This window comes from Chiloscyllium punctatum, chromosome 7 (assembly GCF_047496795.1).
Source record: "Chiloscyllium punctatum isolate Juve2018m chromosome 7, sChiPun1.3, whole genome shotgun sequence".
Lineage (NCBI taxonomy): Eukaryota > Metazoa > Chordata > Chondrichthyes > Orectolobiformes > Hemiscylliidae > Chiloscyllium > Chiloscyllium punctatum.
Genome location: NC_092745.1, coordinates 73744982 through 73889160, shown reverse-complemented (window position 1 = coordinate 73889160; position 144179 = coordinate 73744982). Strand labels below are relative to the sequence as shown.

Genomic DNA, 144179 nt, shown 5'->3' with positions numbered 1-144179 from the left:
ATTATCCCCTATCAGGAGAAAGTGACGACTGCAGATGCTGAAGATCAAAGTCGAGAGTGTGATGCACGTCAGACAGCATCCAAGGAGCAGGAGAATCGACATTTCAAGCAAAAGCCCTTCATCAATTAGCCCCTATCAGTCTATTCTGCATCATCAGCAAACAAATGGAAGGGGTTGACAACAGTACTATCATGAGGCACTTAAAAAAGAGTAACTTGATGCTCCGTTTAAATTCTGCCTGGGCTAATCGGCTCCTGACCTCTTCCAACCTTTGTGTAACACAGACAAAAAAGCTGAACTCCCAAGATGAGTTAAGAGTGATTACCCTTGACATCAAGGCAGCATTTTGCCAAGTATGGCATCAAGGAGCCCTAGAAAAAGACTGAGACAATGGGAATTAGGGGGATAATTCTCTGCTGTTTGGAGTCATACAATGCATATAGGAAAAAAAATTGTGTTTATTAGAAGTCAATCATCTCAGCCCCAGGCATCTCTGCAGGTGTTCCTCCGGATAATGTTCCAGGCGCAACCATCTTCAGCTGTTCATCTATGACCTTCCTTCCATCATAAGGTGAGAAGTGGAGGGATGTTCACTGATGATTGCACAGTGTTCAGTACCATTCAGAGCTCCTCAGATACTGGACAGTCTCTATCCAAATTAAGCAAGACCCGGAAAGCATCCAGGTTCAGGCTGATAAGTGGCAAGTGATGTTCATGCCATACAAGGGCCAGGCAATGAACATCTACACATGCAAGAATGTCAATTACCCATTGATATTCAGTGGCATTACCATCACTGAGTCCGATCAACATCCTGGGGAAGGTGAACTGATCAAGTTGCAGATATACTATGGCTACAAGAGCATGTCAGAGGCTAAGCATCCTGCAGCGAATCTCCTGACTTCCCAAACCCTGTAAACTACCTGCAAGGAACAACTCAGAAGTGTGATGTGATGTGATTCAGAATTAAAGTTCATGCTTCTGTTCTTAATGGTAGGTGCCCGTGATGTTGTGCATAAATGTAAAATAAGTCTTGGAGAACTCTGACCCAATTATCCTCGTATAAAAACCTATGATCCCCTTGTATTCAGTAAGAGTATGAAGATGTAGATGTCAGGTAAGAACAGGATTGGGCTTCATAGTGTATAGCTTTTACATGACAAAGAGGAACATGTGTATTATGCAAGTGGCTCATTGTGCCAGGTTTCTTTCATAGAAAAACACACTGAGGAAAAGGGCGTTTAGCCCAATCCTTAGCTCTGTCTTTTTGTTTAGTTTCAGTGACAGTATTGTGTGCAATTCTACAATTTGGAAGGATGCTTTGAAATTTGAAAGGGTTCAGAAAGGATTTACAAGGATGTTGCCAGGATAAGAAGGTTTGAGCTATAAGGAGAGATTGAATAGGCTGGGGCTGTTTTCTCTGGAGTGTCAGAGGCTGAAGGGTGACCTTATAGAAGTTTATAAAATCATGAGGGGCATGAATAGGATAAATAGACAAAGTCTTTTTCCTGGGGGGCTGGGGGTCAAGAACTGGAGGTCATAGGTCTAGGGTGAAAGGGCAAAGATCTAAAAGGGACCTTAGGGGCAACTTTTTCACGCAGAGGGTAGTGCGTGAATGGAATGAGCTACCAGAGGCAGTGGTGGAGGCTGGTACAATTACAATGTTTAAAATGCATCTGGGTGGGTACATGATTAGGAAGGACTTGGAGGGAAATGGGCCAAGTGCTGGCAAATGGGCTTAGATTAATTTAGGATACCTGGTGGGTATTGACCAGTTGGAGCGAAAGATCTGTTTCCATGTCGTACATCTCTATGACTCTGACAGCTGCTAAGAAAGTTAATCTGCACAATTCATTTGGAGCTCAGGAGGCCATTGTATATGTGACCCTTAATTTTAGCTCAGTGTTAATTTTACTCCAATATACACCTCAGCTCAGTCAATCACTCAGTTGTAAACCCACCCAGTTGCCTCCCCCTACCCCCCACCCCCCACCCCCCACCCAAAACAAGAATGCAAAACTTTGGAGAAAGTGAGGACTGCAGATGCTGGAGTACCAGAGTTGAAAGATGTGCTGGAAAAACACAGCAGGCCAGGCAGCATCCGAGGAGTAGGAGAATCGACATTTCGGACATAAGCCCTTCTTCAGGAATGACTTTGGAAACAGATAGTCAGACTATTAACCTATGCCTCACTGAATTTCATTGTTTTCTAACAATGCCACATTTTAAAAATCTAGTCTGTCAAATTGTGTCAGATTGTATCTAGCTGTATAACTTCCATTTCAGATATTATAGTAAAACTAACTAGCATTAGGGTATGCGCATGGAAGTTGATGGGATGGGGATTGATGCTTGGCTCCAGTGCCTTGTTTTGTCTGGCTTGTACTAACCTTCCTATTAGCTATCACTAAAACTGAACATGAAGTACCTGGTATTGCACAGTTGGCTACACTCAGCAAACATCAAGCAATAGTGATGTGTTTTGTAGAGCCTCTGGTGCTGGGGTATCATCACTAATCTGTGCTAAGTTAATTGATTTCAGTCACTGGAGAGCACAGAGATTAGCGTTGGCCTTTGGTCAGGGAAAGAAAAAAAAATGTTTCCACTCCCGATTGCTATCCAGTGACCTATGCTAGGAAGTATATGTGTGGAGGTCAGATGAAGATAACATTTGGCATGTAATTCCTCTCACGTTTGAGAAACCTGTCAATGTTCAAGCATGGAAATCGGTCATTTGATAAATTGCCATAGGGCATTAGATACCAGGGTAATGTGCCAGAAAAAGTTAGTAAAGAAAGAACAATAATGGAGGGAAATAAAATACCCCAGTGCAGTACCCAATAACAGTTTATGACAGCCATAATAGCCCTTTGTGATGAAAGTCATCATTGGAGCACAAATGTACACAGAACTAGTGTAATGAATGCATATATCCTGTGCATGAATTGTATAAATACTTCCCAAACCACAAAATGTAGCTAGATGAATTCTGAGCAAAGCCAAAATTCTCAATATTTCATACTTTGTAAAAACACCTTTGTTAATTAGATACTGTCAATAAACATTGTTATTTGTACTGAATGTTCGTATGTAATGGACAATGATCTTATTTTTCACTCCCGATAGCAAGCAAAATTATGTATTGATGCTGGAATAATAGTCCATTGACCAAAGAAGGTTGTGTGTACTGCTGTTTATGTAAAAGTTATTTTTTTGAAAATGCATGTAGTATATAATGAACCATATGACGACAATGTGACTCCTCATCTGTAAGGCAACACAAAGCAGTCATAGTTCCACCACTATCAACAAATACTACTTCTACTGAAGATGATGATCATATCTGAAGAGCCGTGAAAATGAAACACAATCTTTCTGAGTCAGTGATCAGTTGCACAATGAAGGGATTATGTGGTTAAGTCACAAGACCATATTTCAGCAGAAGTAATAGGAATGTTTGTTTAGCATTTCATAATTTCAGCAGAGCTTTAATATTAACAGTCACAAAAAAATCTAATGTTTTTAAATTCACTTACTTGCCAAGAGTGTCCACATTGCTGCAACAACAAAGACATCTTCCTTTTTTTGGTGAAGTGCCAATTTTGTCACATCTCGTGGATGGTTTCTGTCCACAAAACTGAGTGAGATTTCTTGCCATATCTTAACCTCACGAGGTGCCAAACTCACCTCATGAATTGCACAAACACCATTGCTGGGATATCCCAGAATAGATCAGCATCCCTTTTGTGGCACTGTCTTTAAAAGGCTTTTGTTGAGCTGACCAAGTATCCTTAGAGCAGTGTTGCCTCACACAGACCTGGTATTTGCCCCAGACATGGCAGAGAAGTAAAACTGAAGCCTTGCTTTGTGCAGCAGAATCCCTCCTCCTACCAAGGTTCATGTTCTGCCATTTTCAGTGTTGCCTGCAATGTTTCTTTCACTTGCTATCACTGATTGCAATCCACAACCCCATTAACTCCTCATGCCCTCTGCACTGTCTGTTCATTCACTGGAGACCACCTCAACACCCGCATGTAAATTAATAGCTGTTCCACCCACTTTCATCACCATTAATACTTGCCAATCTCTCATTCTAGGAGGAAAACAGCCTCCAATAAAACAGAAAGGGTCAAGGTAGATGATGGACTGATTGACGTTGGGTTCCTTATCCCTTATATTGAGAGTATCTTGACTCTGACCACCCTGAGTGGCTGACTGACAATCTACAAGGCCCTGGACTAGTATCAAAGGCTCCTCTTAACTTATAGTGGCGAGACCCTCTGACCAAAGGAAAACTCCCTTGATTGACTGAGGACTGTTATCGAACTTCATGGCTTTGTGTCTATGCCAACTGATATTGTATTGTGATTCTAGTATCTCTGACTGAAGGTGATGGTGCAAAAATGCAAGACTTAGCACGTATACTGTCAGCATTCAGGTAGGCTCAAAGTGAGTACGTGCTAATAGACCAATAGCCTGGAGATACAGCCTAGTCTAGACCATGAGCTGGATATATGTCCTTGAGTGCAAAATGTCCTTGCTGCTACACTTTTTTATGGCATTTGAGCATCGCTGGTTAGGTAACATTTATTGCCCATCCCAAGTTGCCCCTGAGAAGATGATGATCCTATCGGTCGACACGCAATGCTATTAAGGAGATAATTCCAGGATTTTGACCCAATCACATTGGAACAACTCATGATATTAGCGAGTCTTGAGAAGATTTGTAGCTCAGGCTGAGGTTCTGGATGTGGGTTTGCTTGCTGAGCTGGAAGGTTCATTTTCAGATGTTTTGTCACCATACTAGGTAACATCATCAGTGAGCCTCCGGATGAAGCACTGGTGGCATGGCCCACTTTCTATTTATGTGTATAGGTTTCCTTGGGTTGGTGACATCATATCCCGTGGTGGTGTCATTTTGTAAATCACATTAGTTTTTTGTCAAGCACAATAAACAAAACTAATGTGATTTACAAAATACCATGCAAAAACTGTAACAAACGTTACATTGGACAAGCGGGAAGAAAACTAGCCACCAGGATACATCAACATCAACTAGCCACAAAAAGAGATGACCCACTCTTACTAGTATCCATACATGCAGATGAGGAAGGACACCACTTCGATTGGGACAACACATCTATCCTAGGACAAGCCAAACAGAGACACGCATAAAAATTCCTAGAAGCATGGCATTCCAATCGGAACACTATCAACAAACACATTGACTTGGATCCCATTTATCACCCCCGAGAAAAAAACAGGAAGTGGCATCACCGCCGGAAATGACGTCACCCCAGGAAATGACTTCACCAACCAAAGGAAACCCAAACACATAAACACAAAGCGGGCCATGTCACCAGTGCTTCATCTGGAGGCTCACTGATGATGTTACCTAGTATGGTGATGAAACATCTGAAAACGAACCTTCTAGCTCAGTGAGCAAACCTACATCCAATGGCACTATATTTCTAAGTCAGGATAGTGAGTGGCTTGGAGGGGAACCTGTGGGTGGTGGTGTTCCCATATATCTGCTGCCCTTGTCCTTGATAGTTGTAGTCAAGGGTTTGGAAGATGCTGTCAAAGGACCTTTGAAACACAGAAAATAGGAGCAGGGTAAGCAATTCAGCCCTTTGAGCCTGCTCCACCATTTAATATAATCATGGCTGATCATCCAACTCAGCACCTTGTTCCTGGTTTTGTCCCATACCCTTTGATCCCTTTGTGTTTACGTGGGTTTCCTCCGGGTGCTCCGATTTCCTCCCACAATCCAAAGATGTGCAGGTTAGGTGAATTGGCCATGCTAAATTGCCCGTAGTGTTAGGTGAAGGGGTAAATGTAGGGGAATGGGTCTGGGTGGGTTGTTCTTCGGAGGGTCGGTGTGGACTTGTTGGGCCGAAGGGCCTGTTTCCACACTGTAAGTAATCTAATCTAATCTAATCAAACTATATCTCCTGCTTGAAAACATTCAATATTGTGGCCTCAACCACTTTTTGTGACAACAAGTTCTATAGATTCACTACCCTCTTCATGAAGAAATTCCTTCTCATCTGAATCCTAAATGGTCTAGCCTAATTCTTAGACTGTGACCCTCTAATACCGTTTTAAAAATAATCCAAGTTTGTTCACCTCTTCTTATAGCTAATACACTCTAATCAAAGCAACATCCTGGTAAACCTCATGCATTCTCTCCAAAACCTCCACAATCTTCTTATACATAGATAGAGTAGACAGTTGGAGTCTTTCTACACACATGGAAATGTCAAATACTAGCGGGCATAGGTTTAAGGTGAAAGTGGGACTTTTAAAGGAGATATGTGAAAGTATTTTAGACAGAGGTGGTAGCAGTAGATACAATAGCAATGTTTAAGGGGCATTTAGATAGGCAAACAAACAGGCAGGGAATACAAAGGAACATCAATTATCTGGCATTCGATTATCTGAAGTAAACAGGCAGGTGTTACACTTTCTGTGGTTGCAGGGTAAAGTGTTGGGAGTGAAGGAGGAGTGGACCAGGGTATCCTGGATAGAACTGTCTTCGTGGAAGGCTGGCAAGGGAGGGGAGGGGAATATGTATCTGGTGGTGGCATCCCACTGGATGACAGCTAATGATCCTCTGGATGTGGATGCTGGTGGGATGGCACATAAGGACAAGGTGGATCCTATCATTGTTGTGGAAGGGAAGAGAGGGGGTGAGGGCTGAAGTATGGGAGATAGTCAGATCCGGCTGAAGGCCCTGTCAACAATGGTGCTGAGGAAGAAGGTGGACATTTTGGAGAGTACCTAGCTGAAGTCGAGGGAATAAAGGGATGCAGACTATCTGCATGCAGGTGGGATTAGTTTGGAATGGCATAATAGTCAACACAGACGTGGTCTATCTTCTTTGTTATATACAGGATCCCTAGTTCTGGTTTTCTATTACAGTCCTGACATGTGCCTTGTAGATGGAGTGGACAGGCTTTTGAGAGTCAGGGTGTTACTTATTGCAGGATCCTTAGTTTGTAACCTGCTCTTGTGGCCACAATATTTATATGGCTAGTGCAGTTCATTTTCTGGTAGGTAGTTAGCCTAGAATGTTCATAGTGGGGTGATGATAATGTCATTGAATGTCAAGAGATTCTCTCTTGTTGGAAATGGTCATTGCCTGGCACTTGTATAGAGTGAATGTCATTTGGCACTTTTTAACTCCAATCTGGTTATTGTCCAGTTCTTGCTGCAGTTGGACATAGACTGCATCTGTATTTGTCTTTTCATAAATGGTGCTGAACATTGTGCAACCATCAGCAAACAACCCCAGTTCTGCTTATGATGGAGGGACAATCATTGAAGAAGCAACTAAATATGGTTGGGTCTCGGACACTCCTCCAAAGAACACCTGTGGAGATGTCCTGTCCCAAGGTATAGTTTTGAAGTGCAGAAGTATACTCTAGGTGCATTCGGAGAGGCTAGCAAATGGTGGAATCCAATGCGTATGGACATAGAGTGGAGGTAGCTGATTCCTATCAAGCATGCCTTGAGATGTTGATGCCTGGTGTCCAACAAGGAAGCCCTTTGGAGCAAACGGTGAGCTGAAGTCACCAGGCACCTTCCCTTGATGTCCATGTTGAGAATTATTGGCATTTAGTTTGCTTAGTGGGGATGTTAAGATAGAAAGGTATATACTAATGAGGTGAGATGTGCAGTTAATAAGTGCAATTGAAAAGTTTAATTATCTTAAGAGGAAACTTGCTGCTACCCAGCAAGAATCTTACATTCATGCTGTGGTCTTGCATAAAAGATGTTGTGAGTTGCTCCCAATGACAAAATAGACCTAGTTGGATTTTTCATGTCATTCTGCCACATTTCTTATTATGGTCCACATTGGTCAGGGCCCTATAAGATTTCACCCATTGGTTTCCCTTTAACAGGTTATACCAACACAACTATGAATTCAGAGGCACACTATAAGTCAACATTTCTGATATCTTCTGATTACCTTCTACTTTTCTTTCTTTGCTACATAGAATATTAACATCATACACTACAGATAACGTCCCTTAGCCCACATATTCCCCACTTTCCTCCTCTTTCTACTGAAGATAATGAAGATAATGAATATTAGAACAAACTTGCATGGGCACTGGGTGCTGATCAGCACTTTGCCAAGTGACCATTCAACAGGGCTGGGTCTAGAATTCGAGGATCATTGAGGGCGCCACCATTGAGTTTGATTCTTCATGTACGTAATTGCCAACAGAAGTCTAGAAATGGAATTAAGGAGAAGAATTCTCTGCTTGTTCTCTTCCCAGTCAAAGGTACAGAGACCAATTATATTTACCCTACGATAATACTACCTGAGAATACTGAATTAAATAGGGGAGAGGTTGAATGAAGGACTTTTCTGGTCTACATAGCATAGTGCAGGGGTCAGCAATAGTAATATAAAAAGGCCACGTGTTTTAAAGTTAGTTCAAACCACAATATGTTAAGACCTGCAATTCTATGCCTCAACTACCAATAATAGTTACAAAAAAAACAAGAAAGAACCTATTTATAGTTCTCATGGTAATTTACCAAAATTCACTGGACTCTGGGGTGGTTCTGGTAGATTGGAAAACAGCAACTGTGTTGCCACTGTTTTAAAAAAGTTAGGACAGAAAAGGTGGATAACTACAGGCTCATTAGCTTAACCTCTGTAGTGGGGAAAATGCTTGAATCTATAACGGAGGAAGAAAGAACAAGAAATCTGGAAAGAACGTGTCCCATTGGGCAGATGCAGCATGGGTCCATGAAAGGCAGTTCATGTTTAACTAATTTACTGGAATTATTTGAGGAGATTACGAGCGCGGTGGACAATGGAGAACTGGTGGATGTGGTGTATCTGGATTTCCAGAGGCATTTGACAAGGCACTGCACAAAAGGCTGCTGTATAAGATAAAGGTGCACTGTGTTATGGGTAATGTATTATAGAGTTATAGAGTCATTGAGATGTACAGCACAAAAACAGACAGCATGGATAGAAGATTGGTTAACTAACAGAGAGCAAAGAGTGAAGATAAATGGGTGCTTTTCTGATTGATGGTCAGTGGCCTGTGGTGTTCCTCAGGGATTTGTGTTGGGATGGCAATTATTTACAATTTATATAGACGGTTTAGATTGGGGACCAAGTGTAGTGTGTCAAAGTTCACAGACAACACTAAGGTGAATGATAGAGCAAAGTGTGCAGAGGACACTGAAAGTCTGCAGAGGGATATAGATAGGTTAAGTGAGTGGGTAAGTGTGTGGAAGATGGAGTACAATGTTGGTAAATGTGAGGTCATCCATTTTGGAAGGAATAAAGCAAAATAGACTATTAATTAAATGGTGAAAAATGGTAGCATATTGCTATGCAGAAGGACCTGGGTGTCCTTGCACATGAATCACAAAAAGTTCGTTTGTTGGTGCAGCAGGTAATTAAGAAGGCAAGTGACATATTGTCCTTCATTTCTAGTGGGATTGAGTTTAAAAGCAGGGAGGTTACGCTGCCGCTATATAGGGTACTGGTGAGGCCACACCTGGAATACTGTGTGCATTTTTGATCTCCTCACTTGAGAACTGCCACTAGGGGATGTGGTAGGGGTGGGGTGGGATGGATGGAGCGGTTGTAGATGAGGTTCACTAGGTTGATTCTTGAGTTGAGCGCACTGGCTTATGAGGAGAGATTGAGTAGACTGGGACTACATTAGTTGGAATTTAGAAGAATGGGGGGGGGGTATGGGATTCTTATAAAAACATACAAAGTTATAAAGGGAATAATTAAGGTAGAAACAGGGAGGTTTTTTCCAGTGGTGGGCAAAACCAAGGCAAGGGGGTACAGCCTCAAAATGAGGGGAGCAGACTTGCAACTGAATTGAGGAGGAACTTCTTCACCCAAAAGGTTGTGAATCTGTGGAATTCCTTGCCCAGTGAAGCAGTTGAGGCTATCTTGATAAATGTTTTAAAAGCAAAGATAGATTTTTGAACAGTAAAGGAACTAAGGGTTATGGTGAGTGGACAGGTAAGTGGAGCTGAGACCATGAAAAGTCAGCCCTGATTTTATTGAATGGCGGTGCAGACACGATGGGCCAGATAGCCTACTCCTGCTCCTGTTTCTTCTGCTTCTATATTCTTATGGATTTCTATGAAACACCTTTTCGCTCACTTTAATATTCTACAAAGTACTTTTGATGAATTTCACAAACTTCTGTTTCTGTAATAAATGTCTATTAGCAAAACAGTGCAATAGTCATTGTAACCCTTCATTGAAGTATAAATCTAGATCTGCGAGCGATTTGTATGAATGGCTAGCAAAGGGTACGTAAATCACTAAGACAATAGTGTATGTTGTCACTGGTGCAATTGGAACTTATTATGACTTCTGATTCATGCCAACTTTTGATAGAATTTCATATTTCTGTGATTGAACAATTCACAAATTCTGGTTGTTAACAATTAAATATCCAATGGCAAGGAGATTTCTAGATACCTTATGTTCTTTTGAAATTAGAAACGCATCAAGATAACCATTTTTAAAAAAAACGATCATGAGAAAAAAATGAGTTTGATCAAAGGCTGTATGTGAATTGAGTGCAGCTCCCAAGCTGCAAGTTGCCAACTCCCCATCATAGTGTATCCACTCTTGAAGCTTTTGTTAAAATGTTTGATTCTCTGTTGTTTCTCTAAACCATATTGGAAGATTCCAGACTCTACATTAGGTCATCAGACCTTAACTGGGACAACAATGGTATTACAGGGCCTTAGTATCTCCAGATTAAGAAACAGTCAAGTATACCATTTCTGTTTGCTACTACTGATGAAAGGTGGATGAATTTGATTCCCATGTAATATCAAATAGCAAATTAACACTCATTTTCTAGGCTCATTTATGAAGATTGTTCACTTGGGCATGATACTAGAACATTGCTGTGTAACAACTAAACAAGACTTGGAACATTAGTTTCAAATCAGGCTTGCTATAAGATCCTGGCTGCAGCTGGCAGTTAAACTCCTTGACTTAAATTTTCCTCTTCATTGGGTTTAAGATAGTGTCAAGACTGAAGTCTTAAATTTACTCCCACCTCAGGGGCCAATCTTTTTCTTTATTTGATGCATTAGCATTCTCATTTTGTCTTGAATCATCTGTTTTGTCAGTTAATCTTTCTTATCTTCAACCTTGTTGCAGAGTTTCCCATTGTTCCTTTCTGTACTGCCTCACCTTTTTGTTCCTTTCTGTTCTCCCTCACCCCTTTCTCTGTTTGTGTACATACTGAAGACCTATTATAACTCTAACTTTCCCAGCTCTGGTGAAAGTCAGCTGAGCTGAAATGTTAACTCTCTGTCTATCCACAGATGTTGCCTAACCTGTTGATTATTTATGCCATTCTGTGGTTTTATATTAGCTCTCAAATTGACCTGAAATGTTAACTCTGATTTCTCTCCACAGATGCTGTCAGAATTGCTGAGCTTTTCCAGCAATTTGTGTTTTTGTTCACAATATCTTGTTTCTAAATTACATTAGTAGTTTTGCCACTGTAATTTTAACTATTACTCGTTATTCACTGGTCAAGTAATTAGTCAACTCTATTATTGTCTCTTTTGGGAAAATGTGGCATACTTATGCATTGAAGTCCAGGTGCATTGTTTTTACATGTGATAAAATGAGTATCAAAGTGGTATTCTTTTGGGTTTCTTTCACGTTCTCTTCCTTTTCAAAATATAGGCGCAATGGCTGCTCAGAGAAAAGTTTGCTTTTAAGACTAAGGCAATGATTTTCAAGCTCAAAAGTTAGCACAAAAAGTTTGCATTACCATCAATAATCTTACTGCGAGGACATTTTTGCAAGCTTCGATACCAAGAACTTCCACAAGAGCTTGATAAATGAATCTAAATCAATTGAAACTGGCAGCTAAATAAAACGTCTTTGTTGCTTCTTGTAGCAAGGTATAATACCATCAATATGTTAGCATTTCATTCTGTAGGATGTCACCCTTTGTAGAGAAGATGATTAAGTATTGTTCATTATGCTATCATTTTGCAAGAATTTTAATAGCAATGACTGTTTTATTTGATGACCACTAGAAAGGATCCATGAACAGGGAATAGAGGCAAGTACCCAAACCTAATTATCTGGTTAGGGGCAAGATTGTAACTTATGAGGTAAGACATCAGTGAAGACCATCGAATGCTTCACAGAACATAATGATGATTTTGCTGTTCAGGCCAGGAAATAGCTCTGAGACTGCAATTTAGTAGCGAATGGGGGAGAGATGTAAAGGTGGATTAATATCCTTTGGTTTTGCTTGGTGACTCTGGAAGTCAGTGAATTTCACTCAAAAAATAGCGAGTTGTGTACATTCTGTGATTGGATGGATGGTATAAAGCTTACAAGTCCTTCCTTACATTCTGAGCAGAGCAGGTCAACTTTTAGAATAAACATTCAGAAGCTGATTGTCATGACCAGATGTTTATTTCCCAAGATAATGTAACCCATATGATCCTAAATTGATGGATAATAAGTTTTTTATACTTATGCTGATTGATAAAACAATCTTTTTATTCTTTCATGAGATATGCATCACTGACAAGGCCAGCATTTATTATTCATTTCTAATTGGCTTTGAAAGGACGGTTATGAGCCACTTCCTACAACTCCTAAAATCTATCAGGTGCTGGTGCACCCAAAGTGTTAGTGAAGAGGGAGTTCCATAATTTTGGTCCTGCAAACATTGAAGGAACAGAGATATACTTTCAAGTGGGAATGGTGCAATGGCTTGGAGGCTATCATGCAGGTAGTGGTGGTTCCATATGTCTGCTGCTCTTGACCTTTTAGGTGGTAGAGTTCACAGGTTTGGAAGATGCTGTTGAAGGAGCCTGGGTGAATTATTGTGGTGCATCTTGTATGTAATACACAATGCTGCCACTCCATATCAGTGGCAGAAGGATAAAATGCTTAAAGTGATGGCAGAGGTGCCAATTATGTGGGCTGCTTTGTCTTAGATAGTATCAAGCTTCTTGTGTGAAGTTGAGCTCATTTCCAAGTAATTGGAAATCAGACTCCTGACTTATGCCTTGATAGATGTTGGAAGGCTTTGCAAAGTTAAAACATGAGTAATTCATCTCGGACTTCCCAGTTTCTAATCTGCTGTTGTAACCACAGTATTTGTACGCTGCCTAGAAAACTGGCTCACAACTGATGGTAGAGTTAATAATTAGAACATGATAGTTCACTGACCTTTAATCAAATATCACTGGCACTTTATTCCTTTCTACATTGTCTCACTCTCATTTTGCGTGTGAACTGTTGTCTTTTAAATGGAAGTCCAGAAATGTAAGGACACCTTGGTCTCCTGGAGAGACAGGAGACCACCACTTCTCAAAAATTACATGAACACAGCATCATGAAGTCAAGACTGCTGTAGTGATGAATTTTCTATTCAGTTGGTGAGACAAGTTTTCTTCCCAAACTCATTGGAAAGAAAATGCTCTTAACTTTGTCCATAGATGTAGTAACCGTTTTGTTCTGCTGAAATAAGTTAACAGTAAACAGGTTAACAGTTGTGTTGTGATTAACAGGAAATTACCTAGAAATAGTGGCCAAGGATTATTTGTTGTTGATCACTCTATCATTGTGACTTTCAACAAACTGATGCTGCATTCGGCTTGAAGCCTCCATAGCTGACTGTGGGTTGTTAAGGTCGTTTCTTGCTTTCCAAGAAGTAAAAAAAGGGTTACAGGTGATCCCAGTTTCCAAACAAGTGGAAGAACTATTAAAATGATATGCCTTAATTGTTCCAGTGACATGACTGAACTGAGAAACACTAGTCTGAGTCCAGGCCTCACTGTTTCATGGTGCAACATGTTGGACAAGTCCTGACAGTAGCCTTCAAGATAAGTGTCAATTTGATTTGCTGCACTTGACAAGTGACTGTAGGAAAATCTACTGTACATTTTCCAAGTGTGTGCTTTTGCGGAGTGTTAACTCTTTTTCTCCTGGATCAAATTTTTAGAGAGCAAAAAATTGTCAGATTGTACAGCCACCAAAGTAAAATGGTTAGTTTTACTTATATCCCAGACTTTTTCAAATGCAACACTCTTCATATTCCTTGTAAAATTTACTGAAAAAATAACAGGTGATTCTTCCTTCATCCACAGTCTCTTGGATGAAATATTTATTGATTTCCTTTTCTTTTGCTTTATCTCATGTTCTCATGCTCCAAATTACTGTCTTATTCATTCTACTGCCTCCCTTCATTTCAAGATTCATGATATCATTTCTTACTTTCCACACTTTTCTCCCCCACAAGAGGTCAACACCAAGGACCACCTTTCTATCTTCTTCCACCTGCAACCTGCCTGTTTTAAGACCCAGCCTTGCTTAAACATCACCTTTTGATTACTTTCTTCAGCTTTTTTTCTGTCCTTGTGATGTTTTGTATGCTGGGTCTGGGTCTCTCACCGAGGTTTCTCAGTAAAATTAAGGAAAAATTCAGATACTTAGGATCTGACACATCTATTGATTTGAAAAGTTAATTTTTCTTGTTTTTTTTTATTTCAGTATCTCAAAGGAAAAGTAGTTTATGAGATAAATATAAATTATTTGTCAAGATATTATGGATATCCAAGTGCTTTTATATGTGCTGATGATAACAAAATTGGAAAGATAGCCAGTAATGTTTCTGATGCTGGAAGATATTGATTATTTGTGTGTGGTGAGAGATTTGGAAAATTCAATTAAAAGATTTGAGCAATGGTTTCATAAATTTTTTTTCTTCCTACAGCATTGTTGCACGTTAATCAATATTTTACTTTGCAATAGATTTTTTTCTGAACATAAAAATAAATAACATTTAAACAATTCTGCTTACCACAGAAAATAATTTAACAATCTCTGAAGAGCTTGATCAGATGTTGTTACTGACTCGTATATACTTTTGCTGGCTGTAACTCATTTAATTACTAATTTAATAGGTATTTTGTCCAAGGAGCTCTTATTTACTGTGACTTTGTGAGGAGAAAAAAGAAAAACCTCAGCATTAAAAAGAAATTGATTGGCAGGGTGCAATAATAAATAAATGGTGCTGGCTGGAGTTGGCAAAAACTCGCAGCTGTTGGCCTTTACCCTGGCTTCAAACATAGTTCAGAGAAAACTGTTTAGTTCTCTTCTGACTCTTCACTATTAAGGGTCACTCTGTGAATTGAATTCTGGCAGCCCTGAATTGTTTGCAACTGGGACAGCATTCAGCCAATCACTGGAGTTTGATTTGACAGTTGCAGCCTCGAAAGGATTAAGTCTAAGAATGCACTGAGCATGGTGGGGGAGGGGTCCAGTGTTGGCAAATCACATTCAGCACCGGAATAATTCCAATAAGTTTTAACTAAGCACTATCAACTTATTCTTAAGGAAATATACATCAAACGATTATCTACAAATGAAACCAAATTCATGAGTTTATAATATTCATAAACAATTTATTTTTAAAATTAAAATCCTATTTACTCTTGCTGTTCTCAATTTCTGTTGGAGTACATTCTGCAGATTCCAGAAACCCCCTCTGCTTTGTCCAAATGGTCACTCTTCCTGTGTTAGCCTAAACGGTGATAACTTCTAGCAGTTATCTGCTGAAAATGTTGCAATGATTGTGGGAATATGTTGGATCAGATAAAGGTCTGACTTTTCAGGTTAATCTCCTGCGTACCTGCAATCCCTCTCTCTCCACAAATATGCTTTGTTGTCTTTTAATATGGTTCATACTTCTTACGTGATTAATGTATTTTAAACCAAAACCCTACTACTTATTCCTAATTTTGCAATTTTTAACTCATGTCTTTTCCAAACCCTTTGATATCCTTGACAACTTGGTTAGACCATCATTATTAATCCTCTGAAACTGTGTAGAAATAAACTTCTGTTGGATCAGTTTTTTATTAAAGAACACAAACCAAATTTGCTTAGTATTTCTCATTATGTAAATTCCTGATATCTATGCAATTTCAATTGGTTAGTTTGACCTTTGGCTCTTGGCCCCTTTGCCTGATGCCTTTACTTTGTCCTTCTGTTTGAACTTTAGTTTAATTCTGTTTGGTTTTGCTGTTTGGTTTTTAACTATGAGGCTACTATCAAAACTATTAGATTGCTATTGACAGGTAGCAACTGGTTGCTAGTAGCTCTGTGGGAAACTAAAATCGAGCATCTGAATCTGCCCAGCCCTGTTCTGAATACTGTAACCTCAACAGCTGTTTTTTTTCCATAGTCTTTGCCAGAATAATGTCACTTATCCGATTAATGTCACTTATCCAATCACCTTTTTATGGAGAATAAATAAATCTACAAGAGCTGTAATGAAATAAAGCTAATTAGATCTATGCCATCTCAATGCCTCAGCATCCTCAAGTTAATCACAGTTTAGACTCACATATCAAGAATTCCCACTCAAACGAAGTAGACGACATTGATCAATACCTGTGGAACTGTACTCCAGTCTGGGCTGAATGCCTTCAGGACAGAATAGGGGGAAAAAATTCAAAGAGGGAGCTATATGTTGTGATTTCAATCTTATGTTAATGAGACACAATATTAAAAACAGAATTGATCTGACATGCCCAGGTAAAACAGTCCAGAATAGCTAGCATTCTAATTATTTTCATTTTAATGTTGTAAATTCTGTACTTGGGGAAATGGCCCATAGGAGTTTGGTGTGAATACGAAAGAGCAGATCATTGCAGCTGCCTGCTCATATAAATATATGACAGAAATGTCACTAAGCAAATCAATCTGTCCAGTAAAATGCCTACCCAGAACTGCTCCCACAGGTGCACACTAAGATACAATTTCTAGCACCTAATTTAAATGCCATTTATCCAGATAGAGTTCTCTCCCATTAACCCCCTATCCTGCCAAAGAAAATCTTAAATATTTGTAAACTGGGATAAATCTTTATTATTTACAGTTGAGTTTCAGAAATCCTCAAGAATTAATGCCTATATTAATAACATGTGTCTCTAGTGTTGCATGCTGATATAATATTGCATGATCAGAATACTCCATCAAGCTTAAAATGTTGCTGAGCGGTTAGTGGTAGCCACATGACACCATAGACCATTGGGAAAAGAATTCCCAAGAAGCTCCCTCTGCCGTTCCACAATTGCTTCAAACACAAGGTCCTACCCACCATTAGCGGTCAGGCCAAATCCACTCCAAGTGTTTTAGTTCAGTTCTATGTCCTCACAAGCTCATTCCTTCAATCCAGTAATGCTGCCAGTGCCTCCAACTGGTCTGGTTTTCATTATTTTTCTTCGTTTTATGCAGCCTAATCTGTTACCATTTTAGCTCCACATTTGTGGTTGCTGCCTTTTGTTTTGGCTCTAAAACCTGTTACTTAAGTTGAAGGGAGTGAAGTCTTAGCAGGAACTAGTCATTGCCAGTTTCAAATGGATGTTGGGCCAATTGTTATGTTGAGGATTACATAGACAGATTCTTATTTGACAAGGATATCAATGCATTTGGGTATCCTCCTATAGAAAGGGTGCTGTGAAACTTGAAAGGGTTTAGAGAAGATTTACAAGGATGTTGCCAGGGTTGGAGGGTTTGAGCTACAGGAAGAGGCTGAATAGGCTGGGGCTGTTTTCCCTGGAGCATCAGAGGCTGAGGGGTGACCTTACAGAGTTTTATAAAATTATGAGGGGCATGGGGGTAAATAGATAAGGTCTTTTTCCTGGGGTGGGTGAGTCCAGAACTAGAGGGCAAAGGTTTAGGGTGAGAGTGGAAAGATATAAAAGGGACCTTAGGGGCAGCTTTTTCACATAAAGGGTATGGAATGAGCTGTCAGAAGTGTTGGAAGTTAGTATGATTATAACATTTAAAAGGCATCTGGATGCGTATAGGAATAGAAAGGGTTTAGAGGGATATAGGCCAAGTGCTGGCAAATGAGAATAGATTAATTTAGGATATCTGCTCGGCCTGGATAAGTTGAACCGAAAGGTGTGTTTCTGTGCTACATCTCTATGACTCTACATAGATCGGTGTGATTTTTTTTGAGGGCTCTTCAAAATATTTGAGAGGATTACGTTTTGATATTCTGGAGCTACTTTTCAGTCTCACACTTCTATTCTGTAATGCAGTCACTAATAACATTATCTTCTGCATCTATGTTGACAAATGGGGTATTTGGTCTCTTAGAAGCAAAATTAGAAGAGTTCATCAACATCCTCAATACATTTCTATTAAAGCCACGACACAATAAGGAAATCTTAAATTTCTTTGCCATCACAGTATTTAAATTCACACAAGGTAACAACCACAGATTTGATGAAAAGTACATTAATTTGCAAATAATCCTATACCCACAACTTTAAGTTTTCCTAGGTCCCAATTAACTAAGTATTCCTTTGATGATAGGTACCCCTTAGTTTCCCTTAGTAGATTATCGCTTCTCCTCCTCTCCCCCCTTTGTAGCCACATACTTGCCCCATCCCATGGGTCTTGCTCGATGAAGGGCCTTTGCCCAAAACGTTCATTTTCCTGCTCCTCGGATGCTGCCTGACCTGTTGTGCTTTTCCAGCACCACTCTAATCTTGACTTGGATCTCCAGCATCTGCAGTCCTCATCTTCACTTGGGAAACTCTTCCCCCAGCCTAGCCTTGCAGACCATTTCATCTCACAGTTTCCCCTACAGACCACCGGTTCCTCAGCCTCAACCTGCAGACACACTCTCCCTCAGCTTCACCCAGCAGTGAGCCTGTCAACAACAAACACAGGGCAGAAGCAACTCAACAATATCTCTAAGTTCCACAAATTAGGGATGCGGCTGACTTTTTCTGATTGTTCGGCCATTTTTTTCCAGGAAAAGTCATACGCAGGGGCAGTTTTGCCAACCATGCCTGTGCATTTTGAGGGTTAATATGGAGAAAATTGAGAATTCATACAACAGCTATGATTAAATAAAGTGAAAGAACAAACTTGTGAGGTGAATTCTCCATTCCCTTTTCTTGGTTGCATCCATTATGTCCAGTTATTCCTGAAATAGTGACTACAAAATTCTGCTCACATACCACCTGGATTTGTAGCACTGAGCACCATTTTCTTCCAAAATAGTGTCAGTGACCCAAGAACACACTTTTATTGTGAGACAGGGAGAATAAGCAGAGGCTACATGAAGCAGGACACATGAATACACAATTTAGGAGGAGTAGGTGCCTTGGTCTTTCAAACCTGCTCTTCCTACAATCATGGCAGATTGGATTGTAACCTCCAATCCATATTCCTGTCTACCTCCAATAACCTTTCACTCTCTTGCTGAGAATCAATTTACTTCTGCCTCAAAAGTGTTCAAAGACTTTCTTCCATCACCTTTTTTTAAGAAAGTTCCAAAGAATATATCATCTGTAGATTGTAGACCAGATGATGTTATGAAATGAGAGGCAAATGAAACATGAAGGGGTGGATTAGGAACATAGAGTCATCTTTAATGGTTTCAGCCTCAACTCTGGCTATGGCCTAGGTTATTGTTTATCCAGTGATGGTGACCAACATCTGCTCCATGAATCAATGGATACAACTATGACATTCACTCACCAGTTAGGTCTTACTGACAAGAAGGAAAAGTGTGGTGCAACACATCTGACTAATATGGCTAACATGGTTGGAAAGCTAACAGTATGTGCAAATTATGATTTGAGGCTGAGTCAAGGATTATTACTTTGTGAGGGTGAAGTTATGAATGTTAACATGAGTTACGATTTCTCACATCAAATTGCTTTTGGAGTAATTTAAACATGAAATGCATCCACAGTGTGCCTTCTATTTAAGAGGGCAGGCTACCTTGAACTCATGTTTACCTCTCTCAAACTGCATAGGTGTACAACAATTTAATAGCTTAGTACTGCCTGTACACTATAATAATTTGAAATAGCATGTTTACCTGCTGCCTGCATTGAAAGAAACAGGTATGGGGTAATCCTGCATCATTGTCCTTGTATCTGCTTTGTGCCTTGAGCAATTTCTCAGCCAGCATTGAGTCTTGTTTTGCCTGGTCCAGATTTCCACTCTGAACAGGAAAGACACAGACAACACACAAATGACATAATTTGTGTCAAGAAGGGAAGATGAGTTGAGTAGGCTAAAGGATATTAAGGTGGACAAATCCCCAGGACCTGATGGGATCTATCCCAGGTTACTGAGGGAAGCAAGAGAAGAAATAGCTTGGTCCTGACAGATATCTTACACTCATAGAGTCATAGAGATGTACAGCATGGAAACAGACTCTTCGGTCCAATCTGTCCACACTGACCAGATATCCCAACCCAATCTAGTCCCCACCTGTCAGCACCCGGCCCATATCCCTCCAAACCCTTCCTATTCATAAACCCATCCAAATGCCTCTTAAATGTTGCAATTGTACCAGCCTCCAACACATCCTCTGGCAGCTCATTCCATACACGTACCATCCTCTGCATGGAAAAGTTGCCCCTTAGGACTCTTTTATATCTTTCCCCTCTCACCCTAAACCTATGCTGTCTAGTTCTGGACTCCTGATCCCAGGGAAAATACTTTGTCTATTTATCCAATCCATGCTCCTCATAATTTTGTAAACCTCTATAAGATCACCTCTCAACTTCCGACACTCCAGGGAAAACAGCCCCAGCCTGTTCAGCCTCTCCCTATATCTCAAATCCTCCAACCCTGGCAATATCCTTGTAAATCTTTTCTCAACCCTTTCAAGTTTCACAACATCTTTCCGATAGGAAGGAGACCAGAATTGCACGCAATATTCCAATAGTGGCCTAACCAATATCCTGTACAGCCGCAACATGACCTCCCTACTCCTGTACTCAATACTCTGACCAATAAAGGAAAACATACCAAACGCCTTCTTCACTATCCTATCTATGTGCGACTCCACTTTCAAGGAGCTATGAACCTGCAGTCCAAGGTCTCTTTGTTCAGCAACACTCCCTATGACCTTACCATTAAGTGTATAAGTCCTGCTAAAATTTGCTTTCTCAAAATGCAACTCCTCACATTTATCTGAATTAAACTCCATCTGCCACTTCTCAGCCCATTGGCCCATCTGGTCCAGATCCTGTTGTAATCTGAGGTAACCCTCTTCGCTGCCCACTACACCTCCAATTTTGATGTCATCTGCAAACTTACTAACTGTACCTCTTATGCTCACATCCAAATCATTTATATTAATGACAAAAAGTCATTTTGTAGCATCCTTAAACACAGGTGAGGTGCTGGAGGACTGCAGTGTTGCTCATGTTGTCCCCCTGTACAAGAAGGGTAGTAGAGATATACCAAGTAACCACAGACCAGTGAGCCTGACATCAGTGGTGGGAAAGTTGCTGGAGAATGTACTGAGGGATAAAATCTATTTATTTTTGGAAAAGAATGGGCTTATCAATGACAGGCAATATGGTTTTGTTTTGGGGTGAATCATGCCGTACCAACTTAATAGAGTAAAGAGACCTAAGAGGCAACGTTTTCACTCAGAGGGTAGTACGTGTATGGAATGAGCTGCCAGAGAAGTGGTGGGGGCTAGTATAATTTCAACATTTAAAAGGCATCTGGATGGGTAGATGAATAGGAAGGATTTGGAGGGATATGGGCCAGGTGCTGTCAGGTGGGACTAGATTGGGTTAGGGTATCTGGTTGGCATGGACAAATTGGACTGAAGGGTCAGTTGCCGTGCTGTACATCTCTATGACTCTAAGTGACCAAGTTGATAGATGAAGGAAGGGCTGTAGATGTCACTCCTGTGTCTTATGGTCTTAGAGACATGGACTTTAGTAAGGCGTTTGATAAGGTTCCCCATGGTAAACTAATGGAGACAGTGAAGTCACAGGGTGTGCAGGGTGTTCTAGCTAGGTGGATAAAGAACTGGTTGAGCAACAGGAGACAGAGAGTAGTTGAAGGGAGTTTCTTGAAATCGAGAAAGGTGACCAGTGGTGTTCCACAGGGATCAGTATTGGGGACACTTGTTTGTGATATACATAAATGATCTGGAAGAGGGCATTGTTGGTCTGATCAGTAAGTTTGCAGACAACACGAAGATTGGTGGAGTAGCAGAAAGCATAGGGGACTGTCAAAGGATACAGGATAATATAGATAGATTGGAGAATTGGACAGAGAAGTGGCAGATGGAGTTCAATCCAGGCAAATGTGAGGTGATGCATTTTGGGAAGTCTAATCCTAGAGCGAACTATACTGTAAACAGAAGAGCCTTGGGAAAAGTTGATGAGCAGAGAGATCTGGGAGTGCAGGTGCATTGTACCCTGAAGGTTGCTGCATGGGTGGATAGAGTGGTCAAGAAGGCATATGATATGTTTGCCTTCATCGGACAGGGTATTGAGTATAAGAGCTGGCAGGTCATGTTAAAATTGTACAAGACTTTGGTTTGGCCGCATTTAGAATGCTGTGTATAGTTCTGGTCGTCACATTACCAAATGGATGTGGACGCTTTGAAGAAGGGGCAGAGAAGGTTTACGAGGATGTTGCCTGGTATGGAAGGTGCCAGCTATGAAGAGAGGTTGAGTAGATTATGATTGTTTTCATTAGAAAAAGGAGGTTGAGGAGGGACCTGTTTGAAAACCATGAAGGATATAGACAGGGTAGATAAGCTTTTTCCCAGGGTGAGGGATTCAATAATGAGACAGCACGCGTTCAAGGTGAGAGGTGAAAAATTTAAGGGGGATATATGCGGCAAGTACTTTACACTGAGGCTGATAGATACCTGGAACATATTGCTAGCAGAGGTAGTAGAGGCAGGCATGGTAAATTCATTTAAGGTGTATCTGGACAGATGCACAAGTAGTTGGGGAGCAGGGGAATACAGATGCTTAGGAAATGGGCGATACGTTTATACAGTAGATTTGGATCAGCTCAGGCTGGGAGGGCCGAAGGGCCTGTTCCTGGGCTGTAGACTTTTTTTTGTTCTTTGTTCAAATGGAAATACAGACAATAGAAGAACAAAAGAAAAGTAAGGGAGGTGAAGTTATATTGAAAGGAGGGTGAGGTAGGGGAAGGAACAAAAGGCTGCTTGAAGAGTTAAAAACATAGAAACAAAGAGCTTTAACTGAGCAATGCCACATGGGATCAATCGGTTGATGCATAAAACTAAATTTGTAAGAAATTGCGTGTTTCCTTTGGCTGAGTGTTAGATCGTAACTGGAAAGATATTTGTTGCTTTTTATATTTTTCCAGTAAATTTGAGTGTGGAAACCAGCAGTGGCAAAGCTAATAGAATAATATAATTTGCCTCTCAGAGTGACTTTATTTTCATTTTTTTCCAGAATGATTTATTAGAGAAAACGAGTTCTAAACTAAAATTCTCTATAAAAGTACTATATTTTCAGTTAGGTATCAGAGAACACCACTACTTTCCCTCTCCATCTTATTTTCTTTTACTTTTCATAACATATAGTACTAGAGAGCCATAATATAATAAATAATTACTGTTTTTGCAGTAGGATTGCCAACAGTTTGACAATTTTTACTTCCGAGATCCAGTTTCCAGTTGTGCACCAGGTGGCTCCTGTAGCTCTCACTTTGTCACAGAGGTCAACTGAAAGTGAAAACATACCAAAACTTAAAACTAATGTTTTATCACTGCAGCAACAACTTGGAATTAACAAATAGCACAAATGTGACAGACAACAGGCCACTGGCACTCGGGATCACTACCATTTCTTTTGAGCTGCTTAGTAACTGTGACCCTTTCCAAACACGTGATTAAGAAGAGACTTTCATTGCATTGCCCTCGAGGTGTCTCGTTCAATGTAATGAGTATGTAATTCATTCAGAATGTCATGAATGCCAGTTTCCAGTACAGCTGGGGGAGGCAAAGAATCTTGCCCACCTCATGGTTGTGCTGTCTTTAAATTCCAAAATCTACTTAAACACAAATAAACTGATGAGCTGAAGTGGGAGAGCAGGTGGGAATGTTTGGCCTTCAGAAACTTGACATCTTCATTTTATTGAAACATTTGTTAATAGATTTGTGCGGTCACTGTTAACATTGCATTTTGTATTTATTGCATTATGCATAGGACATGTTACAAGAAACTCTATATTCAAGGAGGCTTGTTATTGACAACAATTTGTTTTGTGCTACATATATATTACATAATTTTTAAAAGTACATGATTATGTAATTCAAGTTATAGACTCATAGAGATGTGCAGCATGGAAACAGACCCTTCGGTTCAACTCATCCATGCTAAACAAATATCCTAACCTAATTTAGTTCCATTTACCAGCATTTGGCCCATATCTCTCCAAACCCTTCCTATTCATATACCCATTCAGATGTTTATTAAATGTGGTCATTGTACCAGTCTCCACCACTTCCTCTGGCAGGTCATTCCACACACGCACCATCCTCTGCGTGAAAAGGTTGCCCCTTAGGTCTCTCTTATATCTTGCCCCTCTCACCCTGAACCTATGCCCTCTTGTTCTGGACACCCCCACCCCAGGGAAAAGACCTTGTCTATTTATCCTATCTATGCCTCTGATGATTTCATAAACCTCTAAGGTCACTCCTCAGCCTCCAGGAAAAAAAAGCCCCAGCCTGTTCAGCCTCTTCCTGTAGCTCAAACCCTCCAACCCTGGCAACATCTTGTAAATCTTTTCTGAACCCTTTCAAGTTTCATGACATCCTTCCAGTAGGAAGACCAGAATTGCACGCAATATTCCAAAAGTGTCCTAACCAATGTCCTGGACAGCCGCAACATGACCTCCCAACTCCTACACTCAATTCTCTGACCAACAAAGGAAAGCATAAAAAAAGCTCCACTACCTGCCTACCCCTCTTACCTTTCTTGGAGTTAACCCATGTACCTGACTGTACCTGCAGCCTTTCTCCCTTTCTATAACTGCCATCCATCACACCACCCAGCTCTTGTAAATTCCTCATTGCCTCTAACTGCCACTCCAACCAACCCTGAAAGGATTTGCAACTAAAGACATTTCCTGCAGACATAATCATCAATAAAATGGGAAATCTCCCGAAATTCTTTCTATATGGAGAATTTTTCTTCACTAATTTTAAACTATAGTTGCATATTATAATCCATATTACAGGTATGTACAACTTCTCAAATTAGATCATGCCACTTTAGCATCAATTTTCTTCACTTTTCTTTGTTTCATCAGGTCATGGAGCAGGGCAGCTTATTTCCAAACCATCATGCTTTCTTGCAGAAAGGAAGCATAACCCATTTTCTCCATTTGCCTTCTTTTTGGTTCTTCACCTCTTTCCTCAAAGGTACTGGATGATGTCAGGGTATAACTTACACTAGCTGTAATTTGGCCTTGATTATTTTATGCAAGTATGTAAGCATGAACAATAAAAGGTAACAGAATACTAATCAGAGATGGCATCACATGCAAACTCAAATCCACTCATCAGATGCGCAAACATTGCCAGAGACCATCGGATAGTAATCAAGGAATTCTGAATGATTTCTGATCATCTTAAACCAAAAAGTAACAGCAACACCATTGCTGGCTTGGCTACAATTAATGAGGTCAGTACAGAACCAGAATCTCAAACCAAACCACATTTTTATGTCTTCCAGGTATATAAGCATTGCAACAAGGATGGCATTTGTTGCTTATCCCCAAACATTTTGAAAGTGATGTTGAATTGCCTCTTGAAATGTTGCAGTCTCTCATGTGTAGCTACTCCCATGACAATGTTCCCTCTAAGTTGTGTAACCACTGCCAGGCTCTGTGCACACCAATTGATAGGTACTGATGTGCAATGACCTCCGAGATCAGAGGTTGAGGAAACATTGTCCTACAATACTGTTAGAGTCCCAGGATATTAACCCAACAACAATCATGATGGCATGGTTCCACATCAGGATAGAGTGTGGATTGGGCAGAATCTTGCAGGTTATGGTTTACCCACATCTGATCCCCTTGTCCTAGGTAGGAGACATTTGGAAAATGCTCTCAAAGGCACTTTGCAAGTTATTGCAGTGCATCTTCTATATGGTACACACTGCTGTCACTGCACTGCCAGTGAGGGGAATGAATATTAATGTTGGCATATGGGATACCAATCATGCAGGCTTTGTTCCAGATAGTGTCGATCTTTTATTAGATTATTTTTAAGTGTTGTTGGAGCTATATATAGGCAAGTGAAGAGTACCCACCACACTCCTGACTACTGCATGTAGATTGTAGACAAGCAGAAAGGAGGCAAGTTATTAGTGGTGAATTCCCAGTTTCTGACTTGCACTTGTAGCCACAGTATTTATATGCTGATTCATTTGTTAAATGGTATGTCCCAGGATGTTGGTACTGGCAAAGTTATGGGGACATGGTTAGATCCTGTCATGTTGGAGATGATTATTGCCTGGCAGTTGGAAAGCAACCAGCCATGTCTCTTTAAAGTTCCAAGCACAAAGATTGACAGTTCAGCAGTGTGTGGGAACCGAGGAGCAAATACAAGTTGCTTAACATTCCACACATTGCCATTTCAATGTGTCTTTTCACTAAGTTTGTCCTTGAACAGGACTTCTTTCTAATGTAGCATGATTATTGCTTGCCTCTTATCATTCCAAGCCTGAATGCTGTGCATGCCTTGTTGCATTTGAACATGGGAGACTGCTTCATACCACATGGCAAATTTTTCACGTGATCTCTTAAGGCAACTACTGTATGCAATTTAAAAAAACGTTTTGGCATTAGGATTCAAAACAGTTTTTATTCTCTGTCCTTTACAGACAATATAATTAATTCCGAGGTTTGCAGTGACTTGTTCTTCATATCACCTTCTGCTGAGGCTTCTTGTAGATAGGTTCCGATAGATGCAGAATGTTGAAATACAGCAGAAAGATCAAAAAGTGGATGCAGGAAAATAGAGACACCAGGACAGGGAATAAGTCTGGCAGTTGTGGGGGAGGATCTTGTGTCGCACTTATCAAACTCAGTACAACCATGGCAATTACGGATAGAAGGAACTGTAGGAATAAAAAAGAAAATGTTTCTGTTTCATATACATTAAGTCACATTTTTCAATACTTGTTCTGGCTTCCAATGTTGGAAATATAAATATTAGAAGATCTGCAAATCAGTATAATTCCCTGTATGACCTTCATTCTCGCTGCATCCTTACTTTGGTGTAATGCTCATTAACCATCTTCTATTTTGTCTCAATGTTTCTTAAAATGTCAATACAATGGAATTGTTTGAGCGTTCACATTTCCTCCTACAACACACAGATTCTTTTAAAATCTATGTCCATTTTTACTAAAGCATTAGTTTTTGATGCATGTTGCCTTCTTTGCCCTCTTTTCCACCTTGGTGGTGATGTCCTGTTCATTGATGTCAACCTCTCAACTAGGTTTCTTATGAAAAAAAATCAATTTATTCTTTAAATGCCATTCATTTGATGTTCAGATGTTTTGGTGCCAAGACTTCAGCTTAAATGTCTCAGCTAACATTCCAGTTGCATGGAGAAAGACTGCTTGAGACTCAAACTGTTAGTATGCAAGAACAACATGTAAGCTAACATAAGCTAAAATCCTTTATGATGTGAGGATCTGAATATAAAAATAATGTATTCCACTTCAGTTATACAAAGCATTGGTGACACCACATTTGAAATACTGTGCATCAAAGAGTCATAGAGATGTACAGCATGGAAACAGACTCTTCGGTCCAACCCGTCCACACCGACCAGATATCCCAACCCAATCTAGTCCCACCTGCCAGCATCCGGCTCATACTGTGCATCATTTTGGATATTAAAGAAGAATATAAAGGCATTAGAAGCAGTTCATTAGATTGATGCCTCAAATGAATGCGTTGTCTTATGAAGATAGGTTGGGCTTGTTTCGACTGGAATTTAGAAAAATGAGTGGTTTGACTAAGTGTATATGATCCTGAATGGTCTTGACAAGCTAGTTGTCTGAAAGATATTTCCTTATGGGTTAGTCCAAAAGTAGCAGGTATTGTTTTAAAGTTAGGCGTCACCCTTTGAGGACAGAGATGAGGTTTGCTTTCCCTTTCTCAGAGAATCACGCAAATTTTGAACTCCACCTCAAAGACAGAAATAAGGTCACTGAATATTTTTAAGGCAGAGGTAGACAGATTCTGGTTAGGCAAGGGAATCAATGGTATTAGGATGGATGGGAATATGTAATTCACAAAGTAACAAATCAGTCCTGATCTGAATAGAAGAGCAGGCTCAAGGTACTAAAGGGTCTATTTCTCTCCTATTTGTATGTGGGTATGCACAGCACTGAGGGAGCGCAGCGTTGTCATTTTTCAGATGAAACATTAAATGGAAGGTCTTGTCTGCTCTGTCAGGTAGTTGTAAAAGGTCCTGCAGTATTATTTTGAAAATTTTCAGGAGCGTTCTCCTTGATGTGCTGACCAATATTGATCCTTCAACCAATTGGTTTTAAAACACAGATGGACTAATCATTACTTCATTGCTCTTTGCAGGATCTTGCTCGGTGCAAATTGGATGCTGCAATTCCCCCATTTAAGAAGTTAAAGTGCGTACTTAGAAATGAAAAAAAAACTGTGAGGCATCCTAAGATATTGAAACATGCAATTTAAAAAGAATTTTCCTTTTTTAAATTTTCTCCTAATATTCCCTCCTCCACTACAGCCACTTATGCATCTTTTGAGTAATATTTCTGAAGTCGTCACATTGGACTTGAAAAGTTAACTCTGTATCTCTCGTCATTGATGCTGACAGACTTGCTTAATTTCTCCTGTACTCCTGATGAAGGGCTTTTGCCTGAAACATCGATTTTCCTGCTCCTTTGGATGCTGTCTGAACTGCTGCGCTTTTCCAGCACCACTCTCATCCAGAATCTGGTTTCCAGCATCTGCAGTCCTTGTTTTTACCTAGTTAATTTCTCCAGGACGTGGTTTTAATTTCATTTTCCAACAGCTATAGTATTTTGGTTTTGAGCCAATGTAGAGCTGGTTTATGCCAGGTGTATGGTCAGTTTGTGTTGTGATTCTGAAATAACATAACTGGGCTAAAACATCTGAAGATTAATCTCCTGTGAAGACATATATATATTTATATATATATATATATATATATATATAAAAAGGAAATTAAATATCTGACCCCATTTTTGACACTGTTAATGTTAAACACTTCCACATTAATTACTATGAATTATAGTCAAAGTAAAGCTCATGCTCCACTGCTTCAGCAGCATAACATCAAATATCGCCATGTTGTGGTGTTTTCTATTTCCTACACCAGCCATCCTCACGGCCAATTTACTACTACTTAACATTCAATTATTGAATTTATCTAAACTGGTTTTCAATCAAGGCCCGATATATAATAGGTAAAGGTGTGATTCCAGTGCTCATTTCAAAACAAATTTAAACCAAATGTTTTCAAAAAGTTATTATTTACTTACTGCAAAGTTAAAAAAAATCACAACACCAGGTTATAGTCCAACAGGTTTATTTGGAATCACTAGCTTTTTAAGCGCTGCTTTTTCATCAGATGGTTAAAGAAGCAGTGCTCCAAAAGCTAGTGATTCGACAATAACCTGGTGTTGTGTAATCTTTTTAACTTTGTCCACCCCAGTCCAACACCAGCACCTCTGAATCATTACTCACTGCAAGTTTTGCAAGACACGGTGGAATTATAAAGTGTGGAATGCACCTCCTCACTCCCTGAGAAAATTGTTCAAGTTGCAGATCCTCCAATGATACTTTTTCAAAGGCTGACAGAAATGTTGTTGTGATGAGGAGGAAGGCCAAAGAGGTAACAGTGTAAGGAAGGAGCAGTCCATCCTTCAGCAACAGGGGCAACATGCTGTGGGTAGAACAAAATAAAGAATTTTCATTCTTACTCAGAAATACAAGAAACATAACATTCATTAAACTAAAACTATACAATAAGTTGGATTGATCTCTGGATTAGGGAAAGACTTGTTAGGTATCTTCTAAAAAGAAAAACTGGATGGTGTCAAAGACTGAAAATATAAATGACATTCATCAGTGTTATGAATATGGGCCTTTTTAAGATAGTTATGTTTAAACATTCTCTTTAAATTTAGGGTAAAGCAAAATGTCCTGGAATGGAGCATGGTGAACTGTGCCTGTGAACAGACACAACTGATGTGCCCCATTAGGTCAGAGACCCAAGGTTACAACACCATAGAAATTCAAGCACCAGTTTTTATACCTAGCCCCAAAGAATGTCAGAAATAAAAACAGAAATCACTATAGAAACTCAGCAGGTCTGGCAGTAGCCTTGGGAAGAAAGCAGAGTTATTGTTTGAGTTCCAGTGGTTCTTCCTCAGAGTAGTACCGATGTCCTATTCTTTCTATGCCTCACTGGGAAATCAAGTCCTGAGATTCCTGAAATTGTGATATTAGCTTTAACTTTTGTGCAAGTATGCAAGGTCTGCAATTTACCTCCCTGACAGACTTGGATTAACAGAAAACATGGATCAGTTTTCTTTACTTAATTACTATTTACTACTAATAAGTAATATTCTAACCACAAATAAACATGAGTTTGAACATGTAACTCTACTAATTTAAACTCGAATACTCCTACACAGAGACAGATAAAGAAAAGAAAAATAGTGTTACCGAGAGAGGGGAAAATATACTGAGGAAACAATTCAATGGCACCTATCCACAGGAATTAATAGATGGTTCCCTTTGTTTCTCAAAGTCCTTTAGCTCTCTAAGCTTTTACTTCACATTTATTTCACTTCTTCATAGGAGGCACAGAGTGATTGGTTCGCAAATTATAAAGTCTTGACTTACTGGTTAAAAGCAATAGCTTATAATAACTGGCTTTCTTTAGCTTCAGGTATTTGACTACACACACCACCACCCCTTCCAGAGTCCAAAGGCTTCTCACTAACATTCACCCCTACAAGATGTTTAGTAACCCAAGAGCCAAGCGTAGACATGTCATCATGCTGATGACCTAGAAATGAATTCAGTTCCACAAACCAATCAACAGCCTGTTACTAGCCAAATCTCTGAATGTAGACACTCTGTGGCCATGATGTCTCTTATTCATCATCTCCCATTGCTTGCAAAACAACAGTCAAAAATGACCCACAATGAATTTCAGTAAATTACTTTTAAAAAGTACAGCAATTCCTTCCTCAGCCCTTTGTTTAAAACTGTCCTTCTCCTAATGCAGGCCACATTCAGAAATAAAGTAAAATAAAAAGATACAAAAATAGACTTCAGAGACCAAGGTTGGTGCATTGCTGCTGGAAGTTAATTTGATTATACTCAGAAATGGCATTTAAAAAGACATGGAAAGCTTACCCTGGATATAATAGAGAGAAGAGAATCTTTTGATGGCCATGAAAAATTTGGAGCTTTAGCTACAAGAATACCTATCTGCTGAGTGTGCGCTGTGGAGTAGAGATGTGGCAAAAAGGCTTTTAGTTTATTATTGTGTTCACTGGTTAGTGGGGAACTGCCTATTCTGTAGCTTAGTGGACTAATTAAACCCACTAAATAACTTTCAGTTGATGTTCATTTCATATTTATTAGAACAGTAGAAGTCTTTAAACATGACACCATATGCAATTCTTACCAGTGGCTTCTAACAGAATGGTAACAGCACAAACTCTGGAAACAGTGACCCAAATATTTAGAAAGTTTAAAAACCAACAGATGCTTGATGTTTATCAAAATCATATGCAAGGGAGAAGATTTACAAGGAAGATTTTCGACATCTTAAATTTGTTGTACATTAAACAGGAGAGGAAATGGAAAATCATCTGCAGTAAGACCAAGGCATTTCCACAGAATTTAGTCATTTAAAACTATTAATTAGTTCCCATTTAGAGATTTGAAAAAAGAAATGACCTCACCTAAAAGTTGACACAAGCAAAAACCAAGTTGCCATAAAAGGGATTTCATGTAGAAGCAATAATACAGGTCTGAAAACAAATTGAATAAAAACATATGATTAAAAATTTGCACAGAGCCGTACTGAAATATGGCAAGGAACATATGGGTAAACACAATGCCTTGTGTAGTACTGATCCACACAGACCAAGATGATCAATGGTTCAGTCCCAGTCTGTACTTCGTTAGTTGATCTCAGCCAGGATAATATTAGGGGTATTATAAATGGTGTCAATATTTTTGTCAGCATAGCAATACTATTACAATTAAATATTAAGATGTGCTATCTGACAAATAACCATAAATACTCAATATAATGAACAACCTGTCCACACGTGAATCGCAGAGCACACTGTTAGTTAGATCAGCCATAACCGTACTAATTGGAGGGGTCGAATGGCCTGCTCCATGTTTGTATGTATGTTATAGTCCAATAGGTTTATTTGAAATCACAAGCTTTCGAAGCGCTGCTCCTTCATTACCTGTCAAAGGACTATCACCTGATGCCGTTGTGACTTCTGACTTTATCCACCTCAGTTCAACACTGGCATCTCCACATCATGTATGTATGTTGGCCTTGGAGATGACAGTTTAACCTATTAAGTCGCTGCAAATGCAACGCAATACTTTCCACTTAACAACTTTTCCCAGTTATCCAGCAAACTTCTTGACTTCAGATTATTATTGATTTCCTTTTGAAAAGGCACAATTGAATCTGCTTGTAACATACTCTCAAGGAGTGCATTCTAGGTCATAACCACTTGATAAATAAATCTGCTTTTCCATATATTGCCATTGATTTTTTTTGCCACTTACCTTACTGTCAGTATCCTTTGGTTCTTCTCTCCACTACTAATGGGAACATCTACAGCCCTCATGGTTTTGGATACCTTGATTAAATCTCTCAATTTTCTCTTTTGTAAGAAGAGCAACCCCAGCTTCTCTAATCTAATTATGAAGCTGAAATTCTTTACCCCAAAGCTATTCTCAAAAGTTATTTGCACTACCTCTGAAGTCTTCACATCCACCCGATAATTGGACATAATACTCCAGTCCAGGTCAATCCAGTGCTTCACGAACATCATCGAAACTTTGCTTTTGTTCTCCAAGCTTCTGTTTATAAAGCCAGATATCTCACATTCTTTCTAACCACCAACTTAACCTGCCCTACCACATGATTTGTGCACACAAACAGCCAGATTTGTCCTTGCACCCATTAAACTAAACTAAAATGTGTAAATTGCCTCTCCTTGTTCCTCTTACCAAAAATACGACACTTTCCATTTATCTGCATTAAGATTTATCTACTACATGCCCTCCTATTCCACCAATATCTCCCTCTCTCTCTCTCTCTCCATTTATCAGTAAAATCCTCTCAGTTGATAATACTTCCAGGTATTATGTCATCTGCAGTTTCTGAAATTGCATCCGAGACACCCAAGTTTGGATTACTGATGTAGATCAAATAAAACAGTAGTTCTAATACTGATCCTGAACATCAAAAATGATTTATCTTTTGCAAGTCCACGATGGCTTTCCTCAATTTAGCCATATTTGGCCAAGTGACTGTTAGTTTTATCCTGGATTGTTTTCAAAAGGTTTTCTCCATCATAGAGTTAAACTGATTAATCTGTTGTTACCAACATACTTTTTTTTGGTCAAGAGTATATATTTGCAGTTCTTCAGTTCTCTGGCCTCACCCTTGTATTAAGGTTTGGAAAATTATGTCCAGTATGTCACAGTTTTGTCCCTTACTTCCAATAGCATCTCTGAATATAATGCATCTGATCCTGTTGGTTTTAAGTATAGCCAATCCTTCCAATATGTCCTTTCCATCAATTCTTGACTCATCTAGTATCTCAATTACATCCACTTTCACTACATGTTTGGCTTCATTTTCTTTACTAAAGTGAGATGCAAGTACTTATCTACTATCTTAGCTATGTCTGCTACTTCCCTGAAATAGCTACTTTTAGATCCCTAAATCACACCCAATTTTTCTCCAATTTTTATTTTGCTTCTTCTATGCTTACTGACCACTAATGGCTTCCCATTTTTCTTAGCTGCCAGTCTTCTCTTATACTGGCTTTCCGAACAACAACAATGCCAACCTCTTCCTGAAAGACATCACTTGAGTGTATCTTAGCACCAGTTAGTGCTCTCAGGAAAGAAACAGGAAATATGCAGTTTCCTGCTAATTTTGTGGCCCTCTGCCCCCTCCAGCTCCTGTCCCTCTGCACTAATGGCAGCAATGTGGCACAAACCTTACTGCTGAGGAAAAATCTCAGGAAGGCTAGAAAGTGCACGGAAAAGAACTGGGGCCAATTGCAACACTGCTGAGCATTAGCCTCATTCAGTTGGTAGCACTGTTGCTTCAGTCAAAAGCTTGTGGGTTCAAATCCACTCCAAAATTTGAGAATATTATTTAATAAGAGAATGCTCCAGAGGAACTATCCTTCAAATAAACATTGAAATGTGGTGCTGTTCTTCTAATGTGCATGTTAACAATCCAATGGCATTACTTAAAGAACAAAGAGTTCAACAGACACCCTAGCCCACCACCAACCCAAAGTCATCAGTTATTCATCATCTAATATACAAAATGGCCACTACATTTGGCTACATAAAAGGCACGTGATATTTAAATAACCCAATGTATGTAAAGTTTGCAGTAGAATGAAATTGAATGTTAATGATAATGTACTTGGTGATGTAACTCGGACATCAACAGTCGCATGCTATCAAGAGTTAAAGAGAGGAATGGACAAACTATATTGAAGAGTTGTAATCAGTATTCTGTACATTGGAATGTAAATAAATAATCTACAGGATCCACGCAGGGTCAGAATAAGGCAAAGACAGAGATGCAGCAGACTCAAATATGAACAGTCAAAACAAGCAGAGCAGCCTTGAGTGCAATACAGACATCAGTTCAATACATTGTCTAAATCAAACTAAGCTCACCCGTAATAAAATGGCCACTTAAGTAAAACATCAGTGAGCAGCCGATCTCTATAGAATCATATCCTAGAAAAAGACAGTGCATTCAGGTAGGATGCGAGAACATTAGAATAAAAAGTGTGTATAATTTTAGAATAAGAAATTAAGCCAAGGAAGCAAATCTGTGGCCAGGTTTGATAAATTATTGCCAGCAACTGTGCTTTGGGCAGAAGGCTGCTCCGTTAATTTTATGGCAGCCAAATTGTCTTTTGACTGCCTCAAGGTTGGAATGAGGTAGAGCAGGCGCCTGTTTGAACAAACTGACAGGTTGATATGTCAACTGGCAGGAATATCAGTGATCAGATTAGTCAGTAAATATAGAATCTCTAGTTATATTCAGTTAGATAAGTAATATAAACTTTATAAATAAATGCTCCATTCACTTTTAGCTACTCTACGCAGCGTGGCTTAACACATTCTGCCCAATTCTCTTTTATAAAATGAACAGACATTAAATTAATTGTTAAAAAAAAAAATTTCAGACTTTTGGATAATTCATACTCAACTGCCTATATCTCATTCATATCTATTCCCACAGTAATTTGTGCTGGGCCTAAAACTTTTACAATTTACATCTGTTTCCATCTCTATGATTTTGATGAAGAGAGCGAAGGCATGGTAGCTACATTTGCAGAAGAGATCAAAATATATAGGTAAGTATGTTGTTAGTACGGCATAAACAGGTTTCAGGTGTTAAGTTTGCATAGATAGGTTAAGTGAGTGGGCAAAAATACTGGCAGATGAAGTATAATGTGGGAAGCTGTACTTTGGCAAGAATAATGGTAAAAAAATTACTTATATAGAAAATGACAGCTCAATCCCAGGGTACAAAGGGATTTAGGTGTTCTGGTATGTCATTACCATGGATCAGAACCTCTAAGACATTTTAACTTGCAATTCCAAAATCGGTGTTTTAAAAGAGGGCTGATACAGCCAAATGTCTGCAAATATAAATTAAATGCCTTCCTGGAGAATACCACCTAGAGAATGTCACACCCAAAAATGCTAAGAGGAACTTCAAACAACATTTCAAAGGAGGAAATAGGCAAATTAAAACAGACTGGATTGTGACCTCGTTTGTCTAGAAAATAAGGGGGCTGATAAACCCCTGTTCAACAGCTAACTGCCCTCTGTGAATTATATCCCAAATTGCCAACACATTGTGTTTTGCCCTTTGGAGAATGTATATGGACAGGGTTTTTAAAAAAAAGTTTCAATTGTACTGGAGTGTTCTAGTGGGATTGAGGCTTATTTCTGCTGGTGTGTACCAGTCTGGGTTCGAAGAAAAATCACTGGGCTTGAAGTGTTAACTCTGCATTCTGATACTGGCAAAACTCAGCAGTCTGGCAGCAATTTCTGTTTTTGCTAACTAGATCGATACCTAGAATGAGTGTGTTCTCTTACAAGGATAGGCTAGACAGGCTGCACTTGTTTCTACTGGAATTTAGAAGAATGAGAGGTGACTTGATTGAAGTATATGAGATCCTGAATGGTCTTGACAAGGTGTGGAATGGGTTTTTCCTCTCATTGGTCAGTCCAGAAATTTAGGGGGTCACCCTTTTAGCAGAGATGAAAAATTTTCTTCCAGAGAGTTATGCACCTTTGAAATACTGTGCCTCAGAAGGCTGTGGAGTTAGAGTGATTAAATATTTTTAAGGCAGCAGCGTATAGCTTCTTGTTAGGCAAGAGAAGCCAAGATTATTAGTGGTAAAACGTATGTGGTATTTGAAATCTAAATTAATCAGTTTGATTTTATTCAATGATGGAGCAGACTTGGAAGGCTGAAAAGTCTACTTATGCTCCTATTTTATATGTTTGCATTCTTCAGGTTAGGCGGACACCAAATAAGACCGTATATTTGGATATGACAGAGTCTGTTAGGAGGTGGGAAACATCACAGAATAGTCATTCTTTTCCAAAGCTAGGTTCCAGCCTAACTTTTCCAAGTTACTGAACTGTAGCACCATACCACTGCTCTGGTGGATAACTGAGCAAAGGTCAGAGATAAAACTGAGAACCTTCTTAATTTTTAACAGTCTAATATCTCAGTACACAGTGCACTTACTCACTGCGCTTTCACAGCTAGTCAGTTAAAATTCATTATGTGGACAATTATCTAACGTTGGGACAAATCGTCTATTCATTAGCTTAAAACATCAATTTAGCTCAGTTAGTAACATTGCTGGGTCAGAAGTTGAGTCTAAGCCTTATTCTAGGAACTGAATACAGATTGCATTGTACATAGAATACAAATTATCTAAACATTTATCAATGTAGTATTTATTACAACATAACTGAAAAGGTTTCTGATCACAAATTTACAAAAGCAATTCCTTAGACAAGCTAATGTACTGTCTCATGTACCAAATTTGCAATAGCAAAACAATAGAACATGAAACGTATACAATTACGGAAAAGACATAACTCTGTTTCAAAGATATGTAATGCTATATGATCTTTATCAGTCATGTGTTTGTAGTTCACATCTTGGCATTCCTGGCGACTGCAGCATCACAAAACAGACGTTCACAAAGCAGAGGTAGTTGAGTTCATCATGTATTATGTACATTTTCCAATTACAAGAAAAAAGTCAAGTTTTTTTGGGAAAAGAGACTTTGTGATGAGTTTCTAATTAAGTTTCTAAGATCAATATTGGAACTCACAAAATTGATCCAGTTAAATTATTTGTTCATGGAGAAATTCAAATGCTGAGGGATAAATTTTGTATAATCAGTTATGGCTACGAAGTGAGGTAAATTGGTTTAAATCTATGGAATAAGACCATTATGTAGTATAAAGAGGTTTATTTCTGAAGATAGCAAGGACTGAGAGATATTGTAAGAAAATGGATAGATATGTTTGGTATTTCAAGAAGTGGTGGATTTGTCTCTGAAGGAAATTCCCATATCTTTAATGTCTGTGATTTTATCTGAAGCATTGCAATTTCATGAAGAACATGAAAGTAGGATGAGAATCTTATCTGTAAAGAAATACATGCCTAACTCTCTTTCAAAATTGAAGAATGGCAGCACTTGGTGTATGAAGGAATATCTGCAATATTACATTTCTACAAAACAGGTCTATCTTGAGTAACTTTAAATTCTGCACACCCCCACCCCCATCCCATTGCTAACCAACAATGCCTCACATTTAGTCTTGATCGCAGCACCTCTAGCGAAGCCATAGTTCCTTAGCCAGTTCTGTATGTGTGAGAAAGTGTTACTGAACGTTACAACTATGGGTGTGCAGTACCCCAAACCCAAAGCCAAAGCTGTTTTTGCCAGTCAAACGCTCTTCCCAGTAGAAAGTGGATTGAAGTGATTTACTTTGTTTCTACTTGACTTTAATCCCTCTCTCATCTGGAAAATGATTGAGTTAACCAAGGCCATTAACAGCAAAAATCATGGAATCTTCCAGTCCTTTATATCTCTATACTACAGCAGGCTGCACATTTACTCATTTAACCAATGAGTTTTCCCAATTGTTTTGAAAACAAACCACAGGAACAAAGAACAAAAGAGGTACACCAAGTAATAGAGTAAAGCTAACCTTTAATTAAACATTTCTAAGCAATTTATTAACTTGTGCAAATCTCTCTCTCTCTCATTATATAGCATCATGTTGTTTTTCATAGTATGTTAGCTTATAGATGTTGCAAACTAAGTGCCACATAACTAAAGTACAGCATGTTCTTTCCAAGGCAGCTGACTGCCTCAAGTCTCTGATTCCGCTTAATTGAAAGATCACAGCAAACCAATTTTAAACGCTAACCCAAAACATATGATATGCTGAAGGTTTCAAATCCCTGTGTATTTTAACCATACAATGGCCTCAATGAACTTAAAAGAGAAAGCTCACTCACTGAGTCAATGCTATAATAGGTGTTATTGACATGCTCATTGTTATGTTGAGATGATGGTTTTGATACATACTGGGACTAGACATATTGTGTAACTCACATTTTATGGCAGGCAAGATTTCATGAATGAACAGACTTCCAAATTTTATATTCATGCTGCAGGAAAATAATGAGGTGGTGGTGGTTGAGGGGTGACTTTATAAAGGTTTATAAAATCATGAGGGGCATAGATAAGGTGAATAGTAAGGATTTTCTCCCCCTAGGGCAGGGGGAGTTCAAAACTAGGGTGCATATTTTTAAAGGTGAGAAGAGAAAGTTTTAAAAAGCACATGAGGAGCAACTTTTTATTTTTACAGCGTGGTTTATATGTGGAATGAACTACCAGAGAAAGTTGTGGATGCAGGTTGAGTTACATTTAAAAGACATTTGTGTAAATACACGGATAGGAAAGGTTTGGAAAGATCTGGGCCAAAGGCAGGCAAGTGGGACTAGTTTAGTTTGGGAACATGGTCGGGGTGGACTAGGTGGACCAAAGGGTCCGTTTCCATGCTGTATGACTGAGTAAAATGAGGGATGGCCACATGGAACACAGAGACAAACAGAAAAGACCTTTTTGTTTTAGAAACTAATTATTACAATACTGCACTAAGATTAGAAGATACAACCACATGTTGTGGTAGTAGCTAGCAAACAAGGAAGATCTCAGGTTCAGTCTCTCAGCTGTGCTTTGACTGAAATAACAGTTATAGAGATACAATGAACCACAATCATAAATGGATGAAAGTTTTAAACAACGATTGTCATTTGAGCCAACATCCTGCGTATTCCTGATGGAAAGTGCATACTGGACTAAGGGGTTGCAAGCTCGTTGCAATGCCCACCCCTCTCTCAACCCAGAGTTCAATCATTCATCTGTGTTCACTGTGAAAACTCATCAAGAACAGCCAGTAAGTGAGACTTTCAAAATCTGTCAGCATTGAGGAAACCATATTGTACGAGTGTCAACACTTCAACAGAAAAAGGAAAAATTAAGGCAAGAGACTTAAAATGTTGGTTTCAAATCTTTCACAGTGTTAACAAATTTACCCTTAACACTGGAAAGTCCTTAACATGTCCTAATAAAATGACAGCAGCAAGATATGAATTGTCCTTATTTAATCTGCTGTTCATTGGATGATTAATAAATTTCTATCCCAGGACATTAAAATTACAGATTTTCAAAACTTACAGAGCAGCCAGAAGTATAGACTTCTCATGAACTTGGAAAGAAAACAGGAAGAATGACAAGGAACAATTCACCTAGAAATTGAAAAAAAAAATTAAATTTCAATTTGTGTCCATTAAAAATTGCAAGAAATCATCACCTAATTTCTCCTACTAGCCCAACTTTTACCTTTTCAAAGGCATTCACTTATATTTCTTCTATTCAAAATTGACTTAAAGCATTAAATGCTCCTGTCTTTACAGATGAGACCAAACCTGCTGAGTATTTCCAGCACTTTGCTTTGTTTCAGCTTCACAACTGCCAGCAACCCCTGATATTTCTGTGCGAGCTCAGGCCAGCGCTAATTACTGGTCAATACCTAGTTGACAAACAACCCCTGGAAATGTATCATTCCACAGGTGGGATCTGTTCTGCTGTGATTCCCTTTAAACATGGCTGCTGATATCAGAGATACAACTGACAGCAGTTACCAAGTGAAATCTGAAAAAGGCTAACACAATTTTAAATTGTGTACTTTCATTTAATGCAGAAAAGTTGGCTTTACACTGCCTTCCAATTGAGGTAACTTACATTCACTTATGGCACTGGTGAGCAATCCATCCTGAACAGCTAGAATGCAAACTACAGCAGTCAAGCAGCTCATGAAAGATGTCTGAGCAACAGAAGAAAAATCTAGTCTAGGAAACATAGTTGAGGGAAGGTGGGCTGCAAATGATGTGAGACTGTATTATGAGATCCACTGGCTTGGACAATGTCAGTAAGATATTCCATAATTCCCTGCAGCAACTCATACTTATAGCAATAAGGAAGGGCCCTAGGTTAGGAAGGAAGGTCAAATGTATTACCACATTCGCTATAATCTGCTACCTCTTAGATTAAGGTTGAAGCAAGACTTGTTGGCCAGTATCTTGATGATACATCATTGTACAAAAAAGGAGCTTTTAAGATACCTCATATGCTAGAATAATAGTGGTCAAATTATGGTCTGGCTACCATTCACCAGAAGCTTCAGTAGACAGACCTCATCTCATGGTTTCAATTCTCTGCTCATGGACTGTCTATGGGATATTGACCAAACATGTGTCTTGCTCTTTTTTTTTGCTTTTAACAAAAGGGTGTATCAATATTTTGTTTGGAGGCCAGTCTAGCTCAACACCCATCCCAGTATGAAAGGGTTCAAATAAAACAGTCTACTTTTGTTCTTTTACCTGTAGCAAACCACTTGGCAATAATTCCCTCAGTGGCATAATCAAAATCAAAGAAAAATTAAAGACTTGCATTATATAGCTCACTGTTGTAGACTTTAATGTATTTCCATAATTAATCCTTCAGATTTCTCAAAAACATGACACTATAGTTAGTCATTTCATAAGTATAGATTTTAAACAAGATTTTAGGAGAGAATAGTAACATTGTATGAAGTAAATGATTTGAATTGGCTCAAGATTGTTCATAAATAGCTAAAGCTTCAGTACATGTTCAGCATTTCAAGCATTTATGTGCATTTCTGATTCTCCCAAGACCGTCAGCACTTTTAGAATTGTAATGACTCACGAGACGGGTAGAGTTCAAGTTAATTATTGCTGTATTTTGAAACCTTACTCGTGACCAATCAATTTATAAATTCATTGTTAAAAATTTTAAAAAGCAAATACTTTAAATTCCAAGTTACAAGCACATTAAAGCAAATTAATTGAAGTGGAAGTTGTGCTGTCAAGTGAGTTCTTCAATTTTAATTTGTTTTCTCCCCTACTTCTTCTTGCTGCCCTTCCTATATTGAATTTATGTTGTACTTTAGAGCTGGTGGCTGCTCTCTGGAGTCTCAACCAAGCAGTCATTTTTGGCTAAAAAATGTGTGTCGGTGGAGAAACCAATATGGACAGCATCACCACCGAGACCGAGGTTGTCCGCATCCAAGAGGCACATATTCAATAACAGTCAGCAGACAGCAATCCGGAATGGAAACACGAGCTGAATTTTCCCCCAGCTGAAAGGCAATAAAGCCAATTATACAATCCCAACTATTGTCCCAGCAAAGATTAGCTAACTTAGCAGATGAACGCAAGAACCTGGAATCATCCCATCTGTATGACTCAGTATTACACTTAGTAGTGCCTTCAGATGCCAGGTCATCAAGAATAGTGTTGACGTTTTGTTTTAAACTGTGTCTGCAGAGTGCAGCTCACATTCCACAACACATGTTCCCTACCAGCCGCCAAGGGATCTTATAACATGATGGAATCCTGTCATTATCTGTCTTCACTTTCAGACCTCATATACTGAGTTACATTCCCTGAGTAAGTGCCAAACTTACTTAGAAGGTCAAAATCTAAAGGTGAAAATTAAACTTCCTTGTTTGTAGCCTTTACTAAAAATTCTCTCACCGCCCAACAAATTCTGTTTAAATATTTGCAGACAATAAAAATTCAGTCTGAAACTCTTGATAGCAGGATGTATAAATGCACTGCATGAAGCAGCAACACAGAGCAAGAAGAACTTAGCGATAAATTAACTAATCCAGAGCCACAATGGATGTGTCAGCATTCCTTGGATGAGTAAAGGGAAAGATTGAGGCAGCATTTTCATTGCTGATCACTGTCTAGTGATGTTTACTGAAAAGCAAGTAAATGCAAATAATATACTCTTGAGAAATGTAGCATTGGCTAGGCTAGAGGGGAGATATAGCTTATGTAGGGTCTTAAAAGGAGTGGCTAGTGAGATAGTTGTCAAAATGGTTTTAATTTAAAAGGTTCCCTTGATTCAAGGGCAGTCCCATTCGATTGGAAGGTAGTGAATGGAATGCTTTTATTCAAAAAGGGAGGGAGTCAGAAAGCAGGAAACGACTGGCTAATTTGCTTAACACCTGTCACACTGAAAATGCGAGAAACCATTGTTAGTCGAATTATAGCAAGGTACTTGGGATAAATTCAAGGTGATCAGGGAGAGTCAACATGGTTTAGTGAAAGAGAAATCATGTTTCACCAATCCATTGGAATTCTCTGAAGTGGTTATATATACTGTGGTTAAAGAGGAACTTATGGATGTACTGTACTTAGATTTCCAGAAGGCATTTGATAATTTTCCACATCAAAGGTTATTGCAGAAAATGTAAGTTCATAATGTAAGAGGCAACATATTGGCATGGAGAGAAGATTGACTGGCTAACAAGAAGCAGAGAGTAGGCATAAGTGAGTCTTCTTCAAGGTTGGAAAGATGTGTGCTACAGGAATTGGTGCAGGAACCTCAACAAATAATGATTTGTATAAATCACTTGGAGGAAGGGATAGAAGGTTTGCTTGCCAAATTTGCAGATGACATAAAGATAGATAGAAAGGTTGTCGAGGGATATAAGGAGGCTAGAAAAATATATAGACAGATTTATAAGTGGGCAGGTTTGTGGCAAATAATGGGAAAATGTGAAATTGTCCATCTGACAGGAAGAATGAAAAGAAGCATTTAAATCAAAAATAGTGGTAGATTACAAAGTTCTGAGATGCAAAGGGATCTGGGTGTTCTCGTGCATGAATTGCAAAAGGTTAGTGTGCAGGTCGAGCAAGTAATTTAGAAAGTTAATAGAATGTTACCATTTATTATGAGGGAAAATAAATACAAAAGTAGGGAGGTTATGCTTCAGGAAAGATGTAAATATACTGGAGGGAGTTCAGAGAAACTTTACCAGAGTGATAGTTGTAATGAGCGAGTTATCTTAGAGAAAAAGTTGGATAGGATCAGCATGGACTCTGGAAGAGTAAGAAGTGACTTGATTGAAACACAAAAGAGCTTGAGAGGTCTTGACATGGTAGAAGTGGAAAGGATGTTTCTTCTAATGGGAGAATTGAGAACTAGAGGTCACTGGTTTAAAAATCAGGGGTTGTCATTTGGAATAGAGAGTAGGCTTTTTTCCCCCCATTTTAGAAGGTTGAGTATCTTTGGAACGCTCAGATAGAAGGATAACAAATTCAGTCCTTAAATACTTTGAAAGCAGAGTAGATAAATTCTTCTAAAGCCAGAGGTGAAAGTTATATGAGAATGCAGATTTGAGGATACAATCTAATCAGACATGATTTTATTGAAGGCTCAATGGCCTAGGTCTGCTGTTAATTTGTGTTTATATGTGATACCAACATTTTGGTGTCTCAATTAAGTGCCTATTTTTTCAAGCAAGAATCAAAGAAGAGAGTGTTAACAGACTATTTAACAGCAGGATAGTAGGAATTAAAAACACAGATCTACCCGATTCAGACATTCACACATCCATTGAGTCACACAGCGTGAAACAGACCCTTTAGTCCAACTTGTCTGCTCTGGTATCCTAAACTGCTCTGGTCCCATTTTCCAGCATTTGGCACATATCGCTTTAAATCCTTCCTATTCATGTACCCATCAGATTCATTTTAAATATTATAATTGTATCCGTCTCCACTACCTCTTCTGGTAGCTCATTCCACACGTGCATCACCCTCTGTGTGACCAGGTTGTCCCTGAGGTCCCTTTTAAATCTTTCCCCTCCCACCTTAAATCTATGCCCTCTAGTTTTGGACTCCCCTACCCTGGGGAAAAAAACCCGGCTATTTATCCAATCTGTGCCCCCCTTGATTTTATAAACCTCTATAATGTCACCCCTCAGTCTCTGAACTCCAGGGAAAATAGCCCCAGCATATTCAGCTTCTCTCTATAGCTCAAACCCTCCAACCCAGGCAACATCCTTGTAAATCTTTTCTGACCCCTCTCAAATTAAACATCTTTCCTACAGCAGGGAGACCATAGAGTCATAGAGATGTACAGCATGGAAACCTGTCCATGACAACCAAATATCCCAACCCACTCTAGTCCCAACTGCCAGCAACCAACCCCATATCCCTCCAAACAATGGTGTTAAGTAAATTCAGGATATTTTGTCTCTACTATTGCTCAGTAGTGACCACAGTACATTGATTCAAGGGATGTTCATCATTAATCTAGTTCAGGTACACTAAAAAAACTGAGCTGCAGGAAAGCTCCTTCTAAAAAAAAAAATTACATGCAATAAACATCAATGTATGCTAAACAAAATGAATTAAAGACCTACCAGTGCAAGTTTGAACCCCTTTAGCGAGGGATTAATTGTCAGCTTTATGCATGAAGGCAACAATGTCAAAAGAGTGGCAGCAAAACTGATGAAAGAAAACAATGTTGTTAAACAATATACGTGTAAAACTGTACACGTGAAATACAAAATAAAGCAATAAAACTTCCTCATTCACTTTAGAATTCATTAAAGTATGAAGTACTCGCTTATCTCAAAACATCCTCTTTCTTTTCAGAAAGGCCCCCATGTCAGAACACTGTTTCGACAAGGAAATCAGTTCAGGAGAATCACCAATTGGTTATCTGTGTGACATTGAATGCTAACCCACCTATATTCAACTATTTTAAAAGTGAGAGAATCCATAGTGAGAGAGCTACAGCACGATACCACGCTAGAAATCATTCTGAACAAAATCCCTTGGAAATATTAATAATGTCCACGCACTTCACTTAAGCAACTGATTAGAGTTAAAATAAAATGTGTTTTTTCTCAATGTTTGAACTTCAAAAGATTTGGAATGACAGTTTGGGGAATAAGAATGTAGCAAAGCTCTGGTCCATGGAACTAGAGATCACTTTTTAAAAGTCCCACCTCCCCCCTCCATTTAGAACACAGAGTAGGCAGTTTTTTACCTCCTTCAGAGGAATGCATATCTTTGGAACTCAGAGGGAAAAGATGATCAATTTAGACCCTTTAAATATTTTGAAAGAAGAGATAGATAAATTCGTCAAAGCCAAGGGGTGAAAGGTTATTGCAGTATGTGGGAATGCAGATTTGAGGTTACAATCTGATCAGAAATGATCTTATTGAAGGCTCAATGGCCTCGGTCTGAGGAGGAGTTATTTCTGTCAAATGGTCATGAATCTGTGGAATTCACTGTCCCAGAGTGCAGTGATCATCTGGACACTGAAAAAATTTGAGAAGGAGATGGATATATTTTTAACTTAGTAATGGGTGAAAGGGTTTTGGGGACAGGCAGGCAAGTGGAACTGATGCAGAGGTGTGCCATGATCATTTTGAACAGCAGAGTAATCTTAAAGGGCTGAACTAACTACACCTACTCATAGTTTAGAATCTGCTGAGAACATAAACTATCTGTGCACCATTCTTCTCTTAAGCTTCTGATGATGTTCTTCAGTTCCAGATTTAATGGCCATTTATCCAGCCACAGAAGTATCTTGAATAATAATTTTCCAAAATCTCCAGATTGAGCCTCACCACTCCAACCTCTCCTTGTACCTGAAATGCCTGCATCGAGTATCAGTTTGGTTGCCTTTTTCTCAAATACCAAAATCTGGATATCTTCATTGCGACCAGAAATGCACATACTACTCCAGGTATCATTGTAGTTGTGACTTGTGAAGGTTCTTGGGATGTACTTAATCTTTCTGGCTATATCAAGATCCAGTGGACTATCTTTCCCATTCTGGCACATTGGTGTTTATATCATTAACACCAATATCACAATGTCCCCAAATACATCACATGCTGTGTTTTGTAACCTGGAATTTTATTTTACATTCCTGTTTATTTCCCTTTATTCATCAGAACTCACCACCTCTCCATCTTTAAATGCAAATGTCCCTTAAAAACCCACCTCTTGTTTTTACTCTTGATTTTTTAAAACCGTTCAGATCACCTGCAAACTTGGTAGCTTTGTAAGATAGACATGTCATACTGGCCAGAATTTAAAGTTGGCAATGGGGCCCTTGCCTAGCAATGGGATAACCGGTTGGAGCCTTTCTCCAGGAGGCCCAAATACTATTTCAGGTAATTGGATGCTTACCCAGACAGTGTTGGGCCACCCAACTGCTGGATGGAAACCACGTCCGGGATCTGGTCAATCACAAGGTGGTGGTATGACTGGGGGCGGTAATCCCCATCTGTCTTAAGATGCCCTCCAACGCATCTCGTCCACATCCTGCACCTCCGCCCTCAGACCCTACCCCTCCAACTGTAACAAGGACAGAACACCCCTGGTGCTCACCTTCCACTCTACCAACCTTCGCATAAACCAAATCATCCGCCGACATTTCCGCTACCTCCAAAAAGACCCCACCACCAGGGATATATTTCCCTCACTACCCCTTTCCGCCTTCCACAAAGACCGTTCCCTCTGTGGCTACCTGGTCAGGTCCACGCCCCACTACAACCCACCCTCCAATCCTGGCACTTTCCCCTGCCACCGCAGGAACTGTAAAACCTGCACCCACACCTCCTCCCTCACCTCTATCCAAGGCCCTAAAGGAGCCTTCCACATCCAAAGTTTTACCTGCACATCCACTAATATCATTTATTGTATCCATTGCTCCCAATGCGGTCTCCTCTACACTGGGGAGACTGGGCGCCTCCTAGCAGAGCGCTTTAGGGAACATCTCCAGGACACCCGTACTAATCAACCACACCGCCCGTGGCCCAACATTTCAACTCCCCCTCCCACTCTGCCGAGGACAGGGAGGTCCTGGGCCTCCTTTACTGCCGCTCCCTCACCACCAGATGCCTGGAGGAAGAACGCCTCATCTTCCGCCTCAGAATACTTCAACCCCAGGGCATCAATGTGGAATTCAACAGTTTCCTTATTTCCCCTTCCCCCACCTCACCCTAGTTCCAAACTTCCAGCTCAGCCCTGTCCCCATGACTTGTCCGGACTTGTCCTACCTGCCTATCTCCTTTTCCACCTATCCACTCCACCCTCTCCTCCCTGACCTATCACCTTCATCCCCTCCCCCACTCACCCATTGTATTCTATGCTACTTTCTTCCCACCCCCACCCTCCTCTAGCTTATCTCTCCACGCTTCAGGCTCACTGCCTTCATTCGGGCTTTTGCCCGAAATGTCAATTTCGCTGCTCCTTGGATGCTGCCTGAACTGCTGTGCTCTTCCAGCACCACTAATCCAGAGTCTTACAATGGGGCCTACCACAAGGATTGCTGGTGGAACCCCTAAACAGAGGTGAGTGCACCAGCAAGATAGGGAACAGAGGTTGTGATGTGGGGGCGGGAAGAGTTTGGTCCGAAGCAAGGTAGGGAAATGCTCCCTGGCTGGGACCTTCGATTGAGCAGAGTCCATGAATGAATGAACACCATCCCCCTCCCCAAATAGGCTGCTGAAAAACTCAGAATGGTTTGCTAGGCAGTCTTGCCAATTGTGAACCACTGCCTAGTGCTGGTTGAATACCAGCAGTAGTGGATTAATACCTTTAAGTGGGTATTTATGGGCTTCAACTAAGTTTTGAACATGGACACTGCCTGCAAGCCTGCCTGCCTGCCTTTGATTTGTTCAGAGGATTTGGAGATCAGCGTGTATGTCCTTACTCAATCACATTGCCAACCCACCTGAGGAGAGTTGGGGGCATTATGTTTTGCCAGATCAGTACAAAGCATTTTAGCGTCAGGTGTAAACTGGATTGATGCAGATTAAATGTTCTGTAACAGTCTGCCTTAACTCTAACCCCAAAAAACAGCATCAAGCACCACTGTGACAATTTACTATCTTATGGTAGTGAGAGATTACTAGTTTAGTTGTAATTTATCTTGAATTATGGGCAATTTAGTGCTGTAAACCTACGTCCAGTAGAAACAATAATGCAGCTCCCCAGTAACCTTCTTTCCAGTAGAAAAACACATATCCCTTTTGGTAGAATTTAATTCTCTAGTCCACAAGAGAAAATACATGCAAGATGAAATTCCCAACAAACAAAAGATAAAGTTTAGCTTATTACAGCATTTTTCAAAAAACTCTCGTGAAGCTTCTAGATCTCAAGTACTGACAATGCATTATGTACCTCCAAGCTGCCATTCTTTGTGTTGAGTGTGTATCAAGTGCAATCTGTCTCCACCTACCATTGACAAGTCTGCACTTTTCACCAGAAGTCAATAGTTAGATAATCTCCTCAGTTGAAAAAGGCATTGAGGTCAATTGCAATGTCCCCAAAGTCACAACAGCTGTGATCAGCTAACTTAAACACATCAAGGGTCACAGCTTCTTAGTCCAAATGTCTCAGCACTACAGGAGGCAGCATATTCACCTGCTGAGTTATTGCAAGCGCTTCAAATGACTAAATTTAGAATCACTTGCAGTGAACCGCACTTTTAGATGGAACATACACTACACAAATTTGCCATCCAAGTCATTAAGTTTACTGTGCATATAAAGTATAAGAATTTATAGATTATTGTGAATATTAAATGTGCATACAAGATAAATGAGTAGGTTGTGGTAAATGTTATGTTTAATGTGTGCTGTAGTCCTGGCTTAGTTGTGAGAAAAATAATAGCGTTCAGATATTTTTTCCTTCTAATAAATACATACTTGCTGTAAATTATTATTCCTTTTGGTTTTTCTTTCTCGGCCAGCCTGTCTGGAATCTCATCCTGAAACCAATTTGGGGGTGGAGGAGAATTAGAATAAACTACATTTCAACCTCTTGTCCATGTATATTATTCATTTACAAGATGTCAGTGTCACAGGCTCAGATACAAGTTTTGTCCATTCCCAATTGCTTGAAAGGGTGATGGTGATTTGCTGTGTTGAACTTTAGTAGTCCATGTGCTGTTGGTACACCTACAGTGTTGTTAGGGAGGGAGTTACAGGATGACAGCAAAGGAATGATGGTATAATTCCAAGTCAGGGTGGTGTGAGACTTGGAGAACTTGCAGGGTATTCCTGTGGATCTGCTGCCCTCATGCTGTTAGATGCTACTGGATGCGGATTTGGAAGATGTTGCCTAAGAAGCCAGAGAGAGTTTTTGCAGTGTATCTTGTCGATGTTGTTATTGTATCCCAGTGGTGGAAGGAGTGAATGTTGAAGGTGTCAGATGAGTACCAATTAATTAGGCTGCTGTGACCTGCAAGGCATCAAGCTTCTTCAGTGTGGTTGGAGACATCACTCATTATAAGGCAAGTGGAGAATACTCCATCACACTCATTCGTTTTCAGTATCTGCAGTATTTTCCTTTTATCAGATGAGATTGGTTGATTGTGGGATTACTTTGTTCTGTCTACTGCACGCTGTTTACACTATTCGGCATGCTGATCATTCTGTGCAGCTTTTTTAGTTTCACACCTCCTTCAGGTGTGCTTAGACCTGGTCCTGGCATGTCCTGCACTCTTGATTAAAAGTGGGTTGATCTCCTGACTTGATGGCAATGTTAGGGTAGTGGATATGTGGGGTGAACAGCTTAGATTGTTGTGCAATGCAGCTCTGCTGCCACGGATTGCCCGAAGCACATCACAGATGTTCAGTACGGAGTTGCTAGGTCTGCTCAAATCTTGACCAGTCTGTGCAATAGTTCTCTCAGTTTGAGCAAAAGCCCCCCGCCCCCTCCCCAACAAGAGATTAATAACAATAATAACAAAGACTTTGCACTGTCAACAGTGCTCTGTTGTCAGTTCTTAATGGAATTAGGCAAGACACATGGTCTGTCCAGTTACATTCCTTTTATCAGACATTTTAGGGGTTAGATAGAATGAAGTGGCTTGCATGGCCACTTGAGGGCATTTAAGAATCAAATATGTTGCTGATGACTTTCCTTCTCTAAAGGCCATTAGTGAACCAGGCAGCTTTTAATTATAATTAACAACGGTTTCCTGGTCACTATTAGTCTAGCGTTTAATTCTAGATTTAGTAATTGAATTCAAATTTTACCAAATACAATGGTGAGATTCAAATCCATGCCCCAGAGATTTGCCTGGCCTCATGGATGACTAGTGCAGTCAGATTACCACTACACCACCTTCAATGCATCTTAGGTAAACTGATAAACCACTTAAAATGTAAGTTTGCTCACTGAGCTGGAAGGTTTGTTTTCAGACGTTTCATCACCATACTAGGTAACATCATCAGTGAGCCTCTGGTGAAGCGCTGGTGGTGTGTCCCGCTTTCGATTTATATGTTTAGGTTTCTTTGGGTGGGTGATATCATTTCCAGTTGTTTTTCTCCGGAGGATGGTAGATGGGGTCCAAATTGATGTGTTTATTGATAGAGTTCCGTTTGGAATGGTATGCTTCAAGGAATTCTCATGTGTCTCTCTGCTTGGCTTGTCTTGGAATGGATGCATTGTCCCAGTCAAAGTGGTATCCTTCTTTGTCTGTATGCTGGCCACCAGGATATATGAACATCAACTAGCCTCAAAAAGACATGACCCACTAGCATTCGTATCACGACAAATAGACAAAGAAGAACACCAGTTTGACTGGGACACCACATCTATCCTAGGATGAGCCAAACAGAGACACGCATGAGAATTCCTTGAAGCATGGCATTCCAACCGGAATTCTATCAATAATTTTAACTTTCCAAACATCGACTGGGACTGCCATGGTGTTAAAGGTTTAGATGGAGAGGAATTTCTTAGGTGTGTACAAGACAATTTTCTGATTCAGTATGCGGATGTACCTACTAGAGAAGGTGCAAAACATGACCTACTCTTGGGAAATAAGGCAGGGCAGGTGACTGAGGTGTCAGTGGGGGAGCACTTTGGGGCCAGCGACCACAATTCTATTTGTTTTAAAATAGTGATGGAAAAGGATAGACCAGATCTAAAAGTTGAAGTTCTAAATTGGATAAAAGCCAATTTTGACAGTATTAGGCAAGAACTTTCGAAAGCTGATTGGAGGCAGATGTTCGCAGGTAAAGGGACGGCTGGAAAATGGGAAGCCTTCAGAAATGAGATAACAAGAATCCAGAGAAAGTATATTCCTGTCAGAGTAAAAGGGAAGACTGGTAGGTATAGGGAATGCTGGATGACTAAACAAATTGAGGGTTTGGTTAAGAAAAAGAAGGAAGCATATGTCAGGTACAGACAGGACAGATCGAGTGAATCCTTAGAAGATTATCAAGAAAGTAGGAGTATACTTAAGAGGGAAATCAGGAGGGCAAAAAGGGGACATGAGATAGCTTTGGCAAATAGAGTTAAGGAGAATCCAAAGGGTTTTTACAAATATATTAAGGACAACAGGGTAACTAGGGAGAGAATAGGGCCCCTCAAAGATCAACAAGGCGGCCTTTGTATGGAGCCACAGAAAATACGGGAGATACTAAATGAATATTTTGCATCAGTATTTACTGTGGAAAAGGATATGGAAGATATAGACTGTAGGGAAATAGATAGTGACATCTTGCAAAATGTCCAGATTACAGAGGAGCAAGTGCTGGATGTCTTGAAACGGTTAAAGGTGGATAAATCCCCAGGACCTGATCAGGTGTACCCTAGAACTCTGTGGGAAGTTAGAGAAGTGATTGCTGGGCCTCTTGCTGAGATATTTGTATCATCGATAGTTACAGGTGAGGTGCCGGAAGACTGGAGGTTGGCAAACGTGGTGCCACTGTTTAAGAAGGGGGGTAAAGACAAGTCAGGGAACTATAGACCGGTGAGCCTGACCTCGGTGGTGGGCAAGATGTTGCAGGGAATCCTGAGGGACAGGATGTACATGTATTTGGAAAGGCAAGGACTGATTCGGGATATGGCTTTGTGCATGTCTCACAAACTTGACTGAGTTTTTTGAAGAAGTAACTAAGAAGATTGATGAGGGCAGGGCAGTAGATGTGATCTACATGGACTTCAGTAAGGCGTTTGACAAGGTTCCCCATGGGAGACTGATTAGCAAGGTTAGATCTCATGGAATATAGGGAGAAATAGCCATTTGGATACAGAACTGGCTCAAAGGTAGAAGACAGAGGGTGGTGGTGGAGGATTGTTTTTCAGACTGGAGGTCTGTGACCAGCGGAGTGCCACAAGGATTGGTGCTGGGCCCTCTACTTTTTGTCATTTACATAAATGATTTGGATGCAAGCATAAGAGGTACAGTTAGTAAGTTTGCAGATGACACCAAAATTGGAGGTGTAGTGGACAGCAAAGAGGGTTACCTCAGATTACAACAGGATCTGGACCAGATGGGCCAATGGGCTGAGAAGTGGCAGATGGAGTTTAATTCAGATAAAATGAGAGGTGCTGCATTTTGGGAAATCAAATCTGAGCAGGACTTCTACACTTAATGGTAAGGTCCTAGGGAGTGTTGCTGAACAAAGAGACCTTGGAGAGCAGGTTCATAGCTCCTTGAAAGTGGAGTCACAGGTAGATAGGATAGTGAAGAAGGTGTTTGGTATGCTTTCCTTTATTGGTCAGAGTATTGAGTACAGCAGTTGGGAGGTCATGTTGCGGCTGTACAGGACATTGGTTAGGCCACTGTTGGAATATTGCATGCAATTCTGGTCTCCTTCCTATCGGAAAGATGCTGTGAAACTTGAAAGGATTCAGAAAAGATTTACAAGGATGTTGCCAGGGTTGGAGGATCTGAGCTATAGGGAGAGGCTGAACAGGCTGGGGCTGTGTTCCCTGGAGCGTCTGAGGCTGAAGGGTGACCTTATAGAGGTTTACAAAATTATGAGGGGCATGGATAGGATAAATAGACAAAGTCTTTTCCCTGGGGTCGGGGAGTCCAGAACTGGAGGACATAGGTTTAGGGTGAGCGGGGAAAGATATAAAAGAGACCTAAGGGGCAACGTTTTCACACAGAGGGTGGTACGTGTATGGAATGAGCTGCCAGAGGAAGTGGTGGAGGCTGGTACAATTGCAGCATTTAAGAGGCATTTGGATGGGTATATGAATAGGAAGGATTTGGAGGGATATGGGCCAGGTGCTGGGAGGTGGAACTAGATTGGGTTGCGATATCTGATCGGTGTGGATAGGTTGGACCGAAGGGTCTGTTTCCATGCTGCACATCTCTATGACTCTAAACACATCGATTTGGACCCATCTATCGTTCTCTGAGAAAAAGAACCAGAAATGATATCACCCACCCAAAGAAACCTAAACACAAATAGAAAGCTGGACATACCACCAGTGCTTCACTGGAAGCTTACTGATATTATCGAGTATGACGACAATACATTTGAAAACAAACCTTCCAGCTCAGCGAACAAACTTACATCTAGAACCTCAATCTGAACTACAAACCTTTTCAAAAATCGCTACTTAAGAGTTCCAGAATTCTGACCCACCAACCAAGAGGGAATGAAAATATAGATCCATGTCAGGATGGGGTGAACTTGGACAGAAATGTGCAGATGCTGGTATTCTCATGCACTTGTTGTCCTTGTTCTTTCCAGGAGTGTCATGAGTTTTGGAGGTGCTGTTGTAGAAGCCTTGGTGAGTTACTGTTGTCCATCTAGTGACTGGATATACTGCTGCTGTTGTTGTGGAGGGGATTGATGCTTAAAGTGGTGAATAGGATTTCAATTAAATAGGCTTTGTCCTGGAGGATGGTGTGCTTCATATGTTGTTCAAGCAGCACTCATGCAGAGAATCAAGTATTCCAACACACTCCTAACTTGTGCCTAGTAAATGGGGGATAGGAGTAGGGCATCAGGAAATGAGTTTTCTAGTATTGAACATACTTTCTGATCTGCTCTTGTAATGGTATTTACCCAGTTAAGTTTTGGCTAAATTGTCACCCCTAGGATGTTTATGGTGGAGGATTCAGCAATGGTAATGTCACTGAATATCACCGTGAGGTGATTAGATTTTCTCTGGTTAGTGGTTGTCGTTGCTTGGCATTTGTGGGTCATAGAAATGTACAGCACCGAAACAGACCCTTCGGTCCAACTCGTCCATGTCAACCAGATATCCTAAATTAATCCAGTCCCATTTGCCAGCACTTGGCCCATATTCCTCTCAACCCTTCCTATTCGTATACCCATCCAGATGCCTTTTAAATGTTGTAATTGTACCACCCTTCACCACTTCCTCTGGCAGCTCATTCCATAGACACACCACCTTCTGCATGAAAAAGTCACCCCTTAGGTCCCTTTAAAGTCTTTCCCTTCTCACCCTAAACCTATGCCCTCTAGTTTGTTGTTAATCATCAGCCCGAACCTGAATGGTGTCCTGGGCTTGTTGCACCTGGGCACAGACATCTGACCAAACAGGAAATGTCATCGAGGAAGCAGATACGTGTACCTAGGATTTGAGTTGAAGGAGGACACCAGTTTGACTGTGACTAAACAGGATCAAATCTTGCAGTGATATCCTAGGGTTGAGATGACTGGACTCCCACAACCAACTTAATTTCTGCTAGGCCTGACTACTGCCAACAAAGACCTTTCCTCTCATTCTCACTGGTTTTAATTTTACCAACCTCCTTGGTGTCACACTGACTGCTGGTGCTGCCTGAATATCAATGCAATCACTCTCAATGTACTTCTGGAATTCAGCTCATATTTATGTTGGGACCAAAGATGTAATAAGGTCTAGAGCAAGAGATCCTAGCAAAACCAAACTGAGCAGGTTACTAGTGAGTAAATACCATTCGATAGCACTACCTCTTTCTTTTTATATATTTACAAGAAGCTCTTTATATGATTTATTTTATATTATTGATAGTTTAGCCTCAATGTTTATTTTTTTCCACCTTTCTTATTTATTTGGTCACCTTTTGCAGAATTTTAAAACTTTCCAATCCACTAGCTTACCACTATTATACATTTTTACAATTTGACACTATCCTTAATTTCCGTGGTTAACCTTGGTCATTTTATCCCGTGCTGAGAATCCTCTTCCTCACTGGGGTATATCTTTGTTGTGAACCATGAACTACTGTTTGGCATTGTTCAACAACTATTTTTTCTGCTAAACCCCTTTCCCAGTCCACTCGAACCAACTCTCCCCTCATTCCTTTGTAATTACTCAGGTTATTTCCGACTCAAGTTTATCACTCTCCTACTGAATACTAGATTCTACCATCTTGTGGTCAGTTTCCAAAAGAATCTTTTACTGAGATCATTATGCATAACCAAATCCAAAATTGCCTCACCCATAGTTGACTCAACAACAGAAGGGAGATTGGGCAGACTGGGTTTGTTTTCCTTGGAGCACAGGTGACTGAACGGGTACATTTTTGAGGTGTACAAACTGGTGGAAGTCAGAGATTAGGTAGACAAGACCTTGGCAGGATCAATTACCAGAGGTACAGATGTAAATTAACAAGCAGGTTTAAAGGGAATATCAGGAAAATGTTGGCATCCAGAGGTTGGTGGGAATCTGGAACTCACTGCTTGCCAGGGTAGTAGAGGCAGAAACCTTCATAACATTTATGTAGTATTTACATGTGCAGTAATGATGCCAAGGCATTCAAAGCTATGGGACAAGTGCTGGGAAATGGGACTGGAATAATTGGGGGTTGTTTTTAACTAGTGCAAACCTGATAGGCTGAAGGATCTTTTTCTGTGCCATAGATGTCAATGACTCAATTATGACATTTTGATCAATTTACTGATGGCTGAAAGATGATTGATGGAATATTAATTGGAGAGTTAAGACTTGGTCCAGTTTTGGTGGACAGGACATACCTGGCAATTTTCCACTTTGTTAGGTAGATGCAAGGTAGTTAGTGTACTAGAACAGCTTGGCAGTAGCATGAGTCTTCAGCATTACAACCAGGATGTTCTCAAGGCTCCTAGCTTTTGTTGCATGCAGTCTACCCAGCTATTTCTTTATATCACTGGTAAAGAATTAAAATGGCCAAAGATTGGTATCTGTGATGCTGGGGCCTTCAGAATAAAGGGGCATGCATCATCTGGTTGAAGATGGTATAAACATCCCAGCCTTTTCAAAATGGCTATTTGAGCATGATATTTGAGAATAGCTGAACCACTACTGAACCACTTCCCAATACAAGTTACTATCTTTAGTAAAGGTGGGGAGAAAATTGAGACCTATTAATTTAAAATTTCAGAATGTATTTGTTTGTTAATCACAATTACCTTAAAACAAAACACATCATCAATGGGGGGTATTGGTGATGAAAGGCAAACTATGAAATATTGCAAGGCCAAAGCATTACCTGAGCCAAACCTGGGTTGCAGGAGCTAAAACCTTCTTCACCTTCAATAGCACAGATAAGCTGCACCACACATTTCCGACTTTATCCTATTTTGAAAACACATGTAAATAATGAGAGATAACATGCAAATTGAATACCACTGGCCTTAGAAAATGTTAACAGTTGAAAACATTTGCAATTCCAATTTTTAGATTACTTGTTCAACAGCTTCATCGCACCAAAGCCTACATGGCAGCCATTTACTTCCTTGCTTCTCTGTCCAGTATCATGTTGACTCATACTAACAATGAACCATGCACATGATAACATGCGGTGGACGTTGACCAGCAAGTACACATTTGAAATATGAATAACAAGACAAGGTCTTCTCAAAGATGCAGAGACGTTTTGCAGAAGTGTAACAAAGACAATTTTTGGGACATGAAATACTTGGAAATTGAAACAAGTACAAAGAAGTAGAATTGTTCTCATTGTCAGACAAATGAGATCAGAAAGCAGGGAATGAAAAAAAGGCCATCAAATTCATCAAGCACACTCCTTCCACACAATATGTGTAATCTATCAAACTTCTATTCCCTGGATTGCATTTCTCCCATTTAACAATTTACAGCATAAAATTTCTGGAACATTTATCCATTCTGTTGTTATCCGCAGACAATAGTCTTTTCCCATTACTGTCGTCAGCAGGACACAAATCATTGTGATATGACACTCTGTTCCAAACCAGATATTTACCTGGATCCTATGTGGCAGAATTAATTTATTCAGCTTAATCAGTTTTTTTGCTGAATCTATTCTACATGATGAATAAAAACCTAAGGTAAACAATATAATTATTTTAATCTCTCAGTGATTCACTGGAGAAACAAGTGTTCTGCAAAAAAAAATTAGGTATTTTGTTTTCTTGCTAATAGAACGGAGAGCATCCAGAGCAGATATCCAGCAAAAGCAGAATAACTTCTTTAAAGAAGTTGGATACATTCTGGTTAAAAGGAGAATTGTGAATTATAACAAGTTATGTAGATCATGGAATTAACAAAACATTAAATACAATAGTTCATAAACTACTGTGATTAGTTTCCATGTATAAAACGAATCAGGCAGGGCTAGCTAACATGGTTGCATTTTCACACTGGTAGCTTGGGGTCTTTTCTCAGAGATTTCAGCATGTTCTCCTACAGCTTGATAGGCTATATGGCATTATCTTATTCCAATTAATGTTTCAGTTATTTCCTGTTTTTTTTCAAATATATACTAATACCTGGTGATTCTGCTGCAGAACCTAAATAAAGAACCAAGCTTACTAATAACAAAATGTTTGTGGGAAACAGATTGCAAAGTTTTGGATCAGAGATACAGTAGGATTGTGAGGAAGAGTTTATTTCACCCCAACACTGAGTGATGACCAGTATGTTTTGCCAAGAGGATGGTAATTTCAAAAGGAAACTGAATTGGCAATCAAGGAAAACAAATTTGCAGAATGGCCAGGATCTCATATGAAAACAAAATTGACTGGATTGCGGTCCAGAAAGCTAGTATACTCGATGGGCCGAAAGGCATCCTTTTGTACCATCTCCTTCCTATTGGAAGGATGTTGTGAAACGTGAAGGGTTGAGAAAAGATTTAGAAGAATGCCGCCACGATTGGAGGATTTGAGCTATAGGAAGAGGTTGAATAGGCTGGGGGTCTTTCCCCTGGAGCGTCGGAGGCTGAAGGGTGACCTTATTAAAGTTTATAAAATCATGAGGGGCATGGATAGACTAAATAGACAAGGCCTTTTCCCTGGGGTGAGGGAGAACTAGAGGGCCTGGGTTTAGGGTGAGAGGGGAAAGATATAAGAGATCTAAGGGGCAACTTTTTCACGCAGAGGGTGGTGCATGTGTGGAATGGGCTGCCAGAGGAAGTGGTGGAGTTTAGACAATTGCAACACTTAAAAGGCATCTGGATGGGTATGTGAATAGGAAGGATTTGGAGGGATATGGGCCAGCTGCTGGCAAGTGGCACTAGATTGAGTTGGGATATCTGGGCAGCATGGCCGAGTTGGACTGAGTTTCTGTGCTATACATCTCTATGACTTTATTCTTCCATTAATATCTAAATATGTTCATCTTGGTACATTGCTGTCATAAAGATGTAATGTGACCTCACCACTGTGTCGAGAGAGTAACTAAACATCTGCAAGTCAAAACAAGACATCAATAGGTGTTATGTATTATAAACAATATTATTACATAATACAACTTATAAACCCATGGCTCAACAGATGTCAAGATCATGGCCCTTCCTATTTTTCTTTAATGTAAATGATTTTAATTCTGACTACATTTCCATAAATTGCTCACTATTATTTTCTTTCTATGTTACTGAATAACATAGCTGGACCAGGAAAGTTTGAGTTCAGCCAACTCTAATTTTTATTTCTACATCTGTGTTTTCCTGTCTCCACACATTACCCAATCACTGAAATAATGCAATGGGTTGGGATGAGTCTTCATCAGGTCGGGGGCTAAGGTGCACTGCAGTTTTCCCTGCTTCTCAGAGGGTGTTCTGACTCATTGCAGGCAACTGCACAATAACATTGAACTACAGAGGTCAGTGAAAGCTGAAAACATTGAAAAACGGAATTCAGGCTCAAGAAAACAACTCTAATCCTCAACTACTGAAACACCAAGGCAATAAAAAACAGTACTTGCTACTGTTTGGCAACAGCACAAGTAGGGAGCAATCCAAATAAAAAAAGTTAACATCTTAATTTTCTGCCCAAGGTTACAAATAAATTATGCAATAGCACAGACTAGTGGCCATTCACAGAAAATATATCCACTTTACTATCGTAACTGAAATCTCAAAATAGATCATAAACAAGGATAGAATCACCCAGTGTATTTTGGAAGTACAAGGACTGAAGGATAAGAAAGGAAACATGATAAATCAAATGGCATTGATCAGATGAAATCAAGCTTCAGTTTTAAAGGAGAAAAGAACATATTAGAAAATGAGTTTAGTGTGTAGTGCATTTTTATTTTAACATGGTGAGGACAAAGGGAAGCAAAGCTTGTAAACAACACTCCTGGAGGTTTCAATGCAGAAATTCAGGTGAAAACAAACATCATTAAAATAGAAACAGATTGTGCCCGCAGTCTCACCAGTGTTCTGTATAACTAAAGCAAGACTACTTTGCTTCTGCCCTCAAATCTTATTGCAATAAAGACTAACACACCCACATGACTTAGAGTCATAGAGATGTACAGTACAGAAACAGACCCTTCAGTCCAACTCACGTGTGCCTACTAGATATCCCAAACCAATCTAGTCCCACCTGCCAGCACCTGACCCATATCCCTCCAAACCCTTCCTATTCATATACCTATCCAGATGCCTTTTAAATGTTGCAATTGTACTACCCTCCATCACTTTCTCGACAACTCATTCCATACACATACCACCCCAAGTAAAAAAGTTGCCTCTTCGGTCTCTTTTATATCTTTCCTCTCTCACCCTAAATCTGTGGCCTCTAGTTCTGGACTCCCCCACCCCAAGGAAAACACTTTGTCTATTTATCCTATTCATGCCCCTCATGATTTTATAAACCTCTATAAAGGTCATCCTCAGCCTCCGACGCTCCAGGGAAAATAGCCCTAGCCTATTCAACCTCTCCCTTCAACATCCTTGTAAAACTTTTCTGAACCCTTTCAGGTTTCACAACATCTTTCCGATAAAAAGGAGACCAGAATTGCACGCAATATTCCAATGTCCTGTACAGCCGCAACATGACCTCCTAGTTGTTAACTTTCAGTGACTTATGAACAAGGACACCAGAGTCCCTTTAGACATGAACACTTTTACAATCTCTCACTTAAGAAACACTCTCCACCTACACAAGTTAACAACCTGACAGTTGTCCACATTATATTCAATTTGCCACATTGTCATCCACTCATGCAGCCTGTTTAAATCCACGTGAAGCCTCTTTTCATTCTCCTCATTACTTAAGGTTCCCAAAAGTTTTGCAATGGAAATATTACAATTGGCTTGCCACATCCAACTATTGATACGTGTTGTGAGCAACTGGGGCCTAGCCACTGACCCCGTGTTACCTCACTGTTCAAAGCCTGCCAACCTAAGAATGGCCAATTTATTCAGACATGGTGCTTTCAACCTATTAACCAATTATCAATCAAGGCTATTGTGTTACTTGCAATTACATGTGCTTTAACTTTCCATACTGACTTCTTGTAGTACTTTATCAAAAGCCTTCTGAAAATTCAAATACACCTCATCCACTGGATCTCTCACATCAACTGCCAGTATATCCTCAATAAAACAACTTAGGTTTGTAAAACATACTTTCCTCTTCATAGATTCATGCTGATTCTGTTCAATCAGATAATTTTCTAAATATTCAATAATTACATCCTTTATAATCGATATTAGTATTTTCCCTTCCTATTGATATCAAGCTAACAGGTTAACAATTCCCAGTTTTCTTCTTTCCTTTCTTAAACAGCAGGGTTACATTTATAAACCACCATTTCAAAACGAATAGAACTTTGAAAATTATTTCACGTGACATGCTTTTAAAGTGAACAAGGATTAAGTGTTATGTACTTGACATTCTTTTTAAAAGAAAAAACTATCTTGCACAGGGATTAAATTCAAATTCTCCCTAAATCAATATTTTCTTGTCCTCAGCATTCTTTGGATGAAGGCCTTTCCAGTGATGCCAACATCCAAAGAATAAAAGAGAATTGTTCTACAAACAATTTTTAAACAGATAAGAGAAGTAGGAAAGATGGCACAAATTTATGGAGCTCACCAACTGATGGAAGTATTTCCAATCTGTCCTGTACTGGTAGTATGGTAAGGGTTTCGGTTTTGTTCAAGCACATAAAACACATCATCTAAATACAATTTTAAAACAAATTTGCAAGAGAAAAATAGCTCCCTTTTATTTCGATGCTTCAGAAAACATTTGAAATCTTGTTTCCTGCTCCAATAATTTCTCCTGTTGTAGCAGAATTGAACGGGCAAATGGTGCTGAAAACTGAAGTTACCTGTTTGGACCAGAACAAGTGAGTTGCAATCACTTAGGCCATGAGTCATAGTATTTTTAAAACTGCCAGTACTTTGATTTCAGCAAAGCGGCTGTTTACAGTGAATCAAACACTAAAGACAGAGTCTGATGTGAGTCTTTAATACGCACAACTGTGTCAGTGGCAGCAAGACTGGTGTTTATAATGTATTTGCCCCAGCACTTTCAAGGGTTATGTTTGGGGTAGATTGGTTCTATAAATGGGCTATCTGTGGATAGCTGTAATATCAGTATCAAGAATGCAATATTTGATACCTCTGTTCAGAACAGGAAATAGAAACAGCAGAGACAGTTGTCAATGTCACAACTAGAGAGGACATAACTTCACAGGCAAATCCACCACACCCCACTACAACAGAATCATTTCTCTTGTACATGACATGTATAGAATATCTGCCCTGAATTTGATGAGGACACAGAGAAAGGTTAGAAGGTTAACACTTGACACATTCTACAAACAAACTGAACAAGCTATCAATTTTATAGCTCATCATGTAATTTACACTTATCAGCGTTTTTTTTTCAACAGCAATTGGAGATGGTCAACACGTCACACGTCAGTTGTAGAGTGCTTACGCTAACAATTTCTCAAGTTAATCCTCACCCACTTCCAAATAAGTCATCCCCTGCAGACTCTTAAACTGATGCAGAGCTAATATTATCAGTGAAATGTCAGGTGAGGACACAGAGTTCTGTCGTTTAAATGTGGTTGTACAACCGGATTCCCAACTTTGGTCCAATTCTTAAAATATCTTTTGCCCAAAGTTTTAGTAATTCAGCCAAACTCATGCTAAAGTCTCTGCCCACCACACAAACACTGACAATGTGGAAGAAGTCAAGTATATTTCAAAGCTACAACCCAATTTTTAAAAGAAAATAGAACATAGTACAGCACAGGAACAGGCCCTTCAGCCCACGATGTTGTGCCAAATTAAACTAATGCCTTCTGCCTGCCCTCCATTTCTAGCATATTCATGTGCTTACCTAAAAATTCCACAATCGGCCCTATCATATCTGTCTCCACCACCACCCCTGGCAGCAAATTCCAGACTCCTATCACTCTGTGTAAAAAGAACTTGCACCTCACAACTCCTTTGAACTTCCCCACTCTCATCTTAAATGCATGCTCCCTTGTATTAGGCATTTCAACTCTGGAAAAAAGATTCTGACTGTCAACTCTATCGATGAATCTCATAATTTTATAGTCTTCTATCAAGTCTTGTGTCAGCCTAAACTGCTCCAGAGAAACAAACAGTTTTTCTTGCCGATACTTATAGTTCATACCCTCTAATCGAGGCAACATCCTTGTAAAGCTCATCTGCACCCTTTCCAAAGCCTCCACATCCTTCCTGTAATGTGGCAGCCAGAACTGAATGCAGTACTCTAAGTCGGCCTAATCAAAGTCTTATTAAGCAACAATCTTATACTCAATTCTCCGACCATTAAAGGCAAGCATGTTAAATGCCTTCTTTACCACTCTATCCACTTGAGTGGCTAATTTCAGGGAGCTATGGATCCCAAGATCCCTCTGTAAATCAATGCTGTTTAGGGTCCTGCCATTAACTATACACTTTCCCTTAAGATTTAATCTTCTAAAGCACAGCACCTTGCAGTTACCCGGATTAAACTGCCATTTCTCTGCCCATATTTGCAACTGATCTATCTCCTGTTGTCACCTCTGACAACCTTCTACACCATTCACAATTCCATTGATCTTTGTATTATCTACAAACTTACTAACCCACCCATCTACATTTTTGTCCAAGTCATTTATATATAACTAACAGCAAAGGTCCCAGTACGGATCCCTACAGAACACCACTACTCATGGACCTCCAGCCTGAAAAGCATCCTTCCACCACTACCCTCTGCCTTCAATGGACAAGCCAATTCTGAATCCACACGGCTAAATCATCATGAATCCCAAGCATCTTAATCTTTGGATGAGCCTACCATGAAGGACCTTGTCAAAAGCTTTACTAAAATCCATGTAGACAACAGCCAGTGCTCTACCCTTAACAGTCACCTTTGTCAACTTCTCAAAAAATTCAATCAAATTAGTAAGACATAACCTGCCCCGCACAATCCTATTTCCAAGAATTCTCTCCAATAGCTTCCCAGCTACCGATGTGAGACTAATCAGGAATGCTCATTCCTGATGAAGGGCTTATGCCAGAAACATAGATTCACCTGCTCCTCGGATGCTGCCTGACCTGCTGTGCTTTTCCAGCACCACACTCTCAACTCTGATCTCCAGCAACAGCAGTCCTCACTTTCTACTAGCTTCCTGGATTATTCCTATTTCCCTTCTCGAACAGAGGAACAACAATAGCTACTCGCCAGTCCTCTAGGACCTCTCCAGTGGCTAATGATGATACAAAGATCTTGGTCAAGGCCTCAGCAATCCCGTCTCTTGCCTCTCTCAATAACCTGGGGTAGATACCATTGGGCTCTGGAGACTTATCCACCTTAATGCCCTTCAAGAGATCCAACACCACTTCTTTCTTGATCTCATATTAGCATACTCCACACAAATCTCACTATCCACTATGTCCTTCTCCTGGGTGAATACCAACGCAAAGTATTCATTTAGGATCTCACCTATACCTCTGCCTCCAAGCACAGTTCCTTCCTTTATCCTTGAGTGGTCCTCCCCAGTCATCCTCTTATTTTTTAAATATGTATAGAATGCCTTGGGATTCCCTTTAACCCTGTTTGCCAAGGTCATTTCATGACCCCTTCTTGCTCCCCGAATTTCTTGAGGGAGTTCTTTCCTGGTTTCTTTATGGGCCTTGTCCAATTTTAGCTTCCTAAACCTTACATATGCTTCTTTTATCCCTTTTGACTAAGTTCACAACTGCCCTTGTTATCCAAAGTCCCTTACCTTGCCATCCTTGTGCTTGTTCCTTACTTGCACATGCTGATCCTGAACTCTGATCAGCAAGTCATTAAACAACTGCCACATGTCAAATGTAGACTTGCCGATCACAGTTCCTCCCAATTAACACTCCCTAGCTTCTGCCTAATACTGATGTAATTTTCCCTCCCACAATTTAGTACCTGGCTTATCCTTATTCATAGTTATCTTAAAACATAAGGAGTTGTGATCACTGTTTCCAAATGTCTCTGAGTAAATAAATTTAGGTAGCATTATTACCTGAAGTTCATTATTAGCATACCTCAAACAAGCCTCTGTCAATTGGAAAAAGCCTTTGAAGCACCTGAAGGGACTGCTGGAGACTGGTGAGGAAGGGTAGCCAGCAAAAGGCAAATGAAATCAGCACAACTAGGGCAATTTTGATCAACCGTATCAACCTGTAACAGAACAGGAGAGATTTGTTATCTTAAAAAGTAAAGTTCACTTTTTGCCTTTAGCTTTAACATCCATAGCAAAAAGAAAAACCATTGCAGAGAGCATTACATAGCACCATATTTCTCACACTTGCTGTGCAGGGAAATCTCACAATGCCAGAATCGTCAACCAGATAGCAGTTCTGAAAGTCAGTGGATTACTCAGCAATTGACTTTGTAGCAGTGGAAATTTGGTAGCGATCGTACAGAAGAGCTCTGGCTACTTGTCCCTCCTTTATCATCAACTTAAATAAAATCAAAAGTATCTCCATTGTTTCCCTAATTAGCATTAACTTAGCAGGGACTAATGACTAGCCCCACTCAGTCTGCGGTTCCATATCAAACTGAAGGCAATTTTCCCATTTGAGTCATGAGGCAATAAGTGGAGTCAGATTGTCTTCATCAACTCAAATTTCAACACTTCCGGTTTTCTGTGGAAAATGGCTTCAGCGTTTGTGCAACTACAATGCAGGAACTTGCCATGCCTCCTTTGAAGGCATCTTCCATACCCATGACTTCTACCGTCTAGGACAGTCCAGTAGGCACATTGGACACAGCCATCTACAAACTTCTCTCTAAATCTTCAAAATATTGCCGTTTCCTCACTGTTATTGGGACAGAACATGGTCTGCAGCAGTTCAAGAAGGTGGATCAGCAGAACCTTCTCAAGGCAGTTAGGGGTAGACAATAAATATCAGCCATGCTAATGACACAGGCTCAAGAATAAGCTTAGAAATCTAAAAGCTTTCACATGCACATTTTTAAAAGAAAGCTACATAACTGGACCAGAAAAAGACATAATCTGTTAAAATTGTTCTTGGTTCCAAGTGTACAGCATGGATTCCACAGAATAAGATCTGTAGAGTTATGTCTTCATCTGGGTCTCTCCCCATCCCCATGACAATTATGGACTGAAAGCAACACTCCATGGTAAGTCAAAATAATGGTTGTTCACAATAGGTTGCCAATAACATTGCTATCCCTATAATAAATGGTTGCATACGTACAAGTTTTAGTGAATGAAAACCATTTTATGTCAATTCAAAAGATGTCTAAAAACAAAAGTACCAGTCAGCAGGTGCTCCACGTGCAACATAGAATGTTAGATGCAGTGTCAAGTAAATTACCTTACAGCTGGTGTAGACACGTTTCCATGGTCCTTAACTGATTGGTAGCATTCTCATTTGAATTAAAAGGTTTTAAGTCAAAACTATTCATGCATTTATGTATCGAATTTAGTTTGACATTCCAGAAATGTACAAATTTTCAAATCAATCTGTTCAATGATGTTATTACACACTGGTGTAACGGGTGGGACTTGAACCTAGGCTCCTGGCTCAGAGATAAGAACACTACCATGACACTAACTCCAGTTAGATACTGAGAATATGCTGAGTTGAATCTGGTGCTGTCATTTGGGTGAAATGTTCTATTGAAGCCCCATCCACTTGACCAGATGCTTCTCAAGAGCAAGGATGTGCCCATAAGACATAGGAACAGAATTAGGCCAATTTGCCCATTAGGTCTGCTCCATAGTTGAAATGCTTTGCAACCCCATTCTCCTGCCGTTACCCTGTAACCTCTGAACCCCTTACTAACTAAGAGCCTATCCACCTCGTCTTAAGTATGCTCGATGATTTGGCCTTCACAGCCTTCTGCAGGCATGAGTTCCACAGGTTAACCTCCCGCTGGCTGAGGAAATTCCTCCTAATCTCAATTCTAAAGGATTGTCCTTTCACTCTGAAGCTGTGCCCTCAGGTCCTAGTCTCACCTACTAGTGGAAACGTCTTCTCCACCTCCTCTCTATCCAGGTCTCTCAGTATTTTGTAAGTTTCAACGAGATCATCCCCATACCTTTCTAAGCTCCAATGTGTACAGACCCAGAGTCCTCAACCATTCCTCACTGGATAAGCTTTTCAGCCATGGGATTATTCTTGTAAATCTCCTCTGAACCCCTTCCAATGCCAGTACATCTTTCCTTAGATACGGGCCCCAAAGTTGCTCATAATATTTCAAATATGGTCTGACCTGAGCCTTGTACAGCCTCAGCAGTACATTCCTGGTCTTGTATTCAAGCCCTGTTGAAATTAATTGCATTTGCCTTCCTAACTGCCAAATGAACCTGCATATTCGCCTCCAAAGAATCCTGAACTAGGACTCCTAAGTCCTTCAGATTTCCAAAGCTTTTCCCCATTTAGAAGATAGTCTAAGCCTTTTTTCTTCCTACCAAAAATGCATAATTTGTTGTTTTCCCACACTGTATTCCATCTGCCACTTCTTTGCCCACTCTCCTAACCTGTCCAAGTTTTTAGACCATAAGACCATTTAACCCAGCAAGTCTGCTCCACCATTCAACCATGGACGATGAGTTTCTTAACTCCATTCTCCCGTTTTTCCCCCCATAATCTCGATCCCTTTGATACTCAAGAAGCTATCTGTCTCAGTTTTAAATATATTTAATGACCTGGCCTTCACAGCCTTCTGTGGCGATGAATTCCATAAATTTACCACTCTCTGACTGAGGAAGTTTCTCCTTATCTCAATTCTAAAAGGTCTTCCCTTTACTTGAAGGCTATGCCCTTGGATCCTAGTCTCTCCTACCAATTGACACATCTTCCCAACATCTACTGTCCAGGTCATTCAATATTCTGCATATTTCAATTAGATCCCCTCCCCCCCCATCCTTCTAAACTCCATTTGGTATAAACCCAGAGTCCTCAAACGCTCCTCACATGTTAAGCTTTTCATTCTTGTAAACCTCCACCGAACAGACTCCTAAGCCAATACATCTTTCCTAAGATATGCACTTCCTCAGCATTACCTGTCCTTCCACCTATCTTTGTGTCGTGCACAAATGTAGCAACAATGCCCTCAGTTCCTTCATCCAGGCCATTAATGCATAACATGAATTGTTGTGATCCCAAAACTGACCCCTGCAGAACTCCACTAGTCACTGACTGCCATCCTGAAAAAGGCCCCTTTATCCCTCACTCTCTGCCATCTGCAGTCAGCCAATTTTCTATCCATACCAGTACCTTGCTCTTGACACCATGGGTTCTTATTTAGCAACCTCCTGCTTGTCAAAGGACTTCTGGAAATCCAAATAGATCATGTTCAGTGGCTATCCTTCGTCTAACTTCCTCTTTACCTCCTCAAAAAGGCCTAAACATTCTGGATAATATTTATCCCTTAATCAACAAAATATATTAGTCCACTTCTAGTTTTTTTTCCATCTCTAAGTGCACTGACTCATAGCAGCATATGCTTCTACAAACTGAGAACACTACTATACTTTGTGTGTTTGAACATTCTACACATCTGAATCCTTAGATTGGAGTTTTAGCAGGCAACTTAACTTAGGGGTTCATGTCAGCAACTCTAATTCTAACCCCACGCAGTTCACACGTGCACCTTGCAATCGGAGTTGATAGATAATAATGTAGAACAGAAGGTTGATATTTGTTTTCATCCCTTCCTTTCCAGGTACACACACAAATCACTACATCACCATCACTGTTCCAACTGACATAACCAAGCAGAAACTGGGATCTCCTGATCTGTAGACTCTGTCCCATACAGAACACTACATTCACCATTAGAAGTGCTTGCAGATTGGCATTGTACAATTCCAATGCAACAGCACAAAATCACAATTGTTATGTACAAAAATATATGCTTAGCTAGAAGAAATATTTGAAAGTAGAGAAGAATTTCAAGTTCAGTATTTAGCAAAGATTTCCCTCTTAATTAAAATGTAGCTTGCATGTTTATTTTAAGCTGCTTACATTGCAGGACAAGCTAAAACAATTCTCAAGTCTTAAAAATAGACCTCACTTGATCCATATGACATGACAAGGACCATGAGTCTATTTAATTCATTGTTTCAGTTACTCACCCTTCACCTTTGAGACCTTTCTTTAAGCAGTTTCCAAGGAGGTAGCAGAAGAAAGGCAGTGCATGGTAAAGTTCCATTTGCTTATAATTAAGAGCCAGACAAAATGCCACAGAGCCAAATAGGACGCGGTCAAATAATAGGCCCAATAACCCCCACAAGGCAAGACCCAGACTGACAGAGTTATATGTGTTTTCATGTTAAGGATGGTTCACAAGTATTCACCCAGATAGCATCAGTGTTCAAATTTATACTCTCACTATCTCTTTTATTGATTTCTCAGAACCAGCACAAGGTTACATACTTGACATATGAAAACATTTCCAAAAGAAAAATATCATTCAGAATTTTCAGAATGTATTATGTGTATAGGATTTAGGTAAAGGTGGAGTCTGGATGGGACTCACTGATACATCATTTTAATGTGCTGGAATAGTTTTTAATGCATATTTTGAAGAAAAGTCACATCTCTTATGATAAGATATGAGCGATGTACCCAGAATGCAATTTAATGCTTTTCAAAGTTAATTCAATAAAAGGTCAGGCAGTGAACAGAGGATCATGCTATGTTTTATGACTCAGTGCCTCAAAGTGCAGTCACACACTGAGCCATTGGGTATGATTACTAAAAAGGATATTGAAAATGGCCATGGTCAATAAGAATGAGTCCAGGGTACAGCAATGCACACAGCATAGATGATATCTGCAAAGAGTAAAGGTAGAGTTAGTAACTTCAATACACTTTTTCAGAATCATTTCTTTCACAGAATACAAAGTTATTTCCCCCAAGCAACTTCTTTTCCCTCTGTTGAAGGTGCTAACCACATTCTGAGACTGGGAATGAGTTGGACCTCCACAGTAACTCAGTCAAATACCTGACAGTTTATCCATCACAGCTGAGTCCACCTATTCTTACCAGAAAGCTACTTTTTTCAGTAAAGGTCAGTGGGATACTGATCAGAAATAAGAATACCATCAGATTTCGGTTCTTTGGCTAATCAAATGGAAAGGTCAATAAAGCAGAGATAAAGCAGTCTTTCCAAAACACATTAGGAGTGTTCTTTTCCATTCCTTTGTTCTTTTAGTTGTTCATTTGTATTGGTCTCACTGGGTCTTCAAATAACATCATAAAATGCCCATTTTTCCCATGCAAGTCTATAGGATGATTGAGTGTAGATTGTTTTGACCATGGAGAAAACAATAATCCTGACCAAATGAAGTGACCCCAGAAGTACCACAACTGCACTCAGTCCTATTGTCACCAAATTTCATCAGATACACAGACCCTCCATCAGGGTTCCTTTGGAAGTAATTAGCAGTGGAACCAATGGAACAAAGTAGACCATTCAGACCGTCAGGCCTGTTTAAACCTTCCATTCCATTATGACACATCTGTACCTGAGCTCCATTTACCTGTATTTCTTCCACCCCACTAAATTTCTCAATATGCTGCTCTAACAAAAATCTATTGATTTGAGTTCTGAAAGCTCCAATCAACCAGAATCTATAATATTTTGAATTTTTCATTTTCCTGATATCCACTCATGTTGAAAAATGCTTCCTAATTTCATTTCTAAATGGCCAACCATGAATTTTATTACTGAAACGCTGAATTTTATCCTTCCACATTCTCCATATGTGACCATACATGAATCATTATGCTCTGTACATCGCTGTACCAAATTCCATGGTCTCTTTACCAACTGAATCAAATGTATTGCAAAGGAGAAACTTAACTGGACAACTGTTATCTTTCTTGGGCTCAACAAATACAATTGGTTAGGTAAATATTGCCTTCAAACCACATTCACCAGATGACATCACATGTATACGTTTCATCAGAGTGCAGCTGATTGTAAAGAAAATGGCTTGTAAAAATACAATACTTAATCCTTACAAAACATTGTGCAGTGATTAAATTATCATTCTGGCCTGAAGAATAAAACACTGGAAAGATCCAGGTTCCATTTCTGGCCTGTGCACAGATATAAGACCTCAACAGCGTCGGTTTTACAATTAGAGCACCTGCATAAAAATAGTTTGTGATTTTTGGCAAGTGAGAACTGTTTGTACCAGGACAGGACAGGATCAGGCTTGATCACAATGCCCTCCACAGTCAAATATATTGCTGTTTAGATTTTTAAGGGATGAAAGATTGAGATACTACAGCTCAGCAAGGATTGGTGTCTTCAGTAGAAAATGGTACAATGAGAGTATGCAGAGATGAAGAAAAGTTTGTTTCCTTTCATTTTGATTCCTATGGATTTCTGTCCTAAGACATAGATGCGTCACACTCCATGTGATTTTAGTCACGTAGCGCAGGTACTAATTTAGGAACACTTACTCATTGCGCAAAACTAGAAACATGGGGCAGTTAATGCGCAATTGCAGCTGTTATCTTTATATGAAGTACTCTGATAATTACATGGAACAAACAGTGAATAAGTGTTCTTACTGTTCCCTCTCAGCTGTTGATTGCCCTGTCATCTCCACATACCCACCCCCTCCCACAACTAGCTTTCCAGTATGCTTCTTGGGAAATTATTTCAAAAATTGTTTACCAGCCAAACATATCTGGTTTCATAGCGTATGTATTTTACGCATTATCTTAAAGCACCCATCATAGATCAAGGAAGCCTTCACCTTGACTTTTAACAGTATTTAGAGCATGTTAATGATTTGGTCTTGTTGTTTCAGTGTACAAAAATACCAGTAAATCTAACGATGATTCTATAATGTGACAGAATTTAAAACCTCAGAGCAGTTTCAAGTAACATTATCCTCAAGTCATGCAAGCAAGCGACTGCTGCATGATCGCATGGACTTCACTTGTTCCACGGCTACGTTCCAGAGGATTTAACTGAAACTCTCTACTCATGCCCTAAGCCTTTCAGTCACCTTCACTAAAATGTCAAAGCATATTGAATTAATCATCCATTCAACCAAAAACAGGAAGTTCCACTGATCAATGAAAATTATTCCTCATCAATTCCTCCTGTTTGCACCAAAACAACTTGCTCGTTCCTGAAGACACAAAGATTTCCTGCAGCATGCTTCTATAAGTGTCCTAACATATGGCATACAAGTAGATGTTTTCCGCACAGGGAGATGATTCACCACATCTTACTCTGCCTTCAACCAAAAGGTGCCTGCAAATACATGAAAAGTTCAATATCCATATACATGCATGGGCAAGTAATAATCAGGAAATGAAACGGATTTCCCCACTCCCTAATACAGAGAGCAAACACTTGACAGAGATTCACTTCACAGAGTCAGATACAATCAAGTCAGTTCAGGCTAGAACTGTGAATCTGGGACCTGCTTTGCTTCTACAGCAGGCAATGAAATTCATTATATTATCAGTATTTCTCTTGATCTAACCAGTATTGAATTTCAGGTACTAAGTATGTTACCAAGAATTTAATTGAAGGCAGGAATATAAGATTGTGTACGAGGTCCATGTCAGCTACAAAAAAAGCAACAACTCACATTCAAGTAGCACCTTTCACAAAACAAAATATTTCAATTTATATTAAAAACACAGCAATGGTCACCATGCAGAAAAATAGGGGAGAAAGGACATAGGAACATTGGAGACATGGTTGAAGAATCAGGTTTAGATAAAACATTTAAAAAAGATGAAGACAGATAGAAAGTAATCATCATTGTGGACAGAATTTCAGAATGTGATGAGACAACAGTTAGGTGTCACTGGTTATTAAGGCGCTCCATGCATTATGAAAGAGGAGTGGACCTGAGGGTGCAGACGTGGGTACACTTCATATGATAATGTTGAAGGAAGAATTATCAGAAGAGTTTTTATGGATTAGAATTTGCTAAAGTGTGGAAATTCATTGTGGATCTGATAAGTTCTATCATCTCCTGAACAGATCAGTTCAAAACAATTTTGCCCGCAATGTTATGAAAGTTCAAGCTAATAACAGCACAGCTGAACGTAACAGGATCTGGGAACTTGGAGAACAATGAACAAACAATTGCCTTAACTCATGATATTTAAGAATTGAGAATTAAAGAGAAAGGACTTCGGAATTTTCTTTGTGAAGAAAAGAAAGATTGGATTAAAAGGGAGAGGGAAAAATGACAGGAAGGTGCAAAAGCAAAACGTATCAAATCTGATTTTATTACTTCTCTGACAATTCACAACCTGAAGGATGGGACTTCACAATTTAGTTCTTTGTTTTTGAGTAAGACAGTTAATTGGCAGTTACTAACACATCATCATATATGTTATAAGGACAAGTATGCTGTTAATTAATAGAATTAGCTTCCTTTGTCAAATTTGATGTACTGGAAATTTTGGAAAACATTAAGATTAATAAGTACCCAGGGCCAGACCAGATTTATCCTAGGCTGCTCCAGGAAGCGAGAAAGGAGGTTGCTCAGCTACTAGCGAGGATATTTGCCTCTTCACTCTCCACGGGAGTTGTACCGGAGGATTAGAAGGAGGCAAATGTTGTTCCTCATTTCAAGAAGGGTAATAGGGAAATCCCTGACAATTACAGACCAGTCAGTCTTACGTCTCTGGTCAGCAAAGTTTTGGAAAGATTCTGAGGGATAGGATTTATGACTATTTGGCAAAGCACAGTGTGATTAAAGGCAGTCAGCATGGCTTTATGAGGGGCAGGTCATGCCTCACATATTTTATTGAGTTCTTTGAGGAGGTGACAAGTCAGGTCGATGAAGGTCGAGCAGTGGTTGTGGTGTATATGGACTCCAGCAAGGCATTTGATAGGGTTCCCCCATGGTAGGCTCATTCATAAAATCAGGAAGTATGGGACACAGGGAGATTTGGCTATCTGGATTCAGAATTGGCTGGCTGACAGAAGGCAGAGAGTGGTTGTAGATGGAAAGTAGTCACCTGGAGGTCAGTGTTGAATGGGGTCCCGCAGGGTTCTGTTCTTGGGCTCTGCTCTTTGTAGCTTTATAATTGACTTGGATGAGGAGGTTGATGGGTGGGTTAGTAAATTTGCAGATGACACAAACATTGGAGGTACCGTTGATAGTATCGAGGGCTGCTGCAGGCTGCAGCGCGACATAGACATGATGCAGAGCTGGGCTGAGAAATGGCAGGTGGAGTTCAACCTGGATAAATATGAAGTGATGCATTTTGGAAGGTCAAACTCAAATGCTGAATATAGGATTAAAGACAGGATTCTTGGCAGTGTGGAGGAACAGAGGGATCTGGGTGTGCAAGTACATAGATCCCCTCAAAGTTGCCACCAAAATGGATAGGATTGTTAAGAAAGCATATGGTGTTTTGGCTTTCATTAACAGGGGGATCGAGTTTAAGAGCTGCGAGGTTTTGCTACAGCTCTACAAGCCCCTGGTGAGCCCACACTTGGAATATTGTGTCCAGTTCTGGTTGCCCTAATATAGGAAAGATAGAGAGGCTTTGGAGAGGGTGCAAAGAAAGTTTACCAGGATGCTGTCTGGACTGGAGGGCTTACCTTATGAAAAAAGGTTGAATAAGCTCGGATTTTTCTCTCTGGAGAGGAGGAAGAGAGGAGACCTGATCAAGGTGTACAAGATAATGAATGGAATAGATAAAGTCAATAGCCAGAGACTTTTCCCCAGGGCAGGATTGACTGGTCCAAGGAGTCATAGTTTGAAGATATTAGGAGGAAGGTATAAAGGAGATGCTAGAGGTAGGTTCTTTACGCAGAGAGTTGTGAATGCATGGAATACGTTGCCAGCTGTGGTGGTGGAAGCAGAGTCATTTAAGCAACTGCTGGACATGCACATGGATAGCAGTGAGTTGAGGGGTGCATAGGTTATTATATTTTACATTAGGATTAAACCTCGGCACAACGTCGTGGGCCAAAGGGCCTGTTCTGTGCTGTACTTTTCTATGTTTTAATGACTTGACATCAAAAACAGCATGCCTCATTCACATATCTTCTACACTAAATTCTGGACAGTTGCCTTCAGATTAGCAGGAATAAAACCCGAAGACAGCATTTTTGGGAAGGTGGGGCACACAAATAGGTACTAAAGGAAAACAAAGTTATTCACCATATCACAAGGCCACAAGAAAGTTGATGGGGGAATAGCTTGTTGTTGTCAAAATTAGTGCCATCTGGTTATTGATCCTTCTCCCATTGGAAATAATTTTTCCCTTTACAAATTATCAAAGTCCCTCATTTTGAGCACCTCTGTTAAACTTTCCAAATTATTGATATCACCTATTCTTCCTTTTTCATTGTTTTGTTTTAAAAGGCCTTATCTTTATTTCACTTGTTGCAATAAACATTTGCTATAATGTAACTGAGATCAAGTATGAAGCTTTTTTAAAAGAAAATATAAAAAGCTCATTTGATAGCCTTCTGGATAAATATACTGCTCACATAAAGCAGAAATACCCAAGGAGTAATTCCAAGTCTTGTCATTGGCTGACCTCTAGTATCTAACCAATCATTAAATACAATTACAAACAATTGTTGATAGGCTGCTTGACTGATGGTAGGCGATAGAGAAAATCAGTTTGGTTCTATATTCATCTTCCACTCATAAGCGTATTTTTACAAAACTAGAATTACTGGATAGCATTATGGATGGCAATCTTGATGGAGTTCTGCGCCCATCCCAGTATCTTTGTAGTCTTGGGAAATTATGGCATTTCAAGTGTATTTTAGCTTTGATTAAAGTATTGCTCTCACCTTTGAGTCACAGGTTTGGAAATTCAAGTCCAACTCTAGGACTGCAGCACATAATCTAGGTACTGTAGTGCTGAGGGAATGCTATATTTTGTGTCATTTTTCAATGAGATGTTAAAGCAAATATGTATCTTGCTCAGGTGGCTAGAAGTGATTATCTGGTATTATTCAAAGAAGAAACGAGGAAACCTTCCAAATCCCTAGCTAGCATGTATCCAAAGAACATGAAAAGCAGAAGAAATGGTAACTTAGCTCATTATGGATTGTAGGACCTGATTGTTTAGATAGTTTGCTATCTTTGCCTACAACTAACATAATTAAATCTTTGGCTGTTAACTGCTTAAAGATATCAAGAGCTTGTAAAAGGTGCTAGATAAATGCCAAGTCATTGTGTTGAAACAGGTAGACCTTTTAGAAACTAAACTAACCAATATTTCTTAGCAAATGGCATTAGAAATATTAGGGAGAATAAATTGATATCATATGGTCCAAACCAATGATGCTTGGAACAACTTTCAGAAACAACTTTCCATTTCTAAGCTTCATTACAGGCTGAGAGTTGATGTCTCCAGTCCATGGCTCTTGCTTTCATTTATCTGACATTGTCAGTTTTACTATTACATAGGTACATTTACCATAATGCCTACCTTCTTCCTCTCTGGTCCTTCACAATGATGAATGTAACAGAGGATCGCGGGAATATATACAGCAAGGTCTGCAACAAACACTAATAAATTGGCAAAATGTCAGAACTGTAAATATAAGCATTGTTAGAAATAGGAAAAAGCCTTAAAATCTAAAATGGCAACCATTTTTAAAAGATCAATCCTACCTGCCCAACCTTTCAAGAAATTCATCAATTCCTTGATTTGACCTTTGAACCCATTTACACCACCTATTCTGTAGATTTCTTGAGAAACACTTTGCACAAAACCCCAGAACTAGTTTGCAGATCCCAGTTGTGCAAAAGTAGCTTGTGTAGAGTTACAACTGGTTAAGTATCAATAATTTTCTAAGTTTCTTGTTATGTAGGGGGGAGGGATGTTGAGTGAGAGACAGAGACAGAGACAGAGACAGAGACAGAGACAGAGACAGAGGATAGGGGAAAAGAGAGAAAGGTTGAGGTTTAAACCTTCTGATTTTGAATCTCTGTGGTTGGCAGGTCAAAAAGTTAGGATGGACAGCAGACTTGAGGGCCAATGTTAAACATGACACTGAGGGATCTCAATCTTGGCCAGGCTGCTGTGCATTCACGCCTCTGTGGTGGATATGCACTTTTGTTACTAGTGCTTTAATTCAACCCAAAGTAATGGACAAAAGTCTTCACCAGCAGTGAAATGCCTTTCTAAAATTATTTGAAATGGCCTGAATACTGCTAAAAGGACAGCCAGAGTTGAGAGCTAATTAGAATCCAGCAAGCAATCTCTCAGAGGGTATAGGAGGGGTCTGGCACGGGAAATGTAAATATATTCCCCTTAGTATAATAAGGCGTATTCTTCGAAGTGTTCCTGTCATGTGTTATTTATTTTTCAAAGTTCTGACACCTACTGTATTTGGCTTTTATTGCATTGTCCTTGCACTCAGCCCCTCCACCTCATCGCACTATGGGACCCCTCCTTCCTACCACTTTGCAAGCTCCACTATGTCTCTCCAAAACCTTGTGGTTTCCCTCAATCTTGTCTCAGCACAGAACCTCACTCTGTCCTAACAAATCCTAATTCAGTATGTTTCACCAGAAGTATAGCCTATCCAATAATAACACAGATGAAGGGATTGGCTTTTGAATAATTCTGTTTCAAGACACCACGTGCTTGTTGGATCTTTCAGGCTGTGTTTGAATATTGTGGGTCAAAATTCTACTGTCTCCTATCATAATGGATCGCAGAAACCTGGAGACACTCCCTCAAGTTGCTGGTTGATCAGCTCTTGTTTGTAAGTAGCACTACAGTCACAACTGGAAAGGGTAATCTTTTCATTCATGGAAATGGTTTTAAGATTTACTTAATATGGATCTATGCAACATTTGCATCGGGAGTGGGAAAAGGAGATTAACACTCAATAAGCCCAATAACCCCAAGTGATCTTCAGAATCCTTAAGGTCACCAGTGAAACAGGCCTTAACAGCTACTCAGATACATCACTAGAAAGATTGTGCTGCAACAGGGAGGTGCTGCCATTTTAATCTATGCCAATGATTAAGTTAAAATTAAACCCTTTCCCAGATGTTTTCAAGGAACCAAACAAATAAGATTGCATGATACTCATCACAAAAGAATGGATCACATTTAATCAAACTTACACACTAAATTAGATGCAGTTTCATAAAGCTAAATTTATCATCCTTAACAGTTTTTAATATGCTCTTCATCTTGTGATTTATTTAATATCAGAGTACATTGTAATATTTGCCCATCATTATTCATGCAACTTACTCCATCAAACCATTTATCCACTTCCATTCTGCACAGTTCCCTAAATGCTTGGATATTTTGCTGCCTCAAATAGCTTAAATGTCACATTTCTGGCATTGATGACCTGCTGGAAGTGCCTACTTCAATTACAAGTTATGCTGTTTAATTACTGACAATGAGAAGAATATTTAGACTTGCGACCTTAATTGCCTAAAATGGGGAAAGGACAGAGGCTCTAAACAGCAAATGTAACAGAAACACCAACACCTTGTGGAAGATAGACAGGGTTTCAGGGATCAAACGTTGACCCATTTACCAAAACCTCAACATTCCTCCCTGTTCTTGCAGCCATGGTATTGATGCACCGGATTCAGTTAAGTATCTGCTGAATGATGACCGAAAGTTTATATTGGAAGACTCCGTGATATTGGAGCTGTTGAATAAACATCATGAGGAGGTTGCTGATTTAATGTTGTTCATGTGATTACCAGGCATTTATATAGTCCAAGCCTAAATGCCATGGTTTATTACTTCACGATTAAAGAACAACAAAAAGAGCTGAATACTTTAGAACCATCTGTAAAACTGATAGGAGGATGATGGAAGCAGGTTACTTATGAAATTTTTGAAGATGGAGTCATAGAGATGAACAGCACGGAAACAGACCCTTCGGTCCAATTCGCCCAGGTTGAACAAATATCCCAACCCAATCTAGTCCCACCTGCCAGCACCAGGCCCATATCCCTCCAAACCTTTCCTATTCCTATACTCATCCAGATGCATTTTAAATGTTGCAATTGTACCAGCCTCCAACACTTCCTCTGGCAGTCAAGGAGCTATGAACCTACACTCCAAGGTCTCGTTGCTCAGCAACACTCCCTAGGACCTTACCATTAAGTGTATAAGTTCTGCTAAGATTTGCTTTCCCAAAATGCAGCACTGCACATTTATCTAAGTTAAACTCCATCTGCCACTCTTCAGCCCTTTAGACCATCTGATCAAGATTCTGTTGTAAACTGAGGTAACTTTCTTCACTGTTCACTACACCTTCAATTTTGGTGTCATCAGCAAATGTAATAACTATATCTCTTATGCTCATATCCAAATAGTTTATATAAATGATGAAAAGTAGCGGACCCAGCACTGATCCTTGTGGCACTCCACTGGTCCCAGATCTCCAGTCTGAAAAACAATCCTCCACCGTCACCCTCCGTCACCTTTGAGCCAGTTCTTTTTCCAAATGGCGGGTTCTCCTTGTATTTTGTGAGATCTAACCTTGCTCACCAGTCTCCCATGAGGAACCTTGTTGAATGCCTTACTGAAGTCCAAACGGATTACATCCACCACTCTGCCCTACCAATCCTCTTTGTCACTTCTTCAAAAAACTCAATCAAGTTTGTGAGACATGATTTCCAATGCATAAAGCCATGTTGACTATCCCTATCAGTGTTGAAAAATGTGGTGCTGGAAAAACACAGCAGGCCAGGCAGCATCCGAGGAGCAGGAGAATCGACGTTTCGGGCATAAGCCCTTCTTCAGGAATCCTGAAGAGGGGCTTATGCCCGAAACGTCGATTCTTCTGCTCCTCGGATGCTGCCAGGCCTGCTGTGTTTTTCCAGCACCACATTTTTCAACTCTGGTACTCAAGCATCTGCAGTCCTCACTTTCTCCTAGTTGATCTATCCCTATCAGTCCTTGCCTTTCCAAATTCATATACATCCTGTCCCTCAGGATTCCCTCCAACAACTAAGAATGTTTTGTTGAGGAATCTAGTGCTGGACTGACCAGTCACTAACAACCATAACCATCAATCTGGTGTTCATTTCCTTTTCATTTTTTTTTAATGTTACAGATATTTTTAACATTCTTAATTACCTGTTGCTCGCATGAATATCTTGTGCCCAAGGCTTTCAAAACCACGAGATGTATGAAGGGCAATCCATTCAGGATTTATTGACTTAGCTCTGGAGTGAAAAAAAAATAGAAGTTTATCTCTGGAATAAAAGTGCATTTCACTTTACGTAAAATGTACACAATCAATAGAAGATACTGAATGACAGAAAATTTAATTTATTCGTCTCTATCTAATTTCTGTCTTCCCAAAGGAAATGACTGCCTTTGGTACCTTACCAGGTGTACATTCCAAATGTGGAAGCTTGAGCAGTGATTGCTGAAGGCTTTTTGACTTGATTCTAAACAGCGCAACTTGAGTCTAATCCTGTCCTCATCAATCAGAGCACTCATGCAAACTGCTTTCTTTCCATGTATCAAACTGCAACGTTTTGGCAGTTAGCTTAAGTGAGCTGAACAAGCTCTCAAACCCTCAGACAAATGCATCATTGCAATATCTAAAACTTACATTTGTAATCTGTAATTTATGCTGGGGTGTAATTCCAATACCACCAGTGGCTATTCTTCAAACTGAGACAGTAAGTATGAACACAAACAGCTTCAAAGCCAAGAACGATCCTGATCTCACCCAACAGCCATACTACTGCACTTTCCTGTGGTAACGGGAGGAAGAAGGTAGTCACTGATCAGGGGCTAGAACCTTAGCTGATTTTACATTTTATATTAAAAGATTTTGTATCACTAATTCTAAATAATGAATAGCATTATCAATGACAGCACAGCAAACTTACACATATGCACAAATTAGACTATGATAAGCAGTCAGAGGTGGATAATCAAGGCCCCAGTACTTCAGATTATTGCTGCTTGTATTGAAATACCTGAAGAGAGAAACAATTCAACTTGGTATCAGACATAAAGAACAGCAGTGAATTTACAAAATTCCCATTTTGGCAACACACACTCTGTTAGTCATTCGGTAATATAGAAAATATGTATCACTGAAAAAAAGAGACAGGATATCAAGGTTTTTTTTTGTCTTGCACTAATTAGGACAGTTGCAAGAATGCCAAACATACAATAACGTTCATATACTTGAATCATATCCAAGATTAGACATTATGTTCTGAGATTTGCAATCACAAGCTGGTTTCCTGCTCCATTCTTCATGCAAATGCCTCAACTTGATCAGTCGATTTGTTGACTAATAGCAACCTTTGCTCATGCAGTACATTGTTACTCCCTTTGATGTTTGTGCATTTGTCCTGACAAGTGCAACGGTAAAGCCTTCAACAGCATGCTTTTATTTTCAACCATTCTCTCAATTATTCTATAGCTAATTGTACCACTCGATATTGAACCAAAATGGTCCCAGATCTCTGCCCAGATCTCATTTCAACAGGGCAGTCATATGGATGCTACAATTAACTTCAGTGCCATGGGCTGGTGAAAGAGGAAGAAAATCAGGGGCCATACTCACAACTGACATGCGTTGACTCCTATTAGAAAGTGAGGTGAGAGGAGGAGAGTACTCAACTATAATGTCCAGCCCCTTTCAAGGCTTGGAACATTCCTTGGCGTTTACTGTATAGGCTTGCATGCAAAGAATGAATATTTCACTGAAGTACGTGAAGTTTGTAAGGGCCAACATCAGCATAGTCAGCAGCACAATGGTGATTTTTTTTCTAGTAAGCAGGGGGTGGAAAGTCAGAGCAAGACAGAAATTCCTCACTTTAAATTAAAAATAATCTAAAGTAATTGCAGAGCAGCACACCTCAGGATCCCTGTACATGTGATGAATAAATTGAATAGTGAGATTACAAACCATTGATGGATGGGTAGATTGAAGGTAATCTCCTGCCAGTGACGCTGAGCTTCATAATCTCCAAACATAGGAGGTTTCCCAGCACCTGTGGATGTAGTGAAAAACATTTAAACAGACAGCATACAAAGATGCTTTCACTAAAAGAATCTTTGGCAAAGTCTACACTTGAGTTTAACTATATTGTCATTCGTGGAAAGTAAGTAACAGAACAAGAATGACCCAGATTGTGTCTTTTGTCATTAATCTATTTTTCTAAACAACCTGTTCAGAGATATTATCACAGTCCTTTAGAGCAGATGGGATTTGAACTGCATCTCTTGTTCTAGGGGTAGGGACACTACCTCTGTACCACAAGAGGGCCATTAGCCTTCCTTTATTTTCATTTTTCTTTTATATATACATTCAGTGAGACAGAACAGATTGGCCTGTAGCTTCCTGTACTTGCTCAGAGTTAATTAACAATTTCAGCTGCCACAGCAAAGCAATGATCAGGTGTACTATCATTGTACTAGGGACAAGAAAGCACTCCCGTGATCCATGGTTTCTAGGCTACTGCTTCCTACATGGCCTGCTGAAAGGTCTGTGGAGATACAAGACCATAAGAAATAGGAACAGAAGCAAGCGATTTAACTTCTGAGCCTACTCAGCCATTCAACAGGATCACAGCTGATCCAACATTTCTCATGTCCACTCTCCTGCCTTTTTTTTCATAACTCAAGCCCTCGACTGATCCAGAATCTCTCTCTATCTCATCCATAAACATACACAATACCTCAGCCCCCACGGTTCTGTGTGACAAGAAGTTTCAAAGATTTTCAACCTTCAGAGAGAAGAAATTCCTGCTCATCGAAGTCTGAAATTAGCACCCATTTATTCTGAGACTATGCTTTCTAGTTATAGTCTCTCTCCCAAGGGTCAACATCTCTCAGCTGAGTGACAATGGAATTGTGCTTATTTGTGAAACAATCCTAACCCTTGATAAGCTTACTCTCCAAAATCAGCAACAATGTAGAAACATAAAAACTAGGAGAAGTAGTAAGCCACGTGGCCCTTTGAGCCTGCTCTTCCACTAGAGGATCAGACATGATCCTGTTATCTCAATGCCATGCTTTTAATTTTCAAGAATTTTAAATGAAGGACCAACCTCAATTTTAAGAGTTGTTATAGATGGTGACTAAGGATTTAATCTGGCACACACACAAAGGATGGTTATGTGAATAAGAAAGTGATGAATTGCTGTACTTATGGAACTATATTCTAGAACTTTGGGGGAAAAATAAGCTAGAAAATCTGGAACGTAGAACAAAATATGACAGTAATTTGAAAATAAAAATCGAAGAAGTTGAAAATATTTAACAGAAAAGGAATTATTGGTAGACAGACAGAAGTAATTATTTCAACTCTTCCTCAGGATAAATGGCTCTTACAAAATAAAATGAAAGAGGAAAAGAAAAAAGAAATAAATAAACAGGATTTTTTTTAAATTAAAGGAGGCACCGAGTATCTAGGAGGCTTTTAAACAAAATAAAAATGAAAGAGGAAAAGAAAAGAGGAATAAATAAACAGGAAGCTTTTTTTTAAATTAAAGGAGGCCCCGAGTATCTAGCAGGCTTAAAAGTAGGTAAATCCGCAGGGCCGGATAAGACATATCCCAGTTGTTGAATAAGGCAAGGGAGGAAACAGCAGGGGCACGTACAAAAATGTTAAATACCTCTCTAGCCACAGCAGAGGTGTCAGAGGACTGGAGGACATGTACTGTCATTCAAGAAGGCAGAAAGGGATAAACCAGGAAACTACAGGCCAGTTGGTCTAACCTCAGAAATAGGGCAACCATTTGAAGTAATCCTGAGGGGCAGAATCAATCTCCACTTGGAGATCCAGGGATTAATCAAGAACAGTCAGCATGGTTTTGTTAAGGGGAGGTCATGTCTGACCAACTTGATTGAATTTTTCAAAGAGGTGGCCAGGTGTTTGGATGGTTTTGATATAGTTTACTTGGACTTCAGCAAAGCTTTTGATAAAATCCCACATGGAGACTGATAGCAAAGTTATGAGGTTGTGGCATCCGTGCAAATATGGTAAATTGGATCCACAATTGGTTGAGTGGCACAAAAGAGAGACTGACGGTTTAGGAGTGTCTTTCTGAATGGAACTCTGTGCCTAGACGGCCACACAGGGGTCAGCATTATTACCTTTGCTGTTTGTGGTTATAAATGATTCAGCCTTGAATGTCGGAGGGTCACTAAGTTTGCAGACAATATAACGATTGTTATGGTGTTAAAAAGTAAGGAGGACAGCCTTAGACTACAAGAAGGTATAGGCAGACTGAATGGTGGCAAATGGAATTCAACATGGATAAATGTGAGGTGTTGCACTTGAGTAGGACAAACAAGGTAAAAGAATACATGATGAACAATAAGACCCTGGGAAGCACCCAGGATCAGAGGGACCTCGGTGTGCATATGCACCAGTCATTTAAGGTATCAGAACAGGTGGATAAAAGTTAAGATTAGATTGGTACTGAAAAAGCACAGCCGGTCAGGCAGCATCTGAGGAGTAGGCAAATCGACATCTTGGCAAAAATTCTTCATCAGTGTTTTTGCCCAAAATGTCAATTTTCCTGCTCTTCGGATGCTGCCTGATCTGCTGCGCTTTTCCAGCACCACTCTAATCTTGACTCTAATCTCAATCATCTGGAGTACCCACTTCTGTCTAGGTGGACAAAGTGGTTAAGGAGGCATATAGGACACTTGTTTTTATGAGTCAAGGCTCAGAAATGTTATGCTGGAACTGTATAAAATGCTGGGTGAAAGTGGGTATTGCAGACGCTGGATCTTAGAGTCAAGATTAGATTAGCGTTGGAAAAGCACAGCAGGTCAGGCTGCTCCCGAGAAGCAGGAAAATCGACATTTCGGGCAAAAGCCCTTAATCATGCATGTGTATAAAATGCTGATTAAGCCACAGCTAGAACAGTTTGTGCAATTCTGGAACCTTCATTATTGGAAGGATGCGATAGCACTGGAGAGTGTGTAAAGGAGATTTACCAGGATGTTGCCTGAATCGGAGAATTTCAGTTACAAGAGAGATTATACAGACTGGGATTTTTTTTCCTTAGAGCAAAGGAGCTCCAGAAGGGAAATGATTGAGAAGTATAAAATTATGAGGGGTATAGATAGGGTAGACTGGAAGAAATGTTTCCCCTTGATGGAGGGATCAATGATGAAGGGCATAGATTTGAAGGTAGAAAGTTTCGAGGAGATGTGAAGGAAAACTTTTTTTTACCCCAAAGAGTGGCAGGAATCTGGAACTCATTGCCTGTAAGACTGGTAGAGGCAGAACCTCATAAAGAGTGTACTTGTGATGCCCAGGCATACATGGCTGTGAAATTGGATTAGGTGTTGTTTTTGAATGGTGTGGACATATTGAGCCAAAAGATCTTCTTATGCTGTAGATCCCCATGACTCTAAGATAATAAAAACCACAGACACAATATTACCACAAGAAAAAGGCAACATGGCTAAATAAAAACATGAAAAATATTATCAAGCGTTAGGCTCTGAAGGGCATCAAGCATTAGATAATAAGTGATGGCCCATCCAGCAAAATCCACATTCCACGAATGCATAAAACAATGGGTTAGGAATCTGCAAGAAAATAAATAAAGCAGAACCTGCTTTCAAATTTGAGAAACATGCTTAGCGAACTTATTTGGAAGTTGAATCATAAAAGAAGATGCAATAATTGTATTTTGTTGCAAAGTTGACAACCACAGGAAAGCAACGATAGCGTGATTTTTTTTTCCAATTCGCGACGCAAAGAAATAGGAGTTTGTCAAACATAATCGGAAGAACCGCGTCTCTGTAACAAGTCGACAATCGAAACCCACAGGACCCTTGGTATTTTGCATGGTGCCTGCTGAAGGTAAACGGTCTGAGCCCGCCTTTACAGCTCAGACACAACAGTTAAGCAGCTGTTTCGGCAGAGCAGGGTCACTGAGTGTGGTGGATGAATAACGGAGGAGAGAAGAACAACAACTCACGGGGGGGTTTGAAAGAGACTGACCTGAGTAAGGATTCAGAGACACTGCCCAGCGCACTGTCAGGCTGACGGACAGTACGATGCCGATGAGACTCCATCGCTCCATGTCATCCCCGGGTCGCTCTCCTCTTCTCCAGCGACGCCCCGAGCCTGCGCATGCGCCGCTCTCTCGCCGGCGCCTCCTGATGACGTACACGCCCCACTCCCTGGAACACTGTGACAATGTAGCAATCTCTCGCTGGCTCTTTACCAAGGGAACACTTCACTTAACCTTAGCTCATCACCATCTCTTTCATTTAGGTTTTCCGGATACACTCAATCTTCAGTACTAAACTTTAAAAATTGTCTACATTCCCCGTGGGATAGGTGGGTGCATTTTATCTAATAGTTTATTTAAACTAAAAGGCAGTCGTTACCTGCATCCATTTCACACGTTGGTCCATTTCTCATTCCAATAATATACCGGAGTTTATTAAAATGCTGCCCGGGTTTATTTTCAAGTTGACTGTTTAAATTAAGGGACGGAATTCATGGATACAAAGAAAGATCAGTTAATTTGTCATTTCGTTCCCAATTTTCGTATTGTCCTATTAAATGTTGTCCTTTACATGAATAAACATGTTAAAGGGTATAATTATTGAAAATGACGAGAAGAAATTAGGGAACTGACGAGAGTGGGACCTAGTTATTTCCCTGATCAACCTGTTCAGAGACGTTATTACAGACGGGACTGGAGCAGATGGGACTGGAACCCGGGCCTCCTGAAATCAGTAGGGACAGAAACTTACTTAATAGAAAGGAGGAAGGTAGATTGACTTAAAGTATGGGTTCGCATTCGTTTCTCGCAGTGAAGCACATTAAGCCAAAATGTATAGATAAGAAGGAATTAGATCAGACCAGGTCAGGAAAACATCAGGATTCATTAGCTCTGAAGAATGGTCACTGGCCCCGCTACGTTAGCTTTGCTTTCTCTCCACAGATGCTGCCAGAGCCGCCGAGTCTCTCCAGCAAATTCTGCTTTTGTTTCAAATTTCCAACATCCGCAGTTTTTATTTTTTTTCTTGTTTATGATTCATTAATTTATTTTCATGCAAGTTCATATGCCTATAGTCTCTAGCGAATGGCTGAACCCTTGCGTTCTGGTGAACCTATGTGAGCTTGTTTCACCTGGGCCAACAGCATCGCTTTTCAAACTTTCTGCTGTGCTTCTTTCCTTGTATTGCTGCCAAAATTAACATTATTTTAGCCTCATTTGTCATCATACGTTATAATGGAACCAGTTGAGGCAATTAGTTTTATTTAATTAGATATCTCATACATAACCTCGAATATATTTAAGTTGAACTGAATATTGACAAGGTTTGAGAATGGCATTTAATTGGATTCCTTAGCTGTAATGCAAAAGTAAAGCGATTTAATTGGATTCGTTTTGCTCATTCCGATGAGACTTGGGTGGCTGATTACTTTTCGCTTTTGCGTTTATGATCATTCCTCGTGTAAAGAATTGGTCAAAAGAACAAAATCAGTAAAATTGTGAACTTCCGTGAATTATTAAAACAATTGAAGTAATTATTTCAAATCAAGCGTTCAACGTTGCAGCTGTTGTCTCTGAATGAATTCCTTGTTGGATGGAGATGTTTCACCAAGTCCTCAATAAGTTATGTCTCTTGATTGCTTCAATTTTGATCGCAATGTAACTTTTGAAATAAAATTACTAGATATTGTCCCTGAATGTTAATGTGCTTTTCTGACAGTTGAAAACAGTCTGCATATATTGCAATGTTGTCAGTTGTTATGTCATCAGCGGTATGTATATTATTAAAGTTACTTATACTGTATCTAATAACCATATTAAACTTGCATAATGTAGTCCTTCTGATAGAGGGATATGGTATAGATGCAAGACATCATAAATGTGTAAAGTTTACAGATTGGAAGAGAATACACTCGACCACGCAAGTCACTGAAGAGGTTTTCATGATATCAGTTTCGCCATAACAAAAATTTTTCAAGTGGATTAACTCAGGCCTTGCTTTCACTAAGTGCAAACGTTTTAAGTACATTCTTTAAATTCAACGCTGAAAAATATTTCTAAACGATAACTTAAAAACGCGTTTCAAAAAGATTTTTAAAAATCTGTTGGCGTTCTGGTGACTGTACATCCGAGAAAAATGAACAAAAACAGATCTCAACCCATGAGTCAATGGAAGCTTATCCGTGCCCCTAATGATTCACATTTGGGCTCTCTGGACTGCTATTTATTTCGTAAATAAAATATTCAAACTACAAATAATGCAAATAAAACGAAAGAAACAGGCGCAGTTTTATAATGCTCATCAATTTAACAGTCTAATTTAAAGAGAATTGCCTGTCGGTGTAAGTTGGCAAGAGTGAAACGTAGTAAGCCTTAGATACAGTTAACAACACAAGAATCCTGAATAACCAAATTGTTTTATTATTTAATCTTAAGAAGCTTTTACTTTTAAGTTTCTTATTGACCAAGTTGTGTGGGGCGATTCTACCTCTGAAAGGTTATACTTTGTTTTACTGAATTGGTTTGAAATAATAATGATTGAAGACGAAATTCCAAAAGGGATTTAACTCCATAGCCCAATACATTCACATAGCACAGCGCGGGTTTGGTGGGTTGGGTACATTTTGTAGGTTATTTCTGTTCAATTATTGAGATTATTGACGTTTCCCTTTTCAATCTCCTTAGTCAAGAATCCGGAATTGTCTTAGTTTGAAATAATCGGTTACACTGAAAGGCAGTGATGCAGGTCTTCTGTGAATGATAATTTCATTGACGTATGCAATGGTGGCTGGGCTCCCGAGGAAGAAGAGGCATCACTTTCTCACGACTCAATCTGCAAACTATCCGCAAAACCAAATGAACTAAATCGCAACCTCCTGCAAAGCGGAACACCTCCACAATAAACTGGACACATGATTCTAACAAGGACACACACAGAATTTCTCGTTAAATTTAGATGGCAATGGGTTAAACTTTCTCGATACATTTTGATATGATGTTGTGCTGTAATTAACAATCGGGCAGTTGAGAACATTTCAAACATTTAATCACATTCCTCATGCGCCATCTAGTGCTGTTCTTCCATATCACAACCCCCCTTTCAAATTCAACCTGATCTTTCAAACGGAACGAGATTTGGTTAAGTTACAAGTATTATGGTCTGTTTTAATCGTTATCAACACTTTACTGAGATCTAGACCGTCAGTAAAACAAGGACGAAAATGATGGTCACATATATTCGCGTCCCCGCTGGTTGATGTGTTGTCCAGTTGCCTTTACGATTTCAGCAAAAAGACAGTTTGTTACATTACCTATATTTTTATATTTTCAAGACATTTCGGCCAGTGAGATGGTGAAATGGCGCAATGTTTACTGTTGCCGTTCATTTGTGTTTCTGTCAAACTTCTTTATTCGTGTCAGTTTCGTTTTGTAGTTTTTTTTAAAGAAAAGGCATAAATCACTTGAACCTCACAGTTGACCGCAGGGTGACTCGAGAGCTACAACTGCAGATAAATACGAATCAGTAAAAGTTACAAGCGACAAAGGATCAGTGTTGGAATGAGCCCCTGTTATGGCTCGTCATTTCGGAATGGTTATATCAGCAGGTTCCTGAGGCGGACAGTGACTTTCCGAGTCGCCTTCGACTTTCCCAGGGGTATCAGTTAAATATAGAACGAATTCTCGTGTTACACTAACCATCCGCCATTTGCTAGTTTTGTGTAAACGTAACTCATAACCAGGATCACAACTGCCTAACATCTTGTTACGTTTATAGAAGCAAGAGACAAAACATTTTTAGCTCAGTTTCAATTTCCTTGTAAAAGGATTACTGAGGGTGATTCCATTTAGGGACAGGGTCTGGTGTTATGAAGTCGCCCTTCAAGTAAAGTTGGAGGTGGGTATTTCTTCGTTCGTGTCAAACGATTATCAATTATGTAAACTTGGTGTTGAGACCACACCCCGACAAGCAAGGCGGCTGGCTTTATTCAGTGTTTATACACTGAGGTATAAATGTTTACTCACAGTAAAATAATATTTACGATTACAGAAAGGACTCACGTCCAAGCCAGGACTGCAAATGTTGTTCAAGCTGAACAGGGCCAGACATTTCGCAACACTCTTTAAGCTCAGAGTGTGAAGTAAATAAGGATATTCAATACCGCCAGCGACACTTGAAGCCGCGACACATAGATAAACAGTCAGGGGAGAAAGGCTGGCAGTCTAAAATCATCCTCAATGCCCGAGATCATTTACAAAGTATTAAACTGTCTCTGAAAATGATCTGCTTTCGATTTCGCCCTCGATCATGTTGGAAACCAAGCTTTTCAAGTTCAAATCCCTCCCAGAAATTCGCATCTGTTTCCAAGACCTAAAAGTTGAATTAATACCGCGTATGTTATTTATTGAAATTCAGATTATACAATTACACCCCACGTATTCTCAATATCCCCACAACGAAGTACTCAGTCCGCACCAGACCGGCTTTTTGAATTTCAGATAATTAATAATTTCAAATTATCCGATTTATTGCAAGTGTATTTGTTTGGTATTAGTGCCAACATTCGTTCAAACGCCGGACAAACACATCTGCAACGGGAATATAGACAGAAGTAGCGAGATTGTACATGGAGTGTGATATTTCCCGGAGAGCAAAATTCTTCTTTTCAGTAACGGAGCAGTAATCGCTCGCGTTTAATTTACATTCTTTTTGCTCTTTCTAACCCGCATGCACTGTTACCTCTGTTTTCACACATTTTCTTAGGACTAAACAATTTCAGGTCACCTGCGGGTAATCGATGCCAGGTTGATGGTGTACTCTTGCGTCCTGTTTTAAATAGCATGTTATTGTTTCAGTCATTATGTAGGCGATACAATTTCATTTAAAACCTCTGAATTTACAACTCCAGTCAGGGAAACAAAATCAGCTCCAATAAAAAAAAGTTTAAATATTCGCCTTTAACCATTTGCTGAGTTTCATATAAATAATAAGTGCATCCCAAATAGAAAGGCGATTGTAAAGATATTGATTTAGAGATGAAATATTTAAGTTATGACAAATCACTTTTTTTATAAGATGACTATGCTATAAAATCTGTTGCTATGTTAAAAGATACTCCATCACAGATTTTGCTACATTGTTAGTTTGAAATTGAAACAGATTTCAGCCTAACCCTTTTCAATTTGCTTTTGCGAATCTCTCTTCCATGAAGTTAAACAGTAGTTGCTGTCAGCTCAAATTTCACAGCTAATATCTTCAGCACAATGTTTACTGATTAAATGGCTTTTAATTTTAAAAAACAGGCAATGACCTCTATGCCGTCATTTCAATCGGAGTTTTTATTTATAATATGACGAGCTGCCATGTTGGTTATCGTTTTGACAATATATTTTAATGTCCCAATCTGTAACCCTTCACCATTAATACAATTATGACCGGAAAAAATCTAAACCTACAATGCCAAAAGCATTCTTATTAAAGAAATGAACAAGAATGGAAAAAGTTTGTAATTTGTAAAATTTATTTACAAAGTTGCTTAATTCTCATTGTACAACACGACGGTAGCGCTACATAGAATACATATATTTAATTTATATAAAGGGCTTTAAGCTTTTGCAATCGTATACAATATTGACATTTTTTCTCCTGTTGGATTAATTCTTTAGAATGATTCGACTCAGTCTTTCTTAATATCTATACATTTTCGTCAATAAACTACTGGCAATGAACCTTTCAAAAAGACATTAAGTGTGAAAGCTCTATACTACAACTGTGAAACAGTCTAATTAAAAAATAAAACTCAATGAGTATGAACCGATAGGTTCCGTATATAAATATTTACAAACGTATTTACCTGTACAGAAAGCATTCCTTTTATATATATATATAAGAGTATACAGTCTATAATTCGCAGTCAAGTTCAGTGCAGCCCACTACCACAAGAGAAGAAAAGGGGTCATGGTGAGTGAGCATTTGCAAGTGGAGGAGTTATTAAGATGGCCATTTGGTCACTGCGGCGGCCGAAGCTGCTGACTGTAGGAATTGTCCGGAGATTATGTTCGTGGGGACACTGAGGATAGGAGTTATTGTAGCTGTACTTCTCGCTAAAGACAAGGGCTGTGGGCTGATCAGGGCAGACTGGACGGTCACTGGCGGCCGCGGGAAAGTCTGTGAGCTCCCTGACGTGCTTGTCACCCCGATGATGTTCTCGATGCTGAAAGAAGGTCTGTTGGTTGGCTCCGTTTTCACGATGGACGTGGAGCTCAGACTGCTGAGCTGGAGCTGGAGGCTGGGACTGAGTTGGGAATTAAAGGCTTTCCTGTTGAGTTCACTGGACGGGATGAGCGGGACCACTGGAGGTAACATGGGACCCACAGGAGGGATGTAGGGATACTGGAGAGTCGAGGGATGAGCATAGGAGGCGGGGTGCAGCGCATACGGACGCCCGTATGGACCGCTCAGGCTGTAAGCTCCAAAACTCTGCATCATGAGAGCAGTCTGCTCCCTCAGATGGTCTGCAGGCTGCCTTTTGAATCTTTTCCTCCTGCGAAGAAAGCTCCCGTTGTCAAACATGTCTTCAGACTGTGGATCCAGGGTCCAGTAGTTCCCTTTCCCCGGATTCCCAGGTTCCCTGGGAATCTTCACAAAACAGTCATTGAGGGACAAGTTGTGGCGGATGGAATTCTGCCAGGCGGGGAATTTCTCCCTGTAGTATGGAAAGCGGTTACTGATGAACTCACAGATCCCACTAAGGGTTAACTTTTTCTGGGGACTTTGCAGAATAGACATGGTGATGAGAGCAATATACGAGTAAGGTGGTTTCACCAGACTGTTCTTGGGCTTGGAGGCGGTGTTGCCGCTCGATGAGCTACTTTCCTGAGTTTCCGATTTGGTTAGCTCTCCCTCCGAGGAAGCCTGGCAGATAGCGGGAGGACTCTCGGCGACTTCTCTTGTCCCGATCTCCTCCAGCTCTTCTCCCTGATGGTGGGTGGCGGGGCTGTCTGAATCGCTGTCCTTTCCCATGCCCTCGTCTCCTTCTCCCACCACATCAATATCGACATCCTCGGCGCTGAGGATCGTGTGGCCTGACATATCGCTCGCACTGCCGTTGCCTGACAGGGTCATCACGCTTTCCCTTTTACAAATCAGCAAAAAAAAAGGTAAGAACTCGGCGTCCTTTCAGATGAAACTTCTCTTTTGCCTCTCTGTTCCTGTCCTGTCTCCCGTCTCTCTCTCTCTCTCCCTCACGCACACTGTCTCAGCTGGCAGTCCCTTGCAGATCAGATGACAACGCTTTTTTTTAATGCAGGTCAAGGGACTGTCAATAATAGTTACCTTCAACTTTTTTGACAGCCTATTTCAACTTGCACATTGCAACTGATTAACTTTTCCTGTATTTTCTCGCAATGTTTTCAAAGGCGCGTTCAGCCTCGCAGCTCTTTAGCTTTTAATGTCTCCTTTTTATATATAAAAAAGACTGTCTGAAGAATGTTTCAGTTAAAGATATACTCTCAGGATTGTCACGTGAGGGACTAACGTCAGACTTCCCTCTGTTAAGCCATGCAAAACTCGAGTTATTTCATCTAATCGTCAACATAGATCCGGCCAAGACAACAAGAGCACCACTCATTCCTACAGCAGCATTTTATCAAGACCAGCAAAGCATTCTTTGTCAATAAAGTTGGTAGTAGAACCAAACAAGAACGAGAACTCAAAGTTATTTAATTGGATGCATTTTTTGCAAGTGCACTTTTTTGGTCAAATGCACAATTGTATTATAATGTTTGTTTATTATTTTTCCTTTATTTCCAGGGCATCTCCTCCCTTCTAATCAAAAGCGTGAAGACAAATATTTTGATTGGATATCAAACCCAAATTAATGAATGTAATACTATTCGGTTTAGCAAATGTTGTGCAGATTGGGCTTTTTATGTAAAGTCAGTGATCGTTATTACTGTTTCTGTTATTTCGCTTTGCATTGACTTACAGTCAGGCCTCAGAGTCTACATGATATTATTTTTATTGTAAAGGCGAATTATAACTGTACTACATCGGCTGCCACAAATACAGCAACATGGTTATTGATGAATCTGTTAGATATAGTAAAGAGGCAACGACCTGGGTGGGGGAAAGATGTCCGATAACAAAAGGATAGCTACAAATAAAGAACTTTGAACCAGGATGTGCAGAGGTGTTAACGAGCTAATCATCCTTCTGTGTTAGCATATGAAAAACTAGGAAATGGGAGAGAGTGGGTGAATGTGAACGAGCCATTCACAGCACTGAAGGTAAGCATTTATCTCAATCCTGTTCTCAGGAAAGAAGGGTTTGAACCTGCAGCGTGGAAACTATACTTCTCAAAATAAGTTTAACAGGAACTGACACCATCCCTTAAACAAAAACCTCATTTCAACGCAATATTTCCTTTCCAAAAGCAGCGTTTTGATGAAAACCTGTTCTTTTTTTTCTCGTAATGCTGCAGTCATGTGTGTAACTATTAGGTTTTGTTTGTAGTTTTGAAATGAGGTTAAAATCGAATTGATTTGTTTCCCAATTCCTCCTACTCAAATCAGAATATCTTTAAGTGACAAAAGAATCAATTATTCTTTCCACCCTCCTATTAAGACTAACAAAACCATGTGAATGGGTTTACGACATGTTTTCGATGGGAGGAATGAATAACCATTGAAACCTGACAAGACATCCCTGTGATTCAAAATGATATTATAAAACAGTAAGCGATTTCCCCACAGAGTATCGTGCTCTCCACCACATCCCCTGCCCATTGTAAAAAGGTTTTTTTTACCGACAATAGAATTTAACTTCTTTTTTTTGGTGCTGCTATCATTAACTGTTACGGATTTTATTTCGATTTATTTATAGTGGATTTCTAAATTGTTGATTTTACGGCGTTTAAATACGAACGAAACAATAATATTTTGTGAACGCATTCACCTTTTTTTGCAAAAATTAGGTACTGTTTACTTCAATTAATAATGCACAATTAAGATGTATAGCCTAGTGTGTTTTGAACAAGTGCTGAATGCAAGCGAATTAAGATATGTTAAACAATGATTGAGGACAAGAAAAATTGAATCAAGCCTGGAGGGGAGTGAGGGGATTGGGGGTGGGGGCGTATGGGGGGGGAGTGGTGATCTTGCATTGTGTGATTGTAAATTGGCTATAAGTGAGTGTTTGTTGGTTGCTGTGTCCATTTGTGTAAGTACGGAAGGACATCTCAGTTTACAAAGCACTTTGTTTTCTCGTTTGTTTACTCCACCGCCGTTCGACTGCCCCAGTCAAAACTTATTTGGGGGGAAACAAAACTTTAAAATGATTCTACCAAATTCTTAACAAAACCTGTTTCGGGCCAGGACAAACCAAAAATTCGCCCCTATCTCTGCGTGGTCTAACCACTTTTCGTTTGTATTCGTTATAATTACGCGATTAACTCCCCGTGCGCCACATCTGACGAAAATCAAGCACATTCTGCAGCTGAAAGTGATGGGTTTTTAACTGTTAAGCAAAATACTGATGTTACAGTAATTTGGGAGCAAGAGAGGTTACTGTAACAGCGGCTTCTCTACTCCCTCTTCATTTCAAACAACCTAGACTGGTAGGTTAACTCACCACCGGCAAATACAGCTCGCCTCACAAAGTCTTCTTTTTCCCCCTTGTTATTTTTACATATCGCGTCTTCCTGACAGTATCTGGGGTTCTAAAAGTTCCACGATAAAATAATAAGAGTTGCTTTGTGTGATTGCAGGACGAAATAAATGCACCCAGAGCCCGGGATGCAGCTGCAACATAAGAGAGTGGTTTCATTTATGAACACTATTTGATATTTATAGAAAAAGAGACTCCTATATGCGACCATCTGGGCTGTTGCTTTCAACTGCGATCAGCTCGGTAGTCGGAAAGAGCGTCGTTAAGAGAAGCAGAAAATGCCGTCTTTGTTCAGAAGCATCATCCTATTTCTTTCTGATGATCTTCTTAACTCTCTGAGGAGTTGGGCAGGGAATTTAAAAAAAAACACAGATCACAAGTCCCTTTGATGCGCATTTCTTACACACAATAAAAGTCAAATTAATTAAATCATACCATTAATTATGACCCTGAGCGTGAAAAGGATTGTTTCCCCTCGATTAGGGATGTATTGTACTAATCCCCGTGTTGACTCAGAGAACTGTCTGTTCTACAATTATTTCTATGGGAAGCCTTTCCAGACCAATTTAGCAAAACTTAATTAGGCAAGTTTACAGTGAAATCACGACGTGGTTATCAGTGCGATTCCAGGTTGTCATTACAAGAAGCAACCGGAATTTCAGGATGACCCAAGCGTACTTGAAGAATTGAAATGGCCCACGCGAACCCTCGCTGGCGAAACTCAGCGCCAAAACCCTAAAAACTTTCAGCAGCAAAGGGGTTTATTCACCAACCACCTTCCCCTCCCCTCCTCTCCCCTCCCCGCCGCCCTAGAAAAGTTAGGCAGAGTAAACAAGATGCCACGATTCTCCCGTGCAGTACACAACCGCCTGATTTGTATCTCAGAGCGGCTATAATCTGATTTAATATCAGGTCGCTAATGAGAAGGAGCAAATCTCTGAGTGGAGCTGGGCGGCCACAGATCCCTTTTAAAATAATCACTGGAACCGGAGCGAATTTGCCTCATAGGAAACGGCATGTAATCCAGGCAAGATCCTGTGGATGGATGAAGGAAGAAACAGGGAGATGAAATGAAGGGAAGGGAAATCTGTATCGCTAGAATGAAATGGAGTGAAAAGGCAGGGGAACCATTTTTTTTTAAAAAAGGGATATGTATAGACATCACTGGAGTGTCCTCCAAATGTATTGTCTGGTTACCTACACAGTATTTTCAAGTAGACGGGAATACTCGAGTTGGGATGTACTCATTTCCCGGGTCAGTGTAGCTAAGATTTGGACCCATCTGATGAGATTGCGGTCAGATGTCACTCGAGCTCACACAACCCTAAGGCTGTAGCTCCGCAAAGTGCAATTGCCAGAATTTAATCGCTTTACGGGAATGCTATCAAAGAGTTCCTATTTGCGCCCCTTAAACCCTATGAGCCTGTCGGATGAATGAGGTAAAATCATGACTTTAACTTGGATTATAGAAGGAGAAATTCCATGATGGGTGTAGACAGCAAGAGGGGGAGTGATTTGTGGGGAAATATCCTTTCCCCGAACCAAGGTGTGGGCTGACCCCAAATTTGGGCGAGACGACACTGACCAGCAAAATGTGTTTTACATTCTTGGGACATGAGCAATCTCCTACTGGAAATGGCGATAATGTGAACTGCCCAAACATCGGGCAAGCCGCAGCCTTGTATTTGCGGATTCACCCCTTCACACTTCCCGCACATCCAGTAAAACCGGTTAGTCCCTTTACTCGCTGTCTAACTGAAACCTTTTTACCGACTATCCCCAGTGTGTGTACCCAGTGTGTGTATCAGAAGAAAGCCCCAGCCCGTTCACCTTCACTACTATTTGTCGACGCTGTTAAGAGAGCGAACACTGCCACTCCGGCTTCTTTCATATTTATCTTGTTATAAAACAAACACCGGCGTTTGCGCGGTAGTTTTCATAGATTTGAAAATATCGATTTGAATAACTTAGTGAAATTTCAAACACCGTCTTTAGCAACAGAGTCAGTCTCTTGCTGAACGCGGTAAAATTGCTTATATTGATTTAAATCTCCGATTAACCACAGCAGTACAGGGAAAGTGACAAAACAGAAGATTTCATCTCTCTGTGTGTTGTAACTTGAAGCAATTAAGGAAATAAAGAGAAGGGGGGAAAGCCTGCGGTGATAATGGATAGGAAAAAGTAAGTAGGATAACTCCAATTTATACAAATCAAACAGTGCTTAATAAAAAGGCAACTCGTTTAATTAAAGGTTCAAAGAATTCGGATCCAGCATTTGGACAGCGTTTAGAATACGAGTGAGATTCGTGATGAATTAATGGCATTGTTGGCGCGCTCTTAATTATAGTTATTATGTTAATTATTTGACATTAGCATGAAGTTATCAGCATGTCAGATTTAATCAAAATGCATCGTTCTGCAGAAAACTGTTCTTTTATTCCGCGATGTCAGAATTTACATCATGTGGGTTTATTGTTTAAAGATATAAAAAATGACTTTTTATTGAAAGAAATGTTTAATTTGGTTTTGTACGGTCTGGTCACATGTAGCCTGCAGGCTACAGCTCCTAAAAGGGCTGGATCCCGCTATTATCACCCCCTTTAGGTACCTACTCCATCAATGTGTAACTCTCTGTCAAACAACATGAAGTTGCTCATTTTTATCTGTTGATATTTTTTTGCAAATACGACGCGGGCAGCCCCGGTTTCACAAGCAGAAGAAGTGCCTGGAACAAAAGAGATATTCAATGGCACTGTCAGTGTGCTCTCAAGGATTGCTCACAAAGCGTCAGGGCACATTTTATTATCCAGACAGCACTCCTGTTTTTTAGCAGCAGCCTACCTATCATTAGGAAATATCGACTAAGATAAAACAAACTATAATTACAAAATCTAAATACCATTCCTGCTCTCCCCCCCCCCCCCCCCCCCCACCCCGTATTCACGCATTCAGCCATTGCTATCAGTTTTGAGCACCAACACAGCTTGGTGTGTGGTGTCAGAACATCGAAACCCGTGTTGCAGCCTCCTCCTCCCTCCCCCCACCTCCCCGCATCAGCATTACCTGTAACATCTGCGATTTTAACTTCACTGTCTCTTACTGTCAGTCAAAAATAAACATTGGACTCTCTTACCAATTGTGCAACCCTTTTACGTGGATTCCTAAAGTGTCATCTTTTCTATATAAACTTGTTGTTGAACCTGGCACCGAATGAACTCGGGATGTGTCAAGAGAGGTCGTGACAAGATGCTCGGTGAAGGTGACCAGATCTCCAGCACAGGGTCACGCAGAACTCCCTGAGCAAACAGATTCGAGCAGGGGACTAGCAGGCAGGAAACAGGGATTGTGTGACACAGTTTGTTCTTTAGATACTCTCATTTAAGAATTTGGCAGCCACTCTTCTACCGGAGAAGTACCTCGATCCTGTTTTGCAAGGTGACGGTCAAGGTGCCAAGTTCTCAGCTGCTCCCTGGACCAAGGGATACTCGGAAAGTTCAACTCTGCGGAATGCCCCCGCGCTTTGATTTCATTTTCAGAAACGTAATTTTGAGTCTTCATCCTTATCTTTGAAAAGCAGTTTGCTCCAGTTTGGAATAACAGGTTCCACTAGTAAGGTCGTTTATAGATTAGATGAAAGCTAACGGTTTATAAAGACAATTTCTTCCATTCCGGGAAATGGACTGATATGGGGGGAACATGGGCCATATCCGCATCCCCTCCTTTCTACCTGTTTTTTTAAAAACAAAGGTTATTATTGGAACATTATTCAGCAATTGCACATCTAAGTGTATCAAATACACGGGTTTCTTACAAAGCTTATAAGTGCAGTTTAGAAACAAGTAAGGGGAAATATCTGAAACGTTGTCTGCTTCCGGCAAGGCCAGGTTCATTGAGAATACGAATGATCTGAGTTGAAGGTGACCATCCAGCTCCCAATATTAAAGAAGACAACAGTCGGTGGGTTCCCCGCATCTCCGCGATGTCAGTCCTGTCCCATGTACCAATGTCCACGTGTTTTCCCGATTTATTGTCTTGTTTTACGCCTTTTCCTCCCTTTTTGTTGCAGTTGAAGACACGTTCCCAGGGATGTTGGAAGGGAACATTTGTGTCATTTTGTTTGACTCTAATACATTTTGCTGTATTTCTGACCGTCCGAAAGAACAGGAATTAAAGGCAAGATCATCAGCGGGTCATCCGCCCCAGTAAAAACAGAATGATCTGGTCTGATTTCGAAAAGCTCACTACAACCTTCGCTTCTCGGAGAAAGCCAACTCTCTTTTGCCAGTGAAGTTTTCGACTTTCGAATTGGGGTACAAAAAAGATTAGGCAAAAGTGAGGCCTGCAGATGCTGGAAACCAGAGTCAAGCTCAGAGTGGTGCTGGAAAAGCACAGCAGGTCAGGCAGCATCCGAGGAGCAGGAAAATCAACGTTTCAGGCAAAAGCCCTTCATCAGGAATAAAAAAGATTACTTTCCCATTTGTTCTTTTATCATTGAGCAATAATTTGAAAGATACATGGACCCATCTTCAAGACAGTTTCAAAGTTCATAACTTGCACTCAGGACCAACACTCCTCAATGCCCAACCGATAGGCCCATCTTAGACCCACGTCTTGTTTTTTCTATCAATCAAACAAGTTGTGAGAAACTTACTTTACAAAGGGCAAAAATCATCCAAAGAATGAAGCTGATTCACTGAGGCAGCCACGGTGTATTATACTTGCTTTGTCTAGAATGTAATTTTTACACCATGTGGTGTTTGCTTTTTAAACATCGATTATGCAGCCAAAACCAATTTAAATATATTATGATACTGTTTTATAACATTGCATTAATAATGATCCGTTACAGACAACACAGCATTGCAAAATCGAGTGATATGGATCCCATTCATTGATACTCAGGGATTTTCAAATCAGTTTCTGAGCCACGTGTCCGTTTTTTTTTGCAACAAGCAGATAATCATGCAACCTCTCTCCATTGAACCTCCTGCCCCGGTAGTTTACAGGTATTTAAAACCCAGACTTGATATCAGAGGACTGCTGCTACCTCAATTATCTCTTTTCTCTGGCGACTTTTAAACCTGGAGTTTATCTATGCCACGCAGACTTCAAGAAGGCAACTCACCACCATCTTCACTAGGACGGTCAGGTTTGGTCTTGCTGCAACATCCACATCACATGTATCAGTAAAGCTACTGGTATGTTGCATGATGGATTTTTGTCACTATGTACACATAAGTATTTCACAAAAAAATGTGAAATGGCAAGTACCATCTTGTGTGTCAACATACAGAAAGGGAATAAACGTGACAAACCTTTGCAAAGATAAATTTTGCAGTCTTTGGCTTCGACAAAGGATACAATTCATACTGAATCAATTGACTTGGCAGAGGCAGATAATTAACTCTTACATATATATTTAAGCAGAAGACTTAGTTTGACACCAATGCAAATCTGAGGATATGCTGAGTTAGCTGAGGCGCTACTAAATTGTATGATATAAAATCAATGTTTGGACAATATTACACCCAAAGCATCCGTCTTCCAATTATATAATTGTTAAACAAATGTATGAGCCACCAGTACAATTCTAAAATCTATTGTTCTTTCAGCCATAGCTATGACAGGAGCAAGTGGAAACATCTGGATTTCTTAATTCAAGTTCATTGTGGTGTTGTCACTGAATGAAATGTTTGTTGTTAGGTGACAAATTTTGCTCACTGCTGGGGTGAAAAGTGCACATGCTCTGAATTTCTCATATCTATGGAACGCAAATAACGCAGTAAGATTATTTATCATGGAGGTTTGTTACTGCATAGGGTAATCTATGGAATGAATGGAGAATATGTATTAGCCAGCATGGTATATGACATCGTAGCAATGTGAGCCAAACTGGAAAGTGCAGGAGTGTAAAAACCACAAATAAGTGATGCCCATCTTTTGGAGAACCAGCTGCATTGCATTTAGAGAGAGCAATATAGATGTGAAGAGTGAAATGACCTCTTCCTGTGCTGTAACCATTCCAGGATTCTAGGATTTTCTGGGATTGCCTATTAATTCCTTCTGTCCTACATATGTATTAGATTAGATTAGATTAGATTACTTACAGTGTGGAAACAGGCCCTTCGGCCCAACAAGTCCACACCGCCCCGCCGAAGCGTAACATCTCCATGTTTAAAGTTTCTGTCCAAGCCACACAACATCCTGACTTTCAAGTATATCTTGGCCCCTTCACTGCTGCTGGGACAAAATCCTAGAACTCCTTTCCTAACAGCATTGTGTTCATACACTACAAAGACTGCAATAGATCAAGAAGGCAACTCAGCAACATCTTCTCAAAGGGAACTACAGAAGAGCAATGAATGCAAGAATGAATGTAAAAACAACCCCTTAATCAGATTCCCCCCTCCCTTTCTATTGCGCTGAAAAGAACATTATCAAATTTACAAAATACATTTTATGTGACTGTGACCATGGTATATTTTGCCTCCTGATCCTCCTTGACCTATCTGCAGCCTTTGCCAGTGTTAATCTTCACACTGTCTCTGACACCTGTCCTTGTCATCCAGCTTCAATCATCTAATTTCAACCTTTTCTGTTTAGTCAGAACCATATGATCACTTTTTCTTCCAGCAGTGCTCCAAAAGCTTGTACTTTCAAGTAAACCTGTTGGACTCTAACCTGGCATTGTGTGATTTTTAACTTTGTCCACCCCAGTCCAATACCAGCACCTCCACATCATATCATCCAGTTCTGACATTGTCACTTTTAGAGTACTAGAAGCAACTATCCTTCACCCCCATTATTTCTCATTTTCATATTATCTCTTGTTAATGTAATTCAAAAACAAAATGTCAGATTTCATACATACACCAAAAGGCACCAAGGTTTAATTTACCATCATCGCTGTCAATCACTGCACTGCGTCTGATATTAAACACTGCTGTACTGAAATTCCAATAAGGGATGATCAGAAATTTCTTCCAATTAAATTTTGAAAGCCAAGCGTCAATGTCTTTCATCTCTGTCACAATCTTCATTTCCTAGCCACTGATCCATTGTCTCTTCCTACTCAATGTCAAGGATGGAACCAGTCTATTTGCAATGAACTACTTGACACAGAGATGAGCTTTAATTCCATAAACTCTTTATGCCAGTTTTCTTCTACACTGCACTGCCTTAGCTCATCTGTTGCTGAAATGCTTATTCATACCTTTGTAAGTAATGTACACCCTTAGACTGTCTTCAGTCATGTGCCCATCATTCAATTGCACTCATCCAAAGTTCAGTGATCTTTATCCTTATTTGCACTAAGTCCTATACATGTATCACTGCTGTGCTCATTGACCTATATTGCTTCTTGGTCTAGCAGTATCTCTATTTTAAAATCCTTGTACATATTTTCAAATTTATCCATGTTCTTCTCTTTCCCTGTAACTGTAATTTCCTTTGGACCTACATCCCTTCAAGATCTCTGAATTTCTGCAGACCTGGCCCACTGCATTTCTCCAACTTTCATTCATCGTTGGTAACCATGTCTTTAACTGTCTAAGCCTTAAACACAGCAACCATTATCCCTGCCTACGACATTCCTTTTTTCTCTTGAAAGGATTATTTAAGGGCTGGCTGCCACTTGGACCAATTATTTGATCACCTATTCTAATTGATCTTATAGGACTTGATGTCAAATTTTGTTTGTTAATGCTGATGTGAAGTCTTGAAGCATTTTAACTACATCAAATTGTTAAATGAATGTAAGTCGTTGTTGTGGTCACAGTGTCATATATGTGAATTCTTTTAACATCAACCAATATTTTCTCCTCAGCCAGCTAAACCATAAATGACAAAATTTATAGCCCTGAATTCTGTACCACCACTTGATGGTGGCTCACATAATGGGACTTGGAAGTAGTAATAAGACCACAAGTGTAGACCGTTTGGCCTCTCGAGCCAGATATGGCTGACTGACATTCCTCTCATCCACTTTTCTGTGTTATCCCCACAACCGCTGATTTCCTTACTGCTCAAGAATCTATCTTTCTTGGCCTTAAATATACACATAGACTCTGCCTCCATCACTGTCTGTGGCAAGGAGTTCCGAAGACTCTCAATCCTCTGAGAGAAGAAGTTTCTATTCATTTCAGTTTTAGATTGGCATCCTGTTATTCTGAGATCATGTTTTCTGGTCCCAGGCTCTCTCAAGAGGGGAAACATCCTCTCAGCATTTATTCTGTAAAGCCCATTATGAATCACAAATGTTTCAATGAGATCACTTCTCATTCTTTTAATTCCAGTGAGTAGAATCCCAACTCTGTCAGCCTTTGTTCAATCCTTCCATACTGGCATGGTTTGGAGCCCTATCTGTTCCATATGAATATAAAGTGCAGGAATCATTTATAAGAGAATATACATGTGATATACTTTGCTGCCTACAGATCCTAGTAATTATTATAAATAAGATTTGATTTAAAAGATCTGTGGCTGGAATTATTTTCTGGTGATCTAAACATTGGACTGCAGATTATCTTCATATTAGTTGGGGCTAAATGTCTTTGTAACTTGCTTTCCTAAGCAAGACCTGTCATCAGAGGGTGAAGATGGTGGTCTCTGTGATTGGAAAACATCAGTCTTGAAGGTTGTATCTGTAGTATAAGGTAATGGTTCTGAAGGAGTTAATGTTTGTGCTATATTGAGCTGCACGCAATCTGATGATTTCACATATCTTTGGGCGAAGATAGCGCAGTTATGGAAAATACCCGAAAGGAGCAGATGTATTTGACACAGCTCCTGAGAACCCTGCTAATTATACCTGGCAAGTTTATGTAAACTATACTTATTGCTATCATACAATAAACTACCTCAGTTTTATACAACAAGTACTTCTTCTATTTAACCTCACAGGGGTCTATCTTCTACTATTGATAATAAGACAGGACCTAGACTTAGCATAGAACACATCATGCTCTTTGCAGTGGCATCTGAGAATATGACGTTGTGATCAACAATAGGACATAGAATTGACTTGATCTTGAAAGAAGAAGAAATGTTTTTTGAAGAACAGTGTATTTACGACTTTAAAAAGACACAGTCAGTTTGCAACTAAAATGCAAAACTGACAAATGGTTTACAGCTGACAAGGGAACAGTGACCGATTGAGACTAGATGGTTGCAGCTACACTTTTCAGGGTTAGGAGCAAGAGTTGGAAGGAAAATGGAGGTCTGTTTTTAGGAATGCAGCTAATATCAAACACTAGTAACTTTGAGCTATGGCTAGCGTGAAGCAGTGGGATCTGAAGTGTGGATAACAGATTTTAGAGTAGGGAGCGGAGGTATAGGACTAGAACTATGTAAAGGAATGGGGAAGCAGAACCAGGTAGACAGTTATCTTTATGAAGATAAATGGCAACTGGTCCATTTTCTTCTATGCAGTGATATTTTCAGAAGGATATTATTAGCCAATTTTTATAACAAAGTTAATTAGAAAATGCAAGAAATATATTATTTTAGGATCTGATTTATCATTAGTTATTTGTGTCTGAAATGTGGCTGACTCTTGGTTCATGAATTTGGTTCAAGGAGAAACAATTGTCCATGTGATTTGGTTACATGACGTTCTGGAATGGGATTCAGTGCAAGGACAGTGGACAGTGGTTCTGGGATATATTTGATTGAAATAACACTATAAGCATGCATTCTGGCATATAGATACAAACCATTTGATAATTTTGTAAATTATTATAAATTATATAAGTTATTAAATATTGTTATTCCCAATAACTCAGATTAAAAATTTTTAATTTTAAATCAAGGTGATTGGATGGAGCTCTTGATGAGGTATATGCGGTTAATGTAGCCAATAAGAGGCACCATGTTCAAATGAAAAGACACTGAGAGTGACCATCACAGAGCTGCCAACATTAGGAAAGTTTAATGAGTAGAATATATTAGCATAGAAATTACAGTGAGCAATATTATCATACAGCACTTAATGTTCTCTTAACAAATTTCCTCTCCATTATTTTACTAGCAGTGTTAACCTGTTTGTTTTACATGGGTTAATGCCTTCAATAAAATTGTGAAATTTGACACAAGTATGTCAAATGTGTGTATGATAATGTCACTCAAATTAATTTCCAAACAGTATAATGAAGAAAGAGTCCTATTGCATTATTCTTATAAAGTTATCATAGCTAAGTTTCTAAATGCTTCCATTTGATAGAAAGAATATTAGGAAATCATGAATGCATTCCTATGGATTTCCATTTTGTTTTAAGTTTTAATGATTGTATATTTGCAGAAAAGTAGCCTATAATTTCCCTATATGTGGCTGAGAAAGTCAAGGTCCCCTTTGGGGAATGCACTTTTAGAAAATCATTTCTGATTTAGAATAGATCCCATTCCAGAACCTTTTAAGTTTAATTGAACCAAAAAGTGTGAAATCTGCTAAGTATTTCCTTCCAAAAGATGACAAATTGTAATCTATATTTTAAAATTTAAAACATTTTCACGTGTTTAAATATGATTGCAGTCAATGTCATCCTTCAGATTATACAGGTTACTCTTAACATTCTCTTTATATGGACCGGTGAGTACAGATCTTGCAGATATTACACAAGTTGATAAATAACTTTACATATTATTGCAGTACATATTTATCAAATACTACTTTTTCACTTGTAAAACAGCAATGACTGCATTTCTAATTACTTTATTTTCTGAGATAATTGTCAGAGGGAAGCTACAGAACCAGGCTAAAGAAATAAAAAGTCACAAGGTGTTCACAGGTCGTGAAAATATTTCAGACCTAGAACTAGTTATTCGGATGAGGAACCTGAATACGTTTATCTGTGCGATAAAATACTTAAGAAAATGTTCTGCTGAGCTGCCCTAAATAAGTGTGCTGCTAAATGTGGAAATTAGTTATTCAAAACATGTTGCAATCATGTTCACTTGTTGGTCTGTACGATGTAAATTCATTTTAGCCCAGTGACAATGATGATGTTGCTGAATTGCAGAGGTAAAGCGTCAGTGGGAATACATCTCCTAATTGCTAGCTAGAGAATTCTGCTGAGAAAACATGTGTATTGTGTGTAGTGGAGGTATTATGTAAAATAAACAGGTTAATACAGCCTGTAAAATAATGAAGAGGAAATTTGTCAAGTGCTGTATAATATCATTGCTCATTGTAATTTCCAGGTCAAATTTCATTTTGGATGAGGTGAGAAATGGATTTGCTGTGATTCCTCCTACGACTGAATAACTGCTATATTATTGCTTACGTAGAACAATCACTTGGGCAAGGTACAGGAGCACCTGATTCTGGGAAAACTGCATTTCAGAATAAGCCAGTATCTTCAGAAGAGAGGGAAAGGTTAAAAAAAACAACCATTGTTTCTAAATTGGCACTTTTAAAATGTCCTCTTCTGCAATGTGTGACTATAAGCATTTTATCTATGTTAAACTGTGCAAGCTCATTTAGATAATTATGATAATAATAATAATAATAATAATAATCTTGGCCTAACTTTTCAGCTTGTGTTTAAAGAATTCAACATCAGCAGCATCTCCACGAGTTGACATTGTCATTCCCAAGGTTGCATGAAATTACTTTTTAATTGCAGGTTATAATGGGCCATTTCTCCCTGCAGTTATAATTTATTGACCTTTTCCTGGAGTTTAAGATAATGTAGTTGGTGACCTGAAGAAAATATGCAGATCAACACTGACAGCCATTATTTTATACCCATTGGGTTTTTTTGCCATCAATTTTCACCCACCTCTTGTGATGGCACGATGGTAGCTCTTCGAGGTGACAAGCCTCAGTGGAGATAGAAAAGAAATTCAGCCACGGTGGTTCACAAAATGGGAAAAGAAGCTATCAGGTTTTACTTCCACTGACAATATTGGCTGGATATTTGATGTGTGGGAATGGATAGATAGAGGAATCAAAGCCAAGCAGGAACCTGACCACGTTTAACACTTACAGCAATAAAAGTCAGCAAAACAAGAGTGGCATGGTGGCTCAGTGGCTAGCACTGGTGCCTCACAGTGTCGGAGACCTGAGTTCAACTCCACCCTTGGGTGACTGTGTGAAGTTTGCACATTCTCCCCATGTCTGTGTGGGCTCCCTCTGGGTATTCCAGTTTCCTCTCACTGTCCATAGATGTGCATGTTAGGCTCATTGACCATGGAAAATGCAGTGTCCTAGCACAGAGAGTGAGTCTTAGGTGGGATGCTCTTTGAAGGGTTAGTGCAGGCTCAATGGGCTGAATGGCCTGCTTCCACACTGTAGGGATTCTATGAATAAGCAAAATATTGCAGATGCTCAAAACCTGAAATAAAAACAGAAAGCGATTGAAATGTTGAGTATGTGTGGTGGAATCTGCGCAGAGAGAGAAATAGAGTTAGTGTTTTGGGTTGAATGTGAGTCTTCTCCAGAATTAGATGTGTTCTCTCTGTCTTTTCAGCTCTACCTACACTATAGTTTCTAATGTTCAGGAGAAGCACCTTCTGCCTTCTCCCACAATATAGGAAATTGCATGTAAGTGAATTTTGAGAACAACATCAAGAAAAACTGTACAGTTCTCTCATGATTTAATAACTGCAGGTATTTGAGAGGAGTATTAAAATATGTACAACACTCATTGGACTGTAACCTAGAGTGAGTGAGATTCTTTAAGAGGAGAACGGAGAGGATTGGTGGTCCAAAAAAGTAATTCCATTATATTATCCTCAATGTTTTTGAATCGAATTAAGGTCATTTCTGGAATAATTAAGAACAACAGAGCAATTACTTTCTAGTCACTGAACAGTATGCACTTTCATTTATTCCCTTTTGTCAGGCCAGTTGGTTTGTGCTGTTTGCTTTTACAATGAAGATCAATTAGCTTTTCCATCATCCATGATACTATTTATTTCAGACCTGATCTGAATAATTACAATTAAATCAATGTGCAGTTGTTGTTGATGATTTCTGTACGCTCCACAGACCTAGTTCCACTGATTACAGGATTGACCTTGAGATAGAACTTCAGCTCATCCAAAAACAGATGCATATTAGTATGGTGTGCCAGGAGTCAAGGGGCATGGTTCTTTATTTCATTTTCTTCTTTTGACTCCCCTTGAATATAGGGAGTGCTCTTGGGAGGGCTTCAGAAGTGCACAAAGTTAAAAATCACACAACACCAGGTTATAGTCCAATAGGTTTAATTGGAAGCACACTAGCTTTCGGAGTGACCCTCCTTCATCAGGTGATTCAGAGGTGTTGGCTGCCTCCCACTATGTTGGCCAAATTTAATTCTTTACGTTTCACCCTGGACAATGAGTATTAGCAAGTCATTTTACTGTTGCAGGGAATGGGGAATTACAGTCAAGTAGATCCTATCCTCATCCAATGTCTCTATGTACATACTTTCCAACATCAGTCATGCAAACTGAGTAAGATATAGCACATGAAATCATTTGACCCTTTGTGGTTGCACTGCCTGGAAGATTCATTTCACAACCCTTTTTTTTTCTGTGATCCTATGAGATCCAAGCACTTGTCAAATTATATTTTAAAATTATTCCATACTTAGTAATAACCAGCAATGGCCACTCTGAAAGACCTCCCTTATCTAGCTCCATCTTATTCTAGTGTTACTGCTGGCAGAGAATGCAGGTCAGAAGTTCCCAGTGATTTATATGGCAAGGAAAGCAGCTTATCCTTTGTTGGACAACTGATATTGGGTCAAATATTAAAAAAAATCCAACTGCAGATGCTGGAAGTCTGAAACAAAACCAAAAATTTTTGGAGAAACTCAGCAGGTCTGGCAGCATCTCTGGAGTGAAAGAGAGTTAATGTTTTGCGTTCCAATGACCCTGACCTGAAAGGGTTCTGAAGAAAAGTCACAGAACCTGAAACATTAACATGGCTTTCTCTCCACAACTGCTGCCTGACTTCTGATTTTGGGTCAACTGTGTCAATTGGGAGGATACCCTTAATTTATGTCTTGAAGGTTCACCTTCTGTTGGAAGTTTTGAAGACAGAGTTGAATATTTCTAAGTGTTATGTAGGCTCTGAAATTGTTGACACTAACAAATGCCTTCTCATCAATATTTTGGTTTTGTTATGCTGCTTTTATATGAGGATGTGGTACAAATACACGATTTATGTCCCCAGTGGGATTAAGGAAACATACACGAGCTATTTTGACAGTAGTACAATGACCAAACTGTGTTCCTGATCACTGGGAGAATGATCTATCAGCCAGAATTTCCACTTATAGTCACTATATGTGTTTGGCCAAAATACTACCACAGTTGAATAGCAAAATATCTACATTTTGATTGCAGAACAGTATGTCTACATTCAACAATTGTTTCAACATTTACAGTTCAAACACAATAATGAGGGACTATGCATAACTGTGAGCTATTGAGCAAATGCAGATATACATAGATCTGTAGAACAGAGCAGAAAAACTGCATGGAGAAACAACTCTGCACAAGATGCTGTTTCCCTTGTGAAGATCTTGCAACTTTGGAAATTGTTCCAAAGCATAGACTTTTGTGAATTTCAAGCTTCAAACACCCTGCTGAACTCTATAATTTTCCTCCTGGGGTTGCCAAGTTGATGAAAAGGAATTTCAAATTTTCATAAAAAGATCTTGTTTCTCCTCACTAAAATGCCCTTTTCACACAAAATAGCCGGTTTTAACTCACAATAGAACCTCTTGGAATGTTACAAAAATAGCAATGACACAAGAAACATGACACAATCCCAAAAATTAGTAATAATACTTTTATTTAAAAAAATCTTATTTTACTTGGCTTAGAGAATGAGATATTCTTCTGATACTTTTCATTCTCTGTTGAAGTCTGCCTTAATATCCCTTCCACTTTAGCTTGCAGAAATCATGATTATTAGTGAAGACAGAAGATAATTATGGGTGAGGAAAACCATTCAGCCCATATTAATTTATCCATTCAAAGTCACAGTCTTTCTTCTGCCTGATCTATCCAGTACATCAACCTCCCAATGCAGTGCCTTAAGCGAGTGGCAGTTCTTCAATGTCTGGAAGCATAAATTCACTAGCACAGGGTTAAGTTGAGAGAAAGGGGGCAAGCAAGAAGTATGTAGTAACATCCTCTGCAGATTGTAAATCAAGACAAATTGTCGATAAAGGTGTTGGGTAGAGGTGGGGTGGAAGTGAGATAAGGGATTGTGGATTACACAGGAATGTAGCATTATTCCAAATAGTTCAGTTATGCTTCTGGTCTTCTCCCCAATAGTGTTTCCTCCACAGGGGTGAAGACATGCAACTACACCAGCAACTACCCTACCTCTGCTCTGCCTGCATTGTTGGTCAGCTCTTGCGGCCTACTATGGTCAACTTATGAACAAAAGTAGGCCACTTGGCCCTTTCATTCAATAAGACCTGATTTTAACCTCAGCTCTACTATTCCTGCATATTCCCAATAATTTTTCATTCCCTTGATAATCAAGAACTGATCTACCTCTGCCTTAAACACATTTAAAGATTCTGCATTTCCTGCCTTTTGAGGAAGACAATTCCAAAGACTCACAACTTTCTAAAAGAAAAAGTAATTTCCTTGTTTCTGATTTAAATTAAACTAAGACCCTTCGTTCTAGATTGCCCACAAAAGAAAATATACTTTCAACATCCATCTGTATTCCATCAGGGTCTTATATGTTCAATAAAGTCACATCTGACTCTTATAAACTCCAAAGGATACAGGCCTAACCAGTCTAGCATTTTCTGACAGGGCAATCCACTCATTCAAGGTGTTAGGCAAGTAAACCTTCTCTGAACTGCTTCCAATGCATTAACATCCTTCTGTACGTTCGGTGACCAATACTGTACAAATGCAGACTCCTGATGCAGTCTCACCAATTCCCTAATTGACAGGAGCATAATCTCCCTGCCCTCATATATTTAATATACTGTATTTGGTAAGTTATGGCATGTAATGATGCTTTCACTGATGTTGACCACTTGTGTGACATCATTATACGTCTTGTGCCATTGTGTTTAGATCTTCAAGACTAGATTACTAATAATCACGATGGCTACTAACATAATTTGCAGGCAGTATAAAGGTTTCCTGATTTCAAGATAAATCCAATTTAGCCTCCAGTACCTTTATTAGGTTGTTTTCATAACATTGCAAACATTAGTTATCCTAGCATTTATCACGATTCTCAGCTATTGGTGGGTATCCACCAGGGGTCCCAGCATTGATAGTTGATCACCAACAACAAATGATTGCTAGTCCTTAGCTTATCCATCTTCACCAACAGCAGTCAATAACAATAAATCTAAATTATTACCTCCTCATTAGTCCTTAACATCAATCCTTACCCACGATTGATGTCAGCTTCTCAAATTTGGAGTTTAGCATCATTGAATTGTGAATAACTCATCTCTGGGTGATCTCTGTTTATAGGAGGACTTATTTCAATATTTTGTAGCTAATTGTTGACTTTGCAAGTTGACCTATTAGGTACTAGCTTTTTCCCTTCCCTTATATCATTGTTTTCCTCCTTGTCTGCCAGCTGAACATCTTGTGAAATCACTAAAGGCTATGAGTGTTATCTTGTTTCTCTATGGCCTTTGCTGTTTTAAATAAGGATCATGACTCTTTAGTCTGATCTTTATTTTGAGAGATAGTTGAGTACTTCGCAGTTAATTTGAGTCAAAATATTGTAAAAGGTAATATTTCCAAAAGGGTCAACGTTAGAGACTGCATTGAGCTCCACTCAATCTAATGAGTTTATAAGAATGTGGATGGGGAAAGACAGATGAAAGTAAGATCTTGTATGATGAAGACCTATATCCACAAACCTTCCAATAGTCTTACTAACAATGTTTAGCTTATTAACGTAGTGTGCACCTGATTGCTGTCATGTTACAAAGTACAAATTGTTTAAGACAAAAGAAACATCTTGTTCACACTTACTCATGATTTTTCTCTACCACTACAAAATAATTAAGCTCTTTGGATGCACTAAGGAAAGATTAGATTCCCTGCAGTGTGGAAACAGGCCCTTCGGCCAAACTAGTCCACATCAACCCTTCGATGAGTAACCCAACCAGACCCATTCCCCATATTTACCCCTGACTAATCACCTAACTCTGTGAGCAATTTGGCATGATCAATTCACCTAGCCTGCACACCTTTGAGACTGTGAGAGGAAACCGGAGCACCCGGAGGAAACCCACACAGACACGGGGAGAATGTGCAAACTCCACACGGTCACTTGAAGCAGGAATCGAACCCAGGTCCCTGGTGCTGTGAGGCAGCAGTTCTATCCACTGAGCCACCATGCTGCCCACGGAAATGGATTTGTGGTAGTAAGCTACCCTGACCAGAATCTGGTAGCGGTGGTGCACTAGTCTAGTAATCCAGAGACCGAGGCTAAAGCTCTGGGAATGAGTGTCTAAATCCCACCATGGTAAATGGTAGAATATGAATTGCATTAATACATCTGGAATTACAAAAAAAACCCTATTCTAATGGTAACCATGAAACAATTGTTTACTCATTTAATTCACTCATGACCCATAGGGAAGGAAAATCTGCTATCCTCACCTAGTCTGGCTGAAACATGATTCCAGACCCACTGCAATGTGGTTGATTCTTAACTGTCCTTTCAAATGGCCTGGCTAGCCACTCATATGAACGGGAATTGGGGAGAGGCAACAAACAATGGCCCTGCCAGTGACACTCACTCCAGTGAAAGAATAAAGATTAAAAAGCATTTTGCACAGAAAATGGCTTTTTTTTTCAATGGAACAGATGGAAATCTGTGTCTGGATAAAAAATAGAAGAAATTAAATCACCAAAAGGAATTTTCTGGCCAAAAGTGACAGGCAATAGCATTGGGAAAAGAAACAAAAGATTTGTTTTGAGGAAATGGGAATGCCAGAAAGATGCTCAGCTGCCATCCAAAAGCAAAAGTAACAGAAAAAAAAGAGCAAAACCAAAGCATGCGAAGAAAAGGTTAACAAAACTTTGACAGAGTTTATCATATGACAATATTGAATTCAGTGTTAAGGTTGGAAAGTTATAAATTTAAAAAAATGAGGTGAATTCCTTGAGTTTCTGCTGAGTTTCACTGGTACACTGCAGCAGATCAGGGACAGAGAGATCATTGTGAGGACTAGATGGAGAATTAAAATGCCTGATAACCAGAAGCTAGGGATATAGGAAGCTAGGGGTCAAACACTGACAATCTGAACTGAGGGGTTTCGAGTCTTTTTAGGATTCTGTATTAATGATATGCTGTTCTTTTATTGTGTATGTCTTCTTGCCCAGATTTGTTGACACTCTCTGCATTTGATTTCCCTTTCTACGTGATTCATGAAGCAGCGTTCTTGCTCTCTGCCATCTGAGCCCACTGTTTTCCTTCTACTGTCTTTATGTGTCGAGATATTCTGCTATTCCAAATAACAAGAGCAGTACAAATCTTTCCCATAGATCATTTTAATGTTGAACCATTCCATTCTTCTATGCTGAAATTTAACAAAGCATTCCATTCCATCATGGGGATCCTTAAAGATGTTTATGATGTTGGTGTACTTGTGAAAAAATCTGTAACATTATAAAATTTGTCAATGTATCTCTATCCTGGCTATCAAAGGCCTTTTCAAAATCATTCAATTTAATGATCAAGCTGTCATCTTGTTTATTCATAACTTTCTGAACGTTATTATGTAGTACAAATGTCCTATTGTTGCACAATCTTCCGATTTTAAATCTTGCCCATTCTTCAGTTATTTTCTTGTCTCCAGTTTTACTAATTCTATTCATGCTTGATATGTTTCCTGGGATGGACAGTAACTATTTTGTCAAGTCCCAGTGCCTTTCCAGTCTTCAGTTATTTATAGCTTCCCTGACCTCTTCAAATTCAAATGACTCTGGGTTAATAATTTAATAAGGCACATTTATTAAAATGTGCATTATTATGATGTGAGATTAACCCACACCTGTTTCAGTTAATGCAAGCAGCACACAAACTTCATACTGTCTATACATCATTATGATTGTGCTGCAAGTCTGCATGCTCAGCAGGGGTTCAGAGCATGCCTGGCTACTACAAGTCAAATTTGCTGTACACTTCTTAAAGGCAGCCTGCAACTCTTGAAGGAAAGGTGTATTCAGGATGCAGCAACTGATGGAACTGTCTCCAAACATTTTTCAGGGAAGGATTAGGTGTCGATGGAGCAGCAAGTCAGAGGCTCTCAGGCTCCCTGATGCAACATTGAAGGTCTTATTCCAGGAAATAGAGGGCAGGACATAAGTCATGTTATAGCTATGGGCAAGAGACACTCTATGCACTTGCTGTGAAGAGAATGGGAGCAAGTAGCCACCAAGAGTTAATCTAAGAAACCTGAGGATCTGACTGCAGTGCTGGTAAATTTATAAGGCCCAGTGGTCAACACATTTTCAAACGTATTGTCTGCAACAGACATACCTGATGAAATCAGACATAAGGCTGCAGAAAAGTTCTCATTCTATATTCATTATGGTTCTCTATGGATACCATGATTGATGAAGGTATCTGTGCATACATTCAAGAAGCAAATTCTGTATATGGTCAGCTCCAGGCTAGTGTCTGGAAGCAGGATGATATTAGGCTAAAGATTACATTCAAATTCCACGAGGTCACTGTCTTTACCACCCAGCTGTGTGCTACAGAATACAGGATCTCCTTTAGTAGCCAAATCAAAGTTTTGGAATATTTCCACAAAGGACATCTGAAATCCAACATGACAATTTGATAGTTGCACAACATCACAAACAACAAACTTTTTGAACATGTTGGAGATCACTCTGAAAAATGCAAGTTAACTGGGAGGCCATGTTTTCCAATGGCTACAGAATCCACAAGCAAATCTTCAATGGGCTCAATTATAGGGGAAAGGACATCAAGGTGGTCAGTCCAACTGTTGTGATATTCCTTTAAGGGCTGAGTATGCTCTTCAGCCAAGAAGCAGGATGCCAAACAAGGTCAGCAGCATGCCAGAGTAAGGAAGTCTACATATATCACTCTGTAATTACATGTTATCAGCTTGTCTGTTAAGTATACCTGTTTGAGATGTTTAAGTAAATTGAACCTACACCACTTACCAATGCAATATGATAGTTATAATTCTGTGTTAAGGAACTCAACAAAAGAAAAAGATTTAGATAATATAAAGGTGCCTTAAAAAGAGACCATTACAAGTTTTTGTTTTGCAGACACCTCTCTTGGGAAAATGACCTGTCAGATCATAAGAAAGCAGCTATTCAAATTTCCTTCAGCAGGTTTTGAGAACTTCCTGTGTTGAATTCACAGCTGACATATTGAGAAGAAAGCCAGTGGTGGAACAGCTGGGGAAGATCCTCAAGCACCAACAATGACAACATGAACTGCCAATCTCCCATTGGGCACTACTGTCACGAGAGGACCATAGAAGACAATGAAGCCACTTATAGCTGAGGTATACTCAAAGAATTGAGGAGCTTACCACCAATCGCTCACTGCCTCATGAACACACCATCATCACATAGACATCAGCATAGACCCATGCTTAACATTCAGATGGTCTCCCTCAGCCTCATACATTTACCCAATTCTGCAAACCTCACACATATGTCCTGTAGTTTCATCATTTTTCCAGTACTGATATGTAATTCAATGTCACAGGTACATCACCCTAATACGTGTAAGGCACTCACTAACACTTTTGCATCTCTCCTGTAGGAAAAGTTGGCACATAACAGAATGTAATATAAGAGAATTAGTAGGGGGCAGGGGTACAAATTGAATGACTGACCCCATAAAGAAAATGCTGCTGTGAATGATCAGGCCAGCAGTGACAAAGCTTTTGCAACTTGTGATCTAAGAACCTTCAAGATTATGGCATGTTTCTTATCCACCTTTACATATCTCAATTTATCCTCATTTTGCATTCTGGCATGAAGTGCAAGTTGAAAATGGAATGACTATGGATTTTTTTTTGCTTTCCACCCAGTAGCTCTTTCCTCAGCTCTTTTTCCATCTGTGGTTATAGATACCCAACAACTGCTGCCTGGCTAGGCAGTGCAGGCTCCCAGAGAGCAGCATGAACATGTGTAGGTATCAAATAAGGAAACACATCAATTTGATTTGAAACTTGCAGCTAGTAGGTCAGAGACTGGTGTTGTGAGTACTTTAGAGGATATTGCAGAGACTAGTACTTGCATATGCTGAATTACTGAGTGTGACTAAACTTTTAATCAGGCTGGGGGAGAGGATAGAGCATATACCATCACATGAGGGGACGAGGTCACAGACAAATTCTCCTGCAGAAGAATTAGATGATGACTTTGTTGGTGGTATCTATGTGGGTTCTAATAGGCATGTACACCAATATGATTGATTCATTGCATCCCTGACACGAAGCTTATCACCATCTTCCAGAACAATGAAGGAATCCAGCCACAACTTGAAACAGGGCTTTTCAAAGAGCTCAGTGTCCATGCTTTCCAGAATGAGAAATGGTGGCCACTTCCATGAAACCATTTTTGGCCCAGTCATGATGTAATACCAAAGTCTTAGTCTCCATTGCAGCAGAGACTGAAGACTTTGATTTGCTGTAGTGTAAGGTTTGGCTGAGGTCATGAGATCTTAAGTTTGGTGCCATGCAGGCTCAGGCTGCTACTATCATGGCTGTGAATACCAGTGCTCAAAGGGATTTGCAGGGTATCATAGCCATCCAGCAATATGTCTCTGAAAAGATTACTGGGATTCTGAGGTCTGACCCCTGGGCATTGTTAGTGACTCTGTGGAATACGAGTCTGTTTTTCTGTCTCTCTCAGAAGTACAGCAATCTAGTGGACCTTGCAGTACTATGCCAATGCTCTTGCCACTCAGCCATCCTAGATTGAGGCTGCCCATCCCAGGATAATGTAGTCTTATGCTGGGCCTTCCAGGTCCAGAGTTATCCAAGACCACCCTTCAAGAGCATCTACAATCTCCTCCAGTGAAAGCCTTCAGCTTTCCTCTAGCCTTCTATCCCTTGCAGTCAATGGGTTGCACTACAAAGAGCATGAGGCTAGAACAGTAAGACAGCAACTAAATGATGCACAAGCATGAATTGTTTACTTTTGTTTTTCTCAGTATTCTCTGTTAGTTAACATTGTTGTGGAGTGTATTTTCGAGATGTACTTCCATTCAAGATCTTGACCAAGAAGATGATGTGATGGTCTGGTGCAGGAGGATAGAAAATGTAGTGTGCTATGAAGCATGGTGGTTTGGGGAAGATTTTAGGGGAACTAGAATTTGAATTAAAGCTCACTATTGGGATGCTTGGAGCAGTGAGGTCCCAGATGCCTCCCCTACTTTCTCCTTTACTTTTGACAGGCTCCTCGCCATAACATAATGGCGAGAACTGCTCCAACACAGGATTCGGGTTGTGGAGCAAATCATCATAAATATGGAGATGTGTTTCTTTGAATCCTGTGGGGCTCTCCCTAGGGTCCAAGCAGCTGTTGCTTACTGCCATCTCTCAGCAGCAGTGCAGCTCAAGAAGGGCTACACCACAGAGTATTTCAATTTACTCTGCAGCAACAGAAGAAAGTCAAAAGACTTCTACCCTGGAAGGACTATGCTGATCTTATGAATTATTGCTGGCAGGGAGGTCCATGCTCTCCTAATAGAGAATCTGTGATGTCCAAACTGTAACGAGATGCTAGGCAATGTCACAATCTGTTCACTCTTTGCTTCTGATGCATCCTATGGCATGCTGATGCTGGCACCCTTACAAGTTTGCATCTAGATGGGTCGCACTGATGGTGGATATGCCATCATCTTTGAATCCCATTAATGTTAATACTAGAGGCATTATAAAACCATATTTTGCAACTTCAGGTTTTCTTTGAGTTTTTTTTATTTGGAGTATTCAAATTTTCCTGTGTTTTTTGGATTGTTCATAATTTCCTAAAAAAACATTTGTTCAATTGTTTGACCCTGTGTTTTTCTATAAGTTAAGTAAAAGCAGACTTATGCACTGAAATACAAGAGTCTTTCCACATCTAATACAAATTTAGTATCTTTTATACAATGCCGTCAACTTCCTGTCTGCTGCTACTTTGCCTGTGCTATCTTTCCAATTACTCTGTTCAATTCTTACACTTCCTTTGATTTTTCACTCTATATATTTTCCACTTTAGTTGTTCTTTTGGATATTGGCATCTTTTCTTTTGTGTTATGAGTTTCTCTGCTGTATAATTGATCCACTTTCACTGTGTACTTTTCTGGAACCAATACGTTCTTCTGTTTGTAAAGCGTTCACTCAGTCTTCAATGTTTTGAAGTTCAGAGGCACCTGAACACAAGTTTTTCCCTTTTTGCTTTCTTTTGGTCCTTTGTTAGAAAATTGTTTCTTGGATCTATTCGTATGCACTTTGAACTTATAGGTTATTAGCTAATAGCTAGGTCCTATGGCTGCTCTTTCATGTTGTAGCAATCATTGTCCTTATCAGTTCTGAGGAAGGGTCACTGGACCAGAAATATTAACTCTGCTTTCTCTCCACAGACACTGCCGCATCTGCTGATTTATTCCAGCAACTTCTGTTTTTGCTTCTGATTTCCAGTATCCAAAACTCTTTTGGATTATTGTCTTTATCTGCCGCTTCATTTTTATATTGTGATCCATTTTATTATTATCGATGCTGCTTGGGAATTTCAATGTCACTTTATTTTTAGCATCACCATGATAAATATTACATAATATTTTAGAAGCTTATTTGTGATGTTTTGAAGGCTTTTTTCCAACATTTTCAATGATATCTGAGGGATACCCTTTTCACACTTTTCCATGGTAAGTCTTGAATCCTTTGGAGGAGGAAGTGTTGCATTTAGAGCTAATCCCAACTTCAGCACATTTCCTCATGCTTTCCCTACATACACTCTTTATAGTAGGGATTTACTGGATAGTATATAGATGTGGGAATTCTGATTTATATTTTCAGTTCATCATTCGGAGTCAGTTCATAGGCCAATCACCGAAGCTAATATGACAAATTATTCTTGCAGGAAATGATCAGAATTGATTTACAGAGTTTGCCCTACAGCATTCATTTTTACATTTCAGCCAATACCATACAGATAAAAAGTGCCAATTCATTGATGTAGTTCCAGTGACAGCCTAAGACAATTAAAGGGCAGTAATAAACATATAGAGCTAAAAATGGTGAACTTTTCCTGCAGTCTGATTAATAACCATTTTTGAAGTAAATATGGTGGAGATTGTAAACCAACAAGTTGGGTTGCTCTGATAGCTTAATGGGTAAGTCACAGCATCTCCCAAAATCATTACGGGAATTTGAAGACCCAAAAACAGATATATTGGGAGGGCACATAGAGAGTTAAAATTACTATATTTTAAACTGATCACAACATACCACCAAGTGGTTTTAAGGGGAGTGGGTCAAGAGGAGGGGTGGGGGGGGGGGGGGGGGGGGAGGCATTGGGAAACAGCATGTGACTGATTCCATATCCAAAGGTAGACTGATCACAGTAACTTTTGTTCATGGGATGTGGATATTGTTGCCTCAGCCAGCCTATCCCTAACTGCCCTGCTGAAGTTTGTGATGAACTGTCTTCTTGAAGTGATGCAGTCCTTGAGGTATAGGGAAGACCCACAGTGCCATTATAAAGAGATCTCCAGGACTTTGATCTGTGGTGAAATTGCAAACTTTTTCTAAGTTGGGATAGCTTGTGACCTGGAGGGGAACTTACAAGTGATTCTACTACGATGTAATTGCTGCCCCTGTCTTTCTACAAAATAGAAGTGACAGGTTTGAAAAGTGTTGTTGGAAGGGCGTTGGTGAATTGCTGCAGATGGCACACACTGCTGCCCCTGTCTATTGGTGGTGAAGGAAGTGAATGTTGAAGCTGATGGATGGGGTACACATTTCAGGTATCAAACTTCTAGAGTTTTGTTGGAGCTGTATACATCTGAGCAAGTGAGTAGTATTTTATTACAATCCTAACTTGTACTTTTTAGATAGTGGACAGACTTTGGGGAGATAAGATATGTATTTACAGTCCATAGTATTCCTGATCTCAGATGTACCGCTGTAACCACAGTATTTATATGGCCATTCCAGTCAGTTTTTGGCCAACAGTATCCCCCAGGACATTGATGTTGGGGTTTCAGTGATGGTAACACCATTGAATGTCACGGAGTAATGGATAGATTCGTTCATCTTGAAGATTGCCATTGCTTGGCACTTGTGTGGCACAAATTTTACTTGCTACTTGTCAATCCAAACCTAAATTTGTCCAGATCTTGGTGCATTTGGACATAGATTGCTTCAGCATTGAGGACAGACAATTACTGCTGAACATTATGCAACAGTCAGTGAACATCCCCATTTTCACCTTACATTGGAATGAATGTCATGGATGAGTTAGCTGAAGATTTTTGGGTCTAGGACACTATTCTGAGGAATGGCTGTAGTGTGATATCCTGCAACTGAGATGACTGATCTTCAATGAATGCGGCCATCTTCCTTTGTGCTAGGTATGATTCTAAGCAGCGGAGAATTTTCCCCTGATCCATTTAGCACTACAACTGTGCTCAGTGGGACAGACTTTAAACAGGTGTCGCAGCTCACCTCTGTGGACTGTGGGCTATCAGCAGCAGTAAATGTGTATGCAAACACAATCTTATTCCATTGCCTGGCACATCTCCCACTCTATCTTAATCATCAAGTGAGGAAATCAGCTCTGGTTCAATGAAGGTGCAGGAGGACATGCAAGGAGCAGCATCAAACATACCTAAAGATTAGGTGTCAATAGAGAACTGCCTACATACCAAGCAGCATAAGCTATAAATGATAGACAGGGTTAAGTAGTCACAAAATCAATGGATCAGATTTAAGCTCTTCAGTCTTGCCATATCACGTTATGAATGGTGATGGGCAATTAAACAAGTAACAGGACATGGAGTACCCTCTATGTCCCCATCTTCAATGACGGAGGAGCCTAGCATATCATGCAAAAAGTAAGATGGAAGAATTTGCAACCATCTTCAAACAGAAGATGTATCTGCAGTAGGCAGATTGGTGAGGATGATGTCAAGTATCTTTCTCCCTCCTGTTTGTTTCAGTATATCTTGCCACTGATGCACTTTAACAGTTATATTCTTCAAAACTCGACCAGCACAGTCAATAGTAGTGTTGTCAATTCACTAGATCCTTCATACCCTCAGTGCTTCATTTAAGTGGTGCTCAACATGATTCATTAGCAGGAATGGGGTGTTGAAATGATAATCAGCAGGAGGTTTCCTTTGAGCTGATGCCATGAAACTTCATGGGGTCTGGAGTCAATGTTGAGCGCCGTCAGGGCAACTCCCTCCCACTGTCTATAAGATATGATTCTGTAAATATGACAACAGCAGGATGATGCTTGACTGGTCTCTGGGATATCTTTCCCAGTTTTGACAGACTCTCAGGTGTTGGTGAATCCTGAGGGATTGACAGGGCTGAGTGTGCCATTGTTATTTCCAGTGCTTGGGTCGATACCAGATAACTTCTCTAGGGTAATTCCTTTTTTGAGTGGTTAGATATAACTGCATGTCTTGTTGGGCCATTTCAGAGGTGATAGATTGGAAATTGTATATGTGCAAAGTGACTTGGTTGTCCTTGTCAATGAGTCACTGAAGACTAACATGCAGCAGGAGGATGGGAACCTGAATTATAGTTACAGTGCATAAGAGCTTGAGGGTAGTGAAGTCAGGGGTAGATTTACAAGAGGGCACTGGCAATCAGGATGTTGATTTGAAATGTTTGTACTTCAATGCCAGGAGCATCCAGAATAGGGTGGGTGAACTTGTAGCATGGGTTGGTACCTGGGATTTCAATGTTTTGCCCATTTCAGAGACATGGCTAGAGGAGGGACAGGAATGGTTGTTGCAGATTCTGGGATTTAGATGTTTCAGGAAGAACAGATGATGGTAAAAGGGGCGGTGGTCTGGCATTGCTAACCAAGGGTAGTATTACAGCAGCTGAGATAACAGTTGAGGACTCATCCACTGAGGTAGTTTGGGCTGAGGTTAGAAACAGGAAATTTTCCCCTGATCCATTTAGCACTGTTGGGAGTTTCCAAAGGCCTCAGAATTGTTCCAGGGATGTAGAGGAAAGGATAGAAACATGATTCTCGATAGGAGCGAGAGTAACAGGGTAGTTGTTATGGGGGACTTTAACTTCCCCAATATTGACTGGTTATACTATAGTTCAAGTAGCTTAGATGGTCAGACTTTTTCAATGTGTGCAGGAGGGTTTTCTGACACAGTATGTAAATGGGCCAACAAGGGGTGATGATATATTGGATTTGGTACTGGGAAATGAACCCGGCCAGGTGTTAGATTTGTAGGTAGGTGAGCACTTTGGCGATAGTGACCACAGTTCAGTTAATTTTGCAATAGCAATGGGCAGGGATATGTATATAACGCAGGGAAAGAGGTATAACTGGGGGAAAGACAGTTATGATGCAATTAGGCAAGATGTAGGATGCATAGGATGGGGAAGGAAACTGCAGGGGATGGATACAGCTACTGCGGGTCCTTGATAAGTATATACCCATCAGGCAGGGAGGTAGTTGTCAAGAGAGGGAGCTATGGTTTACTAAAGAAGTTGAAGCTCTTGTCAAGATGAAGAAGAAGGTTTATGTGAGGATGAGGGATGAAGGTTCAGTTAGGGAGCTTGAGAGTTATAAGTTAGCCAGAAAAAATCTAACAAGAGGGTTAAGAAGAGCCAGGAGGGGACATGAGAAGTTGTTGGTGGATAGGAATAAGGAAAACCCTAAGGACTTCCATATATATATAACAGGAAGAAAAGAATGAATCGAGTAAGATTGGGCCAATCAAAGATAGTAGTGGAAAGTCGTGTGTGGAATCTGAGGACATAGGGAAGTACTTAATGAACACTTTTCATCAGTATTCATATTGGAAAAGGGTAATGTGCACGGAGATACAGGCTACAAGATTAGATGGGATTGAGGTTGACAAAGAGGAGGTTTTAGTAATTTTAGAAGATCTGAAAATAGATAAGACCCCTGAACCGGATGGGATTTATCCCTGGATTCTCTGGGAAACCAGGGAGGAAATTGCAGAGCCTTTGGCTTCAAGCTTTATGTCATCATTGTTGACAGGAGTAATGCCAGAAGACTGGAGGCTAGCATATATTGTTCCCTTGTTTAAGAAAGAGGAGTCGGGAAAACCCCAGCAATTGTAAGCCAGTGAGCCTTACTTCAGTTGTGGGTAAGGTGTTGGAAAAGGTTATAAGGGATAGGATTTATAATCATCTGGAAAGGAATAATTTGGTTAGGGATAGTCGACATGGTTTTGTGAAGGGTGGGTCATGCCTCACTAACCTTATTGAGTTCTTCGAAAAGGTGACGAAACAGGTAGATGAAGGTAAAGCATTAATGTGGTGTCTATGGACTTCAGTAAGGCATTTGATATGATTCCACATGGTAGGCTATTGCACAAAATATGGAGTTTCGTGATTGAAGGTGATTTAGCAGTTTGGATCAGAAATTGGCTAGCTGAAAGAAGACAGAAGGTGGTGGTTGATGGGAAACATTCATCCTAGAGTTCAGTTACCAGTGGCGTGCCACAAGGATCTGTTTTGCGGCCACTGCTGTTGCCATTTTTATAAATGATCTGGATGAGGGCGTAGAAGGTGGGTTAGTAAATTTGCAGATGACACTAAGGTAGGCAGACTTGTGGATAATGCCAAAGGATGCTGTGGGTTACAGAGAGACATAGTTAAAATGCAGAGCTGGGCTGAGAAGTGGCAAATGGAGTTTAATGTGGAAAAGTGTGAGGTAGTTCACTTCGGAAGAAGTAACAGGAGTGGATGAACAGAAAGATCTCAGTGTCCTGGTACATAAATTCCTGTAAGGTGCCACCCAGGTTGTTAGAGTTGTTAAGAACGCATATGTTGTGTTGGCATTTATTGGTCAGAGGGTTGAGTTTTGGAGCCACGAGGTCATGCTTCAGCCTTACAAGACATTGGTAAGACCGCACCTGGTGTGTTGCATGCAGTTCTGGTCACCGCATTATAGGAAGGATGTGGAAGCTTTGGAAAGGATTCAGAGGAGATTTACTAGGATGTTGCCTGGTATGGAAGGAAGAAGGTCTTACAAGGAAAGGCTGAGGGAACTGAGGCTGTTTTCATTGAAGAGGGAAGGTTGAGAAGTGACTTAATTGAGATGTATACGATAATCAGAGGGTTAGATAGGGTGGACAGTGAGAGCCTTTTTCTTTGGAAAGTGAAGACTAACATGAGTGTGCATAGTTTTAAATTGACGGGTGATAGATATAGGACAGATATCAGGGGTAGTTTCTTCACTCAGAGAGTAGTAGGCGCATGGAATGACCTGCCTGCAACAGTAGAAGACTCGCCGATTAGACATACATATGAATAATAATAGAATGATGTAGGTTAGATGGGCATCAGATTATTTCCACAGGTCAGTGCAACATCGAAGGCCTATACTGCACTGTAACATTCTATATTCTATATATCTATATGCAGCAAGCTATTAAGACGTTGAAAGTAATGTTAGCCTGAGTTGCAAAAGGATGTGATTGTAGGAGTAGCAAAACCTTGTTTCAATTTAATAGGAACTCAGGTTGCACCTGGAGTACTGGATACAGCTTTGGTCTCCTTACCTCAAGAAAGGCACTATTGCCATTGAGGGAGTGTAATGCAGGTAGGTAAAAACAATGACTGCAGATGCTGGAAACCAGATTTTGGATTAGTGGTGCTGGAAGAGCACAGCAGTTCAGGCAGCATCCAAGGAGCAGCAAAATCAACGTTTCAGGCAAAAGCCCTTCATCAGGAATAAAGGCAGAGAGCCTGAAGCGTGGAGAGATAAGCTAAAGGAGGGTGGGGGTGGGGAGGGAGTAGCATAGAGTACAATAGGTGAGTGGGGGAGGGGATGAAGGTGATAGGTCAGGGAGGAGGGTGGAGTGGATAGGTGGAAAAGAAGATAGGCAGGTAGGACAAGTCATGGGGACAGTGCTGAGCTGGAAGTTTGGAACTAGGGTGAGGTGGGGGAAGGGGAATGAGGAAACTGTTGAAGTCCACATTGATGCCCTGGGGTTGAAGTGTTCCGAGACGGAAGATGAGGCGTTCTTCCTCCATACGTCTGGTGGTGAGGGAGCAGCGGTGAAGGAGGCCCAGGACGTCCATGTCCTCGGCAGAGTGAGAGGGGGAGTTAAAATGTTGGGCCACGGGGCGGTGTGGTTGATTGGTGCAGGTGTCCCGGAGATGTTCCCTAAAGCGCTCTGGTAGGAGGCGTCCAGTCTCCCCAATGTAGAGGAGACCGCATCGGGAGCAACGGATGCAATAAATGATATTAGTGGATGTGCAGGTAAAACTTTGATGGATGTGGAAGGCTCCTTTAGGGCCTTGGATAGAGTTGAGGGAGGAGGTGTGGGCGCAGGTTTTGCAGTTCCTGCGGTGGCAGGGGAAGGTACCAGGATGGGAGAGTGGGTTGTAGTGGGGTGTGGACCTGACCAGGTAGTCATGGAGGGAACGGTGTTTGTGGAAGGTGGAAAGGGGTGGGGAGGGAAATATATCCCTTGTGGTGGGGTCTTTTTGGAGGTGGCAGAAATGTCGGCGGGTGATTTGGTTTATGCGAAGGTTGGTAGGGTGGCAGGTGAGCACCAGGGGTGTTCTGTCCTTGTTATGGTTGGAGGGGTGGGGTCTGAGGGTGGAGGTGCGGGATATGGATGAGATGCGTTGGAGGGCATCTTTAACCAGGTGGGAAGGGAAATTGCGGTCTCTAAAGAAGGAGGCCATCTGGTGTGTTCTATGGTGGAACTGGTCCTCCTGGGAGCAGATACGGCGGAGGCAGAGGAATTGGGAATACAGGATGGCATTTTTGCAGGAGGTAGGTGGGAAGAGGTGTAATCCAGGTAGCTGTGGGAGTCGGTGGGTTTGTAAAAAATGTCAGTGTCAAGTCGGTCGTCATTAATGGAGATGGAGAGGTCCAGGAAGGGGAGGGAGGTGTCAGAGATGGTCCAGGTAAATTTAAGGTCAGGGTGAAATGTGTTGGTGAAGTTGATGAATTGCTCAACCTCCTCGCGGGAGCATGAGTGAAGGCTCACCAGATGTGTTACTGGGATGGCAGGACTGCTAATGAAGACAGACTCGGCAAACTGAGCCTGTATTCACTTGTGTTATGAAGAATGAGGCAATCTCTTTGAAGATTACTAAATACTTAAAAGGATAGACAGGATAGCTGCAGGTTAGATGTTTTCCCTGACTGAGGAGTCTAGAACCAATGGGCACAATTTAAACAATAATGGCCATGCTATTTCAGACCCAGATGAAATTTTTTTTTATTCCGAGGGACATGATAATTCATTGGAATCCTGTACCCCAGAAGTTGTGGAAACTCAGTCTGTGTGTGTATTTAGAGATTATCTATCAATGCTGTAAAGGAATATGGGGATGGGATGGGTGAAAAGCTTTGAAGCCATGATCGAATTAAACGTGGAGCAGGCTTGATGAGTTGAATGGCCTACCCCTGTTCCTCTGGCCTTATGTAACTCCTGTAATTTGAACATCCTTCTTCTTTTCTTAGCCTTTGTTGGTGCTGAATGAAGTGGCGAGCAAGGCACAGTGGGGAAAGACCACCATCTAAGATCATTCTGCCATAATACACTGGGGTCCATTCTGTTGTCAGACTTATCTTGTTACCTCAAATGAGTATAAATAGTGTCCAACATAAGTTAGAAATGTCATTGGCCTTTGCAACTACAGGCAGTGTCAAATCTTAGGTTTACTTTTCTTGATATAAAACTGCTTTTGTACCTGTATAAAACTGTATAAAACTGCTTTAGTACCTATGCATGTATATAAACATTTTTTATGAATAAACTATATGTTTGCAATGAATAAAATAAGGATCTGAACCTGGTTTCATTGCCTTACAATATTCCAAATAGTTGAATCCATTCTGTATCGCCTGTCTCTCGGAAAAATTTGCAAAGAAAACCACCAAGTTCATCAGGAAATGGTCAGCATGTAACATCCTCAAGATCCTGTTGGAAAAGGAGAGGGGATCTCCTGTTGCATGGTTCCTTGAACAAAGTGTGTTATGGACCAAACCAAACTCCCTCAAAATATGTTAAGAAGATAGTTAGACCCTAACCATTCTTATTTTTTTTGTAAATATATTTATTAGCAATTCTTAAAAACTTTACAAATATATAAAATTATTGAAAAAAAAATCAATCACAAATATCAGTATAATAAAAAGAAAAAAAACACAAATTACAATACAACTACTAACCTATTCTATAATACAAAGCAAACCCTAACACTGTCCAAAGCAACACCAAAAAAAGAAAGAAAAGCAAAAAAAAACACAAAATACAGAACAGCTATGCTCAGCGCAAGGCTCCCATACAAAGGAACAGGAGCATTGTATACATACCCGTATTAACTCGGGAGACCCCCTCAAGGGTCCAGGGCTTGACAAATCTAATCATCCTGGTTAAACAAATGGCCTAGTTAAGATAACTGATAAATGTATATCCAAATAACTCAAATAGGGCTGCCATGTCTTATAAAAATTGTCTGTTGTGTGGTGCACCATCTTTGTGAAAAAGTCCAAGGGAATGTGCTTCATACTTAATTTCTGCCATCCCAGCAAACCCGCTGGGTTCTCAGACACCCAGTTCATCAGAATATTCTTCTGTGCACAGTATGCAAGAATATTAAATAGTTTCTTCCCATGCCCATCTAAAGATGATAAATTCAGTAGACCTAAGAGGAGAGATATCGGGTCTACTTTGACTTCAGTCCTCAATACCCCCCCTATCTCTCCCGCCACAGCGCTCCAATAAACATGGAGCCTGTGGCATGTCCAGAAGTGATGGGTAAGAGTACCTACACTTATCTTACATTTGGGGCACACTGAAGATGCCCCTTTTTAAAACTTCGCCACACGGTCTGGTGCCTGATGAGCCTTGTGTAGAACTTTTAACTGCGTAGCACATGTCCTGTTACAAATTGAGATCTTTCGATTATTCTCCCATATATACTCCCATGTTTTAGAAGAGGTCTCCATTCCCAGCTCTTGCTCCCAGACCTCGCATAACCAGTTAATATCCTGCCAGGCCCTGCCATCCAGCAGGCGATAGAGGGCACTAACCAAAATGGTGCTTGTGGAACGTAGCAACAACCTCTCTGTATCGGGCTTATAGGGCTCAGTGAGAAGCATAGTCTTCTTCTGGATGAAATCCCTAACCTGAAAAAAACGGAAAAGGTTTCTGCTGGGCAACCCGTATTTGCGGCTCAGTTGCTCAAAAGACATCATAATCTCCCCCTCAAACAAGTCTCCCAAACTAGAAACTCCTCTCGCTACCTATAGTTTGAACCCTGAGTCCATCATCCCTGGTCAGAACCCTGGCATGCCAACTATATGTGTAAGTGGTGAAGTCTTGGATAAACAACCCTCACTCTGACGCATCACCCTCCATGTCTTGACTGTACTAATGACAATGGGGTTCGGGCAGTGGTCCATAACTGTCCTCATCTTATCCATGAACAACAGGTTAATAAGAGGGCACTTTGCTTGGGAGGCCTCAATATTCAACCATATTGAGTTTGGATCGTTACCTACCCAGTTGCAGACAAAGGACAGCAGGGAACTCAATTGATACCTCCTGATGTCTGGGAAATCAACTCCTACCCCTCCTTGAGGCAACTGCAATTTAGTAAGTTTGATGAGGGGCCATCCACAATGCCAGACAAAGGAACCAAACCACCCCATAAGCTTCTGCAGCGTTGACCTGGGAAACATTATAGGGAGCGTACGCATGGGATAAAGCAAACGAGGAAGAACATTTATCTTAATGAGAGATATTCGGCCCATCCATAAAATTGGAAGAGCCTCCCATCTCTGGAGATCTCGCCTAATATTGTCGAGCAAATGAGCAAAGTTAGTCTGAAATAACAGATCAAACTTGGGGGTAATAAAAATGCCTCGATACCGGAACTCTGCCCGTGACCGCTTTAAAGGGAACTTAGGGCCACCTTCAACTTCTGGCACATCCTTGAGGTTCCTCAAAGGCATAGCCTTCGATTAATCTTATATCCTGAAATAGCCCCAAATGAATTGATACATTGTATTAAATGGGGTACGGAGGTCATTGGGTTCGATAAAAACAGAAGGACATCATCCGCGTACAATGTAATCGTGTGTGCCCTCGATCCCACTTCCGGAGCGGTTATGTGGATGTTCTGATGAATGGCCTCTGCCAGCGGCTCTATCACCAACGTAAACAATGATGAGAGGGGGCAGCCTTGCCGACTACCCCTACCAATTGTAAAATTCCCAGACGTCACCCAGTTGGTGATGATCGCGGCCAGAGGGTGGCGATATAAAACCTCCAGCCACCTAGCAAAGACTCCACCCAACCCGAACTATTCTAAGACATAAAAGAGATGCGGTCATTCCACCCGGTCAAATGCTTTCTCTGCATCTAAGGAAATCACCAACCCCTGAATCGATCGTTGCTGACAAACTTGGACCACATTCAGCAACCTTCTAATATTATTAGAGGACCTGCGGTCCCTTATAAAACCTGTCTGATCTTCTTTAATAATATGGGGCAACATCCTTTCCAATCTCAGCGCCAGGATCTTGGACAGAATCTTGAAATCTGAATTTAATAGAGAGGTGAGCCTGTATGAGGCACAATCCTCAGGAACCTTCCCCTTCTTAAGAATTAAGGAAATATTAGCTTCTCTCAAAGATGGTGGTAGGCATTCATGCATATAGGAGTAATTGTACATCTCCAACATTAGCCCTGACAGAATCCCTATAAACTCCTTATAAAACTCACCTGGAAGACCATGAGGGCTAGGTGCTTTCCCACTCTGAAGTTACCTAGCTGCCTCCTGTATTTCCTGAACTGTCAAGGGTGCATTAAGGACAGAAGCCTGTTCCAAGCTTACCCCTGGAAGGTCCAGGTTCTTAAAAAAGGCCTCCATTTTAGCCCTCCTGTCCTCGCAACCTTCAGACTGATACAATTCAGAGTAAAAGCTCCGAAAGCCTCATTAATCTTTTTAGCATCGTAAGGACCCCGGCGCTGTCTCTGATTGCAGTAATGGATTGGGGAGCACGCTTTTTCCTAGTCAGCTATGCTAAATACTTCCCTGGCCTATCCCCATATTTGAACAGCCTTTGTCTAGCAAAAGCAAGTTCTTTTTGCGTTTTGTGTCAGTATTGAATTCAAGGCAGCCCAAGGGGCTGTGATTCGCTGTAGCTTAGTCACCGAATACCGCACAAAATGTGCTGCCTCCGCGGCTTTCAACCGTGTCTCAAGCAGATGCTGTTTAGATTAGATTAGATTAGATTACTTACAGTGTGGAAACAGGCCCTTCGGCCCAACAAGTCCACACCGCCCCGCCGAAGCGTAACCCACCCATACCCCTACATCTACATCTACCCCTTACCTAACACTACGGGCAATTTAGCATGGCCAATTCACCTGACCTCACATCTTTGGACTGTGGGAGGAAACCGGAGCACCCGGAGGAAACCCACGCAGACACGGGGAGAATGTGCAAACTCCACACAGTCAGTCGCCTGAGGCGGGAAATGAACCCGGGTCTCCGGCGCTGTGAGGCAGCAGTGCTAACCACTGTGCCACCGTGCCGCCCACCGTGTTGTTCCCCCTTCTGTCGTTTCCAACTAGCCGAATAGGAAATAGCTAATTCCCTAACAAAGGCCTTAGCAGTCTCCCATAACATAGACGGACTACTAGACGTGCCTGAGTCGATAGTCAAGAATTCCTGAAACTCCTTCAACAAGTATTCCACAAATTTGGAATCCTAAAGGAGAAAGGAGTCCAAACGCCAGTGCTGCAAACCTAGCCCTTCACTCTTGGTCTTAACCTCCAAATATATTGCTACATGATCAGAGATAGCTATATTCCCAATTTTACAACCCATAATCAAATCCAGAAGGGCCGAGGGAGCCAGAAAGAGGTCAATCCTCATGCGGCATTTATGTGGGTTTGAAAAAAAGGTGAAGTCTCTGCCGGTAGGGTGAAGACATCTCCAAATATCCACCAACCCCAACTCCTCGCATAAGTCAACCACCTGATTGGCCTGTGAAGAAATAGTTGGGGGCCCACAAGGCATCCTGTCCACTGTCGGATCCAAAAGACAATTAAAATCCCCCCCTATAATAATGCGCCGTGTTCCAAAAGCACTCAACTTAGAGAAAGCACGAATCAAAAATTTGAGGGGTTGCGCTGGAGGACAGTAAACATTTAAAATGCCATATTCCTCCCCATGTATCAGGACTTTAAGTATCACAAACCATCCCTGCTCATCTTTCACTTGCTCTAACAATGTGAATGGAAGATTTTTCTGGATAAGTACCTCCACTCCCCTACTTTTAGTCATAAAGGATGAAAATATACCCAGTCATAACCCCCCTGTTGTAATTTCAGGTGTTCCCCATAATCAAGATGGGTTTCCTGCAACAAAGTGATATCAACCCTTTCCCTCCTAAGGCTAGAAAGCCCTTTTTTCCTTTTAATAGGCGAATGACTTCCCTTAATGTTCCAGGTGCACCATTTAATAAGACACTTAGCCATATCCCCTTTCAGACACCCTTGAACCCCTTGGAGGGAGAACTCTGCTTACAAAGCACCAAGCATAAGTAAATAAAAACTCATAGAATCGAAAAACTATATATAAAAAAACTACTCTATCATAACTATAAACAACTATTCCTACCAAAAAACTACAAAGAAAACCAACTATAGAACCTTGAATGGAAGACTTTCTCCTGGCCATAGGGGGCACTCACCCTACCCATCCCCACCTTCACAGCTCCTTCAAACCTGGACTGTGCCCCAGCCTTAGGCCAGAAAAAAAACAAGGAGATGATCCTTAAATCAAAAGACAAAGTCAGGATGAGCACTTCACCCATCCCAGGCTTCATGGCACCCCTACCTGTGACTAAAAGAGAAGCAGAACAAACAAAAAAAGGGAGAGAGAGACAACAAAGAACATCCACAAAATTTCCCATCAGAAAATCCAGTTATTAAAAAAAATAGGAACAACTTATTCCAAAGTCCTTTCCCCCCCTTTCCAAAAAGGAAATTATTAGGGAGAAAGAAAGGAATAAAAAAAAGGAAGGGAGAACATGGGAAAAAATAGAAAAGAGAACAAACAGAGAACAAACATTAACCATATTCTTCAGGCCAATCCATCTATTTTAAAGTGTCCACAAAGTTTTTAGCCTTATCAGCTGAGTCAAATGTATAAACTGAGTCCTTGTGGCTGAAACGAAGTACTGCAGGGTATCTCATGGAGTACTGGATGCCCAGGTTCCTCAGCCTCTTTTTAACTTCATCGAAGGACTTCCTCTTTCGGATTACAGCTGCTGAAAAATCCTGGAAAAACATGATTTTTGACCCCTTGTACAGCAGCGCCTGCGGATCTTTTCCCAGCTTCTTTGACTTTTTGCTTGTCCTTACGTGAGAGGAAGTGCACAAGGACCAGGCGGGGATGCTGCACTGGCCCTGACCTGTAACCCCTTTCAACCTGAAGCTTGCTGGACTCGATGTGAAGGCCCAAAAACTTCGGCAGCCAGTTTTCAAAGAAACTGACAGGCTGCTCACCTTCCTTACCTTCAGGGAGTCCGACAATTCGGAGTTTTATCCTCCGACCTCGATCTTTGAGGTCGTCGACATGGTTTCGCAAGGCCCGCACCTCTCGCTCCAGCACCTGGATCTGACTGGATGAGGATCCCATTGCAGCTTCCAAGGCCTTAGTTCGACCCTCCACCTCCTCCTGCCTCTTCCTGAGGCCCTGGATCTCCTGCTCGAGCTTCTGCAGCACGGATGCAATAAGTTGCAGCTGAGCACGAATCTCCCCACGGATTTCCTCAATCGCAGCCGCAACTTTCAAGGTAAGTCTCTCCATCACCGCAGCCAATTCCTGTGAGTCTGTCAGGTCCCCGGGGGGTTCAGGAGACGCTGCTGCTGCTGCATGTGTAGGTGCTGCAGGGGAGTGTCCTCCCTGCTGCTGTTTGCTTGCTCCTTTTCCCTTTGGCATCCTTCCCCCTCCCAAATATTAACAAATATGTGCTCTGTAAGGTTTTAAACTAATATTTCCATCACATAAGTTGGCCAGGGATGGCAAAAAACACCTGTATGACTTGGCTGTTAGGCAGAGCTGTCCACAGCAGTCCTACAGAATCACCACCATCTTGCTGAGTCTAACCATTCTTATTTTAAAAGTAAGTGTAAGAGGTTGCATTCCAGATGCAATTCAATTGGTCAAATTATCAACTTTAAGCAAAATACACTTTATTTCAACACTACAGTTAATATACAGTCAAATAAAAAAAAAGAAGAAAATAATTGGCTTAACTCTAACTCCATCAAAATACTTAACAAATACTACTAATTAACTGTTCCAATATAGTAACATCCCATAAACACACTCTTAGCAAAGGCAAATTCTATAAAACATATTGTTTCACATGCAATTCCAGCAGCAGGAAGAGATCTCCAGCCTTTACAGAGATATAGTAGAGAGAGGACTAAGAGCTTCCACATCCAGCTTCAAGACCCCAGTGACAACCTCTACCGAAAAACTAAAACAAAGAAAAATCTTGGTTCTGTATGAGTTTGAGCCCACCCATTCAGGCTACTTCTATTGTTCTAGCTTAAAACAAAACCCCAGGCCTCACAAGCTGTTTACTCATTTGAGTAGACTATTCTCCACCTCTGTCTCAGTCTTGCCTCATATAAAAAAAACAAGGACAAAATACACCTCCTTAAGTCATTGTATTGTCACAACTGTCAAAGTCATTTGGCAGAATGCCTCATCACCAGAATTTTCCAACAAGCACCAAGAAAAAGGTGAAAAAGGCTCTGCCCGACAGATCCTTCATACACGCCCAGCCTCTGCACCACCATGCACTGCCCTCAAAGTGGCTGTGGGGGAGAGGAAGAGACTGTCACACACCCCCTTTTGGAATGTGCCTTTGCAAAGATGTTCTGGAGAAAGATGCAATGCTTTTTGTCAAACTTTGTCCAGAGCAGCTCCATGACACAGGATTCTGCTCTATGGTCTGTTCTCCGGGTTGCATACCAATATAAGCTTCGACTGCACCTGGAAGACCATCAGCTTGGTGAAAGATGCTCTTTGGTCTGCCCAACAGTAGTTGGTTTTCCAGTGTAATGAGTTGACCCCGACTAGGTGTAGCAGACTGGCACATTCTAAGGTCCAGAACGACATGCTGAGGGAAGTTTAGGATTGCTGCTGCCAAGGTATAGTGGGAAAAGGCCACCACTTAAGATCTTTCTACCAAAGATTAATAAGGGTCCCTTCAGTTGTCAGACCAACTTGATGCCTCAAAATGAATATAAATAGTTTTCTGCATATGCAGAAAATGCCTTTGGTTTTGGAACTGTAGAGAAGCTCTGAAAAACGTCAAAATGTCATTATTTTGTTTGTTTTTTTGTCAGCAAACCCTGTACAAAACTGATATAGAACCTTTGTATAGACCTCTAAATGACTTTTTTATGAAAGTGGTTTTGAAATAAAGAAGGATGTTTATCTCATAATGTAAATTGGCTATATGACAGTGTAAGATGATTATACCATGAACAGAACTTGCTTCTATTTTTAAAAAATGTACTGTTGGAAAATGTTGGGTTAATTTTCACTTGAAATATAGGATTAATTTCCATTTAAGTTAATGATTTTATTGTTTTGAGATTGAAAAATAGAAATTGAAATTAATTTGTGCTGTGAATTGTTGATTTTGTTCTTTTCAATAAACTGTATTGTCGCTCCACTTCTCTCAACAGGGAGCTTCACCAAAAACTTAGATAATTGAATATAATAGCCTTGTCTCCAGTTACACTCCCTTTGAGGGTGACCTCCCACTGGCAACACTGGAATGTTGAATTTACCCAGGTCACTACTGTACAAGTTACTCACTGAATCTGCCAGCCAGATTGACTAAATGCTAAATTATCCCTCCACTCTCACACACCCAGTTTTCTCCTCCACTTGTTGGAGGTAGATTTATTTGAGCTGTGCTACAACCAATACCTTGTCTGCTTGCCCATTCCTCACATAAAAATCTGAATATTAGTTGCTGACAAGCCTTTGAACATGACCCCAACCAATGCCAATTGCCTTCTTCGAATATCTACATGTACACCTTCTTGTGGAGGCCATGAGATAGGGAAGAGCAATATTAATAATTGATCTGTATTTTTCCTGGAGGAAGAATGGTGCACTTATTTCTTTAACTGATACTCAGGTAACTAGCAAAGATGAGAACTTGACCTGGAATCATATTGATCAATCTAGCTCATAAATTAAAACACAAAGTGTGGGAGGACCCTTTTCTGATGAATTTTTGTATTAATTGATTTCAGATTATGGGCCAGAGCTTTTTGGAATGTAAATCTGGCATGTCATGATTTCCATAACGTAACCCATTGTGTTCATATAATGATTTATTTAACACAAATTACTGTTCCTCATTCATGGATATGAAAGCTCAATTTATTGAGCATTGCTTATGAATATATAACATACAGTTTCAAAAAAACACTATGATACTTTCACCCCATGAGCACTCGATTTCAAAATCGATTTTCAAAATTAAGAGCATTCAAATTCCCTGAAATGTCCAATTTAATATTTTTTTCACGTTTTCACCTGAGCAAGTGCTCTTTCATTTTATGAATGGATCTATGGTGGAGTTTGCTTTTTAAGTGACATGGCCAACCAGATAATCAATAAACTGTATCATGTAAACTGACCAGGAAAATAAATTTTTGTCAAAAGCAGGTTGAAAATGTCTGCCTCTGAAATTAATTTTCTTCACAACAGTGTGGTTTTCTTTTGTATATACAAACTAATCAAAGAAAATCAATAATAATTTCTGTGTGTAAATATATTCTCTGTGGAATGAACATAGAGAGTTTTAATGATTTTTTTTCTGTTTTGTCCCCAGTGCAGTCATTAATTTTCAACACCATCATGGGCTTCCTTTAAACAATAGTTACTCTGAAGGTTTTTTTTATTTTCATGAATTCCTAATCTTTGCTTAAGCAAATGCAAATTCACTTGCATTTTTTGCCTCTTCTGCAGCTTGCCCTGGTGGCTTTCCAGTACCTCATCTAAGCGGCCATTCTCCAGTTGTGGACCGGGCTAATGAACATTGACATGACATTTGACCATGGTGGATGTCATGGTTGAGCCTGATCAAGTTCTCATCAGACATACTATTCCCTGCGGGGCTCAGCAATTGGTAATCAGAAAGAGAAACATTTCTCTCCCCAGGCCAGGAGTATCAAGTCCAGTTGAAGTAACAAATCTGCTGCCCATGTAGAATTCAGGCAATACAAGCAGGTTATTGAAAACTGGGAAGGTAGTGGTGGGAGAGCTGGAGATGGTGATGAACATCAGAATAAATGCGAAAAACAATCCCCTGCCTGTTGCTGAGGACCAGCATGCAGGTGAGAAATAGATGGATTGTGAGAGAATACATTTTTTTTTCATTCTAGACAGAATGAACAAGTGACTTTGCCAAGCTGGCAGGTTACCCCATCATGCAACAGTGACTGTTGATACACAGCATATCGTCTCTCCTCAGCAATGAAACTGAAAAAGATTTAGATCCCACAGCATGTAGTTAGTTTGTGATCTTACATGACAAATCATACTGCAGAAGGTCCGGAGCAGGGACCTTGTAGAAATCCTGGAGCTGTGTTTGGGGCCCTGGCTGATGAAGATGAACTCTATTTAAATATGTTCTTTTCATTCTTTTTGTACCTCAAAATGCTGCTGGACTGAGGAGACAGAACTCTTTTCACTGTATCTCCCTGGATATTTGTGACAATAAATCATTCATTCATTCAAATCGGCATACTTTGTTTTGAATCTCCTACTCAGCTACTCTCTAATGATTCTGTCCAGACCCCTCATCATTTTGAATATCTCTATCAAATCTCCTCTCGACTTGCACTTCTCAAAAGAGAGCAAGCCCAACTTCTCCAATCTAACCATATAATGAGACTCTCTCATCCCTGGAATTAGTCTCAGCACTCCTTTTTGCACCGTTGCCATAGTCTTGATATTCCTAAAACTTTACAGTGCCTAGAATTAGACACAATATTAGTTTTGAAATAGAACCAGTACTTCATAAATGCTCATAATTTTCTTATTTCTGTTCTTTACCTTGCTTCATAACCAAAATTCTGTATGTATTTCTAACCACTCTTTCAACCTGCTCTGTAATCGTCAAAGTTCTGTACACATTTTCTCTCAGGTGTTTTTGTTCCTGCACTTACTTGTATCCTTTAGTTTCCATTACCTGTTCTCACTCTTCCTCGCAATGTGTATCTCTTGGAACTCCTCTGTGTTTTATAAATCTACCATTCTGAAACAATCTGAAGAAAGGTCTGTGGACTCAAAGCATTGACTGCTTTGTTTCACAACGCTGCTAGACCTGCTGAGTTTTCCAGCAATTTCTGATTTTGTTTCTGATTTCCAATGTAATTAATAACATTTCTAGAAAACCAAAATCCATATTTATAAGGTGTACTTGGTGTTGATAGTTAAAAGGGAGAAAGTGAAGAATGGGATTTCAACTGTTTCCGCATTTCCCCTCTCTGCACATTATCCCAGTCCCAAGCCTTCAACCCAACACCATCCTCCTGACCTGTCCACCACCTTTCCCATCTGTCTGCTCCACCCCCCTGACCTATCACCTTTTCCCTCGCCTTCATCCACCTATTGCTTTCTCAGCTACCTTCCCCCCCACCCCACCCCCCTCCCATTTATCTCCCAGCTGCCAGGCCCACAAGCCTCATTCCTGATGAAGGGCTTATGCCAAAAACATCAATTCTCCTGCTCCTTGGCTGATGCCTGACCTGCTGTACTTTTCCAGCACCACACTCTCGATGTTGGTGGTTAAAATACAGTCAAGATATTGTTCATGGCAATAATAATGAAAAAATACTTAGAGATATTTGGCATTACTCTGAGGTTTATTTTAATGCAGATTTTTAATTTACAAGTGAAACACCCATTAAAACAATTAACGTGAATTTTGCATTCATCCACCAGTATTGTCACTTATTTTCAAGGTTTCGAACTTTGTGCTATTTCAGCGTTCAAAGGCCAAGTACTTTTGAGGTTGTTACCTTGTGTTCTGGAACATTCAATTAATTGTCAGAATCAGGTTGTGGTGATGCTAAGTGATCATGTGATCTTTTTCAATCAGTTCTCACCTATTAAGGAGTTAATTTAAATGATGATACTAATTCTGTTTTCATACTTGACTAAAGTCTTTGTTGTGGCATCCATTCCATTAACGCGCAGGAACTCTGATCTTTAGAAATGTGTCAATCATTTTTTGACAAGCAAAAGTTATCAGGAGCAGGCAGTATTGTGGAGTCGTCAGATCAGTTGTGATATAATTGAATAGAGACAAAAAAACTACAGGTGCTGGAATCCAAAGTAGACAGGTAGGAGGCTGGAAGAACACAGCAGGCCAGGCAGCATCAGGAGGTGCAGAAGTCGACGTTATGGTGTAACTCTTCTTCGGTACTAGGGGGTGGGGGGAGCTGCAGATAGAGGGGAGATATGTGAAGACAGGTAGCAGGTACGACCTGGTTGGTCAAGGGCAGGAATGAATCCGGTTGGTGGCTGGGAGGACTGGAAGGGAGGAAGACGGGCTGGGAAGTGAATTGGGGCATGGGGAGGGAGGTTATTTGAAATTGGGGAACTCAATGTTGAGTCCTCTGGGTTGTAGGCTGCCCATGGTGGCACAGTGGTTAGCACTCCTGCCTCACAGCGCCAGAGACCTGAGTTCAATTCCTGTCTCGAGCAACTGTCTGTGTGGAGTTTGCACATTGTCCCTGTGTCTGCGTGGGTTTCCTCCGGGTGCTCTGACTTCCTTCCACAGTCACAAAGATGTGCAGGTGAGGTGAATTGGCCATGCTAAATTGCCTTTAGTGTTAGGTGTAGGGGAATGGGTCTGGGTGGGTTGCTCTTCGGACGGTCAATGTGGACTTGTTGGGCTGAAGGGCCTGTTTCCACACTGTAAGTAATCTAAACTAAATAAGATGTTGTTCCTCCAGTCGGAGCTGTGGTTTGTTTTGGCAATGAAGGAGGCCAAGGATGGTCATGTCAGAAAGGGAGTGGTTGGAGGAGTTGAAATGGACGGTGACTGGGAGGTCCGGTTGGCCCCTGCGGGCCCGACTATGATGCTCGGTGAACCGTTCCCTAAGTTTACATTCAGTTTCCCTGGTGTAGAGAAGACCACATCGGGAGCACCTGATGCAGTAAGCTAGGTTGGAAGAGAGGCAGGTGAACTTCTGTCTCACCTGGAGGGACTGTTTGGGGCCCTGGGTGGAGGTGAGGGGGATAGTGTACCAGCAGGTTTTGCATCTTTTCTGGTTGCAGAGGAAGGTACCTGGAAGTTTGGTGTTGGGGATGGTGTGAACCAAGGACTGTCAGAGGGAACAATCCTTGCGGAAGGCAGAGAGGGGTGGGGAGGGGAAGATATTCTTGGTGGTGGGATCTCGTTGGAGTTGGTGGAAGTGTTTGAGGATGATGTGTTGGATGCGGAGACTGGTGGGATCGTAGTTGAGGACAAGGGGACTCTGTCTTTATTACATTGGGAGGGGGGAGTTTAGAACAGTGGAATGGGGAATGGAGGTGGTGCAGCAGAGGGCTGTTTGGATGACAGAGGGAGGAAAAGCATGTTGTTCAAAATAAGTGGACATCTGGGATGCTCGCGAGTGGAATGTCTCCTTGCCTGAGAAGAGGTGGAGAAGGCGGAGGAATTGGGAGATTGGGAGTTTTTGTATGATACTGGGTGAGAGGAGGTGTTGTCTAGGTAGTTATGGGAGTCTGTGAGTTTGTCGTAGACATCCGTCTGGACACTGATACTGGAGATGGAAATGGTGAGGTCAAGAAAGGGGAGGGAGGTATCCGTGATGGATCAAGTGAATTTGTGGGTGGGGTGGAAGTTGTGGACGAAGTTGATGAATTTCTCCAGTTCAGCCTGGGTGCAGGACGCTGCACCGAAGCAGTCACCGATGTGATGGTGGAGAGCCTGCTCCTTCTCCTAATTCGTATGTTCATACTTAACACATTGAATGAGAAATGTTAAAATTCCAATGTTTTATTTGTTTTTTTTTCTCTCTGCAAAGACTATACAGAAATGATTTAGAGCCTTTGCATGTACTTGATTTTTGAGAATAAAGCATAATTTTGAAATTAAAGTAATCTCCCCACCATAGTACTTTCTAATACTACACCTAGGCCATTTCTTTTAATGTTTCAGTGCTGGGTAAGTTTAGCTTCCTAGCTGATTCATAACACCTGCATCAAAGTAAAGTATCAGTTACTTCTTCTCTATCACTGTGGTATATTGTTCCTGTCAATTAGTTGCATATAACACCAGGAGTTATTTAATGATGTGTGAATGTACTTTAACTTGAAGCAATCAAAACATTTACACTAGAGAATAGCAAGAAACAGAGAACAAGAGAAGGAATTAGCCAATTACCACTTCCACAGATCATGCACTATTTGTTCTATTCATGGATTCTACTCAACCCATTTAATCTCCTAAGGAAAAGTTCTCTAGAATTTGTCCATGATTCCTGAAATGAAACAAGGACTACTTCAGAATGTGTTTCTGATTTTGCATTCTATAATTCTATATTCCTCCTGAATCAGTTACTTTGCGTAATTAGTTCCTCAAAACCAAACATAGAAAAGACTTTGAAAAAAACAAGAAGTGCAGGAGAAACTCTGCAGGTCTTTTCATTCAGAGTCATAGAGTCATAGAGTTTTACAGCATGGAAACTGACCTTTCAGTCCACTCATCCATGCCGACCAGATAACCTAAACTAATCTAGTCCCACTTGCCAAAATTTGCCCCATATTCCTCTTAATCTTTCCTATTCATATACCCATCCAGATGCCTTTTAAAGTTTGTAATTGTACCAGCCTCTACCACCACCTTTGACAACACATTCCATACACACACCACCTTCTGCATGGAAAGCAATGCCCCTTAGGTCCCTTTTAAATCTTTCCCCTCTCACCCTAAACCTATGCCCTCTAGTTTTCGACTAGCCCACCCTGGGGAAAAGATCTTTTCACCCTGTCTGTTCAACTCATGATTTTATAAACATCTGTAAGGTCGCCCCTCAGCCTCTGATGCTCCAGGGAAAACAGCCCCAGCCTATTCAGCCTCTCCCTCCAGCTCAAACCCTCCAAACCTGGCAACATCCTTGTCAATCTTTTCTGAACCCTTTCATGTTTCACAACATCCTTCTGATAGGAGGGAGACCAGAATTGCATGCGGTATTCCAAAAGTGGCCTAACTAATGTCCTGTACAGCTTCAACATGACCACCCAACTCCCATACTCAATGCACTGGCCAATAAATAAAAGCATACCAAATGCCTTCTTCACTATCCTGTCTACCTGCGATTCCACTTTCAAAGAACTATGAATCTGCAATCTGAGATTGTTTTGTTCAATAATACTCTCCAGGACCTTACCCTTAAGTGTACAAATCCTGCTCTGTTTTGCCTTTCCAAATATAATTTATCTAAATTAAACTCCATCTGCCATTCCTCAGTCCATTGGCCCATCTGATCAAGATCCCACTCTACTCTGAGGTAACCTTATTCGCTGTCCACTACACCTCCAATTTTGGTGTCATATGCAAACTTACTAACCATACCTACTATGGTCACATCCATTTGAATCTTTCTTACTGTTATTCTCACAATCAGGACTCTCGTCCACCTTCTGAGGACCCCTCCGCCTACCTCCAACACACTGCATCCACCTGGACACCCCGTGCTGGCCTATTACCTGCCCTCGACCTCTTCATTTCCAACTGCCGCCGGGACATTAACCGCCTCAACCTGTCTACCTCCCTTCCCCACTCCAACCTCTCACCCTCACAACGTGCAGCCCTCCAATTCCTCTGCTCCAATCTCAACCTCACCATCAAGCCAGCAGATAAAGGGGGTTCAATGGTAGTCTGGCGCACTGACCTCTACACCGCTGAAGCCAAACGCCAACTCGAGGACACCTATTCCTACCACTCCCTCGACCATGACCCCACCCCCCATCACCAAACCTCATCACCTCAGGAGATCTCCCAACCACAGCTTCCAACCTCATAGTCCAGGAACCCTGCACTGCCCGGTTCTACCTCCTTCCCAAGATCCACAAGCCTGACCACCCTGGCCGACCCATTGTCTCAGCAAGCTCCTGCCCCACTGAACTCATCTCTACCTACTTCGACACCGTCCTATCCCCCTAGTCCAGGAACTCCCCACATAGGTTCGAGATACCACCCACGCCCTCCATCTCCTCCAAGACTTCCGTTTCCCTGGCCTCCAACGCCTCATCTTCACCATGGATATCCAATCCCTCTACACCTCTATCCGCCATGACCAGGGCCTCCAAGCCCTCTGTTTTTTCCTCTCCTGACGTCCCCAACAGTACCCTTCCACTGACAGTACCCTTCCACCGTTTGGCCAAATTGGTCCTCACCCTTAACAATTTCTCCTTTGAATCCTCCCACTTCCTCCAAACCAAAGGCGTAGCCATGGGCACATGTATGGGCCCCAGCTATGCCTGTTTCTTTGTTGGCTACGTAGAACAGTCGATCTTCTGTAATTACACCGGCACCACTCCCCACCTCTTCCTCCGCTACATTGATGACTGCATTGGTGCCACCTCGTGCTCCCGTGAGGAGATTGAGCAATTCATCAACTTCACCAACAGATTCCATCCTGACCTTAAAAGTACTTGTACCATCTCTGACACCTCCCTCCCCTTCCTGGACCTCTCCATCTCCATTAATGACGACCGACTTGACACTGACATTTTTACAAACCCACCGACTCCCACAGCTACCTGGATTACACCTCTTCCCACCCTACCTCTTGCAAAAATGCCATCCCGTATTCCCAAATCCTCCGCCTCCGCCGTATCTGCTCCCAGGAGGACCAGTTCCACCACAGAACACACCAGATGGCCTCCTTCTTTAGAGGCCGCAATTCCCCTGCCCACGTGGTTAAAGATGCCCTCCAACGCATCTCGTCCACATCCCGCACCTCTGCCCTCAGACCCCACCCCTCCAACCGTAACAAAGTCAGAATGCCCCTGGTGCTCACTTCCACCCTACCAACCTTCGCATAAACCAAATCATCCGCCGACATTTCCGCCACCTCCAAAAAGACCCCACCACTATAAGACCATAAGACCATAAGACATAGGAGTAGAAGTAAGGTCATTCAGCCCATCGAGTCCACTCCGCCATTCAATCATGGCTGATGGGCATTTCAACTCCACTTACCCACATTCTCC

General features: G+C 40.4%; 2 protein-coding genes across 3 annotated transcripts; both read right to left on the bottom strand.

Moving 5' to 3' along the window:
• Positions 1-26688: 26688 nt before the first annotated feature.
• Positions 26689-86167, bottom strand: alg6 (ALG6 alpha-1,3-glucosyltransferase). Of its 2 annotated transcripts, none has more exons than XM_072574039.1 (14): positions 86033-86167; positions 81971-82055; positions 80937-81026; positions 80170-80258; positions 76531-76610; positions 69845-69909; positions 69210-69395; positions 65143-65278; positions 56872-56957; positions 45032-45116; positions 39967-40037; positions 31843-31911; positions 29606-29804; positions 26689-26964 (listed from the first exon to the last, which is right to left on the bottom strand). In XM_072574039.1, the coding sequence occupies exons 1-14, from the start codon at positions 86112-86114 to the stop codon at positions 26767-26769; spliced, it is 1521 nt and encodes a 506-aa protein (XP_072430140.1). In that variant the 5' UTR covers positions 86115-86167; the 3' UTR covers positions 26689-26766. The 2 variants fall into 2 exon arrangements, with proteins under 2 accessions (XP_072430140.1, XP_072430141.1); XM_072574040.1 differs by having other exon boundaries at positions 29652-29804.
• A 5376-nt stretch (positions 86168-91543) lies between these two features.
• On the bottom strand, positions 91544-93522 carry foxd3 (forkhead box D3). Its single transcript, XM_072574037.1, has one exon. The coding sequence runs from the start codon at positions 93163-93165 to the stop codon at positions 92032-92034; it is 1134 nt and encodes a 377-aa protein (XP_072430138.1). The 5' UTR covers positions 93166-93522; the 3' UTR covers positions 91544-92031.
• Positions 93523-144179: the final 50657 nt, after the last annotated feature.

Bases quoted from the DNA above. Each gene is read 5' to 3' on its own strand.
- alg6 (XM_072574039.1), bottom strand. From the start codon at position 86,114: ATGGAGCGATGGAGTCTCATCGGCATCGTACTGTCCGTCAGCCTGACA. The intron at 65,279-69,209 runs GTGAGTAACTGA...GTTCTGTTACAG, and splicing joins AAAGGTCTCAAAGGTGAAGG to GTTGATACGGTTGATCAAAA. The intron at 40,038-45,031 runs GTAGGTCTTTAA...TTCAATTTCTAG, and splicing joins AGGGGTTCAAACTTGCACTG to GTGAATTGTTCCTTGTCATT.
- foxd3 (XM_072574037.1), bottom strand. From the start codon at position 93,165: ATGACCCTGTCAGGCAACGGCAGTGCGAGCGATATGTCAGGCCACACG.